General features: G+C 41.5%; 1 protein-coding gene and 2 long non-coding RNA genes across 7 annotated transcripts; 1 reads left to right on the top strand and 2 right to left on the bottom strand.

Annotated features, from left to right (window-relative positions):
* Nucleotides 1–27982: 27982 nt before the first annotated feature.
* LOC149874876 (uncharacterized) lies at nucleotides 27983–40434 on the top strand. 3 transcript variants are annotated; one of them, XR_016438662.1, is made up of 5 exons: nucleotides 27983–28456; nucleotides 35301–35364; nucleotides 35749–35796; nucleotides 38557–38721; nucleotides 39432–40434. It is a non-coding gene; the product is annotated as an uncharacterized LOC149874876 (long non-coding RNA). The 3 variants fall into 3 exon arrangements; XR_016438659.1 differs by lacking the exon at nucleotides 35301–35364; XR_016438661.1 differs by lacking the exon at nucleotides 27983–28456 and having other exon boundaries at nucleotides 35288–35364.
* Nucleotides 30985–83438, bottom strand: LOC149874875 (uncharacterized). Its single transcript, XR_016438665.1, has 3 exons — nucleotides 83227–83438; nucleotides 64204–64317; nucleotides 30985–31181 (listed from the first exon to the last, which is right to left on the bottom strand). It is a non-coding gene; the product is annotated as an uncharacterized LOC149874875 (long non-coding RNA).
* An 8256-nt stretch (nucleotides 83439–91694) lies between these two features.
* SPRY2 (sprouty RTK signaling antagonist 2) lies at nucleotides 91695–99302 on the bottom strand. 3 transcript variants are annotated; one of them, XM_090023729.1, is made up of 2 exons: nucleotides 97505–97741; nucleotides 91695–94268 (listed from the first exon to the last, which is right to left on the bottom strand). In XM_090023729.1, exon 2 carries the CDS (start codon nucleotides 94215–94217, stop codon nucleotides 93279–93281), a length of 939 nt encoding a protein of 312 aa, XP_089879855.1. In that variant the 5' UTR covers nucleotides 94218–94268; nucleotides 97505–97741; the 3' UTR covers nucleotides 91695–93278. The 3 variants fall into 3 exon arrangements, with proteins under 3 accessions (XP_089879855.1, XP_089879837.1, XP_089879847.1); XM_090023711.1 differs by lacking the exon at nucleotides 97505–97741 and adding an exon at nucleotides 98323–99302 and having other exon boundaries at nucleotides 91696–94268; XM_090023721.1 differs by lacking the exon at nucleotides 97505–97741 and adding an exon at nucleotides 96125–96279 and having other exon boundaries at nucleotides 91696–94268.
* Between the last annotated feature and the right edge of the window lie 44877 nt (nucleotides 99303–144179).

Genomic DNA, 144179 nt, shown 5'->3' with positions numbered 1-144179 from the left:
GCCGACTTTGACAAGCTCAGGAGGCTTGTCAGTAAGGCCCTAAGGGACCATGACCCCAGAGAGATGGGAGTTCAAGAAGAGTGGTTGCTTCTCAAGGAAGCGATCCTCAATGCACAAGCTAAATCTATTCCAACATGGAGGAAAGGCAGCAAGAAGGCACAGCAGCCCCCCTGGCTCTCCAGGGACCTAGCGGACCTCCTGTGGCTAAAAAGGAAAGCCTACAAAGGATGGAGGATGGGATTCACCTCCAAGGAGGATTACTCTGCGCTGGTCCGGTCCTGCAGGGAGCAAACCAGGAAAGCCAAGGCTGCAACTGAACTCCAACTAGCTTTAGGCATCAAGGACAACAAAAAGTCCTTTTTCAGATATGTGGGGAGCCGGACGAAAAGCAAGGGCAATGTTGGACCCCTGCTAAACCAGATGGGGCAACTGACAACTGACGCCCAGGAAAAAGCCAACCTATTAAATAGGTACTTTGCGTCAGTCTTTCATCAGTCACATGGGATGCCCATGCCTGCTATGGGACAGGGAAATCTGGGTGAGGGGGATCCCCTACCCTCCATAAATGCTGACCACGTGAAGGAACACCTTGAGAAGCTGGATACCTTCAAGTCAGCTGGCCCTGACAATCTGCACCCCAGGGTACTCAAGGAGCTGGCGAGCGTCATAGCCCAGCCCCTGGCACGGATCTTTGAAAACTCCTGGCACTCTGGTGTAGTGCCTGAAGACTGGAAGAAGGCCAATGTGGTGCCGATCTTCAAAAAAGGGAGGAGAGTGGATCCGGCTAACTACAGGCCCATTAGCCTGACTTCTATCCTGGGGAAGATCCTAGAAAAGTTTATTAAGGAGGCCATCCTTGAGGGACTGGCCCAGGCTAACATCCTAAGGGATAGCTAGCATGGGTTTGTTGCAGGTAGGTCTTGCTTGACCAATCTCATTTCCTTCTATGACCAGGTAACCTATCACCTGGACAAGGGAGAGGAGATTGATGTCATATATCTTGACTTCAAAAAAGCCTTCGATCTGGTATCTCATGATCACTTCTTGGCGAAACTAGCCAACTGTGGCCTTGGATCCACCATGATCCGCTGGCTGGGAAATTGGCTCTGTGGTCAGACCCAGAGGGTTGTAATTGATGGCAGTCACTCATCATGGTGCCCTGTGACCAGTGGGGTCCCCCAAGGCTCTGTCCTTGGACCCATATTGTTCAACGTCTTCATTAATGATGTGGACATTGGAGTCAGGAGTGGACTGGCCAAGTTTGCCAATGACACCAAACTTTGGGGCAAAGCATCCACGCCAGATGAAAGGCAGATGATCCAGGCTGACCTGGACAGCCTCAGCAAATGGGCAGACGAGAACCTGATGGTGTTTAACACCAAAAAATGCAAGGTTCTCCACCTTGGGAAGAAAAACCTGCAGCATCCTTATAGGCTCGGCAGTGCTACACTGACTAGCACTACGGAAGAAAGAGACTTGGGGGTCATCATTGACCAGAAGATAAACATGAGCCGGCAATGTGATACTGCAGCTAGTAAAGAGACCAAAATGCTGGCTTGCATCCACAGATGCTTCTCAAGCAAATCCTGGGATGTCATTCTCTCCTTGTACTTGGCCTTGGTGAGGCCGCAGCTGGAGTACTGTGTCCAGTTTTGGGCCCCACAATTCAAAAAGGATGTGGAGAAGCTTGAGGGAGTCCAGAGAAGAGCCACATGCATGATCAGAGGTCAGGAAAACAGAGCTTATGACGACAGACTGAGAGCCATGGGGCTCTTTAGCCTGGAAAAGCGCAGGCTCAGGGGTAATCTGATGGCCCCTTATAAGTTTATCAGGGGTGACCACCAGTATCTGGGGAAACATTTGTTCACCAGAGCGCCCCAAGGGATGACAAGGTTGGACAGTCATAAACTACTGTGAGACCGTTTCAGGCTGGACATAAGGAAGAATTTCTTTACTGTCCGAGCCCCCAAGGTCTGGAACAGCCTGCCATCGGAGGTGGTTCAACCACCTATATTGAACACCTTCAAGAGCAAATTGGATGCTTATCTTCGTGGGATCCTATGACCCCAGCTGACTTCCTGCCTTTTGGTTGGGGGGCTAGACTTAATGATCTTCTGAGGTCCCTTCCAGCCCTAATGTTTATGAAATCTATGAAATCTTCATCAGCTGCAAATTTCACCAGTAATGAATTCATTTTTTATTCAAAATAACTGATAAAAATATTAACTAGCAGATAGGCCAAGACCTGAGCCTTGTGGATCCTTATAAAAATCACATCAGGAACAGAGTTGGCCCGTGTGTAACTTTCACATAGTATTCTGCTTACAACAAGTGAATCCATCTTGTGTACAAAATCCCATCAAACATTAGCATAACACTATATATATAGTCGGAGAAAACAGAAGGCAGCTGAGATATGGAGTGGCAGGTTTCTCATTACTGTAGGAGCTGGGGCAGATATAGAGGGGCGCAGTGTTGCAATTCCCTTTGGCTCCTACTCCAGCTAAATTTTAAAACCCGCTGCCTGGGTCAGCCATATTTCTATTCGGGAAGTTCTGAGAAGTTCATGGCTCATTGTCATCTTGCAGATTCTTGGTAAGCTCTCTCCACTCCACAGGTGTTACTGACCCGCTAACCTTTTTAAAGGTCTTGAGGTTCTACCATTCAAACAATCCTTTCTTTTGCAATCTTGTTGTCTGTTAGCTATTCCCAGTATAAGGTATCTCTTCTATTTCACAGCCCTGCAGACTGTTTTTAGCTCTAGCTAAAAGGCTTAACTCAGGTCTGGTAATATGAACTCAGGTGGAGGCATGACTGACAGTGAAGTATGGGAGATGCTGTCAAAATGCTCAAGATGGCTAGATTTTATTTAATGAATCTGAATAAGAGGCATACATATAACCAGGAATCCTGTTTTTCTCTGATAAAGAAAATCCCCAATTTTCATATTAAAAACTGTAAGCCAAAATCCATATTTTTCTGTGATTAAAATGAAACACCACTAATATATATATATATGGTGGTGTTTCATTTTAATCTCAGAAAAATGTGGATTTGGGGTTACTTTTTTTAATCTGAAAATTGGGGATTTTTTTTTTTTAATCAGAGAAAACCAGGATCCCTATATATAGCTATAATAACTACAGGAGTGATGGCACAATCTTTTTTTTTTTTACTAGTTTACTATTCTTTGCCCAGTTTGTTTCATTTTTTAAAAAAGTTTTTAATAAAATATAGTAAATTTTTGCAAATTTAAAGTTACAGTTCCATAGTGCTAGCCCCCCCAGCATATTAGTAAATCATCCAGTTTCTCATTAACTGAAGAAAAATATATGTTGTGTCATATGTGATGATTTGCCACACCATCTGCATCCAACTTTTCAAAATCTTAGATATGCTCATGCGTGCAAGGAATCATGTCAAATGCAGGGTGAGACAATAAAGGCCATATCAAGGATACCATAATTGTTCAGAGTTGGGGCCAAAGTCACTGCAGCCAGACTTATACTGAAAACACTAAAAAAGGCCAAAATAATCTCTGAGCATATCTCAAGGCTCCATTCTTCAGTGTTTCCTCTGCAAAGATACTTGTTACATTCCTCCTTCCACACAGATGTATTGATTCGGTAATGCTAACTTACACAGAACTAGCTGAAACAGTTTTGCTTCTATAGTAAATAGACTCTGACCATTCTGACTTTACATGAAGAGAACTGATATGTTGAGTAAAGGCTTTCTGTTTTACATAATTGTATGCTTGTGGAGCTGTACTTTGTAATTTATGGATAAACAAGTAAACAAAAAAGCTGCATACCATAGGTAGTGATACAAATCTATTTGCTTCAACTCTAGGTTTTCACTGGTATATGTGAGATTAGAATCTGGTGCTGTTCTCTGATGATCTTTCGCTGTTTTTTCCTCACTAAATATATAGATGTACTGTTCAGTATGTAATGGAGCTAGCACAATACACATGCCTTTTAAATGGGCACAAAATATTTCTACTATTGAAGTTCGAAACAAATTTCTCCTACTGGGATTATTATGTGGACCCAATTTTGAATTCTTTATGAATTATTATAAATGGAAAATGAAAAATCTTACCATCAGTAATTGAGGGGGTTTTTTTTAATTCTGCAGGAATGCAAATAAACAAACAAAAAACAGGTCCCATAAGCAAAACATCCAAAAATGTAGCATTTTACTACAAAAGCATATGAATCATTCATCTGGAACCTCTCAGGGATTTCCACAGTATAAATATCATGGTTTTAGTCTAAACTTGAAATAAGTTAGAAGTCTTGCATAATGCCAAATGTAATTACAAAAAACCCTCTTTTTCTTGGAAAAAGGATTATTCAAATGTACTGTCTTCCTTCTGAAAAAGAAGGAAAAAACTGTAAGCAGTCGAAGGCAGAATGCCAAACCCAGCATTCAAAATTAGAATTATAGTAGTTAGAAATGAGAAGAACTTAGGCTGTCTAGGCAGAGATATACCAGGATGGCAGATCTCCCCTAAACCACATGCTTCTGTCTTTTTCTAAAGAGAGAGAAGAAATACAGAACATAGCAGGCTGAACTGAGTTTAATTGACCTCTCTACTGTAGTTCTCCTTTGTAACTTGCAGCAAGTCTATCTACATGTCTCAATATCCACATATAAAACACAGATATCACTATTTTTCTCCACTTTTCATTAGTCTTCTTTCTTTAAAGTGCTTTGGGGCATAAAATATTTGTTACTGTATGTTTGTTCAGCATTCAGCATGGTAGAACCTAGATCTCTAGGCCAATGTTCATGAGCTTTGGATTGGAAAATATCCATAACAAGACCCTTATCAATAATTTATCTAGGTTCGAAAGGAGATTTGACAAATTCATGCAGAATAGGTTAGTTAATCAGTGGCTATTAAACTTGATTGTTAATGGTGCCACCTTCAAATTAGAACTTTCTGACCCGCTAAATGCTGGAAGCTGTAAGGGGAGAGGGACAAGGGGGAAGCAGACTGGATAGACCCTGAGTATCTTTCTTTTAGAATCTCTTTCCCTTAGAATCCACTCCCTGGTACTGTAAGATAGAAGATATTGGGCTACTTGGACTGGTGGTCTGTCCCATTATGGCATTTCTTATTTTTAAGCTTGACAAGGAAAGCAAAATATTATGTTGCCAACAAAGCATCACTTGCACATGAGCAAGCAAACATTAAGAACCACTGTTGCAGGCATAGTGAGAGTACTTATAATAATTCTTGCTGTTGCCGTTAATATGGTTATTCTGCAAACAAGTAACTGGCTGCTGTTGATGACACTGTAGCTATAAATAATCTCCCCCCACTCCACCCCGTGGGTGCACAACAGCAAAGTGGTAGGAGAATACCTGGAGTCTGGTTCAATCTTCCCCTTAATTCATTGGCCAGCTGAGCTGGACATCATGTGGTCAGAAGAGGTGAGGTATGTCATGTCTAGTAAGGGAAAAAAATAATTTGTGCTTCTCCTCCGAGAATGTTCTGCTTTGCACAAGTGGAAAGCATCCAGGGCCTCTCCTGTACTGCTCTGATTTTACATTGCCCCCATTTTAGGGCTGTGATAAACAGTAGGGCTGTGCAAAGCTTTGGGTGATGATTCAATTCAGAGGAGTTTCGGCCTGATTTGGTGGCTGAATCTCAGAATCCAAATCGAATCAGGGAACCAATTTGAAGATTTGAATCGACTCAAAGCTCTCTGAATCTTTGGAAAAGATTCAGAGAGCTTTGATGATTCACACAGTCCCCAGAGTCTCAGCAGGGAGCTCCAGCTGACTCCAAACTGGTAAGTACTAGGGGCAGGGAAGGGGAGGGCTGCAGGAGGGGGGAAGGGATCACGGGGGACCCCCTGCCAGCTCCTCCAACCCTCATCCACCTGCTCCCCCATTCCGCCCCATGGCTGTCTCTGCCTACCCCAGCTCCCAGGACTTTTTAAAAAAGCCCCCAGTGCTCACCGGGTGCTGCGGGGCAGGGAGGTGATCCCTGCTGCCCCCCACTGTTCCATGCTGAAGAGGGGGCTCTGCACAAGCCCCCAACCCCCCTTCGCTCCCCCAGTCCCCCCTCCCAACAGGCCAGCTCTATCCCTTTAAGGAAAAAAATGCCCAAAACAGCCCTGGGTCTCACCACTCCTGCAGCAGCCTTGGGGCTTCAGGGGCTCATGCAGAGCCCCCCACATGGTGCAGGGCAAAGAGGGGAGCAGTGAGTCCTGGGGTTTTTTCATTTTTTTCTTAAAGGGCCAGAGCTGGCCAAGGTGGGACACCCATGGTGGGGCTGGGGGAACAAGGGGAGCATCAGGGGGCTTGTGCAGAGCCCCCCATGCAGCATGGGTGAGATTGGGAGAGGGGCTGGGGAGGGCCTGGCTGATTTGGAGATTTGGCAGCAGCTGAATCTCCAAATCAGATTCAGCCCAATTGAATCAGGACAATGATTTGAATCACCGAATTGAATCGCTCTCCCCTGGATTGGCCAAATCTGAATCCAAAGTGAATACTAGCTGCTTTGCACAGGCCTAATAAACAGATATATTCTAGCTTAGAGTTTGCAAAAACTGTGTTCTTCTTTTCTTCATAAACTATAATACCTTTTCCTTTCATTACTAGCTTAATTAATGTTAAGATACCTAATAATTAAGAAATTTAAAGCAATGGTCAAAAATGTCATCAGCCAATATGAATAGTTCAGGGATGGCTTTGCCTTTGATGTGATGCTTGCAGTTCCCTCAATTAAGGTGTTCATTCTTGTTAAAGTAGCATAGCCTCTTACTTGATAATGGATGAATATGAGACTGCTGGCATCAAGGGACCATTGACCCAAACAAGCCACTCCCATGTATGTATTAGTAATCTGTTAGTACACACCTCAGCTATATTTACTTGCAGCCAGATGAGATGTTCACGAGTAACGTACTAATGTTTCCACACTCTGAAGTCTCTTTTTGCTGTTTAGAATATTACTGCTTAAACGTTCTTTTAATTAAAAATAAAAAGCCCCACTTTTCTAACAAATATTGAATAAGGGTAGAAGGAAAGGAGCTAGAAAGCTATTTATATATTTCCTAGTAAGAAAATCAGATCCCTGTAGATAAAGAGAGATTTGTAAGGAAAAGAGTTTATTCCTTAACCTTGGACTTGGTGGTAAGAGCACTATGATAGAAAGTAGGAAAGACTTCCTCTGGCACCAGGGGGCCTAGAACATGGGTCCTTTCTCCCTGGGTGAGTACCCTAATTACTAGGCTATTAAACTGAAACATGGAAAAGGCCACCTCCTACTCCAGTGTCTAACACCTGCAAGTTAATGGATTTTTATGTGGCTAAAATTTCAAGACTTATGCTTGCCCAGATATGTCATACGGAGCCCAAGTATGTATATACCTGCCTCAGCCTACCACATATGCTCAGTAGCTATGTGGATGCTTGCACATCCATACTGCATGTGAACTAGGAAAAGAAATGGCAGTTATGCAGCTGACTTAATGCCATTTGGGCATGTAAAGTGGAATAGTTTTCTCCCCTAATAAGTAGAATAGGATTAGGGCCACAGTATTTATCATAGTGATCTACAACCTTTGCTGGCCTTTGGGCAATATACTAAGCATGTAATATGCTGTAGACAGCACCATACTTTGCTCTCCCTATCAATGTCAATTTTAACTTTTAATTTCCTGTGGCTATAAGCAACATCAGAGAGTATTGCAAGCAATTATTACTGGTAAGTCATTGGTTGGCAGACACATGGGAAAATCTATCACAATGGAACCCTGGTCTTGTTTGATGCCATTAGCTTCTACTCTAATGCTACTAATTACAACTAACTTAGGCTGCAAATTTAAAAAAGAAATCAGTAATGAGTCTCTTGCCTTGTACTACTGGCAGTTGCTGCATACGTATGCAGTATGAAAAAGGCTCAGACTAAAACATGTCTTTGGACTATAGTTGTCCCCATCATGTAGTGATGATGACTAGTTCAGAAACACAAGAGTTTTCTGTTGATGTTTCCTGATGACAAATCAAAGGGGCAATGCCATTTTGGGTGAATGTACCAGCAATAAGTTAACCTTTGAAGGGTATGTCTATACATTCATTAATGTGCTTTAGGTAATGTGCATTGAATTAGTACCTCCATTATAAGGTGCCTGTACATGAGTGCAGAGATTGCTCTGATGCACTGTAATTCCAGTACCTTGAAGCAGACTCAATTAATCTGCAACTTAATCAAGTCTGCTAGAATGTGGCAAGTACCATGCTCCACAAGCCTCCTGCGTCTCGTGTATCAGCATCCCCGTGCATCAAAATGGCAGTGGGGGCACATGAACTAAAGTTCATCGAACAAACTTTAGTTCAAGTGCCCCCACTGCTGACACTGATACATGAGACACTGCAGCACTCTAATTAAAGCATCTCTTGGAGCTGCTTTAATTAAAGCACTGTCCCTGACCCCCAAAGCACGTGTAAAAGTGTCCTCCATTGTGAAGTACTAGAAAAATGCACATTAGCAAAAAAACATGTTTTTTTGGTGACTCTTTAAATGCGCATTAAAAAAAGGCTAATGCGCATTAAAGCACATGTGTAGATGCTCCCAAAGACTCAGAACTTGGCTTAATTTTAGATAAGTGTAACACAAACCTTAGCTTAACCTCTTGAATCAGCAGTCTTAGGTTCCTTTCTTATTATTCTGATAATGCAGTCATTCCCTGTTGATGCAAAAAATAAAACAAAACAAAAACAAAAACCATTTGCTTCAATACAAGACTAGTGATGTAAACTTTCAGGATTGAACAAATTGCATATTCTCATGTAATGTTCAACCTTTTGTTCTATATCCAGCTTTTTCATACTCTGTTGGATGTACCATGAAAGCTACCTTCTCTCACAATATTTGGTTCTGTTCCTAGGCTGGAAAATAGATATACAATGTAAGTAAAATGAAGTAGAGAGAAAATTATATCAATGTGCCAGACTCTCAGAAAAGCAAATTAACTTCTGTTTTGTTCCCAAAATTTGAAAAGCTCCATGGCAAAACATTTATCCAACTAGATCACATGTGATCAGAATAGAAAGGAAAAAATGATAAAATATTTTTTTCATTTCTGTTGAAGCAAAAGATTCTTATAAAAATAGTGCTTGAAGGGATCTCAGACAATAATCTAGGCCCCATACTCAAGGCAAGATCATCCATGTCTAAACCATGCTAGATAAATGTATATCTAATCAACACTTAACACTTCCAATGATAGAGATTCCACAGCCTCTCTAGGACTTTTTTTCCCAGTGCTTAATCACTGTTGTAATGATTTTTTTCTGTAGTGAATTTTGTAGAGATTTTTTTCCAAATATCTAGCTTAAATATCTCTTATTACAATATAAGTCCATTACTTTTTGTTCTGTCCCCTTTGGACACAAAGAACAAGTGATTGATATCCTCTTAATAGCAACAGTTTTTGTACTTGAAAATTGTTATCAATCCACCCACTAGTTTTCTTTAGCCTAAATAATCCCAATTCTTTCAACCTTTCCTCATCTGTAATATTTTATAGCCCTCCAATTTTGTGAATTGTTCCTCTCAGTGCTCTTCCAATTTGTGCATTTGAAGTGTGAGGACAAAAACTGGGCACAGTACTCAAGGTGAGGGCTCAGTGCACCTTAACAGACTGGAATGACTACTTCTGAGTTTCAGACAACACACCTATTAATACATCCTAATATATTATTTGCCCATTTTTAATTTTTGCCACGGTATTACACTATTGACTCACACTCAGACTGAGGTCCACTATAACTGCTACCACCCGCATTTCTTTTCTGCAATACTGTAGCATGGCCAGTTTTTCCCCATTTTGTATTTGAATGTTTGATGTTTCTTCCTAAATGTATTACTTTCCTCTTGTTTATTCTGAATTTTATCTCATTTCAGGCCATTTTTCAATTCATTATCTTGAATGCTAACTCTGTCCTCTAATGTTTCAGATACACTTCCAGCTACCCATTTTACCTTCCACAAATTCTTAAGGTGTACATACAATTCATCCTCAAGTCATTGATGAAGAACAGTACTGGACACAGAAGAAATTCCAAGAGAACCTCACCTGATACTACTTCTCAGTTAGACACTGAGCCATTGATAACTGAGTAGAGTTATTAGATTTCATAGATTTCATAGACATTGGGGCTGGAAGGGACCTTGGAAGATCTTTGAGTCCAGCCCCTTGCCTGAGGGGCAGGAAGTCATAGGATCCCAGCAAGATAAGCATCCAAATTTCTCTTGAAGATGTTCAATGTAGGTGCTTGAACCACCTCCGATGGCAGGCTGTTCCAGACCTTGGGGGCTCAGACAGTGAAGAAATTCTTTCTTATGTCCAGCCTGAAATGATGCATTTATCTTGCAGTAGTTTATAACCATTCAACCTCGTCATCCCTTGGGGCACTCTGGTGAACAAATGCTCCCCCAGATCCTGGTGGTTACCTCTGATAAACTTATAGGTGGCCATCAGATCACTCCTGAGCCTGTGCTTTTCCAAGCTAAAGAGCCCCATGGCTCTCAGCCTGTCATTGTAAGGTCTGTTTTCCTAACCTCTGATCATGGGCATGGCTCTCCTCTGGACTCTTTCAAGCTTCTCCACATCCTTTTTGAATTGTGGGGCCCAAAACTGGATGCAGTACTCCAGCTGCAGCCTCACGAAGGCTGAGTACAAGAGGAGAATGACGTCTTGGGATTTGCTTGAGAAGTATCTATGGATGCAAGACAGTGTTTTGCTTACTTTACTAGCCACAGCATTAAACCAGTTATGCACCTATGTTAGAGAAAGCAATACAGCAGTAGGCTTTCTTTAGTTTACTTAAGAGGATGTTGTGGGAAACACTGTCAAAAACCTTTCTAAAGCCAAGATATCATAGTATCATAGAACATTAGGCTTGAAAGGGACCTCAGGAAGTCATCTAGACCAACCACTTGCTCAAAGCAGGACCATCCCCAACTAGATCATCCCAGCCAAGATTTTGTTTAACTTAGTCTTAAAAACCTCCAAGAATAGAGATTTCACAACCTCTCTGGGAAACCTGTTCCCATACAACCGTTTTAGTGAGAAAGCTTTTCCTAATATCTAACTTAAACTTCCCTTGCTGCAACTTGAGACCATTGCTCCTTGTTCTGTCATCTGCCACCACTGAGAACAATCTAGCTCCATCCTCTTTGTAACCAGTCTTCAGATGGCTGGTAATAACAGAATAGGCTTTTAGCAGAAAGCTGGTATTAAGTCCCCTCTCAATCTTCTATTCTCCAGACTAAAGAAGTCCAAACATGTGGCTCCAGCCCACTAACCATTTTTGTTGCCCTCTGCTGAACACCTTTACATTTGTCCACAATCTTTCTGTAGTGAAGGGCCCAAAACTGGACACAGTTCTCCAGGTGTCTCGTCATCAGTAACTAGTAGAAAGAAATAGTCACTACACTTGATCTGCTGGCAGCGCTCCTAGTAATGCAGCTCAGTATGCTGTTAGCCCTCTTTATAATAAGGGCAGACTGTTGGCTCATATTCAGTGTAATTCTCAGGTCCTTTTCTTCAGTGCTGCTTCTTAACCGATTGGTTCCAAACCTGTAGTAGTACATGGAAGTCTTTCATTCTGAATGCAGGACTTCTCACTTGTCCTTACTGAACCCCATGAAATTTCCTTTGGTCCAATCCTCCAATTTGTCTAGATCTCTCTGAATCCTAGGCCGACACCCCAGCAAATCTACTACTCCCCCAGGTTTGGTGTCATATGCAAACTGAGGGTGTACTACATACCATCTTCCAGGTTAATGATGAAGCTACTGAACAAAACCAACCTAAGGGCCAACCCCTGGGGAACTCCAGTTGATTTCAGCTGCCAACTAGACACTTAGTCATTGACTACTACCCTTTGAGCCTGATGATCCAGCCAGTTTTTTTATCCACCAAACAGTCCATTTATCCAATCTGTACTTCCTTATGCAAGAATGATGTGGGAGATGGTATCAAAAGCCTTGTTAAAGTCAAGGTAGGTCATGTATACTACTCTCCTCACATCCACAGAACCAGTCATCTCATCATAGAAGGCAATCAGGTCAGTCAGGCATGACTTTCCCTTGGTGAATCCATGGTGACTGTTCCTAATCACCTCCTTCTCCAAATGCTTAGAAATGGATTCTTTGAGGACCTGCTTCATAGTTTTTCCTGGTACCGAGATGGTGCTGAACAATCTGTAGTTCTCTGGATCCTTTTTCTTCTTTTTCTTAAAGACGGGCACTATATTTGTACTCTATCAATCATCTGGGACCTCTTGAATTAACTTGAATTAAGTTTTCAAAGATAATGGCCAGCAGCTCTGCAATCACATCAGCCAACTCCCTCAAAACCCTTAGATACAAGGGGTCCATGGGGTGAGATGTGATGGCGTCTGACCCCATGGACTTGTACATGTCCAGCTTTTCTAAATAGTCCCATACCTGTTCTTTCACCACTGAGGGTTGCTCACCTCCTTCCCAAACTGTGTTGCCAGGTGCAGTAGTCTGGCTGCTTACCTTGCCTGTGAAGACTGAGGTGGAAAAGGCACTAGGAAAAGCCTTTTCCATATCATCTGTCAGAACTGTCTCCCCCATTCAGTAGGGGACCCACAGTTTCCCTGATCTTCCTCTTTTTGCTGACATACTTGTAGAAGCCCTTCTTGTTACTCTTGTCATTTGCCACCTGCAACTCCAATTGCACTTTGGCCTTTATGATTTCATCCCTGAATGCCCAAGCAATACTTTTATACTCCTCCCTAGTCATTGGTCCCAGTTTCCACTTATTGTAAGCTTCCTTTTTATGTTTTAGCTCACTGAAGAGTTCCCTGCTAATTCAAGCTGTTCTTCTGCCATGTTTGCTCCTCTTTCTGTGCATCAGAATGATTCATTCCTGTGCTTTCAGTGAGGTTTCTTTAAAATACAACCAGTGTTCTTGGACTCTTTCCCCCCTCCGACTGGCTTCCCAGGGGATCCTGCCCATCAGTTCCCTGAGTGAGTCAAAGTCTGCTTTTTTTGAAGTCCGAGATCCTTACTCTGCTGCTCCTCTTCCTCAAGATTGTGAACAAAATTATCTTATGGTCACTGCTGCCCAAGCTGGTATCCACTTCTATATTCCCCACCAATTCCTCCATGGTTATGAGCAGCAGGCTGTGAAGGGAATGGCCTCTCCAACACTTGCACCAGGAATTGTCTCCAGCATTCTCCAAAAACTTCCTGAATTTCCTATGCGCTGCTGTATTGCCCTCCCAGCAGATGTCAGGGTGACTGAAGTCCTCCATGAGAACCAGGGCCTATGCTTGGGAAACTTCTGCTAGCTGTTTAAAGAAAGACTCATCCACCTGATCCTCTTGGTTTGGTGCTGTATGGCAGACATCCACCACAACATCCCCCTTGGTGCTCTCCCCTCTGCTCCTAACTCAGAGACTTTCAATAGGCCTATCTCGAGTTTCATACTGGAGCTCTGAGCAATCATACAGCTCTTTTACATAAAGCACAAACTGCTCCTCTTCTCCCCTACCTGTCCTTCCTGAACAGTTTGTACCCATCCATGACAGACATGTGAGTTATCCCATCAAGTCTGTTACTCCATTCATATCATAGTTCCATGACTGTGTAAGGAATTCCAGTTCTTCCTGATTGCTTTCCATGCATGAGTCCAGACATCTGAGGTAACTAGCCAATTGTCATACTTTCTCAGGAATAATGAATAGCCTCCGCTCTTGCCCCCTCTTGCTTGTGCTTCCTCCAGGTCACCTGCTTCCCCACTTACCTCAGGGCTTTGGTCTCTATCCACCAGTGAACCTAGTTTAAAGCCTTCCTCACTGGGTTAGCAAGCCTGTCTGTGAAGATGCACTTCCATTTCTTTGCTAGGTGGATCCTGTCTCTTCCTAGGAATCCCTTTTCTTGGAACAACATCCCATGGTCAAAGAAGCCAAAGCTCTGCTAGTGACACCATTTGCTCAGTCATTTGTTGATCAGCAGGAGGCTTGTGCCCAGGTCCTTCCTATTGACCAGAAGGATTGAGGAGAATACCACCTGTGCCACTGTCCCCTTTCCCTTGCACCCAGAGCCCTGTAATCACTTTTGATCTGCTCAGGATCACCCATGGCAGGATCACTGGCGCCCACATGGATGAGCAGCATAGGGAAGTAGAGGGCCAGATGAGTCTCTTTAATCTTTCCGTGACATCTTGGACCCAGGTTCCAGGCAAACAACAGACCTCCTGAAATAATAGGTGAGGCAGGCAGAGGGATGCATCCATCCCTCACAAAAGGGAGTCTCCAACCACCACCACTGCCACCTGTTGCTTCCTCTTGGTGGCAATGTTCTTGATCCTTCCAACCTTGGGGATGCCTGGCCTGGCCTCCTCCACCAATGAAACATGCTTATCCTTCTCTGTTGCTAAGGCTCCATCTCTGTTCTCTAGGCAAACCACTGCAGGTGGAAATGAAGATGTCTTCTTGATTTCAGAAGTCACAAGCTTCCAGCTTCCTCCTCCCTGGGAGCCTATGTCCTCTTCCTTCTCAAGTGCTGCCTCTGGCAATCCTTCCTCCACAGTACTAGAAGTCTTCTTCAGTGACAAATCAATGAAGACCTTATGGCAGAGGATGCTTAGGAGCCTTGCCAACTCCTAGGGGTATGCAAAATGGGTCATATTAGATTTGGATTTGGATTCGGCCTGAATCAGGGGACAGTGATTCAATTCATTGATTTGGATCCCTGTCCTGATTCGATTCAGCTGAATCCAGACCTGAACATTTGATGCTGATTCAGAGAATCAACTATTTGGTCATAGACACAGCTTTAAATGTTTTTCCTACATACCTCGAGGTACCAGGTGCAGCTTGTGGAAGCTGAGATGGTGGGGCAGATGGAGCATCCCACAGGAGCACAGGGGGGCCTCCCAGGTGCTCGGGGGCAGACCTGGAAGTGAGTGGAACAGACATATTTCCGGTCCATTTATGGGTCCACCTCTGAGTACACAGGGAACCATCCCCTGTGCCCCCCTGGATCAGCAATTGGTTGTGGGGGGACTCCAGGTGTCCCCCAGATCCAGGAGGCACCAGTCACCAAGCCAGGGGTGGGAGGGAGGCCCGCACACTCCGCAGCAGACCTGTAAGTGGACCAGAAGTGCTTCTGGTTCACTTACGGGTCCATTGCCAAGTACACTGGGGACCCCCCACCACCCCGCGCTTCTGTGGGATACTCCATCTGCTGCAGCATCTCAACATTCATGAGCCGCTTGGTACCTTGAGATATGTAGAAAAAACATATAAATCTGTGTCTATCTCTGAATCATCGAATCTCTCCAAATCAATTCAGAGTGTTCCGATTTGATTTGGATAGATTAAAGGGTCTCCTGATTCAAGCCGGATTTGGAGATTCGGCTGCTGAATCGAGCCAAATGTCTGCTGAATCAAATCAGCAACTGAAGCTTCACACAGCCCAACCTCCTTCTGCAGCTTTTTTGCCTGCTCTCTGAAGGACACCACCAGGAGGCTCTGCTCACATTACAGGTACTCCCCTACCTGGCTGTTACTGAAAGAAACCTGCAAGCCAGTCTCTACAGTGCCATACCAGGACCTGGGTGGAAGCTTCAATGGTAAGCAGGTCTTCCTGGACAGACACTTCACAGAGACAAGCAAAGTAAAAGCTGGCATTGGCATTGGCAGTGGCTTTGGCATTGAGACATCCTTCAGCCATTTCTCTGCATCTCTTAATCTGCCACCTCTCTCTTCTTTACAATCTTTTACCTTCCCTAGCAAGCTCCCCTATAAGATGGCCTGTTTGCTGTCCTTGGTCCCAAAAGGTTCCCAATTCCCTGCTAACCTGTTTCTCCTCACCAAGCTTACAGTGAAGGAAGGTGAGAGAGACTTTCCAGGCAAACACACAAGTGAAATCCTTCTTGCTCTGTTACTTTTTAAATCCAAAATGGGGATTTTTTTTTCATCAGAGAAAACCAGGTTCCCTGCTGATCAGTCTGTAACTCCTTGGATCCTCTTTTCACTTTTTTTTTCTTTCTTTTTCTGAAAGATTGATGCTACATTTGCCTAGTTTACATTTGGTCTAGTCTTCTGGGACCTCATCTGACTGCATGAGTTCTCAATAATAATATTTAGTGCCTCTTCATTTTTTCAGCCAATTCCATGAGTAGTCTAGGAGGAATCTCATCAGGCCCCTTTGATTTTAAAATATCCAGTTTATATAAACAATCTCTAACTTCTTCCTCTACTTTAGTATGACAGTCTAGTCCATCATCCGTGCTGCTAACTGTGCTTGTCATCTGATATTTGATAGGTTTTGTGAAGTAAAATGATATTAAAAGCTACAGCCTTCTCCGCATTCTCCATTAGATTCCCCTCCCCATTCAGTAAGGAACCTACATTTTCATTAATCTTCCTGTTACTTCTAATGCATTTATGGGATGCTTATTTGTTGTATTTTATATCCTTTGGTAGCTGTATTTCAATTGGTGCTTTGGGCTTCCTGTTGTCCCTGCATGCTTGTGCTATATTTTAATAATGATTCTTAACAATTTGGCCAAGTTTCCACTTTTTATAAGATTACTTTTTAAAGTTTGAAGTTATTGAAAATCTCACTGTTTATTCAAGTAAGCTTCTCACTACTCTTACCCTTTCTTTACATCAAGATAACATGCTCTTGTATACTTTATATTGTTTCTCTAAGGAGCAACCAGCTTTCTTAGATTCCTTTTTCCCTTATGCCTGCCTCCCATGGAATCTTGCTTACCAATTCCCTGAGTTTATTACAGTTTTCTTTTCTGAAGTCTACAGTGCTTTTATTCTGATTACCTTTCATTAGGATCACAAATTCTGTCGTTTCATGATCACTGCCCTTAAGTTGCCTTCTGCCTTCAGATTCTCAACCAATTCCTCTCTGTAAGTAAGAGACACATTGAAAAGACCTTCTTCTCAAGTTTTTTTTCCATCACTGATACCAAGAATTTGTCCTCAGCACAATCCAAAAACCTTCTGGACTGTCTGTGCACTATTATTTTACTCTTCTACTGTATATCATAATTATTAGAGTTGCCCATAAGCACCAGATTATATAATTTGGTTGCTTCAGTCAGTTATTTAAAGAAAAAGCCTTATCCACATCCTCTTATTATTTTGGTGGTTTATAGTAGACAATCAACATGACATCCCCTTGCTGTTTTCCCCTTGGCCTTGCCTCAGAGACTTTCAATAGAACTACCTCCTGTTTTATTCTGTACCTCAAAACAAGGACATGTATCTTAAATATACAAGGCAATAGTCCTCCTTTTCTTCACTGGCCTTCCTGAACATGTGCCATGACAATATGACAGTTATGTAAACTATTCTACCAAATTTCTGTTGTCCCAGTTAGATGATAATTTTGTGTGAATGTAAGATTTCTAGCTCTTTTTGCTTAATCCTTATTTTTCTGCCATTAGTATAGAAGCAACTTAGAGTATCTGATGAAGTTAGCTATTCTTAACAAAAGCTTATTATGCATCTCTGGTTCAGTTAGTCTATAAGGTGCACTTATATCCTGCCTTCTGCCTAAATTTGCCTTTAAGAAATGACAAGTGAAGCTTGTGTAGAAAAACAGATCTCTGTTCATTAGAAGAACTCTGCAGTCTGCACTGCAACACGCTACTAAACTGTGCCAGTAATTTTGACATTCCTTTGCAAATTAGCCTGGCTTTGTGAGTACAGGTCTACTTTACTGCACAGGGGGGCTTTCAGCTTTAGGAATCTGGCAGGGGTTCAAGATCAAAGTGTTGCTTTGAACCCACTTGTTAGCCATGCAAAATAAACACAATCCACCTTGCAATAAAAAAGCATCAGCAGGAAAAAAAGAACATTCTAAAAAAACCTTCAAATGAGACTGCAATGCCCTCCCCATTGCTGTTAAATTAAAACAGAGGGGGAAAAAAGATTTAAATGGAGGTGGGGGGAGCTCAGTAAGTGAAATTACTGAGAGTTGATTTTGTCTTCATGATCACAACTGCAGCCAGAGCTTTAAAGCACAGAGATCATCCCGACATTGCCATAAATGTTCTCTGGCTAATTATTTGCCAGTACAACTGTTCACTTCCTGTGGTGGATTTATTAAATCCTGTTATTAGTCTTGCTCTGCAATTGCCATTGTCTGTGACTGGAAGCAAGGCTCAAAGGCTACAGTCAGCCTTTTATTACAAAACCTGTGAATGGAGATTTGACCCAATGTTCGACCACTTCCCCCTTTTGATTTTATATAAGCTGCTGAGTTTTTCCCTATAAATCACTATGTTGAAATGAACTGATACTTTTTTCTTACAAACAAGTAGCTTTATTTGAAATAAGACATCTAGTTTCTTTTTACAAAAAAAGTATGCAAACCCTTTTAATTACACGCTATATTTGAAGACTCCTACACCAAAGGAAACATAAAAGACATGCTTGAAGTCTTGAATATAGTCCAATGGTTGAATTTTTGTGTTTAAATAAATAAGCAAATAACCCCTCAATATAATTACACTTTGTCTGAAGTATAATTAAAAATAAATACAGTTTACTGACATGAAAATATAAAACTAGCTATTGTACAAACAAAAGACTTCCTACAATAACCGACCTGACCACGCATTTTCTGGACCATTTTACATCTTCTGTTTTTGCCGAATTCTGGTGTCTAGTCTAAATTTTCTTCTTTTAACTGGATAATAAAAGTTTACTAATGTAAACAAGCTGAGCAATTGTCTTAAAAACCATGCACTGTGTTTACTCAAATCCAAAATGACTCTGAAGTTCAGGCAATCCCACAATAATTAGATGCTATATGTGGAAAATGTATAAATGTGTTCTAGTTTTCCAAATATAGCATCTAACTATTGGAGGGTCATCTTAAATTTGCCCTCCCACCCACCAGTGCTGCAGCAGGAAAAGCAGTGGCAGGTGGGCATGCAGTGCAGGAAGGGGGAAGGCAGCAGGGGAATCAAGCATCTTGAACCCTACCCCTTGTCCTCCTACACCTTGCCCTTTGCTGCCTGCCTCATCCACCACTTGCTCCCCCTTCTGCCTTCCCCCTAGCACCTGGTCCTTCACTACTTACCTCCCACCCCTTGAACCTGACTTCTCTTCCTGGTTCCTGCCTCTCCTGCTGCCAGCCCCCACCCCCCTCCGATTCAATGCTGTTATGGAAACCTCTCCAGTAGAAATACCCTCTTATGTTTTCTTTTGCCATCTATTTTCGGTGATTTTCCTCCTGCGAAGCATGATCCAACATAATCAGTTAATCAGATCCAGGAAATATCCTTCATAAGAGAAACTAATCATTTTAAGCAAAAAGGAACAGGTTCGTGTTCATTGACAGCTTGTAGCAGACAGTCAGCAGTGGATGTTGGCATGGTTGCATACAGAAGAATGACACAGCTGATAGGGGGACACTGTCCTGCCACCAAGGAGAATTCTTGCCCTGCAGAGAGAAAAAGAGACAGAGGAGCAGCAGCAATAGGCTCTTGATCTTCCATCTTTGAAATCCAAAGGCTTCCGTAACTTGGCCCCAGTTACAGTGCAAAGGTCTCAGGACTGATTAGTCTGTATTGACCTGAGCAACCATTAGATCTAACTCTGGACAAGGGACTTGTTCCAGTTCATCAACCATACATCAAATACACTGGGAGCAAAGAGTTCAAAACATTAACGGTAGTGCAGTTGCCTGATTTATTATTATCTGGCTCCCAATGTGTTTCACATGGATTAATAATTAATTTGTAATTTTAAATCTGCTTATGCATTCCAGGGGGCAAACCTGGCCTGTCTGCACCAAGTGCAGAACAGCTGGGCTTCAGTTGGGCATTCCAGAGGGTTGTGAGCCAGATTTTTTTTCCCTTGGCCACAAAATGTTAGGGAAGAGGACTCTGTGGCTCTTGCCACCACAGTAACATCCCCACTGGTTATGCTGTGGGCAGAGCCCTCTACTTCCACAGAGTGAGGAAAGGATTTTTCTCATACTATCTTAAGATTTTAAATTGCTTGTGTATTTAGCTCTTAAAGTGTTTGTTTTTCTCAATGCGTTTTGCAGGTAGCTCTGAGATAGGGAGGAACGCTGTGTAGAATCATTGAATAATGCTGAATAAATTATTGATTTAATTTGTAAGCAATGTATTTAGAAAACATGTTTTACATGTGACCCTTTTTGGGGGAAAGGGGGTCAAAATTTCTTCATGTAATCTGAAGCCCCCATCATAATTCCTGTAGTCTGTTGACATCGCCTGCTGAGTACAGGGCTGATCAGCTTCTGACTTCCTGGGAAAGAACTCCATTAACAGGGCCATGCTTACTTCCCATGTTAGCAAATGTTTCTGCTTTGTAGGCTCAATACTCCTGTCATTTGAGGTCAATGGCAAAATTCTCCACTACCATCAGCAGGATGAGGATCTGACCATCTTTGTCTGTGGGAAACATTCTGTACTGATTACATGAATTCTAAAAGCAACTGGGCTCCATGAAAAATACATCTGACAATCTGGTAGCATTCAGAGTTGCAATGCTATGTGAAGCAAAATGTAACCCTTACTTACACTGAGCTCAACTTGCAAATTTCTATTAAGTAGACATGCTGACCCATTATGCAAAGTGAAATTTAGTGCCTAGTTAATAATTTAGCTCCACATAACCATTAAAGACTTTCTAAATGCAATGTGTGTAGAAAGTAAAGGAAAGGAAGCTCCTTAAAAATCAATTAACCCTATACCCAATTGATCCTTGCTTGGGATTTTCTTTTAACTTGTGCTTTGTTGTATTAGTTTAATGTGACTATTTACAGTTCCATTAAAATTAATTGAGTGCTTCGCTTATCATAAAATTATTCATGATGTGCATCTGTATTCAGCAATAGCTCCACCACCATATATAGAAAAAAACATTCAAAGTCAGCATTTGCCCAAAGTTACCACACGGTGGGTGCATCTATACGAGATGCCTTAATGCACTGTGGACTGTTCTACTGTGCATTAGCGTGTTAGATCAAAAACTGTGCTAATCCATGTGTGTAGAATTAGTCTACTGTGCATTAAGCACTGCAAAAAAGTTTGCCTTTGCTACTGCACATTAGCACAGCTACTGCGCCTTTATTTAGTTCCTCATATTAGAGTAGCAAAGGCACATTAATGAATGGGTAGGTGCACCCAGTATATATCTTCAGGTGTTTTGAAAACCTTTCTTATATACCCCAGTGTGTAACTGTTTTCAAATGTTAACTTTTTTTCCAAACACTGTACCATGAAATTGCACAATTGATATGTATGGAACTTATCCTTGAAGTTGTTCACAAAGAAAAGATAACCCACTCAAGAGATTTGTACAACAGAGGGGTCAGGAGTAAAATAAATGCACTCATGTGTAAATATACCTTTTGTATTTTTGGACAGTGCTGTGCACATTGCTTGCCCTTGCAAGATTTTCCACTTTTGTACCCTGAATACTAAATTAAGATGTGATGCTGTTAAAGACATCAGGAAAAGTGTAACTTCATACACCTAAAAGTCCCATGGGCTCCAAAGGGAGCTTTAGTGTTCTTTGCATACTTGCTTGTGTCTTTGTAGGCCTTGTTTTGCAAATTATTTAGGGCTACTTATGAATAGAATTTTTTTCAGGATGGTGTTAAAATTGTTAGAACTGGTGTTAAATAAATAAATGTACACTGGAAAGTGAGCTGTATAAATGATACTAAGACCCAAAGGCTCAGCTCTTCATTTGTCCTAAAATGGCAATGTAGCATTGAATGTTTTCTGGCAGTTTTTTGTAAAATTTGAGCAGGAAGGTTGCTTTTTGTAGTTCAGGGGAAGGCCATTTGGCACCTATTTCTGGCTCTGTGGCAGACTCCCTGTATCTTATTCAGTATGTCACCTAAGTGCCTCAGTTCCCTTTCTGTGAAAATTGGATAATAAAATGTTCTTCCCCTTGATTATTTATATGTCTGCCACCATGAGGGCTTGGTGCAGACCTACGAGCCCCCCACAGCACCTCTGAGCCAACCCAGGTAGCCCACTGCTCAGCCAGCTGCTGAACACATGCACTGGGCCAAGCAGGACTATGCTTATGACAAGGCTTAGCATCCCTGTCACTGAGCTGCAGCTGCTGGGGGGTGGCCCTGCCCCTGTGGCCCAGCCTGGCCCCAAGGTGTGGCTGCCTCACCCAGGACTGAGTGAGGCTGGCCTAGGCTGTGCCCCTGTGGCTGCAGCTGTTACAGCTGCTCCCCACACCCCAGCTGGACCAGGCTGGGCAGCGCTGCACAGAGCCCCCCCCACCCCATGGTGGCATGGGGAGGAGGATGAGTAGGGGGGAGAGTACCCCCCAGCACAGAACAAAGCTCCCCTCCCCACCCTGCAGGGAGGAAGATCATGGGGAAGAGTCCCCCTCTGGGGCCAGGCAGCCTTGTATACAGCCCCCCTCCCCACCCTGTGGCAGTGGGGGGGAGGAGAAGTAGGAGTCCCCCTCCAGTGCCACACAGAGCCCCCAGCCTTCCCCACCCTGGGGGGAGGAGGAAAAGGGAGAAGAATGCCCCCCAGCACAGAAGAGAGCCGCCCTCCCTACCTCAGTGGGGGGGGGGAGTCAGGGGAAGAGTCCCTCTCTGGGGCCAACCAACCCCCCCCTTCCCCACCCCATGGCAGGAGGGGGCAAGGAGAAGGGGAGCTGCTCCACCCCAGCTGCATTCCCCCAGTGGGTGGAATTAAACCCCTCCCTACCCCTTATGCCTTAATGGGTCCATGCTTGAAGGGCTGTGGTCCCTGCTGGTGGGACAGGGAAGAGAGAGGGGAATAAACCCCCTCCTGGGTACTCTGACATTTAGAGGGTACTTATGTCCCTCCCCATCCCCTCACTGCTCCAGCGGTGGGAACATGGCCACATGCCATCCCAGCATGGCCCCGTTAAGCTGAAGTGGGCAGAGAGAAGGATTTATTTCTCTCTCCATCCCTTCTATCCTGCAGCCGGGGTCTGCCAGCCCCAGGGTCCACCACTGCAGCCACCTCCCCTCTGCTCTCTGGAAGACAGGCAAACCCTGGCTGTGGTGGGGCAGGAGGGGAAGGAGGAATGAATTAATCCCTTTCCTGCCCACTTTGCGTTAACAGCACCATGCCAGCTGGTGTCTTGCTGTGTCCCATCTCTGCTGGGGTTAGAGAGTAGAGGGGCACAGCCCAGAGATCATGTTGGGATGCTGGAGAACTCTGGTTTAACTTAAACCAGGAAGGGGTCTAGGGCAGACATCACATAAACCGGTTTGAACTCAATCAGTTAAATCTGATACTGCATTCAGCCAGGTTTATCTCAAACTGGTTTTGGCCATTTTGAAACTGGTTTATTGCACTGAATGTCTATTCTGTTACAGGTTTAAAACAGTTTCTGGTCACTTAAATCTGTTTATGTGTAATGTCTGTCTGTAGCCAGTAACTAAAGAAAACTTTATCCTCTATGGCCAGGGACAGACATTATATTTTTACTGGTATAAGTGATCAGAAAACTGTCTATACCTGTAACAGAACAAAAGTTTGGTACATAAAGTCTGGTTCAAAAATGGCAGGGCCTGGTCTAAGATTTTCACCCTACACCCCCAACAAAAGGCAAATGTGTATTCTGTTCACTACCAATCTAAACTATGCCACTTACAGAAAATTGCATAACTTTGATTCCATCTTGGGTTTTTGAACGTCTTTACCTAGAGTATGATTATATGCAGGCATTTATAAACTAGTTTTTAACAACCTGTCTGATATTTCCAGCTAGACGATTTTCACTACAAAAGGAGAATTGATATATTTATAATTAAAATAAGGATTCAGTAGTTTCTCTCTGTTCATATTTTGCAACAATGTTCTATTTCTCAGTAGTTCAATTAGGTTACTGTCACTGCTTCATGATTGATTTAATGAGGATGTTTTAGATGCAATATGTTGAAACAAATAATTAACCACCGTTGTTTTTTTTAACAAAGATTAATGATGCTGTCCTAGATCCAAAAGTGCATACACAATGATGCATTCATGGGGATATGACAGGTGATAAGAAATGTATTAGCATTTAGGTATTGTACAGTCCAAGTAGGATTTCCTCTTATTACCTAGTTTACAATAAAGTTTACTACAAAGCTGAAACAAGACAGACTGCTCCTATAGGGTGGGTGTCATTTTTGCTGTCTTGAAACCTATAATTTTATCAATCCATTTTCCCCTCACAAGGAGCTTACAGCTAATATTTTCCAAAAGTACTAAAAAGAGATCTCCCCTGCAGGTTTTTAGCTGTAAGAATGACACAATATGCATTTGTTATGCTGACTTTAGATGTATTTAATGTTCCCTGTTACATGATCTAGATAATTATTAATGCTGTACTCTACAGACTCCCTGTCTTCTACACAACCTGTGTTTTCAAGGTTTATTTCCAAGACTTTGAATTACAGCAGAGCCTGTATGTTATCTTTGTTGGATCAATGGCTTGCACTAGGCTTGTCCTGAGAAAAGACCCTTAAATTGACTGAGGGGTAGGGTACAGGGGAGAATGGAGTGGTTCTAGCAAAACTGATCCTATCCTAGTTTTTGTGCTGTCACCCAGAACTGTATCCAGTGGAAAGAGAGCTGAGGCAAGAGATACAGGAATGGGAGAAAGGATGGAGAATAATATGCACTACCCCCTTCCCCACAACCCACCCCCCACCCCATTTCAACAAATTACTGACTGTTCTTCCCAGTAAGCATTTTGATGCAATAAAGTTTGAGGTTTCTGCAGATGCAAACTATTAATAATTCTATGCCTTATGTCATCATATTTTTCCCTAATACACAGAAGGGCTATATTTCTTCCCTAGCTGAGTAAAGCCCAAATTAACTGTAATCAGTTCAACAAAATTTTAGTTGATTAATGTATAACATAGGTTAGATTTTGTTGGAAGGTTCCCTCGTTCTTTCTATTTATTAATGTTTCTACATACACTTTAGTTAGTTATATATATTCATAGAAACCTTGTATATATTTTAGGATATGGGCACAGGTCCCAGTTTTCACAAAAAATACATAATGCCAATGTGACTGCAGTTGAACTGTGTAATAATACCTATGCACTTTAAAGACTAGCACTGTAGCCAAAACATGTCTGCTTGCATTCCTCGTTTCACTTAAGTGGCTTTTCTTATGAAAAGGTTTTGTTTGTATTCCTGAAGTTGGAAAAAAAGTGGAAATGCCCGCCAAAAAAAAAGCCCCTAAAACACAGTGAAAACTATCCTAAAAAGACTGCCACCACCTGTTTTAGTGTAGATATTAAACTAGTGTTTAAACTACTCAACAAGCCTCTACAATTTAAACACGACTAGTTCACAACTTAAAAACTAGTGATTCTGGGGAGATGCCTTTGCCTGGGCATTAAGAGTTACCAGAAAAAATTTTGCATATCGTTGATATGTTTACGGGAGAAAAGTATGAAAAAGAAGCTCGATATCTTCATTTATGCCCTTTCTGTGGTGTAGCTGAAGTAATATTGTCCTAAGTAATCTTGTTGGACTTTTTTTTTAGGAATTTAGAGTTCAAATAAATTTGAATCACATGAAAATAACCACAAGCAGTAATTCTAACTAGTTTGTTACAGCTTTTCTTTTTTCTAATTAACAAGTCAGTTGATTTTTTTATACAAATCTAAACAAACTGATTTCAGTTTAGCTCTGTTAACTTTTTGCATTCCTTCTTCCCAAACTCTCACATTCACAACACAATCACTGTAAATGTTTTCACATTGAAACTGAAGATGTAAATGAAGCACTGGAGTTGCTGTCTGGTTTTAGTTACAAATGTCTGTTTGTTGACATCTCATATGAAGGCCTGCTGTGTCTCTGGCTCTGTCTACTTCGTTTCCCCTCTAATTAGGCTTTGCCCTCAATTAAGTTAATGATGCAACTTTTCCTATAGATCATTTGCCCCTCCAATCAATTAGCAGAATATGAAGGGTGCATCCCTCTTTGGCTTTAGATTTGGTTGCCTCAGGGCAAACTGTTCAGCTCACAGAAGTATTTAGGCAAAGCAAGCTGTTTTCTCTGAAATACATAAACCCAAATAAATTAGGACTCATGAAAGCCTGATCTTGATAAAAACTGAATTTGTTAATTGCTTGCATGAGATTGTAAAGCAGCAGCAGCTATCTGAAATACCACAGACGAGCACAAGCCCAAAAGGTATTAAATGAAAACAACACTGTGCTCTATGTACATGGAATTGTGGCCAAGGGCAAAGCAAGGCTGCATGGGGACTTCCTTCCCAGATGCTTTTTCTTCCCAAAGCAATCAACTCTTGTTGGTTTCCCTCTGGAATCTGCTTTGACCTCCTTTCCATACGGAATAACCCAGCCAGCCCAAGCTAACTTCACCAGGCCACAATCAGCTGCACACTGTGCTACCACCTGCCTCTCTTGCTCTAATTCACTTCATACAGATCCCTTCAAATCCCAGCAATTCAGCCTCTGTTCACCCTCAACAGGGTCTGCCACAATGAAAGCTGAGGTCTCATGGCTAGCTTATTCTCTTCTCTGGGCCAGTATTCAGTCTCTCAAAATACAGTTACCTTACAGTTCATCCCCAAATCCCCACTTATCTCAAAATTGCTTGTCCATGCCTTTATGTCATCCTGAATTCTCAATCTTAGTAGTTCCCAGACTTTCTGAGCCCATATACTACTTCCAATCCTGAAAATTTCTCAAGGACTATGACACACCCTCATCAAGCTTTTACTTGAAAGCACTCATATATTATATCAGGGTGGGCAAAATGTGGCCTGTGGGCTAGATGTGGCCTGCCAGGCCATTCTATCCGGCCCACAAGACCCCTAAAAATTTTAGAAAATTAATATTTATCTACCCCAGCTGCCTGTCATGTGACCTTGATGGCTTGCCAAAGCTCAGTAAGTGGCCCTCTGCCCAATATAATTGTCCGCCCCTGTATTATATGGTCCCTGGTTTGATCTGCTGACAACTTGCTATGGCTTTGGAGATGAACAGTGAGGTACTGTCCAGTGTGAGAAAACTATATCCTTTTTCCTGTCTTACTTTGTAGGCTTTTTTTTTATTCTTTAAAAGGTGCTTTTTTGTGTTTGTTTATCTCAAGGCAACTAATAAGCATGAGCTGCCCTGAAGTAAAAATACAGTAAAGATTAAGACCAGAGACTCGGTTTACCATAAGGTAAACTTTCCTTGGTGGACCCCTGGCCAGGATATAAGGGCTGTCATTAGCAAGTCTATCTCAGGATAAAACTAAAGTGCTTGGTCCTATGCCTGAAGAAGGATGTTTGCGTCCAAAAGTTGGTCTAATAAAAGATATCGCCTCTACTATGAGTTCTGATTCCTTTTGGTCCTCTCTTTGCTTTTTATCTCAGGATAGCTCATGCATGTTAAATACCTCAAGGTAAAACTGAGCCTTTTTTAAGACTGAAGGAAAACCTTCTTTCTCCCTTGTTCTCTTTCACCCGTTCTCAGCTGTGTGCCTTCTTTTATGCGACACAGAGCAGACTTGCAAAGAATCCCATGTTTATTTCTTCTGTTTCTCTAATCTTTCTTTAAAGTTCACACCTCCCCAGAATCGTGTTACCCTTTTGGCATCTACCCTCACCTTAACTTTTTCCATGATGTGTTCAGATCCCCTGTCTGGCTGAGAATGCATGCTCTTTGGGGCAGAGTATCTGTTCAGCTCTGCACATAGCTGTTTAACCTTGTGACGCTTTATACAGGATTATACTACACTGGTAACCATTTCTTCAGTGAGCAATATCACTCACAATTTTAACATTCTTTCAATATCCCAAATGATATATTTGGAAAATATAGTGGAGCTCACAGTCAAAGAGGAAACATTCCCTATATTCCATATAATATGCCATGTTATCTACAGTTTAAGTACATAAAATATCATTTAGATATAGGGAAACTGGGAGCATTAAAAAAGCTGTGATAAGGTGGCTCTATTTGCAATAGGATTTTATATTATGAAAGGAAGTCAGTCCAATCCTTTAATCTGCTAGGGTTCAGCAGGGTTGGAGTGTTATGTAGCTGTGATGGTCCAGGAAATATATGAGAAGCAAGGGATAGCTTTGGTGATACCTTTTATTGGATTAACTGTATAGCTGGAAGACGTGTTAGACAAACTTTTGGGTGCAAAGTATCTTTAAAATAAGACCTTGTCTAGACTAGGAAAGCCAGACCCAAACTATAAACTGACCTGCTGTAATTGATGAAAAGGTATTAAACGTCCTAGACTGACGTTAACCCAATTGAAAATGGCAATTAAACCAGTTCAGTTTAGCTAAACTGAAACCCCACCACATTTTTCTTAGTCTGAATAGAGCTTGGATGACTTGCTAGGCTGCATGTGCTGGACTGAATCTCACATTATGCTTTTCAACACTTCTCTGCAAAGAAGTAAGTATAATTTACTCCATTTTACTAATAGGAAAACAGATAAGAACATAAAAAATGTAAGTGCCATACTGGGTCAAACCAAGGCTGCATCTGGACATGCAGGCACATGTAGTTTGTGGTGCTGCAAACCTGTTTGCAGCACCAGAAACCATGCACAGTGAATGTTAAAACATGACCCATACTCCAAATTTGCAGTACAGGGCCAAAATATGCTACTGGGAAATCCTGATAGCAAAAAAAAACCAAAAAAACATACCAGCAAAAAATGATGTGGTGTACAGGACAGGAACATTCTTCAGAAGACAGAAGCTTGGACCTCCAGGGAAACACTCCAGCTGCTAGCCAGAGCATCTCCACTCCTGCAGTTGTACCCTGGCTCCTCCGGAATGCCGAAAGCTGGGAGCCAGGCAAAGGCAGGTTGCCTGAAGTGAGACAATCTGTCCCTTACCAAACCACACATGCATGGGTGTGTGCTATGGCAAAAAGTAATACTGCCACTGCAAGTGCACGCCCCTGTACATCTGGATACGGCCCAATGCTCCATCTAGCCCAGTGTTCTGTCTCCGACAGTGGCAGGAGTGGATGCTGTAGAAGAAGAGCATAAAACTGGGTATATCTAAATTTCTCTGTGTTGTGCTCATTACCCTCCCTGGCATCTACTGTTATTGATTTAGAGATACCAGATGATACATCCCTGACTGTTCTGTTTAATAATTATTAATAGGTCTATCATCCATCAATTTGTCTAGTCCCTTTCTGGACCTGGCTATACTATCTGCCTTTACAACCACCTGTAATAATCAGGGATCCTGGTTTTCTCTGATAAAAAAACTAATCAGAGAAAACCAGGATGTCTGGGGATAATGAGCTCCACAAGTTAAAGATGTGCTGCATAGAAAGTACTTTCTCTTGTTAGTTTTCAAGCTGTCTCCTGATTATATCACTGGATGCCCCCTAGTAATAGTATTTTGGGTCTTGGTGAATAAAAGTTCCCTGTTTACCTTGTGCACACACTTCATTATCTTATAGACTTTGATTTCCCTGCTTCTCTCCTCCCCGCTTCCCTCCCCCGCCCCTTGCGTAGCCTTCTTTCCAAACTAAAGAGCCCTATCCTTTTTAGTCTTTCCTGGTATAGCAACTGCTCCATATTTCTGGTCATTTTGGTTGCCCTTTTCTGTACCTTTTCTAATTCTACTGAACCCTTTTTTGACATGCAGAGACCAGAACTGCACACAGTATTCAAGAGATGGGTTCACCATAGATTTCTGTAGTGGCATGATTATGTTCTTTGTGGGGGGTGGGTTTCAGTTCCCTTCTTAACAATGTCCAATGTTTTATTGGCTTTTTTGGTCACTGCTGAATATTGATCTGATGTTTTTAGAAAACTATCTACAGTAACTTCAAGGGGTGCATCCCCACAAGTGGGAACATGTGTTTCCTCAGGGACAAATAGCAGTAGCACATATTAGTGTCGCTGCTAGTTGTCCCCCAGCAATGAACCTGTATGTGTGCTTGAGCGCAGGGCAAATTGCTCCGAGTGGGGTAGGGAGGCTGGGGCCATCCTTACCTGGGATCCTGGGGGCCTCCCAGGGCTGCAGTGATGTTGATCTGGGCATGTGGAGTCTGACTGGGCAGCTGGAGCGTGGCTGTTGTTGGCCAGACTCCAGTTTCAGGCAGCACACACTGCTGCCACATGTATCATGCTGGGGTTTTTTGCCACATTTTTTTAGACAACAGGAGCACATTCCCCAGAATCAGGAACGTGTGTTTCCCTGGGGACAAACAGCAGTGGCACAATGTGTGCTGCTACTACTTGTCCCCAGGAAATGCCTGTGCCATGCACATTCTGGCATGTGGCATGTTGCCCTGGGTGGGGTGGGGGGCTGAGGCCAGCAACTGTGCTGGCTCCGGCAGCCTTATCTGGAGTCCTGGGGCCTCCAGGAGCAGCTGTCACAGCAATCCTACAGTAAGGAGTATAACTGGCAGCCATAATGTGACTGTGGTCAGCCAGGCTCCAGTTTTGGGTAGCACACACTGCCACCCTATGTGCTGTCCTGATTTTTTTAGGTGTAGGGTTTTTTGACCCCGGGATCTCCCAGGGTCAAAAAATACCCCTCACTGCAAATTAGCACTGTGGGGAACTCCTGCATGTGTGGTGTGCAGCACTGGAGATGGGTCTGCGATGCTGCATACTACCCATCCATGCTCATCTGGATGTGCCCCAGCAGTTCCCACTATCTAATTTTGTTATTGCACTGCAAATATGCAGTGGGGCGAGCCAATTCACATACTCTGTGTGCATTTTGTGGCACCTCAGAAGCCTTTGAGGTGCTGCAAAGTGCACATTCCCACTCATGGGGACACAGCCAAGGTCTCTAAGTTGTAAGAGCTAGTTCAAAATTCAGCACTGTGTATGTATAGCTAAGGTTTCATTTCTCCATCTGCATTACCTTGCCCTTGTTGACACTGAAGTTTATCTACCATTCTTTCTGCAGCTCCTCTCTGTCAGTTTGAGATTTGACCACCCAAAATAATTTAGTATCATCTGCAAATGCGAAGATTTATTTTCCAGGACACTGATATGATGTTGATATGGAAAACAAGCAACTTGCCCAAGTCCAGAGAGTGAGTCAGTGTTGCAGCCAAGATTAGAACTGACATCTCCTGATTCCATTATCCAGACAAGGCGCACATGGATAGATTTCCAAAGATGCTGAGTATCTACCTTCAATGTGGAAAGGGAAAAAAAGGGTTTATTTTAATGTGTTTTGCATTGTGGTCACTTTTGAAACCATCCTGAAGGCTGCACATGCTCTATTGAATGGTTTAATGTGGCACAATTATTGTTTTCTGTGAACCTGTTAATTATACTTGCTTGCCACTGTAACAGAATTTTAACAGACATTAAGCATGCATTGTATGTCCACAGTTCAGCTTTGTGTATTATTGTTTCTTATTCTTCCTGTAGGTACAATGCTATCACTATTGATAGTCAAATCTGATTCAAAGCAATGAGCAAGTACAAGGAAAAAGGATGTGCTCATACTTTGAATAGGCAAATAACCAAATGCTTTTTCCAGGTGCAGAAGAAAGAGCTTATTCTGGTGTTCCAGAGGAAAGCTCAAACAAGTCTGTTTTCCCATATTTTATGTTACAAGGCAGTAGGAGGACAACTTTTTTGCTGGCAAGCCAGAAATTATCTCAGCACCGAGTGCCCCTTTTCCTTACCTAATTTTGCTGTTTGGCTGTATGCTTCATAACTTGTATGCCTTGACCAAGCTTTTGCTCCCTTCCCTGTGCTCCCTGCCCGATCTGGTGCTCTGCTTTCTTCTCCTTGCCCTATCTGCCACTATGTTTCCTGTCCCCCAATCTCCTAGATGCCACATACAGAGGCTGCCCATGCTATTTGTGGTACCGGTACACAAGTCAGCCACTTCTCTTACAAGGCACGTGTCTTGCAGTGTATTCCAAGAACATTTTCTTTCTTGAAGAATAAAAGAAGTTAATGTCCTTTATAAATAAGGAATTTGTTTATGGACCCAAATAAAATGCTGAACACTATAAAACTATACTATGAGAGGAAACCAAGGAAAACAACAACTAGAAATAACATTTAAAGCCCAGAGATACTAATTCTTGATCAAACATGTCCTTAAAAGACTGTAGACTTGCTTAGCCATAAATCTACTAGTTTAAAATAAGTGCTGTATTTACTTAAATATAAGGTGACCCTGGCTATAAGATGATCCCCCAATAATTAGATTCTTTATATGGAAAACGTATAACTTTGTTATAATTTTCTAGTTATAGAACCTAATCATTGGAGGCTTCCCTTGAATTTGTCCCCCTCGCACTGCTACATCAGGGAAATTAAATCTAGAGGGGTCAAGTGGTCCTCTTGTCCTCTGCCTCCTAACTTCTTCCCCTTGCAGCCCCCATCCCCGCCCGCCCACCCCTGTTTACCATTTCTGTCAGACCCTGCTCTCCCTGAGCACATGAAAGTGAAGCTGAAAGTTAAAACACTGACTTTAAAATAAACATGCCTGTAGTAAACTTCTATAGATACCCATAGACTTAATTCATTCAGAATTGATAAAGTATTTTTTTGAAATAGCTGCAAGTTTTTGCATAGGTACCCTATAAACATATATTTAAACAACACTTTTACACCTACTTATATACAGGGACCCTGGTTTTCTCCAATATAAAAAAACCCCCAATTTTCAGGTAAAAAAAAAGTAACCCCAAATACACATTTTTCCATGATTAAAATGAAACATTACTCTCTCTCTTGCTGTATATATATATATATAATATATATATATATATATATATATATATATATATATATAAAAAGTAGGGCCATGCAAAATTTCACCAAGTGCTTCGTTTCAAAGCTGTTTTGATGCATTTTGAGCTCGAAACAGCAACATTGAAACAAAACAAAAAGCTTTGAAACAGCATCAAAATGAAACAAAGACACTCGAAACGTTTAGCATTTCAAGGCAGCCCGCTGGCAGGAGGCAGGGCTCCGCAGCCCCATGGAGCTCAGCCCAGCAGGGGGTGCAGCCCTGGCTCTCCCCTCCTCCCGGAGCTGGGCTGAGCTCCGTGTGGCTGGCAAAGCCAATCAGAGAGCAGCCCTGGCTCTGCCCACCTCCTGCCACCAGGCTGCACTCTAAATAGCTCTACCAGACCCATGGCGCGCAGCCTGGCCGTAGGAGGCAGGCAGATCCAGGGCTGCACTTTGCTTCCCACCACTAAGTTGAGCTCCATGGGGCTGTGAAGCCACTCAGAGTGCAGCTTGGCAGTGGCAGGCAGGGAGAGCTGGGGCTGCACTGTGTCTCCTGCTACCAGGCTGAGCTCCATGGGGCAGCAGAGTCACTGCACAGGCACTCAGAGCTGCCCAGTGCCAGTCCCAGGCAGTAGCGGCAGTCTTCTGGCATCCAGCGTAGACCTGAGGGCTCACACCCCCAGGAGCAGTCCAGCACAGCCCCACAGCTCTGCTGAGGGTGCAGGGCCCTGGAACTGCACCTGGATGACAGGAGGCAGCCACTGCTGCCTGGGGTCAGTGGCAGCACCTGTCTTCCCCAGCGCTGGGTGCGGGCTGCGGGCGGCAGTGGCAACCTCCTGTCATCTGGCGGAGGTCCAGGGCCCTGCACCCCCAGGAGGAGTCCAGCACAGCCCTGCAGCTGTCCGGGGGTTGAGGGCCCCTGGATCTGTGCCCAGATGACAGGAGGCTGCCACTGCTGACAAATGTCATAAGTTTTGCTTTCAACATTTTGAGCTGCAGCTTCTGAGAAACCTCTGCACCTGTCTCCTTGAAACTTGGTAGGCTTTATGCTCTCAGAAGGGACTACCATGTCTGCAATTTGCATCCAAATCAGGCAACAAATGACAATATTTTAGGCATTTTCATGATTCCCCATTATGCCCTTAGCCTGTGGGCAAAACATCAAAATGACGGTCGAAACAAATGACAGTGTTTTGCAGAGCCCTAATATATAGTACTATATATACACCATCTTTTCCATATATATATATTAGGGCTGTGTGAAACACCATTGTTCTACATATGTATATATATATATATAGAGAGAGAGAGAGAGAGAGAGAGGGAGGGAGGCTCTCAGAGCCACTCTAATTAGTGTGCCCCCTGCACCCTCAGAGCATGTGTAAAAATGCCTCTTCAAAGTTCGTCTCCATTGCTGAGAACATGCTGCTTTTGGCAGCAGTTTAATGGTAAACAATGTTTTTAATGAAGTTTTTTTTGTGTGCAAATGTAAGACAGGGAGCTTTTTCCCCATGCTGATTGAGGGAAACACCTCATCTTATATTTGTGTAAATACAGTGGTTTTACTTGGTTTGGTAAAATCATTACTATAATGCTTAAGAACTTAAAGTAGTGAGGTTAAAATGGTAGAATCTGAAATTTTCAAATTTCAGATGGACAAGCGTGTCTGCAAGCACTAAATATGTACTTGATCTTAACCACATGGATATATTCCCATTTGCTTCAGTGAGCGTATTAGAAACACTTAACTCCAAACACATGTGTATCTGAAAGTTTAGGGGCTAAAATATTATTGCTGCAACTTGTTTTGCTTGCTTAAGCCCCTACACCTCTAGAAATGGGCATCCAGAGAATTGCAAGGGGTTTCATCTGTTCAGAATAAATTGCAGAATTGGATCCTAAAACTATTCAGAGCTATAGACCTGATCCTTTTACAAGCTAAAAACATCAAACACATATTGAAATGAATGGGAGGTCCATGTGCAAAATGTTTTGTCTCTCTCACATTAATTTTGTAGTCATAAAGACGTTGTTAGGCCAGCAAGTGTAGAACATAGCATACAATCAGTATCAGCATCCTGAGAAAGGAAATAGATGCATACACTGAAAAAGGGTAATACACAAACCTTTTCACATTCATCCTTTTGAGTCAAATGCTGAAAACATTTACTAGTAAAGAGTAGTGCTATTGTTCAGAGTACTGGCAACTTTGTCCTGTATTTACATGCATTTTATTCAATGGCCTAAAGAAATTTCTCATGATTACAGCGTATATTTTAAGAAGAAAATGTTATTTATAGCTCTTGGCAAATTTTTGTTCCATGTCATTATGCCAGTTTAGGCTTAGTAAAACAGGAAATCATAAATATATGGCTGCATTGCAACTATCAAATGTAAATTAAGTGTTAAATCCTTAAACTTCAAAAGTCTGCGTTAATTACATTGGATGAGAACACATAGAGAAGAAAAAAATCTCCAAACAAAATGACTTCTATCTCTCCTTTAGTTAATTACTCAGGCTCTGGTCTTTTAAATGCTTCTTCTTCCTGAAAGAATAGAGAAAGAAGAAGAAGGTGGATATTGCCTTGGCCTGGATAAGAAACAGGATTCAGAGCAGGTGAGTCCACCAACATATATACAGGCCTGCATAAGTAGAAGGGGAATATAAAATGTCTTTATTCTTCTAATAAACCAAATGGCATAGTTTATGAAATCAATTACAACCATTTTTTATTTTTAAAAAATTGAAGTGAATTTGTTTTTACCAACCAGAATTTGGAAGTTTTGTCAGCATAAGAAATTCATCATGACAGCCTAGGATATTCTAAGAAGAACGAATGTGATAACTGATATCTTGTTCTGGGAGAAAGGCTTGTCCATAGTTGAAAAAAGCTTTCCTGCCTTTGAGCACATTCTTCACTTGGGTAATGAGTGGAATTCCCCCCTTCTGTCTGTTTTCCAGCCCTCAGAAATCATAAAACCCCTTCACTCTTTCTTTCAGCTTCCATCAGAGAGCTCATTGAAGAAACTGGATTTTTCCATTGCCCAGGTAAGCCCAGAGTTCTTGACCTGTTTTTTTCCTTCACAAGTACTTTAAAAAGTATTTGTGAAAAGAATGAAAAGAAGCAAGAAACATGTCACTTGTTTTCTGGAAAGAAGGATGTATTTGTCAAAATGCTATCACTTAAGGAAAAAGAATGAAAACCAGTAAGACAAAAAAGTAATAAAAATGCTTACCTACAGACAGGAATACATATAAAGTCTGCAAGTTTACAAAATGTTCCACCTTAGGATTCAGGGCCAGTAGACTGAGGTGCTTAAATTCAACCCCGCTCAAATTCCTGAAAAACTGTTGATATAAAAGGTGGTGGTGGTTCCTTCTCCTCTCTGCTTTTTTTGTGACTCAGTCTCAAAATGATGTTGTGTGACCTCAGTGTGTTACAAAAGTAGATGCACTAATGGATTTTCAGAGACTTGAACAGAGTGGAACAGAATCACACCTCAGGGCCTAAATTCACTTAGAAACATAATAGGTGGAATAGAATCTGATACTAAAACGATTTCTCTCCCCTAAACTTAGATAATTACCAAAGGCAAAATCAAAGATTCATTCTCATATGAAGCTAAACCCAGATTCATTTCTGTAATGGTTGGAAATGAGACAGGAAGCCAATTTTAGTTAATTTTGCAGGTAAGGGATGTAGGTATAAGACAGTCCTTGGTTCCTGAAAACTGATTTGTCTGAAATAAGAGTGAGCTACAAATTATCTTTTCAACTTTTCTCTCTAGCCACATAGAGATAGTTTTAGAGCCATTATTCAGGAAAATATTTTGTACTTTGCTGTAAATATGGTGAGATCCATAGTCAATCTGATATTTCAAGCAAAGAGTTCCACACTTCTGGACCAGCTATTGAAATAACAGATGCAGCCTTCAAGGTCAGTGTAGTTCACAGAACAAGAACCCTCAGAAGCAGAGAATATATTTTTTCAATGGCTGGTCCATGGAGACATTGAAGAGCAGAATCAAATTCTTAAATAAAATCTTTATGAATTATTGCAGTGTTCCAAGCAATGGGGATAATAAATGCTCTTAATTTATGATGCCTAGAAGATGGTACCACATACTGTAAAATCTGGCATTCTCCACCTTCTTTAGATGCAGAGAAATATATACCCTATTTTGGATCTAGACAGTGAGGAAGGTAGAAGCCAGCATCAGTTAAAGGGAACTCACTGAGCCTGTATATACTAGCTTTTCCTTTGACTTTAGTCCTCAAAAACTGCAAAATACTCACAACAGAAGCCAGGATCCTAAATCAAATATGATTGGAAGCTTTGGTATGTTTTATTTTTAAAAATTATTTGGTACCTAGATTCAGACATCATCATTATATACATGATAAATTGAAATAAATAATCAGACAAATCCATGGTAGGAGCTATACACCAATATCAGGAAATGGTACCTACTTCCACAGAAAGTGTGGTAATTACAGTGGAAGGTTGTTGGGAAAGTCTCAAAACCATAGTCCCAGGACACAGAGAGATGTGACAATGTTATCAATATCAAAGGATACTAACGTAAGCTTTTATGATGCAACTGTCACTTCTGCAAGATTACAGCTGTAATAAAACCATTCCAACCTGCTTCATTCAAACGCAAATTTAGGATGATGTAGCTACAGGATCATGCAGATGTAGCAGTTGCATCACAGTAACTGATATGCACACTCTTCTTTACTCTTTTAAAACTGCAAAGAGGTACGTTTTTTACATACGCTCTGTGGCAGGCCAGTACAGGGTGCCCATGCGCTAAGACAACTGCCTTACGGCGTCTGACCAAAAACCATGCTTCAGGTGAGAACCCTGGGGTGCCTACATTTGGCCAACCCTTCCTGGAGCACACCCACAAGCCTGGGGTAACCATTGCTGCCACCCGGGCCCTGGCCTTTGTTAGGGCTCTGTGCAGCCCGGGGTACATAGACCCTGTTGACCTTGGGGGTGCTTATCCCACCATGGTTTTTTTGGTGTGCTTCTTTTAGCCTGAAGCATTCACAAGTAGTCTCCTGCATGGGAGGAAAGTATAAAGCCACACCCACCTTAGCCAGCTGAGTGAAGGGGGCTTTAAAGGCTAATCTCACCCTCATAAGCTTTTACAGCAAGGCATGCTATAACAGATAGCTTTGTTGATCAAAGAGGGAGAGAGTGAGGAAGGAATACAAAACAATGGAGAATTAAATGAAAACCTACTTGAGCAAAGCAGAATGGGCTTGTTGGCCTTTTTGATATGTGTCTAGTTCACTTAATCCTAAATTACTGGCTAAATTTCAAGTAAGTTACTCACATGTTCATCCAGAAACCAATGATGCTCTGGAGGCCTATTTCTTGTTTCAGTGTCCCAAAATGACTTCTCCTTCCAAAATGGAGTGACCCCTTTTTAAAGCTTTTGTGACCTCATTACTAAGTCCCAACCAGAAACAGGCAGTATTGGATGCAGACTAATCTTCAAGTAGAGAGACCAGGAAAAACTCATGGGAAAGGGAAAGTGAGCTCCCCCTTCCTTATGGAATTTTCACAACCTAGTCATCCAGCTTGACCAGGCGGATCCAGCAGCCAGAGTTTGAAAGAAGAGGCTGGGCAGACTCAGAGCAGGGAGGCAGATGAAAAGAGCGATTTCTTCACACTCTCACCTTTACTGGACTGTTTTATGTAATAATAGGCTTCCAAGAAGTAGCCAGGTTTCTGGGTCTAATTTGTAAATGACTCTGCATGGTTGTATCTTAGGTATCTCTGATTTTATTTTTTAGTGAAAGATGCTGCACTACATACTCCATTGAATGTTTGTCTGTACATCTGGGTTAAAAGTGGACAGGAAAAGGAAGCTGTGCCTCATGTAAAAGGATCTCCGGAGACTTTAATTTGCTTACATAAGAGAGCAAAAGCCTCATAAGAATAAGTAAATATCCATAAAGGTGTGCATAACTAATGCTCTAATGCTGATATATATATATATAATATGCACTAATGCTGATTTTTATATATATACACACACATATATATATTATATGATTTTTAAAAAAATGTTTTTACTTATGTTTAAAGGATCATAGAACATAGGAAAGGAGGGCTGGATGGGACCCCACAAAGTCATCTAGTCAGGACCGTTCTCATGTCCAGAACTGTCCCGACTAAACTATCCCAGCCAAGTGGTTGTCTAATCTGCTCTTGAAAACTTCCAAGGATGGAGATTTCACTACTCTAGGCAGCCTGTTCTAATGCTTGAACACCCTCATAGTCATAAAGTTTCTCCTGATCGCCAACCTAAATTTCCCTTGCTATAGCTTGGGGCCATTGTTCCTTGTGTGTCCCCTGTGGCCACAGAGAAAAGCCCATCTCCATCCTTTCCATAATCACATTTCAGGTATTTGAAGACTGCTATCAAATCCCACCCCATCTTCTCTTTTCCAGCATAAAATCCCTAGCTCTTTCAGCCTTTCCTCATAGGGCCCCAGATCATTTTCCTGATTTACATTGGACTCTTTCCAAACTGTCCACATTTCTTGAAGTGAGGGACCCCAAACTGGACACATTGCAATTTCACTGGCAAAGGGGAAAACAACAATTTTTTTTTAATCTTGAAAAGTATTGTTATATACTTCTATTATTTTTATCACTTCTACAGGTGATACACCATAAAACACATGAAGGATGTATTCTAAGTTGACAACAGGACTCAAAGTAAAGAGACTTTCTTGTTATTTATCACACCAGTCTTACATACGTACTATTAAAAAAAACATGGAAAACACTGTCTCTGGGAAAACAGGCTACAATCTCTTCAGCCTCATCAGCTCATAAAATAATAATCTGAAAACTAAAGGAAAGATTGTGTTTTTGTAGAACTATGACAAGCAAATTCAGCAATTATTGAGGTGATTTTTTTTCTACATAAAACCAAAGTAAATCCCAATAAAAATACTGCCATCATTACTGTACATTACATTTCCCAGATACCTGAGGCAGACATCAGCTATATTTTGAAGCAAAGCATAATCGAGTTCAGGAAGAGTCATGGAAGTGACCTTTGATCTCGATTTCCTTCAGTTAATGCCATAATAATTCTTTTTATCTCATCGTGTATATATACATTCCTAGGACTTAGAGCTAATGGTTGTGCAAGAAGTTATTTGTAGTTTAAATGAAGCACTTGGATGGTAAATCATGAGGGTTTTATACAATGCTAACTCAATAAATCATTTTATGCTGTTTTGATCTCTCCAGTACTTCACCACCTCCAGCTTATACCAGTCTGTAATGTACTATCTATGTCTGAACTCTCTCATCTGTCTTTACTAAATTGTCAATTCCTTGGGTCAGGAAACATGTTTTCTCATCTGTTTGGACAACAATGAATACAATGAACATATTAAAAATGAAATACATACAAAACCATAAAAATATGCATTATGAAAATATTTGTGACGAAAATAAACTTTAGAATACTAAATGCAAACAGATTCCATTTCTGGACAGTAAGATTATTCTCCTAAAGTTAGGAACCTAAAATTTTATATAGGGTCCCAGTAAGGCCCCCATCTTACACTAATGAAATCAAAAGGAGCATTGCTGGTGGTTTTTTCAGTCGCAGTCACCCTGCTTTTCAGAGTCCCATATCTCCCCTTGGCTTTAAAACGTAGCTTTATTGAAAGGGTCTTGGTAAAAAGCAAGTCTTTAAGCTCCCAATTCAGAAAAGAACTATATACTTAGGTAGTAGTAATTTTACTACTATGAGTTATTTAGGATTTCAGGTGCATTGCCAAATAAGGAATTAGGCCTGATACAAAAAAATCAATGACAGTCTGAGTGCATCTACATATTCATTAATGAATCATAGTTACTGTGCATTAAATTTAGTACTAGTATAATCAAGTACTAAATCAATGCACAGTAATTGGCGCTACTGGGCATTAGCATTGGCACATGCCTTTTTACTGATGCTACTGTGCAGTAACCTAGTACTATTTTAGTGATGCTACTGTGCAGTAGCTTAGTACTACTGCATGGTAGTATATTAGCACTGGTTTTTATGTGACATGCTACTGTGCAGTAGGATTAGGCTACTGTGCATTTAGCATCTTGTGTAGATGCTCCCTCTTTCTACCATTTCCAGAGGTATTTAGAGTAGGTCCTGGATTGTCATGAGAAGGATAAATGTTAGAAAACAAATAACTCTTAAATTGTGAAGAACAGACATCAGTAATATGTATTCATAATAACAATTCACATACAATATATCATCTGAATGGTACTTAGATAGCTTATTGCAGTCAATAAGGCTATTATGGTTATTTGTGGATATGAGGTTTGTTGCTTAAGAAAGTTTGATGTATAACAGTGCATTATTCTTCCAGAATAACAGTGTAATCAAACTCAATGAAATGCCTGCTTAATATTACAAAAAGCAATTGTGTAGCAGCCAAAAAGTCTCAATGAATCTATATATTCCATATATATTATGCCTATTACTCTTATCATGTTTGTTCCTGTCAGAATTTTGTATGAATCAGCACAGGAACAAATAGACAAGGAGAACAGATAATTGAAATGAAAACATTGAAAGCTTTTTGTATAGCCAAAGAAAAATGAAAGAAAATAGAAAGATCAAGTACTGTGTAAAGTATTGTTTGGAAAGCTTCTATGGTTGTAAATTATCAGTGGATAATTTAAAAACCAAAGCTCCCCAATTTTCAGATTAAAAATGATCAGTGGATAATTTAATACACCATCTTCTTTCCTGGATACCTCATATGCTAAAAGACTACTAAAATTATTTTAAAATAAAAAATGGAGCAAATGGAGCATCATTGGATCCCAAATCTTTTTTTTTTCCTTTTTGTGTCCAGTGTTACTACATTGTTCATTAATTTGTGTGTATACCACTAAAATTTAAACAAATTCAACTAGTTTGACTGAAGTGCAATGGAAGAAGCCTTTCATTCAATTCAACAAGATATTTCTCTGTTTGCTAATTCACTGTTCTTAAATTATAAGTCAAGCTGTTTGCCAGAATACTATACAGAGCAAAACAATACAAGTTTTTTCACAACATACTTGTCTAACTTTGATGAGCCACTTCTCATGTTGGGGAGGTCACTTATGTATTCTTTGGCCTGTTTGCTGAGACTACCAACAAGGGTGGTAAGTAATGTCACTTGTCTTGTCATGTAGACACCTGTTTACTAGGAATCACACAGTGACACTGCCTCCTTTCATTGCTCTATATAGGCCACAGAACAGCTGTTCCATCCACTCTTTCAGTTATGTTCAATCTGGGTTGGATTTGAACTGATTACCTTGTCGTAAAAGATAGTAGCACACATTCTTTGAGTCAGTTCAGCTACACACTGAACAATTAAAAAATCCTTTTTTAAAGAAAGGATTAAGTTAGAGATTTAAATTACTGCAGCTAGATCACCCTAAAAGATACATTAACATCTGATAGGGTGACTATACTGTTCTGGTGCTAATTACTTACGAATAATGAAGAAGAAAGAGAAAAATGTGTTGGCTTTGATGGTTTGTAGGTCTGATTTAGTTCTCCCATTCATTTCAAAACTGCCAAAACTTGACTGAATTCAGAGCAATTACTCTTAATTTACACCAGTGCAAGAAAGAAGAAGTAAGACCTTTATGTGTATAAGTAAGGATACACACCTGTGGAGAGAGATGGAAAGACATGCAGAGATGGTGCATAAGTTAGGACGTAAGCCATAAGAACCACATTAATCAAAAGTTTATGTAAGATAAAAGTGTGGGGAAGTAGAGACAAGTAACATTATATGAGAAATTGAAAGAATAAAAATCAGTGAAGAATTGTTTTATTTATAATTTTCCAAAGGGGTATTACAAAAAAGTAGAAAATATTAAGTAAAGTATTTGGATAGATTAGCAGTTGGCATAGCTCTTTATATTTAATCGAGGTTCATAGATTTACATCACCTGAGAATTTTATTTAAAAAGAGTTGAAGGTGACCTAGTTACAAAACAAAATCCATTTGAATCTTTTATATATTTGTTTAAATTTCAAGTGTTCATGAAACATGTAACTGAACAAATGACACAGCCTGTGTTGTTTCACTACATATGAAATGTGGTATGTCAAAATATTAGCTTTCTACACTATTAATAGAGGATAAAACTTTAACAATAAATTTACTGTAAGCTGTATCTAAATTTACCTTCTTTTTAACTGACAGGCTATAGGACTGCAAAGATTTTGACAGACTACAGGACTACAAAGATTTTGCCAACATTTTGGAGCTTGCAAATGCTTGTCCATACATGTAACATTATTCACAGGAGTTGTCTCATCAGCAGGGATCCTGGTTTTCTCCGATTAAAAAAAAACAAAGCTCCCCAATTTTCAAATTATAAAAAGTAACTCCAAATCCACATTTTTTTGCGATTAAAATGAAATACGTGTGTGTGTGTGTGTGTGTGTGTGTGTGTGTGTGTGTGTGTGTACAGTGTTTACCTTGTATCATCAAGTAAGGATTCTTATATTACTAGAGAAACATAGTCAAGCAAACCAGTATGTGTTGATGATTTGTTTTAAACAGACCACTCATTCATGGTAACTTTTAATTATTTATTAGCTTCTATTAGCTGTTCAATAGATATAGCTGGGCAGTTTGCAATACTGAATAACTGGATCATTAGCAGAATCTGAATAATTTACTAATCGGCAGAGCAATTCCCATCTCCTACATTTGACCGGATATTTGCCTTATGTGTGTGCTCGATATGCAGTATTTACTCTTGATAAATTGGGGGAGGGGCACATATTTGCTTTTGCCAATTCAGGAGCAGCTCTACCTAAGGTTACAGCTCTGATTAGCATGCATGTGACATTGAAATCTGAAGGAGGAAGGCACTCTCCTACTTTCTTTTTGCGAAGTAAGGCATCTTTAATGCTCCACTAATTTAAAATATGTTTACTATTTAACTATGGGATATTGGAGTATAGATGAGAGATTAAATATTGTGACTCCAAAAGACCCCTTGAAAGGTGCTTTTATTTATTTTTGTAATTGTTTTTCTGAACAAACAAATTACCTGTCACATTTTGTGGAAGTTATTTTAAAGGGAGAAAAACTTCAGTCTCAAAGTTTGCATATAAACTGGTTTTTGTTTTATTTAAACGTTTAGTTATAATCCAGGTCTCCTGCTGCTCTTACAGGTCAGGCAACCTAGATACTGAGAATGTGGTTTTCAAAAAGGAAATCTTAGTTTCCTCATTTTGGTATGAGGAACTGTATCAAACTATACATGGTTTGTTCTTCATTTCCTCAAACCATTTGAGCCCAGTGCATAATCCATACAGACTTAAACCATAGGATATGCAGGATACTCATGTTACAAGTGCCCCAAGGTCTTGAAAGATCTTGTCTGTGTTGTACTTTAGAGTTGGAAGAAATTACTGTCCTAAAAAGGAGAGCGAGTGAAGCTTAATGGCTTAAAAACTTAAATCCTGATATCATTTAAAGGGAGTGCTGCCAGACTCAACATTTCATCTACCTTTTTGTAATTCTATTTTCTATTAGTACCTACAGCCTGTGGTGATGGAGACATTAAAAATCCTAGAAATAGATACAATTCCATGTGATACTAGGCATACATGATGGAATTCTGTACAAATATTATAAATGCTTCACTGCTCTCTTTAACAAGTTTTTAAATAAAGTGACAACAATTTTGAACAATTCTACAAGAACAAAGCAGTATGAATTGGCAATGAAAGAAAATAAATGGGTGAAGTGAGAAAATATCAGCAACAAATTTCTTAGGGAATGTTTAGAAAGCAGTGAACAAAAGATTATTTCAAAATAATGCCTTGAGAGAGGGATTATTGTTTGAATAAGGAAAATGCCTTGCCCTCAGAACTGCAGGTGGGTATTTCTCAAAGACTTGAAAATTAAAATTTTGGGCCATATTCTTAGGTGTTGTAAATCACCCTGCTTCTATTGATTTCAGTGGAATTATGCAAACTTTTACCTGCTGAGGAGCTGGGTTCAAACTCTGCCAACAGCTAATCTTGCAGAATGTTCAGTAACATGTCTCTGCGTGCAAAAGGAGAGGGTAGTACTGATTTTTCCATATATGCTACATTGAAATGTTTTGGTTTTGGTTAAAGCGAATTCAGTCGTCCTTCGGACAGAGTAAGACTGACAGTTCACATAATGGATGCCCTCCTTCAGCCAAAACAGATACAGTATAATCAGGCAACTGATGCTTAAACAGCCCTCTTCCTCAGTGTCTTAAACCAGTAGAGGCCAACTGTTTTCACAGGCACTTTCCTATAGTGTAAGTTATCACCAGGGATCCTGGTTTTCTCTGATTTTAAAAAATCCCCAATTTTTGGTCAAAAAAAAAGTAACTCCAATTTTATATCTATCTTTCTATCTCTCTCTCTTTCTCTCTCTCTCTCTCTCTCATATAGTATCATAGTACTAAGGGTCGGAAGGGACCTAAACAGATCATCAGGTCCGACCCCCTACCTCAGGCAGGAACGGGTGCAGGGATCATATCACCCCAGCCAAATATCTATCCAGCCTCCTCTTGAAGACCTTCAAGGTAGGAGAGAGCACCATCTCCCTTGGGACCCCATTCCAGAGCCTGGCAGCCCTAATCGTAATGTCTCTTGATGTCCAGCCTGAACCTTCTCTCAAACAATTTGTGGTTGTTATTCCTTGTAACCCCAGGAGGTGCCTTGGGGAACAGAGCTTCCCCCAACTCCTGCTAGTCCCCCCTGGTGAGTTTGTAAATGACTACCAGATCCTCTCTCAGCCTTCTCTTGTGGAGGCTGAATAGGTTTAGGCCCTTTAGCCTGTCTTTGTAGGGCCTGCCCTACTGCTCCTTGACCATGTGAATGGCCCTCCTCTGGACCTTCTCAATGCTAGCCACATCTCTCTTGAAGTGCAGCACCCAGAACTGGATACAGTACTCCAACTATGGCCTGACCAATGCCGCATAGAGGGGAAGGATCACCTCCCTCAACCTGCTTGTGACGCATTTCTAGATTCGTGACAAGGTGCGGTTAGCCTACTGACCACTTCCTTGCATGGGCAGCTCATGTTCATCCTGGAGTCAACAATGACTCTAAGATCCCTTTCTGCCACCGTGTTGACAAGAAGGGTGTTCCCCAGCTTATAGGTGTATTGCTGATTCCTTCTCCTTGGATGCAGCACCTTGCACTTGTCTGCATTGAACTCCATCCTATTCTCACCTGCCCACCTCTGTAACCTGTCTAGATCTAGCTGGATTCTCCCCTCCCCTCCAGCATGCCCACCTCGCCCCACAACTTGGTGTCATCAGTGAATCTGGACAGCGTGTTTTCCACACCCACATCCAGGATCCTGGTTTTCTCTGGTTTAAAAAAATCCCCATTTTTTGGTAAACAGAAAAAAGTAACTCCAATTTTATATCTGTATCTATAGATAGATCTATATCTATATAGATATATGTATGTATATGTGTGTATATATATATGTATATGCATGTGTGTGTATATATATGTATATATATATAGGAGTGGTATTTCATTTTAATCACAGAAAAATGTGGATTTGGAGTTACTTTTTTTAATCCAAAAATTGGGGTGGCTTTATTTATCACAGAAAATCAGGATCCCTGATTACCACAGGTGAGTCAAACCAATTTGTAACAACATGTTCATCCAAAAATGTGTATGTTGAGGAGAGTATGTTAGAGAGAAGAACTGAAATACTATACCAAATTGCCACCCTATTTTTTTACTTAATTTTCAGAAGTAATTTTTATGAGATTGTAACTATTTAAAGACTGGGGAGAAAAATTACAGAAACCTAAGAACAGCCAGAAACACTATTTGTACTTACATACGAAACAAAACAAAAGAAGCAAACAACTGCCCCCCCACCAAAATACATCACTTTAATTGAATCATTTCTAAACTCTCCCATGGCTTACTTGTGCTTGTCTAGTGAAAAGTTAACATCTGACATTTTAAAAGGACTCTGTGAACTTGAAATCTACTAAAATTCAAAAAGTAATTTGAAAGCAGTTTTAGTGACTATATCTGCCTCTGAGTACCTCTAACAATTTTTAATGTTTTTGGTACCACATAAACATAACATTTTCAGTTCATTTTTTTTCTCTCTCCTTATTTGTGTAATTCTATGAAAGATTCACAAACCAAAGGAGTAGGAGCAAAGTCTCTCTCATGTATGAAACTTTTCATGAGGCTGTCTAGATTTGACAGATAAGGAATCATAAATATTTGCTTGCTTTAGTGGAGGAATCGTTCTCCAGGCAGAAATTTCAACTTAGTCTGTGGATAAGATTAAGTCAGTAAGTGAAGAACAGTGGAAATCAATAGAACAAAGGAGGAGGCAGCAATTTCCTTCCTACAGGCACATTGTGAACATTGCTTTCGGCTTTTTTTCACATTGATTCATCCACAGGTGTGAGAAATGGCAGCTTATGCTAGACTGAAGATTGCTGATAAGAAGTTAGCTGCTGAAAGTAGCATTTTAAGGAGAAATGTTAAGGAGAATAGAGGACAACAAATATCAGGTAACTTGTTTGGACTACTTACTGTACCAAATTGAATCCAGTAGTCACTAGAAACCATTGTTGTCATTATTGACCTTGTACGAGCAGTGCAAGGAAGTGATTGGGAAGCCCCAAACCATGGATTCCTGATTTAGCAGGGCTCCTACAAGCATTATGAAGGGTGCATAAAACCTGGCACCAGAACTCCAATGGAGAGGAGTTTGCAATGGAGCAAAGAGCTAGCAAACCTCTGCTGAGGCCAGTACAGCCCCAAAAGTGCACGGTAGTGTAGGGGTCAGAGGATAGCTGAGGTGGCCAATAGAAAGTGCTGATTCAGGGCATTTGAATGGCATATTCTGTTATCAGGAGCTGATGAAACAAAAACAAATCTTGCCTTGTTCAGTAGTAACCTCAAAGGGAAGGCTGTGATGGAAAAACTGGGGGCACCAACTTCCCCCTGCAGAACAGTAAGTATTGCTGAGGCATGAGGGACATTAGTTATTTGAACTGAAAATGAAAGTGGGCTTCAAATACAAGCCAATAGGAGCTGGTGCCTCACCATAGGACCTTCTGAAAATGAACATTATTAAGCAATATAAAAATTAAAATGTACATACCACATTCGAAGGCTAGTTTTCTCCCTGTTTCCTAATTCAAACTTCACATGTTTTACGTGACACAAAAATATTTCTTGAAACCATAAATTTGGGTATACTGATAATTTATTCTCTTTTTCTCATGCCCTATGTACATGCATATGTGCACACACACAGACATAAATATATGCACTTATATAAAAATAGGAACACAAGCTAGCCATGGGATTTACTTGTTTTAGAGGTGGAAAGGTTCTGAAGGCAAAAATTTCAGCTTATTCTGAGGATAAGAGACATCTAAACTGCCAAAATTGGAAGACTTTAGGTTAAATATTTCTGGTAACTGAAAAGTATTGTTTATACTTTGTGGTATTAACAGTTTTATCTCACATCCCACACCCCACAAGGGTAGGACCTCTTCCAGTATAATTATTGTGGGACAAGTGTAATATAAAATCTCCTTTCATTCACCAAAAATTTCCATTTTCAAATCTGACAATGTCAGTCAAGCTAGAAGAGTTTCCCCCACATCCTTATGAAAGTTTTGACTCTAAAAAAAATTCCTATATTTCATCACAGAAGATACAACTATTTAAGAGAAAAGGATTTGGGGTTTTTTTTACAAGTAGGTTTTCTCTCTCTTTAAAAATGGCACACTTTTCATCAATTTCTTGTGAAAGTGGACCAAATTAAAAATTAAAAAAAAAACATTTCAGCACCTAAAACAAGGCTTTAGGAGGACTTCAGGTGCCTAAATCCAAAACTATGATCTAAGACACATGCCTTTTGATCTGAAAGTTCCCTATTTGCTTACAGTTCCACTATCCCAAATGTCCAGAATTTCACCAGTCTGAACAGTTAGGTACCTATCTTCTACCTAAACCCCTTAGGTAGAAACTAGGTCAAGGGATACTTAAATTCCTTGAGGAACTTGATCTGGTAGGTGATCTAGGAGATTGGGTCACTTATGAATGGCAGTTGTAGCTCCTTTCTTTTTAACACAGTTTACAGTAGTCTGTTATAAAATAGTGTAGTGGTTATAGTGTTCAGCCAGAAAGTGCAAGGCTGGGCTGTAGGTGTGAAGGAATTCAAAACCAGGTTTCCCACCTTGTGGATAAATATCCTGAGCAGGAGGTGTGTCTACACATTCATTAATGTACCATAGTTACCACACATTAAGTTAATACTTGGATAACCAAGTATTAAATCAATGTGCAGTAACTGGTGCTTCTGCACAGTAGCACCGGCACAAGGCTTTTTAGTGACGCTAACTGCATGGTAGCCTAATACTGTGCGGTAGCATATTAGCATGGGTTTTGCCCTGCACGCTACTGCGCAGTACACTTAGACTAGTGGACAGTTAGCGTATTGTTTAGATGCACCCACTAGCCTCTAAGTTATTCTGGGCAGTGGTAGTCTCCATTGCTCCTTAAGCTTGATCATCATGTAGAAATGATGCATGAGTCATGATGCTAGAAAGAAAGCAAACAATGGGGAACATAAGTCAGTAGCCTAGTGATTATACCACTTATAATGGGAGAATCCTGATTTATAGTTTCTATACCTAGGATTAGCCCTTGATTTCACTTATTGTAAAAATATTGTCACTGAAATTTTTATGATAGGAAACAAGATATTAACTAAATTAATTTATGCTGGGCTTGATACAAAGTCTACTACAAATAATATGAGGCTTTCCACTGACTTTTATGGCTGTGAACTGTGCAATATCTCAATCAGATATGAGAGATCCAATGTGTGTTCTTGGTAAAAACATGGTAATAGACTAGATAAGTCAATTTATTTAATCTTAAATCTGAGAATGGTGAAAAGACCATCTCTTAGAAGGTTAAGCATGGATAACACTGAATTCTTAAAACAAGTGGTTTAGCATATGCATATATCAATAACTTCTATGTATACTGGATTATCTGAATTCTTTTGAATTCTTTGTGATTACAGATCATCAGTAAAGCTGTTTTTCTAGACACTAAGAAAAGTAGTACTGTTGAGGTAAATCTTGCAAAACATCTCAAGTTGAACTTTAGTTAAGCAAAGACAAGATAGACATTCCTTTGGATATCACTACTGTTTCAGTTTTATACTGAGAGAGAATAAAAGTCAGCAACAAATTATTTATTTTTAATGGACTTAGAATTATGTCAAATAAACAGTTTTCATCATAAATTAGTACAGGATTAGCTTTGATACTAATGTGAAATGGCTGTATAATTCTTCTCAACTAAGCCACCTCAAGAGCAAATAGCATTTTTTCTGAAGGAGCACTATTTGAAATGCTAGACATTGGTCTAGCTAATGGGTAATATCTGTATTGGGTATTACACTACCAAAGAGACAAGGTCTTGTATGTTCTACAGTGAATTAATCAGATTTTTTTCTGCGAAGCCCTGGTCTGCGTAAACCAGTGTTCAGTTCTGTTGCATCCAGGAATTACTCTGAAATGTCAAGTGCATTTATAGATGGCAGACTTTATTCAATGAAATATGAAAATGAGTGAATCAGTATAATATACTCTGATATTTCTTTTGCTATTATTCTTATTTTACTATGTGCTAGTATTTCACTTTGCATATACTCATGTTTTCAAATTGCTACAGATTTTTGCAGCAAAACTATATAAATCTAATTTACAGATTATCAGGGGGATAGATGGAAGTTCTGAGATCTGCATTGCAGATAGCTTGAAAGTGAACTCATTTTACTTCCTTATTTTCTCAACAGGGCAGTCTGGCCCTTCAAGAGGAAGCAAGCCACGCTGTTGAAGGAGCCTAGTTGTGGGATAATGAGGAAGTGTCCCACTAGAAGCTTAACATCCTGAAGGTGACAGCAGGAGAAAGCAAAATGGACAAAGGAACAGTTTGCAGCCAGAGGTAAACTTAAACTTGAACAAGCTTCCTACTAGGAAGGGGCACAGTACTATGCAAGGGTCAGAGCCAAAAGGCCCTTCCTATTACCCAGAACAAGGCCAGGGGTTTTTGTTTGTTGGTTTATTTGTTTGTTTTGTGTGCAGAGATTGTTTATCTATTTGAGGAGCTCCTTAGGAAGCAAAGCAATCCTGCAGGAGCCAGCAGACTTACAGACCCAGGGGCATCTTTACACATGCTCCAGGGTTCAGGGGAGAGGAGCTTTAATTAGAGCAGCTGCCAAGAGCCACTCTAATTAAAGTGCCTGCAGTAGCTCATGTATTCAGAATCCTGCACTTTGAAATGGTTTCATAGTTTCATAGTTTGCAGGGTCAGAAGGGACCTGAGCAGATCATCGAGTCCGACCCCCTGCCATGGCAGGAAAGAGTACTGGGGTCAAACGACCCCAGCAAGGTGTACATGGTAGTAGGGTCTTTTAACTAAAGCTTGTTCAGCAAGCTTTAATTAAAGCGCCCCCGTTGCCATTTTGAAGTGTGGGGACACTGAATACACATGACAAAGAAGCTGCTAGACTCTGCTCCAATACATTGTAATTAGAATGTGTAAGACCAGGTGGTGGGGATGTGTATAGGTGCCCAAGGTCACTAGAAATTAGTATCCTTGACAAAAGTGAACCACCTTCTACCCCTCTGCCTTAATATCTACCACTGCACCTAGCTATGATTAATAGGCATAGTTTTCAGGGGTTTCTTTACTAAAATAAGCCATTGTTAAATAGTTAATAATGACATTATATAGCTTGTATTAGGCTTCAGCATTAACATCCCATTAGGGTGAATAAGACCTGATCGGTGAATGACTATTTCTGCTTGGCTATCTACAGAATTTAGACTTGAGGCGGAGAGGCAGGGACACAACTATGTATCAGTTTATTTTAATTTGGAAGCAGCCATCAAAAAGGCAATACAATATTAGGGGTTATTAAGAAGGGAATTGTAAACATAACCAGAAAGTATTATTATGCTCCTTTATACATCCATGGTGTGTCCACATCTTGAATACTGTGCCCAATTCTGGTCCACACACCTCAAAAAGGAAGAACTAGAGAATGTTCAGAGAAGGGCAACAAGGATGATTAGTGGTATGGAAGGGTTTCCATATGAGGAGAGACTAAAGAGGTTAGGCCTACTCAGATTAGAAAGGAGACACTTGAGGAGGGACATGATAAGGGTTTACAAAATACGAAATGGTGCAAAGAAAGTAAAGAGGAATTTACTATCTCTCACAATACAAGTGCTAGGGGTCACAAAATGAAATTGGTAGGCAGTAAGTTTAAGATTAACACAAGGAAGTTCTTTTTCACACAGAGTGTAATTAAAGTATGGAACTCATTGCTACCAGATTTTGTGGAAGTGTACAGTTTAGCCAAATTCAAAAAGAAACTGGACACATTTTTGGGGGATCTATCAGCATTCCCTCTAAGCTGTGTGATGTAGGCAGTCATGCAGGCATGCCTGGCAGTGCAGCATGAGTGCACCTGCACGGCTACACACGCCATGCAGCTTAGAAGGAACACTGGCATTGATAGCTATTGAGCACAGGAGTTAGGGATACAGCCTGTGATTTAGAACTTCCTAGAGTTAAAGTCTAAGTACAGACAGTCAAAAAGCCTGAGGCTGAATTGATTCAATATTTGCAGGTTAATTTAAGTTGCATCAATTGAACCAATAAGCAAGTGACCAGACATTCACTTTTTATTCCTGAAGTGTAGCCACGTGCCTGCAATGGCTCAGGCCAGAAGCCAGTGGGCACTAGAGTATGCCTCTCTGCTTGGCTGGAGCAAACAGTTTGGGCCAAGGCTAGCCTGTAAACCCTGCAAGAGAGAGTTGCAGGAAAGGTGCAAAGCATCCTAGGATGCTGGGGGACTGTGACTTGACTTAACTCTGGAGGGGATCTAGGATAGAAGTTCAATAAACCTAAATCAGTTAAGTCTGCTACTATATCCATCCAGGTTTATCTTACACCAGTTAGATAATGGTCTATTGGACATTTTGAAAGTGGTTTGATGTGCACTGAACTTATGGCCTAGGGACAGAAGTTACACATAAACTGGTTTAAGTCATCAGAAACTGGTTTAAACCTGTAACAGAACAAAAGTTCAGTGCACATAAATGTCACGCATAACCCAGCAGAGCTGGCAAGCCAAGCTCGGGGTCGCGGTCATGGTGGTACGGCCGGGTGGTGGCTATTGGCACGGACAGGTGGGAGTTTGGTGCGATGGAGTCTGAGGCACGAAGGCGTAACGGTTGCAAATAAAGTAGATTTATTGACTTACGCTTTGAAGGCGTAGGTATTGATGTCTTCAGTTATAGTTGTATAACACGAATACAACAGAGGGGGTCTGTTGGCTCACGGGGTTCAGTCCGAAGACCTAGTCCCAGGGCTGGTCAACAGCTCATAAACTGGGATAAAACGAACAGGATGTAAACTGTAACACATGGTCATGACGCCAGTCCAGGATGGACAATCAGATGATCGATGAACGGATGCTGAGGTCGAAGAGCCAGTCAAGGTATAACGAGAGTTCCAAGGGTGGTCTGAAATCACAGTCGAGCTGAATGAGCCGAAGGTCAAATGCCAGTAGATCAGAACTGAAAAGCCAAGTCGAAATGAACCGAGAGGCAATCGAGGAGGAGACCAAAAGACCTAAGGGTCTAGCTAAAAGACAGTGCTATGACAAGCAGTCACTGACTCTAGCTACGTGGGTCGTCTCTGGTACAGTATCTGGCAAGCCAGTCTCTGCCACAGAGCTCCTGGGTCTCCCCTGAGGGAGGGGCTGACTAACTTTTTAAAGCAGTCCTGTGGCCAATCAGGCTGCTTGACTGAATGAATTTTCTAGAAGGGTGACCTCACTTCAGTTGTTCTCTGAGCATGCCCAGCCGCCAGCTCTCTGAGGCAACTGAGTCTGCGCCAGAGAAAAACTAGGTCAGCCCTGATTGACAGGCCAAGAGGTCGCACAAAGGACACCTGCAACGCCCGTCGCCATGGCACATGCCTGGCAGCTTCTGTCTTGGCAGCATACTCAGAGCAAATTTCTCTGACAATAAACTAGTTTCAAAATGGCTGAAATTGGTTTAAGGTAAACATGGTTGAATGTAGTATTAGACTTAACTGATTTTGGTCAAACTGGTTTATGAAACTTCTGTCCCAGACCCTTTCATGGTTCAAGTTAAATCACAGACGCTCAGTATTCCAGCATGGTTTCCAGTGGGGGCAGCAGGAAGAGGAAGTGTGTGCCAGACAGCCATGCTCTAGCACCCACCAGCTTCTGCCCTGAGCCACTTCAGGTATGTGGCTGCATTTCCTGAATCAAAAGGAAAGTCTATCCAGTTGTTTCTCAGTTTAATCTCTGCAGGTTAGACTAACCTGCAAAGACTGAATTGATTCAGCCTTGGGCTTTTTAACTCCCTGTACTTAGCCCTGTTGTGTTACAGATTTGAACTGGTTTCTGATGAGTTATACCGGTTTATGTATAATTTCTATTCCTATCCTAAATGCCGCAGGCTGCGAGTGGGGGAGAAACAGTGGGGGAAAGACCCTGCTCATCAGGGATTCTGGTTTTCTCTGATAAAAAAATCCCCAATTTTCTGATTTTAAAAAGTAATCTTTTTTAATCTGAAAAATGTTTTTTTTTCCTTTATCAGAAAACCAGGATCCCAGCTGATCATACTGGGTTCATTCTCCCTTTCAAGATCTACTCTCTGCCACTGTGTGACACAGAATACTAGGCAATATGGACCAATTGTCTGACCCAATAAATGGTAGTTATTATGTTTTTGTGTTCTTTCTTGCCATTAATACAAATGCAACTCAGACACTGAAGAAACAATATATTTGAGCTTTTTGTGATTCACAGTGTAATTCTCTGATAGATCAATGAAGGAGAGAAATGTTACCTAATGCACTAGCAATAATGTATCACTTGTCTTTTGACTATTGATTGTACCAGACATAAATCTGGTTTCCCCTTTCTTTTTGGTTGTCTTTAACCTGCTTATAATGCTGTGTCCCATTAGGCAGATTTTGAGACATATGTGAATACCAATGTCTATTATCATAAGCAACAGCAGCCACATGAAAGATTTTAGAATGTCTTCTCTTACTCTTTTAATTGTCAGTCATATTTCTCGCTATAAAGGATGTTCCTTCTTCTGATCTGAATTCTACATATATCACTCTTACCCCTTTTTAATTTACTATAAAATGATTTAGATTTAGAACATCAAAAGCATGAGAAACTGGGAAGGTTTCTTTAAGCTAAGGAAATCAGTTCCATGTCATTACATACTGCCTTTATTTTATGTGTGTATGCATGTATGTGTATGTTTTAATGTGCTTTCTCACTTCTTTGGGGCCTCTGCCCAACAATAATGGAGTTTTCCTTATTTCTGTTCTTAAGCATCAAATCAGAGGAACTTAGAACTTATTCATATCTTTCAGTTTGTGACTATCCCAAATCATTTGTTAGGGAGCTTGAATGATGTCCCATGTCATCTATTGAAAACTGCACACCAGCAGTAAAGGTACAGGCATTTAGAGTATCACAGAGAGGTACTGTATAATTTAGTTACTACAAATTAATTTTATTTATATTAACAGCGTTGTTCAATGTGTGTTATTGTCATTTAATTGATGGTGTTATTTAAAGTGTGTATTTACTCATGCTTTCGGAAACTTTTTTTACATTTTGTAAATAGAAGCCCAAAGTTTTAAGAACAACACTTCTTGACGGTGTCAATTCTACTTTATTTTTATAGTATGTTTGACAAATGAATTGTGGAGACTGGAAAATGTGCAGAAGAATCTAGTATGCTTGTAAATGGAGGAACAAATAGATTTATTACATTATGCATTGTTAGTTTGCATTAATTAGCAGTCCAGAGGCAACTTGGTAGGTTAGAATCATATTAAATTTACATACAATAAAGGTCCCATTTCCCATCTCTCACCCAGTCTCACAAACCTGGAGATTTTATTAATGTCTTTCCTTGCTGAGTGGCTTTTTCATCCCTGATGGCAATGCATGCTGGACCAGGTCTACAAATCATTATGCAAGTGACATATGTACTGTTGTTTTGTTTTACTTGTAAGTCCACTTTTGGCCTCTCTTTTCTTTTAAAGCAAAGGTTCCTTTAAGATATTGAGCTAGGTGGTCATTAATGCCCACAGTAGTTTCTGTTTTATAGACAACTGCACTGTTTAATATTACTTTAAGTTACGGCCAACATAAATTACACTTGACCATTCTTGATCTAAGAAATAAAATGTGAATGGTCCAATACCAGTCATGTCAGGATTATCTGTCCTTCTTTCTGCATTATGCAATCATATACTTAGATAACTTTCACAGATATCCTTCCAAGAAGATGTAAGCATTATCCTACCACCTGTCCTCCCATGGAGTCATACATTACCCCACAAGAAGATTCACACAAGCTAAAAGGACTCCTTGCAAAATATGATACTGGTACTACACAACACAAATAACACTATGGGGCTCAATATGAATGAAAACCAGTGAGTCATTTGGGAGGAGGAAAACCTCACTGTGTGAATCAGTTCAGATCATTTCCACATTTTCATTGCATATTGACATCTCTAAGAGATAAAATGACAGGCCAGTTTTATGCTAAAGGGAGTGTCTGTCTATGAACTCTTTCACCATACTTTGCTTATCCCAATTACTTGGGATATCCTTTCATTGCATTGCCTTAGTTATCAACTGGCCAAACACAGTCTTCCTGTAGATAACAGAAAAGAGCTTTTATTATTGTAGGCCAAAAGTAAATTAGGTTAATAAACATGCACAATTATTGGGCCATAAAGCTCTGGATAGGTTAGATGTTTTCTTTAAACTCCCATTGCTACTCTGCATGGCAGTATTTCATATTTTACTTTAATCACAAAAGCAGGCTAAAGAGTGCAGGAATAATCAATAGCAGATGCTAAGGGATCTAATTACAGAAACTGACAGTCACATTTTTAAATGCAAACTCACTAGTTTATTTAGACGCACATATGCACCATATATTAGCCTTGAATAAGCACCAACGTGAATTAGAAAAAGAAAACGGTCTCAATCTGGTTTCACTGGTACTGTTTTATATTGAATTTTGGCCATTCAAGTCGTTAAGGAAACTTTTTTTGCGGTGGGGGGGAGTAGATTGTTTATTAGGGAGACCTTGTATTTGTCCATTTGGAGAAACTTTCAGTGATATATTTTTTTTAATAATTTCAGTTTTCTGGGATCATAATCAAACAAAATTTGTATTTAAGTGCCTTACTCCTTTTCATTCATCACCTCCAGGAACTAGGCTGCAGTACTGCAGAAAAGGACCTCAGGGCTAGAGTGAATCATAAACTGATTATGATCCAACAGTATGCTCTTGTTGCAAGAAAAAAAAGAAAAGAAAAAGAAAAGCCAGTGGTGTACTGGGCTGTAATAATAGGAGTGCCATCTGTAATTCCAGGAAAGCAAACCTTCCATTCTATTTGGCACTCTTGGGGCCTGACTTGAAATCCTGTGTCTGATTTTGGGCATCTAACTTCAAGAAAGACGCGGTCAAATTAGAAAGAGTCCAGTGGAGAACAACAAAAATTATTAGGGGTCTGGGAAGTGTGGCTTATGAGAAAAAGCTGAAAGAACTAGGATTATTTAGTCTACAGAAGAGAAGACTGAGGGAGCATTAGATAATTGTCCTTCAGACTTCACCTATCTGAAGGCCAATTATAGAGAGGATGGGTGAGCTTTTCTCTGTGACTGTAGGGGACAGGACAAGGAGCAATGGCCTCAAGTTACAGCAGGAGAAATCTAGGTTTGATTAAGAGGCACTTTCTGATTATACCAGGTGGTCAAGCATTGAAACAAACTACCTAAAGCTGTTGCGGAACCTCCTCATCCTTTTAAGAGTTTTTAAGAGCAAGTTAGACAAGGACATTCCTTCCTTGAGCAGGCGGTTAATTTAGATCATGGTTGTTATCCAACTGAATAACTGGGGACCTCATGCTGCAGAGACTCCCCCACCCCCATGCCATATGCCTTTTGGGTTCCCCCTGCCATAGCCCCTGGCTCCCCTGCAGTGGAGCCACCCACTATCAGGGGCAGGCGGGGGGAAGAGGCAGAAGCCAAAGGAAGCAGGGGGAGCCTGGAGACCCTGGCAGCAACTGAAGGTATGGTGGAAGAAGTGGTGACGGGGAGGGGTCTGTGGGCCTCAAGTTAGGTAGAGAACCTCCTAGACAACCTCCTGAGGTCCCTTCCAGTCCTGCTTTTCTATGATTGTAGAATTCTACCTAAAAATGATGGACACTCTTTTTCTCATAGTGGATGTTTTACAGATAATATTGCTTTGAAGATCACTTTTAAATCTTTACCTTTAAAAATTTGTAATTCTAAAGTATTTTTAAAAACAAGGGCCCAGATTTTATTCCACCTTTTTTGGCACGTTATGATCAGGGATCTGGATTTTCCATTTGCCACGGAAAAACGAAATAATGCATATTTTCTCTTTTAAAGGAGAAAAACCAGGGAAACCTTGGGTTTCCCATTGCAGGCTGGCAAAGTTTTATCCTGCAAGGAGTTGCTTAGGGCTGGAGGGAGTGGGACACAGGGGGCAGGGAGTGCATGTGGCAGTCAGGCAGTGTGGTAGACAGCAGGTCCTGCAGGTCCCTCCATGTAAGTCTAGGGGGGTGGAGGAGCATAGGCAAGACACCGGGGAAGCACAGGCAATGTGATGGGGAGGCACGTACCCCCCCAGATTTCTACACCTGCAGTGGGCCTAGGCTAGATCAGCTTCAAGCAGGAGCCACCTCTGCAAAACAGCAGCGGGACCTGGCATGGGATGGTGCACCATGCTGCCATGGCCACCAAGGTGCGATACCCCCTGCCCACTCAGCAGCAGTGGGGGACAAACTTTGTGCCGCCACCACTGCCTGGCCTCACCTTGGTGGCCATGGTGGTGCAACGCTTCCTCCTGTGCCAGGTCCCACCCACTGGGCCATGGAGATGGCTCCTGCTTACCATTCCTTTCACTAGCCTACATCATCTTGTGGGACAACAGCCCATACTCTCCACTGTCATATGTCTCTTAAATCAAACTTCTCCAGTGACATCCATCACCACTAATCTACCTTACAAAGAGACGAATGGCCATTCTAATTATTTTGGTGTTATAATTAGCGTATGCAATGAGCTAGAGTCTTCTCTCATTTGTTGATTGGGTCAGATTCTACCCTAGCACATTACCAGAGCATAGTCCAGAATGTTTGTGTTACTTACTATGCCCGTGTGTAGATAAAACGAGAAGCATGTGTGCATGACACTTTGAAGCGGGCTAAATGCTTTTGCACTGCTTTAATGGTGTTGGTGTTTGCACACCTTGGTGTCATATTACACATTAATTCCAGCCGCTGTAGGAAATTTGGTGGCATAATGTGCCTTAAATGACTTGGGGAGTTTTAGTTTGCTGCCCCTACAGCCATGAAGTGAAGCACTGGGCTCCGTTCAGCTCCACAGCTCTGCAGGAAGCCCTGAAGGCAGCCTGGCAGCAGCCTGGGAAAACTGCTCTGCCCAAGAAATGCGGCAAGCCTGATCTTTTTTTACCCCACCTGAAGCCTGCCTGCATGAGCTGCACAGGGGCCTGGTGCTTCCCTCTGCTGCTGAGGTGTGCCCTGGGACCACCTGAGCTAGGTGCCTGCAGGCGGGTGCCAACGGGGGGGGGGAAGGGGTGCCACTGCCGCGGAGGAAAGCACTAGCCCCTCTGCAGCCCAGGAACTGCTTCACCCACTGGCAGCTCACCATCCCCTCCCTGCTGGAGAGGCAGGTAAGTCAGCGGGGTGTGTGCATGCCATGGGGGTTTAATCAACCCTAAATTGAAACAGTGTTTTTTAAAACCCACTGCTTCAATTTAGAGACCCCTGTTTTGTCTACACATGTCCCATATGTTTACTTCAGATTTACATCTCTTAAATCAGTGGTTCTCAACCTTTTGCACCTTACGTCCCACCAACCATTTTGCCAAAAAACCCTGGTCCCACCATGATACAAACAAAACCCCACAAAATTGCACTGTTCAAGAAATCTGTTGATTCATCTATTTGAAGTACAAACAACTGATTTTTTTCAATTGTGTAATAAATTGAAGTCCCACCTGCACAACCTTTCAATCCCACCAGTTGGATTGAGAAACACTGACTTAAGTGATGCATTTTTGCATCATTCACCATAGAGAATGGATACACTGCACTGGGAGTAGGAACCAGGGGCTCTTTCCCAGGGCACCACCCATGGCACTGGACCAAAGAGCCAGGTTCCTAGCTGCAGGGCCTGATCCTGCCATCTGGCCACACTCAGATCTCCAGTTAAGTCGATGGAGATCTGAGTGCATGTTCCACATGCAGACACATTTGATTATGAAACTGCTCCAAAATTGTGTAAGGAGCTGCACAGGATTATGAATGATGAATAGGACTTTATCTTCCTGTACCAACCTGTGACTGACTTCATGCGCAATGAAGTCTCAGTTTTACTACACAAGTTTTTCAGTAGCTTGGATACCATGCTACGTAGAGACACTTCTTCCAGAATTTCATATAATTATCATCATTAAGCATGGGAATTACCTGGAAGTGCAAAAATATGTGAAATCCCTGGTTAGCTGTTTCATAGTTTCAAGGGTCAGAAGGGACCTGAGTAGATCATCAAGTCCGACCCCCTGCCATAGCAGGAAAGAGTACTGGGGTCAAATGACCCCAGCAAGGTGTACATCTAACCTCCTCTTAAAGACCCCCAGGGTAGGAGCCAGCCCCACTTCTCCTGGAAGTTGGTTCCAGATCCTAGCTGCCCTGACTGTGAAGTAGCGCCTCCTGATATCTAGCCTAAATCTACCCTCTGCCAGCTTGTGACCATTATTCCTGGTCACTCCTGGCAGTGCTTGGGGCAACAAGGACTTCCCCGGGACCTGCTGGACCCCTCTGACTAGTTTGTAACAGGCCACTAGACCCCCCTCAGCCTTCTCTTGTGGAGGCTGAACAGGTTTCAAGTTCCGTAGCCTCTCCTCGTAGGGCCTGCCCTGCTGTCCCCTGATCATATGAGCAGCCCTCCTCTGGACCCTCTCCATGTTGTCCACATCCCTCTTGAAGTTTGACGCCCAGAACTGGACGCAGTACTCCAGCTGCAGCCTGACCAGTGTCGCATAGAGGGGGAATTTGTTCATATGGTGTTTTAAAGAACCTATGGAAAGAAAATAAAACCAATTTCTGATATCAGGTATTCTGGGGATTGTAAAATAGTAAAAAAGAAAAAAAGAGAGAGAGACTGATTCTGCTGTCCTGTGAAGTTTCTGCTTGGTTTCTGCTTGTGTCTGCAAGCAGGGATGATCCTGCCTTGAGCAGGGATGATGGTCTTGTGAGGTCCCTTCCAGCCCTACTTTCCTATAATTCTATGTGTGCAGAGCCTGCACATGTGTTTATTAGAGCTTGTTAGTCTCTCAGAGCATGTTAAAAATACCTACCATAAAAACACAAACAGTTAAAGAAATGTAATCACTGCCCCGTGCAGAATGTTGAATCCAGTTTCCATCCACTTATACATTTCCCACCCTTGTTGCCCTTTTAGACATTTTCGCTGAAGTGGCCTCTTTGTCAGTACAATTAAAAAAAAAACCAAAATGGCAATGCATTAAAAGAGCCTTCCCAAAATAGGACACTCCACTGCACATGCTTCTTCTCCATAGGAGAGGATGAAAGAATAAATAACTCGTGACAGTTGTTAGTCTCATTGCTTTATGCACTTTTGGAAGGCGCTGAGATACTGGAGTGATGAGCATGGTATGAGAACCTATACAAAATAGAATAGGGATCACTTCTCATGCAGTGATAATATAAATGAAATCAGCTATTTGACTACACACACACACAGAGACACACACAATCTATTAGAAACATTTGCATTTTTAATCTTTTTTGCCCACGATGGAACTGCAGCAACATACTTCACACTTAAATTAACACAGTCTTGTACGAAAGGAGTGGTGGTGTCAAATCACTTCAGGCATTCAAGGTGAAACACTACCAAAGCAGCATCTAGGACAGTTGCTTGTGAGGAATATATAGAACTGAATCATAGAGTTTTGAATCATAGAGTTTCAAAGGAACTTTCTTACCAGAGTTAGCTGCAGCGTTCACACCATGTGGCTTTTTCCTTTGAGTTTCAGGTTGGAATGAACCAGATACTTCAAAGCAAAAACCCTGTATCAAGGAGATAGACTGAGTTTCACATGCTTTCCACTTAAAAACCATACCTTGGCCAAGATTCACTTACAACTCAGCCCAGCTTTGCTTGAAACTCAGCCCATGGTTGTTGAAAACATTTACCAATCCCATTGAAACTGGCCTCAGTTTCAAGGTTGTAAGGAGATCCCAAACCAACCAGTTCTGCTTGGCTTGAAATTTCTCTCTATTCTAGTAATTTCCACTTGTTTCCTTTAAAAGGGAAAAAAAAAAAATCTTTCGTGCCAGACTGTTCTGTTATGCTAGTAAATTCGGAGTAATGCCACTGACTAACTGAAGTTACTCTGAATTTATACTGGTGCAACTGTTAGAAGAATCTAGTCCTATATATGTATAGTTTACATTAAACAAGTGTGATAAGTTTGGGCTTTCTGCAGCCTCCTCCTGGAAGAAGTTTATTTGAGCTTATGGGACTATACAGTCCATACATTTAAACAGATACCTCTATATGATGGGGGCCAAGTTTGAAAAGTTTTAAGTATCAAATGAATACAAAATCCCTGCATTCACTATATACAAGGTATATATTGTAATAACAGATTTACCAATTCATAGCTGATCCCCTTTTTCCATTGTAACAGGAGGGATGTATCACAGACATTCCCAGTACCTTATCCCTCACAAAACATTGCCACCTGCAGAAAACCCATCAGAACCAAACATCTGTCACCATCAGACTAAGAAATCAATCGGATTACTATAAACAGAGATTTTTATTCTGAAAATGAAGGTGAGATGAAGCTTTCATGAAGTCTGCCAGAGACCTCTGTACTATGCATTAAAAGTTCTCCTATATTACTGTGATGGGTAGTGCCCTAAAACTCAGAGAGAGATCTGCATTTTGCATCATTACACCAGATGTCTTTTCTAGTCCTCCTGCCAGTTCTTCCAAATGTGAATTCTTCTGTAGTGTGTGATGTGCCTTCCTGCATTATAAGTATGGATAACTGCCAGTGCCTTATCATTTTGGTTTTTAGAACACTCTCTACTCCGCTTTTTCCTCTCTTGGTAATCCAAGGTTTGCCTTCATTGGGAAGTTTCTGTGAGTACAAACTGCAGAATCAGATCCCGGCTGCTGTACCTGTGTCAATAAAGTGCTTTGAGCACGAGTGTCACACCCCACCTATCCCAGCCCTCAATTTGTAAATCTGTCACCAGGCAGAACCTTTAAATGGTCACAAGGTTCCTGTGAACACGGCAGAAGTGTTTGCAACCCTGCAAATCCATTCAAGGGCTGGAGCTGTTTGCGACTGAATTTTCTTAATGAGAACCTAGAAGAAACTGTGAATCGGTGCAAGCCAGAGCTGCACTCCTTCCCTCCCCCTCCCCAAGGCCATTCACTCCAGCAATGGGAAGCACTGGAAACGGCTACCTGAGGCTGTGAGCCATGAAAAGATGCAGTTGGAGTGTATCAAAAACAAAGTAAAAGCCATGAGAAGCCAGTTTCCATCCTCCCCTCCCTCCCTGCCCCCACCTGCCCACCAGAAGAGGCAGGATGGCAAGAGCCGCAGCTCGGGCCACAGAGCTGTTTGATTGCTTAAGCCTGGTGGTCAGACAATAGGACCAGAAAGAATGGCTGCTTCCTTCCTTCCTGTTGAGTGTTCTGCCTGAGTGAACAAATTCAATAGCACTCCGCTTCACAGCAGCACTAGGCTCTAGCACAGGCGAAAATCAACAAAGAGCCATTCTAGGGCATTTCCAACTGCACCTAAGCCAAGCCACTGAGCTGTGGAGCCATCCGGGCAGGGGGAGGGGGCTTGCAAACCCAGACATTGCTGGAGGGTGCGCACAAAAGCATAGTAAACATCCAGGTTATTGTTTATGGGGAAGGACTGGAGGTTTGATGTTGGGAATGAGGTGGGGGGGGGGTTCCTCGCCCCCCCCCGCTTTCTCTCCCTGCCAGTTCTGATTTTTTTTAAAAGGTTTCTGTCGAATTAGTCATTTTTAATCCCTTCAGCACTGTCAGTAGGCAAGTTTGCTATAAATCATTTAGAAACATAATGACTGACCTCGGAGGAGGGCTACACAAGTTTACCTTGTACAAAATCCAGAGAAGCGGCTTCCTTCAGTCCTGGGTGCTCACGCGTTTTAAATCCCAGGCATAAGTGGTGGTGGGGGGGGGGTGGAAATTGTCAATCAAGGAGAGCGTCTAAAAGAGAGTGGTAAAAAAATAATGTAGACAATTCTGCTTGAGTGGATATAAATTAAAGTGTTGTTCTATATAAGTGCTACAGAAATGCAAGATAATAAACGTGGATTACTGCTGATGTTAATATCTGACCTTTTTCTGCCTTTCAAATCCCACTCCTTCATTCATTGCTCTGCCAGGCTGAGAAGGAACATTATGTAGTTAAAAATGCAAGGATATTGAAGTCATATGCTCAGAACTGTCAGTCAGGAGACATACTTTGGTAAGCACTGGGTTTCTAGATTGCAAAGATCCTTGAAAAAGATTTAGTCTATGCAATTCTTTTACCAAAGAACACAAAATCAGCATGTTAAATGTTCCTGCTGTCACTTAAGACAGAACTGGTACCTCACCCTGCAGAGTAACACTTGCTAGTGTAGAATCCTACTACCTCTCTCATTAGGATTTTTCCCTTATTAAAGAAACATAGCATGAGATATAGTAGCGTACTGTTCACTTTGGGGACCCAAATTCATGGATTCAGAATATGTAGGTTCAAGAAGTGTGAAGTACCAGCTATACAATTAAAGTGATCAAAACTTAAGTTAGCATAATGGAAAAATGTATTTAGGACCTCTCAGGGGATCTTTGGGATCATTATGTGTGTGTGGGTATGCGTGCATGCACCTGCATGTTTGTATGTATGTATAGACTGGGGCAATGTGCATTCTCTCTATAAAATAAATCTTTTGTATTCTTGCTTTTCAAATGAAGAAAATAACATTCTTCAGTTCTGTGATAATTTTGTTTCCATAAGCAAAGACCTGTTTAAATTGTTTTTCCTATTGTGTCTTAACCATACTTGAAACAGACCACTGAGCCAAATTACATCATGCTTGTGCCTTTTCTTTTCTTTTTCTGAACTCTGGCAGATTATCCTAAGCCCATCTGCAACCATGATTAAAATATGAAAATCATCTATACTTTTCTTTTGAACCATCTTTGATATAGTACTTGCTGTCAGATAATCTATAATGTTAGAACATCTGGTAATGTAACTGTGTTTTACTGCAGCTGAAGAAATAACTATTTAGATATTTATATAGCAAGGTTTTTTTTCTTTTTTGTGGCAACCAATATGACAATTGTGGCTTGAGTTTACAGTAAAACTCTGGTGATATAGTTAATTGTTTTATTTCTTGAATGCATCTGAATAAGAGCATAGTTTAAAAACTGTCTGAAGACCTAAAAAGAGATCTTCATTAAGATATAAATACTGGCTTATATGATTACAGTAACTTATAATAAAAATAAGCTATTACCTAATTTTAGGAATGTAGTTTAGACAATCTTCTGTTTAGCAATAACATGGGAATGAGCCATCAATGTTCATTTAATTTCTTGAATAATAAAAAGTGTGATTATGGTAGTTAACAGATTTACTTTTTCTCTCTTCCTCAGATCATTTAAAAGCAACTTAAGTGGGGATCAGTTAAACATGGTTACAGTACAGATTTTCATCTCTCGTATAGATGTATATATGCATGCGCACGCACACACATACATATATAGGAGATGAAAATGTGTACCTATATATCTGCCCTCTGTGTGTGTGTGTGTGGGTGGGTGTGTGTGTAGAGAGAGAGAGAAAGAGAACACACACCAATTTAAGTACAACTGATCTACAAGTATTGATTGGTGTTTATTGCTTACTCTTAGTACAAATAGCAATTTACTACTCTTAATACAATAGCAGCTAACTTAACATGGGGTCATGTCCTGAATAGGAAAAGTCCACGATGCAAATCAGTTGACATACTTGTAGTACAAGTATTAATTTAGAGGTTCTTAAAGACTGAGGCATTGCTCTCTGTTAATATGTTTCTAGATTTAAGGATGAAATTAAGATGTGAATGCATTTTAGAAAGTGACTCAGTGGTTTTTGTATCTACCTGTGGAAAAACAAAACCCCACATTTCCAGTTAGAAATGAGCAAGCTAGGTCAGGAAAAAGAAAATTCCTACAGAGTGACATCTAAAACATGGTACTTAAAGGAATTTAGTTTACTCCCCAGTGGGCACATCTACACATACTATTAATGCTATAAAAGCTTACTGCGCAGTAAAATACGCAGTAAGCCTTCCCTAGGAGCACATCTACACATGCTCTCTGCTCTCTGTAAATCTGTTCCCAATGGGAGCGGCCTAGTACAGGGCTGCACCTACCCTGCTTTGGTCCCCTGTAGCAGCCAGGTGAGCTCCAGGCTCCCCCAGCGTGCTAGGATTGGGGTTTGCAGGAGACATGGGGCCAGTTCCCATATGCACGGGGCCAGGAGAGCTCTGTTGGCTGTAGTGGCAGCTATCTCCTGGGCCCAGGCACATTGGGAGGGGTCCTGATGTGCACAGGGCCAGGAGACAGCTGCTCTGCACAGCTCTGTGCACATAGGGACAGGCCCTGTTCCGAGCAGGGTTTCCCAGCACACCCAGGGTCTGGCTGGGAGCTCTTCTACTTCTGGGGCAGCTCCTAGCCAGCCCCTGACTGCTCAGGAAAATCCCCACTCAGCCAAGGGCTGGCTGGGAGCTGTCCCAGAAGCACGGCAGCTCCCAGCCAGCCCCCCAGCTGATGATTTTCATTTTCACGCTGGCAGTTAAATCCAAATGCCGTAATGCCAGGAGGAAAGTTATTTCCCTACTCTTCCAGTCTAACCAGAAGGCAATCACCAGAAATTATGCAATCAAATGAGTTCCAAAGAATTTCAAAGCCCAACTTTTTCAGATAGTACAGATTTAACTTACATACACTTTAGTGACTTTACAAATATCTGCAAATGTACCAGGCCTCCTTAACATTCTGTGATGTGTTCCTCACTATGAGAAGACCCCAGCAAGACTTTGCACATTAATTTCAGAAAAGATGAGAGGAGAGCTATTCAATATATTATGCAATCTACTATGGTATTTCCATCAACAAAGTATCTGAGCTCCTCACAATCTTTGATTTATTTATTATTTTATTTATTTATTTATAATTTGGATATCACCGCTTCCATGAGTTTTGATTCCTTTCACAATCTTTTATACATTTTACATTTTATATTTTTGCACACATCTAGTGCTTATGAAAAACTGAGGTGAAAAAAGACTATATCTGTCCTGCATTTGTAAAGTAACTAGAACATGTATAGCCATAACTGACTGACTTTAACTAGATGTGAAGTACCAACAGAAGTGGTAGTCAGAGAAGAACAAAAGAGAACCCTCAGGCTAGGGATAGAAATTACAAATAAAATGGTTTAAGTGATTAGAAACTGGTTTAACTCTGTAATAGAACAGAAGTTCAGTGCACATAAGCCAATTTAGCAATGGCTGAAACTTGTTTAAGGTAAAACTGGTTGAAAATAGTATCAGGCTTAACTGATTTGGGTCAAACCAGTTTATGAAACTTCTGTCTCAGACCCCTTCCTAATTCTAGTTTAATCAGCATCCCAGCATGCTTTCCAGCCCTGGGCTGGGCTGTGTTGTTTGCTCCAGCAGAGAAGGTTTGGGCAGGAGGGGAAAGAGAGGCAGGTAAAACCTGGCTGGGGTCTGTGACCATCCCCCGAGTACAGAGCTGCCCTGTTAAGCTTACTGAAACTTACTGCTGGCTGCAACTGTGGACTACAAATCCCAAAGGCACCTGGAAACAGGAAGAGGAAGTGATGAGTGACCCTGCAGAGTTCTGCTTCTGTAATGCTGGACTGCAAATCCCAGAGACCCCATGTTCACAAATGACATTTGGAGCAGATCAGAAGTTTAAACCTGGTTACCCATAGCACAGGGTAATGTTCTTACTACTAGACAGACCATCCTTCCTCTCTTCTGCAAAAAGCAGATGTTTCCAACTTTCAATAATTACACTGAACTGCGTCCTATATAAAATAAAAAGAGGAAAGGAATACAAACATGTTGGTTAATAAATAAGAATCTCCATTTTTAAATTATTAACTAGACAGACTGGAAAAATAATCAGTTTTAAATTCCACTTTATTTATTTATTCCACTGTATTTATTTTGGTGAGGACATTCATATTTGGTCACTTTTATTATCTATTTAGATTTTGTAAAATCAGTAAAACATCAAGTTAACCTAAACTGAAATAGGATACCTTTATTCTGGAATAAGGGTTTTCATGCTCAGATTTACACTGAAATAGCAAAAGGTATTATTTAAATTAATGTATGCTTTATTTAAATGAGACATATCATTAATTTTCAAAAAGATATGGTTTAAACCAATTTAGTTAAGCTGTTGTGAAAGAACTTGTGGACTCCTTATTTCACTTAAATTGTATCATTTTGGTTGAGTTTTAGTATTTCTGGACAGTGCGAGCTAAAGTAAACTGAAGTAAGGTTCAGAATAAGAATATCTACACCACACAATTTCATAATTTATTTATAGTTTCATAGTTTCTAGGGTTGGAAGGGACCTGAGCAGATCACCGAGTCCGACCCCCTGCCATGGCAGGAAACAGTACTGGGGTCAAACAACCCCAGCAAGGTGATTGTCTAGCCTTGCCTTAAAGACCCCCAGGGTAGGAGCCAGCACCGCTTTGCTTGGAAGTTGGTTCCAGATCCTAGCCGCCCTGACAGTGAAGTAGCGCCTCCTGATAGCTAGCCTAAATCTACCCTCTGCCAGTTTGTGACCGTTATTCCTGGTCACTCCTGGCAGTGCTCGGGGGAACAGGGACTTCCCCAGTGCCTGGTGGTCCCCTCTGACTAGTTTGTAACAGGCCACTAGATCCCCCCTCAGCCTTCTCTTCTGGAGGCTGAACAGGTTCAGGTCCCTGAGCCTCCCCTCATAGGGCCTGCCCTGCTGCCCCCTGATCATGCAAGTGGCCCTCCTCTGGACCCTCTCCATGTTGTCCACATCCCTCTTGAAGTGCAGCGCCCAGAACTTAATTTGAACTAAGGTTCAGAATAAGAACATCTACACCACACAATTTCATATTTTAGTTAACTCGATGAAAACCTCTCCCATGTAGGCACAGCCTTCATTATTTAGGCGCAGGTTTGTATGTAGATCAATACATACACACAAAAACCTGTTAGTATTACTTACCTGATCACTTTTGAGTGATACAGGTCACTCCCTTCCCCAGAAAGGCCCAGTGTACTGACTCTAGTGTTTCCAGAATTCACATGAGAGAAGGTCTACAATACTTGTTTTGTGAAAGAGTTCATTTCTTTAGAGGAATGCAGTTTGGTTTGGTTGCAAAACTGACTTAGCAAATTAAAAGTACATTAAAAGTTCTGAAATAATAACCAAGAGACAACCAAATGTGTTTGTTGGCACTAGGTTGCTGAATTTTGTAGACAATGAGATAGTCTGCTGAAACAACTTTCTTATTTTTAGGAGTCTGCCACTGAATCAGACCTGGAAAATAATACAAGATAAGTGTATGGATGATATATAAAGTTTCATTGCCATTCTGTGAAACTTGGCACGACTGTAGACACAGTATATATAGACACAGGAGTAAATTTTTAGCTAGGCTCAGGCCCAGTTTTCCTCTTTGGCTGATATCATATGAACTCACAATATTTACACCCAGGGTTCAAATTACACTTTGACTTGTGGGGGGTCTAAAAAACTATTGGGCTGCTCATCACTATGCACTAAAAAAAAATCCCCTAGAATTCTGACACCCTCCCCCAGGTTTTAATCTTCAAACCTTACGGGGGGCTCTCACCTCTTGTGGGGGGGGAGGGCTTAGCTTCCCCCCAGCTCCCATGTAATTTGAACCCTGTTTACATCTGCAAAATTAAGTCCATTACAAATTAGATTACATTTGTGTCCATTTTACATATCTATGCAACTGAAGGTGCAAAATTCCAGTGGTAAAACTGAAAGTGTAACACTAGATATATTTAAATAATTCTCTACCTTTGTGTCAATAAAGTTATTTATATAGAAAATAATTACCAACATGCACCTGTGTTGCATCAGATGTTCTGCACATTTTTCTGGCTCATCTTGTAACAGGATACAACCCAGCATACCTACCAGCACATTGTAGAAGTGCTGTATTCAAAGGCCCAAACTACTGAACCATTTTTAAATATAGGTGGATGCTATGACAAGCAGTAAAACAACCGTGCATCTGATAGCTAATGAGTATGTCCACTTCTAACCAGCTGTCACATCCCTAGTTAATTAGAAACTAAATTACTAACATCACTAATTATTCGTAATGACATTCTTTTACCTTTGTTGAATTAGTTATAAAATGATTAGCATAAGAAACATTTTGCTTTGAAATACTAGTCAGTAAGTCAGAAAGCCTCCATTTGCCTACTTAACGTAATAGAAGGTATTTTTTCATGTACAGCTTCTACAATCATCAAAAAATTACTTAGGAGCTTATCAAGCAACACAGAGATTGCTTTTGCTGCTACAGTTTAGCTGTATAGAATGTTTCCCTGTGTAATGTTCTTTCAGAACACTGTACTTTGAAAGAGCTAACTGACTTTTAGGAGACTGAGAGAAAAACACGTACTCATCATATGTTATATATTTAAAAAATGTATTAATATAACTATCAATTCAACATCTCTTCTAAGCCCAACTTTTCAGGCACTTGACTAATTTATTTGCTTAAAAGGTGTATATAAACAGGCAAATTTTCACAGAGTGTCATTTTCCATATAATCAGGAGGGCTTTGTGCTAAATTGTATGAGAAAGCATTCAAGGTTAAAATTCAGCATGACTCTCCCCCAAACAACCCCTCCTGCACCTTCACCCCCACCCCATTTCGACCTTTTTGGAGGTTCCTGCCCTCCCCTTCCCACTCTCCTCTTAGAAGCAAGCTCATCACCATTAGCACACAAATGCAAAATAACCGGCCAAGGCCTCTTCCCAGGAATACAAATTAGGGGCAGGTAGTTGAAGAGCTTAGAAAGCTGAAATAGCTAAGTTCACAATGAAAAGGATGAATAGATGAGAGACTGAAAGTGGGGTAAAGTGTTCAGCTTTTGTCATTTAAAGTGACGTCTTTAACTCTTTGCCTTCATGAGGCTGCTCTTCACAAAAATAATAATGAATTGCAATTAAGACCTAAGGGAGAAAAGGGAATTAATGAAAAAAAAAAGGGCGGGGGGGAAGAAAAAAGAAAAATTATGACAAGACTTTTTTTCCTTCTGCAGTATATTCATATCAGTCTGGAAAGCACAGAGGATGATTTTAGAAATGTCATTGTTTAAATGTAACAATGGTGTTGCTGTAGATGGCAAAACTAATGATGTCATCAAAACAGCTGGAGAAAAGTTTGTAATGGCTCATCAAATCTCAAGAATTATATCCACTCACAAACCCCCTCCACCTAGTCTCATCATCTTTAGTAAAATAGATCGCTGCTCCTTACTGACAACAGGGGATGCTTCAGATTTGAAGTAGTACTGCTCAGCGGAATGCAACAGTGCTGTCATTTTTTAGAAACTCGTGGGAAGTTAGGTTTTATTTGTCCTACAAAGACAGGTGTATTTCTGGACTTGGTTACAACATGCTTGTCCACTGACAGAGTTAGAAGTCGGGTCTGTTTTGTAGTGTCAGTAGGACCTAACCATGTGTCCAAGTCAAGGTAAGACACGAGGATTTTAAAAATCTTGTAATATCTTTAATGCTTTATTGTTATTGAGGGGCACAGATTTCCCCTTCCCATGGGAAATATGGAACAGTTCTTCAACTGTGTCTAGGATAATTGTTTTGCAACACAAATCCACTGAATGTGTGGTTTAGACAGGAGTCAAGCACAAAAGCTGTAGTCTATATATCCCTGGTGAAAAAAAATTGTGGGGATTTCCACAAATATTTATTTCTAATCGTACTGAAATTCATTCCAATAGAAATTTCCCAACTGACTTCTCATGTTACCCAACAACACTGACTGACTGTACATCAGAACTATGAAATGTGCCCCTGAATTTGGAGGACATCTCCTACATTGTTTGGGTAATGACTGCATCAGTGCATAACACAGGAACACAGCCATTGAACCTGGAACATGCAGCTTCTAAAAACATAAAAGAAGAAGTAGGTGCCAAAAGTAAGAAATAAAGCATGAAAGAATGAACTGTCACAAACTGCTCATGATTAAAATAAACTTGAATGGCAGAATACATTTGTTAAAATCTCCATAACTGCCTTGGCATGAAAGATGCATGTCTAACAAAGTGGCATTCATACAGCCCATATACACTGAATGTCCTCCTATTTCATATACATCCACAAAGCTCTTGTATTAAAGTATAGACATAGTATACAAGGAATTGAGTGCCCTTAATAAATTTTAATAGCAATTTATTTGCTGTGTTTTAATGATTTTTAACATGCTAAGGAGCAATTCTGCCTTGCATACATTCTTGTGACTTCTCTGAGCAGCTTATTCCAAAGTTAACCTGAATTTTATTTTAAGTTTACAAAATTGGGCTGAAAAATCTCAAGAGCTTTCCAGGTAGATAGCTGATTTTTCCTGCTTCTGGCATGTCATTCACTGGGCAAATCTATATGAGGTGTTTAGTGCAGAGTAGATTCATTAGCTCCACAGTAAAGGTCTCGTGTCTACATGTGCAGCCCTATTAGGTTAATTAGGGAACTAATTAACTGTGCAGAAGGGTAGTAGTAACAAGTAAATACAAGTACTATCCTGTCATGGCGTTTTCTACTCTGCAGCACTGCACACATAAGCCACGTGTAGATGAAACAAAGGGCATGTGTGCACAACACTTTAAAGCAGATTAAATGCTTTTGCACCGCTTTAATGGTGTTGGTGTTTGCATGCGCTGGTGGCGTATTGCACAGGAATTCCAGCCTCTGTAGCAAATTCAGAGGCATAATGCAACTTAAATGGAATTGGGGTGCAGCAAACTAAAACTCCTCTGAGGAGTTTTAATTTGCTGCCCTACAACCGCAGAGTATAGCACCAGGCTCCATGCAGCTCAGGGGCTCTGCAGGAACCCTGTGCAGGCAGCCTGGAAGCAGCCTGAGAAGGAAGGCTCTGCCCAAGAAAAGCGGCGAGCCTGATCTTTTTTCTTTTTTTCCCTGAAGCCTGCCTACCTGTGCTGTGCGGGGACCTGGTGCTTCCCTCCACGGCTGCAGTGCCCCCCGGGACTGCCTGAGCTGGGTGCCTGTGGGTGGTTGGGTGCTGCCACTGCCATGGAGGGAAACACCAACACCCCGTAGCCCAGGGACCGCTCCACCTACCGGCAGCTTGCCCTTCTCTCCCCACTGCTGGAGAGGCAGGTAAGTTCGGGTGCGTGCACAACACAGGGGTTTAAAGGGCCCTAAATTGAATCAGTGTTTTTAAAACAGGCCCCCCATTTCATCTACACACACTCATAGATGCTGACGTGGCTGGCTAGAGCACAAGGGCGCTTCATTGTGGGTGCTGCCTGCTAGCTAGCCCTATACTGCAGTACCCTTGTGCCTCCGCCAGACCCTCTGCAGCATGCTGAGCCAGGTCAGAGCAGCCCTAGGCTGCTCCTTCCCTCCACCCCTCCCCTTGTCCCCTGCCAACCGGGGCTTCTCTGACCTGGCTCAGCCTGCTGCAGTCCAGACACACGTGTAAATGCAGTGTCCAAGAACAATAAACTCCTACACGATATGTACTGGAGTCCATTGCTGCTTGCTGGTAGCACATGTAGATGCGCTCACTGTTGATCAGGTATTTTGTCATATCAGCAACGGGTCTTGCAGGAACTGAAAAGAGTAGGAACATGTTAAAATAAGATAAGAATAAAGGAAGAAAGGTAACTGAGCACTGTGAATCTCAAAAGGAAAAAACCCCCCAAAAACTTGACATCAGCTTCACCTAAGATACCAAGTAAGAGTCAAGAAATAAGGTCGGGATAGATTTTATTTCATGTGAAGTGCTTTGCCTACTCTCAGTATTACAGAATTTCAAATTCCAAGACTTTGTGACTTCACATATTCACCATGTATTACAACAGTAAAAACACTGACATTTAGCAGAAGCAGATTTACAAAATCTTCCAAAACAAATAAAGTCACAAGAGCAGTGGTTCACAATATCTCTTTCTCCATCTTTGTAATACAAAGGATACATCTTTAAAAATAGTTCCTTTATGATAATATGTTTTTCAACAATGTCACTACTATAAAAAAGAATTAAAACTACTTATATTTCAGAGATGATACATCTGTTGTGTGCTGTTGTGGTGACTAACTAGTCCTTAAAAGACCTTTTAACAACACATTTTTGTGGCTTTGTATGTTTAGACAATTCTCTTATTTTGTAAACATATTTTAAGGTTCTCTCTCTTGTATTAAAAATAAAAATCAACACCATAGCATTTTGTTGTAGTTCCTGGAAATACTAACAGCAATGTCGTGTAATATATTTTTCTTAGCATGGCTCAATACAAGTTTCCAACATAATGGTCCATATTCTGGCTTTAAAAGCCCTATTGAAGTCAACAGAAACTAGACACATGTATCAGTAACTGGACACATCTCAGAAATGATGATGTGGCCCTTTATGATTTCTACAGCATTTTACATGGACTCTGAAGGAATACCCATATAAAATACATTCTGATGTAAGGCCAAGAGGGAAAACAGAAGGTGGTATTATTTAACAGCGTTACCAAAACTGCAAACAATCTGGAATGAATCAAGAAGGGTTTGGAATAGATTTATTGGAAGGGTGATGCTTCCATTTAGCTTTCCATTTTTACGGGAAGAATTAGAACTGTCATCTGGCAGATGTCTATAATGTTTTTGGAAATGAAAGGAAATTTGGCTTTTCCATTTGGTGTGGGTGGATGTTCCCCTAGGCTAGAATTAACATGTAAAATGAGAGGTGGGATTGAAACCCTTCCTAAAGGGAGACCTGTAGCTGCATGTTTTGAAAACCTATCTGTAGAAAATCCTCACCCAGCAACTTGCATACCTGATCTGTTTTAGGGAAAGGGCTCAAAGTATTGGTTTCACCCTCTCTACAGAACAGAAACTCAAGCCAAAAGCTTCAAAATATTAGGATTCAGAGCAGCAGGAGATCAATAAACGGGTGTGCCTCTCCTACTTCATGCTGCTCTGGTAATGCAAAGCAATTATAAACTGTGTTTAACCAGCCAAATTCCATCAGTGGATCCAGGCCTACGTATATATTTTGTTCATCCGCAGGACTTTAGGTTTGCGCTCACTTCTGGTCCAGAGTTTGGATTTGTTCAGCCCTGAGAAGACTGAGACTCTGATCCTGACTTCTGGGCTCTATTGTAAAATGAATAATAAGAAAATATGAAGAAAAATAATGAACACGTATAATAAAAGATGAGATGGGAAGCTTTAAAGAAAAATGTGCAAAGTTTGCTTCAAAGCTGTACAATAAGTAAAAGAGATTGAGGGGGTTGGCAGTTTTTCGCTTGGTAGCAAGAACTCTATCTGTTGATAGGTTTGAATGATAGAGGGAGCTTTGCCAGCCACACCAAGACTAGAACTTCAATCCACTGCTGTCTTCACCAAGGGTCTATAAGGCTATAGCTTTGGTACCAGTCTGTGACTACAGGTCGTCTGATAAATTCGAAGCTTCCCTTTTTACAGCCAATCTCTAGCTGCTGCAAAAGAGGTAGAGTTTTCTGCTGACCCTCTGTACCCATGTCATTTAACAGCTCCAAAGGGATCAGTCCCTTGCCTGTTCTTTAGTGGCTGTTTCTTGGCTCTCTCTCTTTCTCCTATGAGTAATTCTCTCCTGGCACGACAGCAGCAGGATGAATTTTTTGTTATTCTTGCTTACAAGGTACTGCTTTCAATGTGTTCTTCACTGAAGAGGTAATGATGACTATCATTAATTTCCAGCTTCTACTATTTTTGAAGGCTGTGAGCGGTGGCAACATTATAGTCTCCCTGAACACTCAAGAAGATAGCACTGCATCAGTATCTATTAAACTGACATCTGAAAAACGTATAGGTTAGAGATTTTTAGAAAAAAAAATAAATGACTTGAACTCTACAGAAATTAATGTTGTAGGGAAATTTCAAATTTGCCATTAAATACGAAATTTTTGAAGTCCTGATTATTAGGAGCCAATCCAAAGCTAAAGTGAAAGATGAGGTCAGGAAATTATTTCAAACAATAATAAACTATCTACTCAGTCTTCAAGATACAGTTTTGAAGACAGCAATCCATGTGAACTACGGTAATTTTGCTATGTGATAGATCATAGCATTTAAATAGAGATGGACAAGTAGGTTCTATCATTTGCTTCAGTGATGATTATTCAATATTTAAGTAACTTAATGGTCCATTTTAATAGCTGAATTACCAACCTCCCCACAAACACCCTGACAAAAAAGTCTCTCCTTTCATCCTTTGCTTTACTTTTTCCAAAAAAAAGTTTACAGTTTTACTCACACTCTATTATACAGAGAGATATAAAATAGCAAATAGTCAAAAAATGTAAGAGGAAAACTATAAAGATTACTCACTCAGATTTTAGAAAGGCTTAGCAAAGTGTAAAATGGATTGAAGACAGCATCTTCATATATCTAACCGACAAGGGGAAATTATTTTCAGTATAAAAAGAAACATGATATTAGACATTTTAAAACACACTCACTGCAGAAAATGCAAAAGAAGAAAAAGTTTAGAAAATGTAGTTTATGCAGTGTTTTATATTTTAAAATAAAGAGACTTTTGAAAGATTATGCCTTCTACAATGCAAGCTAATTTTATATTCCTAATGAGACTTAGGAGGCAAAAATTTAGCCTAAAAAATGTTTCAGCTCTCTTCAGGATTCACTTATTTAATTAGAACTACTCCTCACTAATCTCCCTAGCGAGCAATCTCATAGCTATTAGCAGAATTTATTTACTGTTTAAAGCACTGCTGAAAGGGAAACATAGGCTTAGAGCCAAGATGATAGACAGGTAGCCAACAGATTTGACCTTGTAATCTTCCTGACTCAAGAAGTCTATGGGCCAACGAGAGGTAAAGCGCTCCTTGACCTGGTACTGGCTACTGGGGATGACCTAATTGGCAACCTAGTGATCGATGGGAAGCTGGGTGACAGTGACCACGAGCTGATCACCTTCACCATCCGCCGTAAAGCTGTCAAGTCAGCCAGCAACACAGAAGTCCTTGACTTCAGGAAAGCTGACTTTGTAAGCTCAGAAGGCTTGTCAGTTAGGCCCTAAGGGACCACAACCCCAGGGAGAGGGGAGACCAGGAAGAGTGGTTGCTCCTCAAGGGAGCAATCCTCAATACACGAACTAATTCAGTTCCATCTTGGAGGAAAAGCAGCAAGAGGGCACAGCAGCCCTCTGGCTCTCCAGGGATCTAGCAGACCTCCTGAGGCTAAAAAGAAAGGCCTACAAAGGATGGAGGATAGGATTCACCTCCAAGGAGCAATATTCTGCACTGATCTGGTCCTGCAAGGAGGAAACCAGGAAAGCCAAGGCTGCAACTGAACTCTAACTAGCTTCAAGCATCAAAGACAATAAAAAGTCCTTTTTCAGATATGTTGGGAGCTGGAGGAAAAGCAAGGGCAACATTGGACCCCTGCTGAACCAGATGAGGCAACTAACGCCCAGGAAAAAGCCAACCTATTAAATGGGTACTTTGCGTCGGTCTTTCATCAGTCCCATGGGATGCCCATGCCTACTACAGGACAGGGAGGTCTGGGTAAGGGAGCTCCCCTGCCCTCCATCCATGCTGACCTCATAAAGGAACACCTTGAGAGGTTGGATACCTTCAGTTCAGCCAGCCCTGACAATCTACACCCTAGGGTACTCAAGGAGCTGGTGAGCATCATAGTCCACCTCTGGCATGTACCATTGAGACCTCCTGGCACTCTGGTGTAGTGCCCAAAGATTGGAAGAAGGCCAATGTGGTGCCTATCTTCAAGAAAGGGAGGAAACTGGATCCGGCTAACTATAGGCCCATCAGCCCAGGAAAGATTTTAGAAAACTTTATTAAAGAAGCCATCCTTAATGGACTGGTCGACGCCAACATCCTGAGGAACAGCCAACATGGGTTTGTTGCGGGTAGGTCTTGCTTAACCAATCTCATTCCCTTTTATGACCTCTGTAGCTTTGTCCAGACTTCATACCATTTGGGTTTCTGAGGGTGTATCCTATGGTTCTTAATTCCTCTTTGACTTGGTTCACAAAGTAATGTGAAAAAACCTATCTGTCCATTCCAGGTGGCAGTACACTTAGCTGAAACATTTCCAGCTTTCTGAACTCTTCAGTTATGTCCATACTAGTTGGAGCCTGGATTAGTCAGTTGAGTTAGTGTGTTAGTTTAGTGAGTTACACCCTTAGTTAGTGAGTTGCTCCAGCTTATGCTTACTCTGTTATTTCTGTAGGATGTTGATGAATGGTACTGGAGACAGTAGACCATATTTCAGCAAAGATTTCCTGCCCTCAGTAGGTAGCAGTAGGGTCTTCATAGAGATACCAGCTGCAGTCATTGAAGATTCCCTATATGCCAATTTTTTTGCTATTCATTGAGAGTGACTGGCAGAATAGTGGGATAACTTCAACATGCCAATTTAGGATGATCAGTAGAGGCTCCTGAAACTCAACAGGAGAAGGAAGCCTTCATGATATAGGGATCTTGTACCCAAATGCTCTACCACATTCCTCTTTCCCCACATTCTAATCTGCCAAATGTATTCTGCAACCAAACCAATTAATGTATTCACCAAAAAAACCCAACTTTGAACAGGGTTTTGAAAAGTACTGAAGACAGTTCAGTTACCTTCAAACACCGAAAAAAATAACACAACTTTGTCATCATGTAAAGTGTAGGTAGCACAGTCATATTAGCAGTGGAACTGGCTGTCAGAAGTGTACCCGTTCTCTTTTTTCCCCCACTTACAGAGGAGAAGCCTGCTCCATTCCTGTTCACAGAGTAGTTTATATAGGCCACCCAACCTCTGAATGGTCAGATGACTGCAATTACGTGAAGGAGAGTCATAAGGTCCTGGAGCAGGTTCAGTAGACAGGGCCCCAGTGAATAGCAAAAAAAATCCTTTAGTGGTCCTCAGTGCAGTACGCACATCCTTCAACCATGGTTCAGGTATTATATGACCATACTATCCTTTTTCTCCACTTTCTCCATTTCTATGTCCTTCTCTGCTTCCCTGGTACTCCAGGTGTTCATCTGCCTTGCCCAGGAGTCCCCCCATGTCTCATGCACCCAGTCGTTACCAAACTAAGGTGCTTTGATAACTGTTTAGTCCAGCAAAGATGAAGCATCCTGTTTAAGACATTAGAGCTTATTTTGTCGAAGGAGGGGAGGGAGGGAGGAGGGGAGTCCCCTCCTTATATTTTGTCACAGCAAAGACACAGGCTGATAGAACTTGTTATGTCTTTATCTTTAAGCATTGGCCTTTTCAGATGGTGCTGCTAGCCACATTTCCAGACCACAGGTTCACTATGGTAAGGATTTTAAGATTTAATCAATTTGGAGTAATTTTGAACATTCTGCAGGGGTGCAGCTGTTTCCAGGAAAGCCCTTTAGCTGCTAATGATTCCTGACTGGAAGAGGAACAACTCTTCCAGATTAGTAATGGAATTCTATCTTTCTATGAAAATATTATTTTTGTTGCCTCTGCCTAAGCAGATCAAAGGATGGAGACAGTTTGTAAACAATGCAGATTAGGCCTTTGGAAGTTTGCCCCTACCCAGAAATCTCACTGACCATCTAGAATTTATCCTATATGAAATTCTCAAGCATCACCTGCCAAAAACAGGGAAACACTGGCAAAAACTGATAAGCTACTGAATGAGGATGCAATTCTCTGTCTCTTTCTTCCCAACCAGACGAAATGCTAGAAACAGATTACTAGAATTAGCAAATCCCAGGGGATTTTTTCATTTAATATAGCCAATGGGATTCATAATCCAAGCTGTTTGGAAAAATGATTTAATATTTTAATTGTTTAACTTGCTAATAATTTACCAGTCTGGTGGAGTTTCAAAAAGAGCAGGTATTACTGAAGTATGCACTAATGCTTCCTAAACCACTAATTCCATACTGATTGTTTGTTTTAATAATCAGTGCAAATTTTCTAAAAATTAACCACTACTGGCATGTTTAATATTTGTCTCCAGTTGGAATCCATCTTGGACCACATGCATTTGGAAGGGGAGGAGGGGCAATGAAGAGAAGGAGAATGAAATTGCTTTCACTCACAACTGAAGCCAAATTCATTCTGCTGTGTAAAATATCCTCTAGCACACTGTCATATATATATATATATATATATATGCATTTCATTTTAATCATGGAAAATACAGATTTTGGGTTACTTTTTTTAATCCAAAAACTGGGGATTTTTTTAAAATCAGGGAAAACCAGGATCCATGCTCTTAACCCAGAACTCCCTTTCACAAAGATGGTGACTACTACTTAACTGATGGTAGCTTTGGCTGTTGCTTCAGTACAGTTTTCTCTACAGACTATTCTGTACTTGAAATGAGCTGGTATGGGAATCACCTGGTCAAACTCTTCACCATTTTATCTATAGCCCCTCCTCATGGTAGATAAGAAGATGCTGGATCTGCAGTTACCATCATTTGCTTTGTGGTAAAGTGCTTTACAGGTTTTTAATGTACTTTCTGAATGGGACAACTAGCTGCTTGAACCCCACGACTGTCATCCACTTTGGGATGATAGAAGGGCCTCTACCCACAATGTTAAAGGTAGAAGCTGAATCCCGTCACCCTCAGCAATGGGGATAAGAGGATGTAGTTGTCCCTTGCAACATGACTAGAGCTACTTCTTTGGTAACAACCCCTTAGTCTGAAAAATGACTTCTACAGTATCTTTCTGAAGAAAGGCAGAAAGCTTTTCTGCTTCTTCTCCCTATTTCAGTGCCCTCCAATGGGGATAGTACCTGGTTGTTAGGGATGTTTGGCTGAAGTAAGCTGGATAGTGCAGAAATGAAGCAGGTTCCAGGGAAAGAAGGGTGGCCAAGTGTCTAAGAACCAACAGTTGACTTGCATTGCATTAGAGGTTAATGGATTGAGAGTAGTCAAACAGGCTGGAAAACAATGGCCTGGAGAAACATGAGATGGCACTCACTGCAGGACCACCAACACCTGAACTCTGCCACTCCTTCAGCGACAGACTCATGCACAAAGTGAATGGGTCAGTGTAGCTTAAAGAAAACCTTCACTCTAAACAGTTCCCTCAGCTTGGGAGGCAAGCATGGATTCAAAACACAATTGTCATAAAAAGGAATAGTGTGAGGGCAGTTTTAGAGGAAGCTAAAAAACAAACACAGACACTAGTATGCATTTGCAAGTCTGGTTCATTTCTAGTATGAATCAAATATTTTGTATAGCTGAAGAGTGAGCATCGGTAGAAGTTGTTCTATCTGCAGTGCCCTCATTGCAGGATACAGCCCTTGGATACAGGTTTCTATGGTTTTGTGATCTGAATTTCTTCTTAGAACTGTGCTACCCTCCCACGTACTCAGACACATAATGATATAAGTGTATCATCCCTTCAACTTGGCCTTCAGTTATGAACTCTAAGATTTGTATCATATGTTGTAAATATGATAAGTTTGTTCTCTTTGGTTACTGCATGTATTCATTCATGTGAACCATAGTTAGTGCTTCCCAAATCTTGGTGCCTTCACCCCCCAAATTGTCACCAATTTACCTTCAAACCCTAATAGTTAGAACAAACAAACATAAAACCTAGCACCAGGCCAAGGGCCCTCGCATATAGAATTGCAGTTGTAACCACTGTACCGTATGTAAAACTAAAGCTTTAAAAAAGCAAAGTCTCATATTTCACTGAACATCCCCTCCCACAAAACCCCATCCTCCCTGCCCAAGGGCCCAGGTTTTTAGTCTCTTTTTTCATTTTTGGTTTGTCAACACATCACTATGTCTGTCTACAAGGTAGAGGAGCTCCCTTTTGTTTGATGTAATCTGAACGCCCTAGGGCGCCGAAGGGGTTAAGTGGAGGAAATTCTTGTCAACTTCAATAGGGACTCAGGCATTTTAAAGCATTTTCTGTAAGAGGACCCCAGTACATCTCACATCAGAGGCACAGCACATCAGATTTAAAGTAAAACCTTTCATTTACAGGTTTTTTAATACTTTCAGAGTGGAAAATATTCATATTGTGGTTTTGCACTAAAAATAAATTATTCCATTCACAGCCAACAACAGGTAGCTGTGGTTAGACCAAGCCACTGGTTAACTAATGAGCTGTGCACTGCAGTATCTATAGAAATAACCAGAACTCAAGACAAGTTCTAAAATAAGATTTCTGAGTCATTCTTGAAAATTATTCACTGCACAGTTAAAATGATAGGCTTACATTTACGTAATATAAAACATATTTAGACTATTTTAAAAATGTAAAGCAGTTTACATTTATATTGATAAATTAAAATGGCCTATTGTTTTCCATAATTTGAAAAATCGGAATGGCCTATTGTCTTCTTCTGGGAAGACTCAGGTGATCCTCAAATCCTAAAATAAGTGATTTGATTTAATCTAAGAATCTCCTCCTGCTCAAACATTTTGAAAGCAATTAATAACAACTCTTAAAGTATTATAAATAAGGATCATTGGCTTCCTGAAAGTATGATGAAAAGTATTATTCACCCTGAAGAAAGACAAATACTGAACAACACACTAGATTTGTATTCTGCTTTGTGATTTTTTTTTTAGTGATAGCTTTTGGGGTCAGATTCCCAGCTGATGTAAAATCAACATAGGCAGAAGACAGGTCAGAGTTGCACTTCATAGAATAACTAAATCAGAAATGAAAAAGCTTTTGTTAGCAACAGTTTACTTCATCAGATGCTGTGAAGAGACTGAAGTTAAGGAAGCTAAGTTAATTTAGGTGAGCTGAGACCTGGGGCCATGAGTTGAAAAAATCCAATTAAATGCATTATCTTACCTGTGTGTATTTAAACATCACAAGCTCCAGATAATAAGGACTGCTTAATAATGTAGCTGTAGTTCTTGGTGGGAACAATTCATCTCCTCCTACAGGAAGATGAACAAGAAGGAATTTTGAAGTTCCTTTTAAGGATCCTACTCTACCCTCACTGTAATCTTACTAAGGGAGAGGCACTTAACCCATGCTCACAAGGAGGGCAGAAGCAGAGGGATCTAGAGAAAGCTAAGACCTCTCCACATTTCTGGTCTCCATTGTGTCCCCAGACTCTGGCAGAACAACTTATGCAGTATTGCTTTTTCTGAGAATCTCCATAGCAGCAGCCTTAAAGACCCTGAGCTCAGACCCACAGTAGCTTCTGCATAGTATGTCTGGACTATGTTGCCAACAATTCATTTTAATGCAGGTATAGACTCGTTCTATGTTTATACAGCCCTTAGGAAAATAGGGTCCTTGGGCTCTTAGGCACTTACACATGTGACTGAAGCCTGCTCCCACACATGCTAATTAGCAGATTAATCAAGTCTGCTGGAGCATGCTAATTAGGAGTCATCTTACCTGCTTACCTTCATGCTGGCAGCACCTTTTTGTGCTGGGCTGCATGGATGGGAGGACTCCTGGTTCCACTGGGGAGCCAGTAATTTATTTTTAGTACGGTTTTTTTCCCCATAGATTTCACAGAGATGATAGATTTTGCAATTTCTGTGAAATCTCTCCAATTGCAATTTCAGTAAGTCCCTACATATTTTCAGTAGCTCTGACCTTCTTTCCTACCATTCACTGATTCGCAGATTATTCTTTGAAATTAGGTTTTACAGTTTTTGGGACAGGGACTATATTTACCTGACAGGATGGATTGGAGCCAGGGGAAGGTGCAAAGGAGGGGCAGTAGCAATGTCATTCAATCAGTTATTAGATGAAAGCACCAAAAAAGCCCCACTAACGCACCTGATCTTTACAGATGCTGCAGAGCTGGGTTGAAGTAATGCACTGCCTCTTTTGGGCTTTTGTAGGGCTTGACACAGGAATGCACCAAGTTAAAAGTAGAGCACTTTTTTTGTGTTCTTTTTATGCTTGCAACAACCCACCAGCAAAAGACAAATTCAATTCATATCACCCTTGTAGATCAGTTTTTTTAGGTCCCCAAATCAGATAAGAATTACCTCTCTCCTTTCCCCTCCATGCTCAATGACATGTCCCCTCCCATCCCATTTTCTTCTCCCTGTCCTGCCACTGCTGCTGTCCAAAGCTGACCCAGCAGACTAGAGCTGCAGAATTATTCCTGCTCAGGTTCAGCCAGGCTGCACATGAGCTAGGCTCAGCCCAGGACAGCAGCTGTGGCAGCAGCATGCAGCTTCTTTCCTTCTGCCCAATCCCCCCCCAGGGTGTTCCCTGCCAGCCTGGAAGCAGGCTCTAAAGGAGAACCCACTTCTGTTGCCATCCTGGGCAGAGTCCAACTATCGCAGGACAAGAGAAGCTCTAGAGTTCCCTCCACCACCAAGTCAGGTGGGGACAGAGGCAGCAATGGGAGAGAAAGGGGAGAATGTGAGAAAGGTGCTGGGAGTTTGGGGAGGATTCTTACCTGATTAGGGTATTTAAGTCTCTGGTTGCTGCTCCCATGGTGTGGTCTGCCCACTGTAGTGGGGAGGGGAGAGAGCTAGGGACAAGAGTGTACCCATGCCTCCAGCACTGCTTGCTGTTCCTATACCTCCCCTTACAAAATCCTGGATCCACCTATGCCGGGAGCCTCTGTATATAAATACATAACATATAGTAAGAAAAAGGAGTATCTTCAATTTCATATTTATTTCACACTGAAATCCATTTCAACATCCAAGAGTGTTTTATTTACTGGGTGGATAAACCAAACTTGAGAGAACTTTTATAAACCATGGAGGAAGCAGAAGTTTTTCCTCACCTCAAATTGTTCTTTGAATGTTACACAATGCTGTTAATTTTAGCAAAACCTGGTACTTTGAAGCAGTTCTCTTTTCCTTCTCATTTCTCTCTGAAACACAAGAAGACAAATGCAGCTGTGAAGGTATTTTATTTCCCTTTTAAAAAATAGCTTAGACCTTGGTAAAGCAATGTAAGCATGTGCATGTAGACTTTTTTTTTCCAAGTTTGAGTGTGGTTTACTGCAGTTTACTTTGGCTTACATGACTGTAGCCACCACTATATTCAGGGTTGCCCTGGATCCTTTGAGGCAAAAATCGGAAGATGGTCTTGAAGCAATATGCCCAAAAACCTGCTTCCTGGAAGAAATTAACTGTGGGCCCTGGGTTGGAATTTGAGTAAAATATCCCAGATTAGAGCAATTTACTTCAATTTAAAGGGTTGCATCATGTTGTTACAATTTCCACTTCCCTCAGAGTTTTCCTCCAGTATATCCTGTTCATATTTCCATTAAATCAGTGCAAGTGTATGTAGATAGGGGGTAAAATCCCAGTCCCAATGAAGTAACTAGTTTTGCTATTGACTTAATAGAGCCAAAATTTTCACTTATTGCCTTCATTTAAAATAGCTAATGTCAGCACATTGGCTAGATTACCATGACCCTAACAAATGTGTCATGGTAATCACATAAACACTCTTAAATTGGATGGACTGAACAGGAAGCCTGTCTACACATCAACTGTTTTGTTTAATGTGCCTAATTTGATATTTTTCTTAAATTTAATTAATTACATTTCTCATTGTTCTGGAAAAGAAACATTAGCGAGTGGGTGGATTATGACAATCTTTTCCCCTCCAGTTAACCTCCTGTTCCATAATGCATCTGTTTTCTCTTTTTAAATTTTTTTTATTTGTATACTCTGAACATCTGGTATCAAGGCTTTACTGTTCTCTTGGGTACAAAGCTCAAGTGTATTGGCCTCTCTCAGTGGAAACCTTCAAAATCAGGTAGAAATCTAAAGGTTCCACAAGTAATCTAATCTATGACTAGGTCTAGAACATGCAGATGTGAAGGGAAAAAAAACGACCCTTTTCAGATCTCTATGTGGAAAGGTCAAATTTTAAGAATTATCATCTAAGGAAATAACTTTTATGATTATGTTCAAGGAAAATGTAACTTTTTAACATAAATGAACAGCATCATTTTTTCATTAAAAAGTCACTCATGAAGCTTATAAATAAATATAGATCACTAAAGATAAATAAATAAAGATCAAAAATAGTAAACTCAGATTTTATGACATCATCAGACATTGGGGGAGAGGGAGAATGCTGTAAAACAAAACAAACCAAAACAAAACCCTAACATCCACTTTGATCTGATCTTGATAACCGTGGTTTTACCTGTATGATTTTAGTTGGTTATTCTGCACTTGGAGCTATAAACAAAGATTTGTAAAGTTAGTGACAGCTTATACTGTGTCAGTTGTATTTATTTTTTTTAAATTCAAACTGAAACACGTTATATTGTGTCAAGTTCTTAGGTCCAGTCTTTTTGGGGATAAAGTCTGTGGCTGGGTCCCCTTTCTTCATGGAAGCCGTTTCAATTTCTGACTGCTGTATGGCATAGGGTCAGTTAATGCTGAGCCAGCTGTAGAGGCTCTCTCTCTCCCACCCAGAAGTCAGGGGTAAAGAAGTCAGTTTTGAGGCTCATAGGCAATGTGGAGAACATGGTCTCCAAAAACACACTGGCAACCTACAGAAATGTCAGAGAACCTACCTGTTTAAAACTATAACCCTATGTTTGGGCCGGGGGATGAGGCAGAAGAAAATAGTCATGTCCCTTGGAGGACTATAGCAAACTCAAAAAGTATCTGGTTCCCTTCAGGGAAGGAGTGTCATTTATCAAACGTATTGATAGTGACAAACATCTCTCTTATCTCCTCTTTGACACAATTTAAGCATCTTCTATTTTATAATGATGGCAAAATTGGCTCTTCTGTTTTAGTCTCCTGTTGACAGCACTAGAAGTCATATCAGTTCACAAGACTCACTACTCATTATCAAAGTAGGCTACTTGATTTGTTAAAACAATCAGAAAAAATATGGCAGATTTTTATATGAATAATCACTTGTCTAGAATTAAAAAAAAAAAAATCAATAAAACCCACATACTGCTTATCTAAAAATATCTTCTATTGTTATAAACAACAAAGAGAAGATAAAGAGGAAGAGTTTTGCCATTTTTCTACTTTATTTATGTTGGTGCATTGGACAGTTTGTCTGGGTAGCTGACAGAAAAACCAGGATAGAAGAGACAAAAAAAAAAACAAAAAAAAAGAAAAGAAAGAAAAGAAACAAAACCCAAAGCTGAGAAGCATTATGGTACCAAACTATTTTCAGCTTTAAAAACTGTATTAGGTCTCTAATTTCAAATATGGATTGTTATTAAGTGTAACAACTTAAAATACTTGAAATGTACCTAACATTTTGAAGCATGCTTTATGTCAAAGATTGCTGTTATTTAGTTTCATTTCTGTTGAAGCATAGTGGAATTGTCTTGTTCCCAAATATTTCACTTCTTAGCAACTGAACTTCAACAGCTGAATTATCTTTAGAGTGAGATATCTAGTAAAATGGCAATGGATGTTCTACTCTTTCTCTAACACCCACATTCACTACTACACAATAGGGTCAATTCACATGCTTCACCCAAATTCCGGCCACAAAGTGTTGGAAAAAAGGTTTTAGCGAGACATATTGCTTCATAACACATGTACAACAGATGCAAGTGACCTATTTCGACCTACCTTTTTATGTAGGCTGAAACTATCACTCAAAGTTAAAACTTTGGCTTTGCAAACATCCAGTCTTGCTGGAAAACTCACTTGTGACGTATCATGTACGTGGAATGGCTCGACAGATGCTGGTCATTCCAACTTATTCTAAACATAACCTTCAACGTTTGAACTTTTCAGCCACCATTTCCCTGGCTAAATATATTCAGTAGTTGGACCCACTGCAGACAGGTATGGTATGAACAGGCAGACAGGCCAGTCCAAAAGACTCTTGGTGCCCTTCTCTAGATACAGAACAAAAGAATCCTACTTCAAGCAAATTCTTTGTTCCCTTGTGTTCACAGGTAAGCTTCCAAGCTATGTATTTCATAGCTTCTAGGGTTGGAAGGGACCTGAGCAGATCATCTAATCCAACCCCCTGCCATGGCAGGAAAGAATACTGGGGTCAAACGACCCCAGCAAGATGTTCATCTAACCTCCTCTTAAACACCCCCAGGGTAGAAGCAATTGGTAGGACAGAAGAGGCACAATTAGCGCTAGAATTGTAGCAGTGGAACCTGGCACAATCTAGAAATGCTGCACCAGTCAATAAAAAATGTCTTATTTGATGAGGGGGGTGTTGTTTGGAAATATTTCATATTCATAAAAAAACAAGCCTTGTTAAACTGTAATTTCATTTTCCCATAATCTAAACTGTGTCCAATAAATGAAAGTAACCAGTGTCCAAGAACCTTTGGGTTTGGGATCAAACACACGTGTAAAACATTTGAAATCTCTTAAAAAACACAGTACAAGTATGACATGGTAATCATTTTCCTTCACCTCATCATAAAACTGTCTAAGATCGAGCATGCACATGAGAAAAGCACATTTCATACTCTTCTTTCATCTCCTCCACTAACAGCAGCGAAAAATCCTTTATATATGCAAAGAAGAAACAGGTACAAGCATGAAGAAGTATGTAGTTAAGTAAAATAAATAAAAGAAAATTCATAGGGGTCTCCTCAGTTAGCAAAAGCCTTGCAGAGAAAGAAAACAGTTGACACTACAGTATAGAGAGACAGATGAAACGTTATATGCATGTACATACCAAATTTCAGTAAAGAATCCTTCTGCTTCCAATAAGACAGCTTTATTTGGATTTCTAATTTTCCTGTTTCCAATCAGTTTTTGACAACTTCAATTTTTCTAAAAAAAGGTTCTTTTCTGCTTGTTTTGCATTAAAAAAAAACAAAGGACCAGAACTCAGTACTTTATTAGTTAGGAGAGGATAGACATAGTATAACTTTGTTATGCTTTTGGCTCCCTTAGTGCTCCTGTCACCCCAGCCTGCTATTTATTTAGGGTTAGCCAATATGCTGCTGACATTTTAAGGAAGAAATGCTACTCAACTGCTATTCAAAACAGACACTACTCAATCAAGTGGACCCTCATGTTCAGCCAAATTTGTTTGCAGACCTCTGTGCTCCTGTGACTGAGAAATCAGTCACTGCAAGAAATCAGTACCTGCCCCATTTAAACATACCTAATACAAGACGGACCATAATTATATCCGTCAGTAGCTAATACCTGAAAGTAATATAACAAGTGACTATGTAACAGGAAAGCCCATTCTAAGCCATATGGGCTAATTAAGAAAGCACTATTTACATGTGCAAGTTTAAAAACTTGATTTCCTATTAAGGCAAATCTTTTTATATTTCAGTGTTCAAGAATGATGATTACAATGCACATTGCATTAACTAATCAGTCTTGCTATGTCCAAGTATCAAGCAACTTTCATGTGGCACAAGTAGGTATTTTTAAAAGGAAACAAAAAAAAAGAAAATATAAAATGAATATGAACACACAACTATTACTGCTTTCCAATTACAAATTATCAAAAGAACTGTGGACTTTTAAACTTTGCATTAGTTGAATGAATACATTCATCATTCACTTGAGGGGCAACGACTTTCTATGACACAAAATGCATTTTATTTTCATGTTCAGTATAATACTTTACCTGCCTAACACAACTCAGTTCCCTCATGCCGCTTTGATCATTACCTTCAGGGGGAAAAAATGCCTTAAACCACTAAAGAATAACAAAAACCAATTAAGTTTTTGATGTTGTTAATTGGGTTATCCACTTAGCTATATTGAGGTGTTCTTGTATAGTTCCTATCTGCAACTTTCACACCTAATATGAAGAGAAATTGCAAGCCTGCATTTGTTTAAAATCGTATTTCATCACCGGTATATTAACTGTCAGCCTGATTCTCCAAGTCCCTACCTAAGGCAAAATACACACTGAAGTCACAGAGCAGACTGACTAGGGGATGCAAGATCAGAACTATGAAACATTAAAATAACAGACTGAGCTAAGAGGGAAGTGTTTTTCTCTTCCATAGAGAAATGTTTAAAATTGCCAGGAGAGGACTCTTCATTGAATAAATTCTGTTCTTCATGTCTTTCTTAATATGGAAAAGATGTGCATTTTTCAATTGGGTTAGCTCAGTTCAACAGAAAACTGCTCAACCCTCATTAAAGCAGAGGCATATCTGAAGCCAATATTGGCTTTGCCTAGACTGGTTAATCTCGTCTAAACTAGGATTTCAGTTTTTAAGAGTTTTAAATAAACTCATTAGCTGGCATGTGCTAACTAACGCATTTAAGAAAAGCTTATGTTCAATATAAAGCCTAGACAACTTCACCCCATTAAGTGGCATATGTTAATTAAGAACAAGTAGCATCACAAAATCCTAGTATGGCCTAAAAGGCAAGTAATGTGTTTAACTGAAGGAAGGCCTTGACCAGTTATCTTTAATTAATAATAGAGTTGATGATAATCTTTCTTACATGGATTCAGTAAGAGCAAAGATCTGGGGGGAATAGGGAAAAACTAAGCACCAGTGAAAATAATAGCTAGTCTGTACAATATATAATATAAAAATAGGATTTGGGGGTTTTGGGGTCTTTTTGCATCCGTGCACTTAAAGTAACATACAACGTTGTCAAACTGCAATTTGTTAATGTTAGGATATGTTCAAATATACGTTTTTTTTTAAGGTAAGGCACCAAGGACTCGGAGTTCAATATCCACATTATTAAGTTCATTTTTACAAGGTAACAAATTTAGGTTATTGATGCCTAAATAGTTGCATTTTTATATACAAGCATGTCATCTGAGGCAATGAGTCCTCAAATAAACTGGCTATTTGCATATTTCATTGGTTATTTGTAATCAAGATACAAGGCCTATACATGCCAGTTTTGCCTCATTTAAAAAACTAGATGCAACAGAAAGGAATACTTAGAGAGTAATTAACTCCTTCCATGTCGAATGCACAGTGTCTAAATAAAAGCTATTGACCAACAAGAGAAAAACTGTATTACTTTCAAAAACAAAATACCAGTAGCAACAGAACTTGTATACTGTTGGAATAGACCAAACTCTGCTAATAAATTCCACTTCAATATGCAAAGATGAGTTACTGACTTTTTATACACCCCAGCAGACAGCCAATTGGTGCAGAGAGAGGAAAAAAAAATCTGGCTTGATTTTTCTACACCAGGGAGGAAGGAAAAAAAAAAAAGGAAGGCTTGTGTATCAACTATTTTTCATTTCCAAACTAGTTACGGCTTGCACCTTTTAATTTCAGTTGATGATTGATAACCAAAGAAAATAAGATTTTTCAGCACAGCATATTTATGTAAAACATCCAAATTGTCTGAACAATAAAATTGAAACGAATGCGCAAAAGGCCATAATAATCAGCAACCCCAAGCTTGAACGTCTAATGAATCGAGTTCTTAATTTATTAGTTATAACCTTAAGTTTGTTGGATAGGATTTAGAAGGCTGTGTGATTTCTTAAATGCCAACATAAAAATACACAAAATCAGCACTAAGGCCTTTAGACCTAGAGAGACATGCTCAGAACAGGAAATGATGGTTTGTTAATAAAGAAAGGTAAATCATTCTCTAGACTTCCGGTGGGAAACTTGGCAGTGAAAGGATTTTGACCTCAGTGGAAGGTAACTGCCACAAATGACAAATCAAGTAAGCAACTTTTTTCTTACAAGTGAGGCAAACATTTGACGTAAGGCTGGACTACAGTCAGATCTGTCACTCTGTAGCATATTCCTCTGTTTTTAAGAAATAATCCTGCTAACTCCCTGTCCTGATGATATTAGTTGTCCATTTTTTTCCCCCGAGTATTCAAGCTGTATAAATTTAATATTCTCATGACTGATTTCCTATTTAAAATATAAAAGCTCATCACTTACTAGATTAGGTCAGCTTTCATTGCATATTATACTTAGTCTGGAATGAATTAATGCATTTCTATATGTTCATTTTCCCCTTGTGCTACAAGAGCAGCCGTTCACACAATTACTGCAAGGGCAAGGAATCTGTCTCGTATTCAACTGAAATACTAAAAATACATTTAATTTTTCCTTTTGCCTTAAGTTCTCAAATCATCTTGATGTCTTAGCCATACTATGGACACATTTCTTTGAAACTTATTAAAACAGAAAAAAACCTCATTTTCCAATTACAAGTAATAAAGATAATGGGGAAAAAATGACAAGCAGCCCAGTTTAATTTCAAACGTTAATATATTTTTCTATTTTATAGTGAACATATGCATCTGTCACCCCTTATTTGCAGCAACTATGACGTTCTCATAAAAGGGATGAAATTTGTAAGATGCCTCTTAAAATAAATATTTCTTTTTTTATAAAATAATAAAACTTCAAATAAATATTCTTTACACTAAACAATATGTTGAAAAAATTAGAAAATAAAGGCTGAATTTTACTGTAACTGTACAATATACATGAAGTCCAAAGGGAAATCAGAGTCTTGTAATAGAGGGTTTCCGTAAGGCAAAATACAATCTAAAAACATACTGATTGATTCACATTCTTCCGAATGTACAACATATTAGTATATCTTGTGACCGCGTCATGTTCTATGACACCACTTGTTTTTCACAGTTGAAAATATTATCGTATATACAAAAATATAGAACATTATCTCTGGCAGAAAAAATGAAAAAAGGAGTCATTAACTAATTTACAAATCTTGCAAGTACTATTCACAAATGACAGAGTTGCCTAGGAGTGTCTATGTTACTTTAGCTTATGCAATATGTGGATCACAAAGTACTGTATCCCATTTTTGAGCTCCATTAGATGGGTTCTAACAAGCATATCAGTTAAGATGGCACACATAGAAAAGCATTTTCACCGCAAACAACAAAGTATATCCCCAACCCTCCTACTACAGTGCCAAAATTACAGCTGTTTAGTTGGTTGCATATGTATGTTAAAATAATTCTTATTACTTTAGTACTCCTGATTAGTGATGCTATGTTGACTTTTCAAAGTTCCTAGGGGGGATATTTGGAACTTTGCAGCAAACGGTGTTTGAGTGCTTACAGCGGCATCCAGGCCTATTTACCCGGTCATAACACCCCTGGCACAATTTAAGGCAACCCTTGGCTGGTAGGTAACACCACAAGCAAGGCAAAAATAGAGACACAACACCCATGGCAGACCACCTAGTGCAGCAATGTGACTGACTGCAAGAGCACGGGTTGTCAGCACAGTTGTCCTCATCATCATTAGAACAGTGATAGAAGAGGCCCTTCACGCAGCAAACACAAGTCCCATAATCAACCACATTCTGGGCTGAGCAAAGACATTGCTTGTCACAGATCCAACATGATGGGAGGGTCCTTGGATAAGTGCACTCCTTACACTTACATTTCCCACAGTCCTCACACCTATAGGTATGCATGCCCAGGTTTTCTTTGCTCAGAGGCTTCAGCTCACTTGACTTGAGCTCAGATTTGGGCTGCACCCGAATTATCCCATCAGCAACAGGCCCAGAAGATGATCCTAAAAGTCTGTGTTCAGATGAGATACTGCTTGTACTTGTCCTTGTACTGCTCCGTGAACCTGTGCTGACTGTGCTAATGGAACGGGACAGAGGTGCCCGAGGAGAAGTGTGTATCTGCAGATGCTGGATCCTAAAATGACGATGCTCAGACAAGCCATGCAGTCTTTCATTTTTCTGCTGGGCAGCTGGACGAGGGGAAGGTTTAACACCCAGTCTTGGAGCCACTGTAGGTCCCTCTGTGTACTCATTTGTATTGCGGATGGCCCTGATCTGGTCCAAAGACAACACATGAACCTGTTGCGTCACAACATCTCTCACGTCAGATTCTCCATGCTGCCTCCCACTGTCACGACGAACCTGTAGCAAGGACTGCGACCCACTGCCATTCTGAGCTCTTGTCTCCATCAGTACCCTGAAGAGTGATCACTCCAGCAGGCTTAGAACACATCTGAAATCCTGCAGCAACAAAGAAAGGATTCACTATTGCAAGACATTTTACATACATGTTTTATCCTGAAAGGTCCCAGAGCATTTCACAAATTAAACACACCCATCACCATCAAAATGGAGCTGCATCTTGGGTGGAGTACAGGAGCCAGCCAGCCAAATACATTGTGCTTTGCTAGTTTTTGGCCAAGGTCATTTTTACTCTTATTAAAAAGCACTAACAGATTTTCTACATACCCACAAAGCTCTTCTTTTTTAATGGGAAACCAACATCCATAAGTAAGTGACAAAATGTAAGTAGAGGACTTTGATGGCTCAGGCAGGATTTAAACCTGCGGTTTCACGAAAGATGGGCATTTAAACTTGCTGCTGAGACCTCCCAGCCATGCTCTAACTAAACTATGGATTTTAACATGCTTAACATTTTGCCACCTAAAGCAACTCTTCCTCTTTCATGTGACACAACTAAGCATATATTTTATACAAAAAAAGGCTACAAGCATTTTGACAAGTATAGCATGACCTGTTGATGACAGACCTGATTCTTCAACTTGATTTAAAATTGGATAATATCTTGGTAGGCTCTTTACATGTTATATTGTACATGATGTAAATAGGAAATTTTAAGTTTAATGCTAATGGTCCCAAGAAAAATAATAAAAAGGAATAAAATGCTTGAGGTTAGCCCTTAACTGAGCTAGTACTGCCACTTCAACAGCATAAGTAAAGCATCTATCACTACAATATTTTATTGTGTCATGCCTATGTACTCTACAGCAATTGTTATTTTAAGAATCAGTAAGAGAAACACAATATGGCAAAATGTTTCTAACTAAATACCACCACAGAATTGGCTTTACATTTCAAAACGCATATAGATTGCAATTCAAATTGTGGACATCACCAGAAAAGACAGTGACTTGTGGGGCAGAAACATGGAGAATCCAATCTGTGAAAGACTAGAATCCAAGAATAATATTTAAGGACATTTTTTAAAACACTCCCAACAATACAAGTTATTAAAAATGGAGATAGCCATAAGTATGGAAATCCCATAAAATTAAATTAATGCAAGACCAATAACACAAATTTAAAATGCACCATACCAATAATCATGTTAAGCCTTGATCTTAAATAACTGTCCTCTAATGCATCTTAAAGTAGACAAAGTGTGTTAGCCACATAAGGATTCAAAATAATATTTTAAAATCAAATCCAAATATGTACCTTCCTTCTTTCAGACTACACAGAAAGAGCAGCATAGTAATGGATGTGTACAAAGTAACATTAACATTAAGTAATACCATACAACATAAATGTTAAATACCATAGAACAAGAACTTTTACAGTAAATGCCTCAATAGCTGGTCTTTCTCCTGGTAGGAAAAGGAAAGAATATTATCTTAACTCCTAGTTATTTTTCAAGGCAAAACAAGATTTTAAAATCTTCACAATTGGTCCCTTTCACAAGAAGAACAAATAGGGTTTTAACAGCAAATATTATATGTATTAATTGTTTGTTCAGTCATGTTTTCACCCATGCATATTATCAAATCACAGAGCTGAGAGTGAAAACAATCTTAACAAACTTGTCTTACACCCCTGCCTGTTTATTTCAAATTAAGCCTCTTGTGGAGAAAAAAGTTTAAATACAAAATCCAGAATAGACATGCCCTTATTAGAACCTATTTAAGGGCAAAAAAGAAAAGCTGAATTCTTTCCTACTTCAGAAGAGCTTTACAACAACATATGTTCTTGTTCCTCTCCTCCAGTGAGGCTTAAGCTAACTTCCAAGAGCAAAGAGAGACTTTTAATCAAATACTGCATCCCAAGAAATGATAATCCCATCTAAAAGTATAACTGACCCGGACTTGCAGGTCCTTAGAAAGACAGGGGTCTTGAAAACTGAACTCCTTCAAACAACAAGGTGAAAGCTGCAGAAGAAGATACTGCTCTTTTCTTCCTTTCCTTTTATAGGCTTCATCTTTGTCCAGAACAACATGCTCAGCAGGTGGGACACAGCAATCCCTTCATTCTCTCAGGACTGACTGATACTGCAAATGGAACCAACAGCTTCACAAATGCAGACAACCTGGAGATAAACAGGAGACATCCTTTGGGATGGAGGTGGGAGGAGGCTGCAGAAGCTGCCTTATCAGGAAAGTCAAGCCAATTTCTCCTTTTAACTGTTTTGCCCTTCCCCTCCCCCAAGAGATGTTTGAAGGAGGCTCATCCACTTGGGTTATGTAAAGCCTCCTACATAACTTCTCATTGGAGGGAACATCTCCAAGACAGTTCAGAAAAAATGCAGGTTTCTCCTTCAGATAAGCTATCCTAAGTACCAGTTTATACTCCAGGAACTCAGCTGCAGGAAGCCTTGCCAATGCTCCTACTACTTTATCTATTTTGAGTCACTTGTGTCCATTTCAGCCAAATCCTCAGACTATGAATTGCAAAGTAGTGATCACAAGATTTTTAGCATAACAAACAGCTCTTGAATTTTATTGCACTGGGAGCTTGCTGTCTAGCTTCATATAGCCCCTTTACAGGACAAGATGCAAACTCCCTGCACTTACTCTCGTTTCTGAATGTAAACTTGCCTACAATTCTTTCAGGAAAGCAGGACTCTTCTCTGATCTCGGTTGATTTCAATTCCTCCCCCACCTCCCCCTTACCGACTAAGAACATGGTACAGCAGAAACACTTGCTTTTTTGTGATAACACGATTCACCACTTCCAAAAGCCAAAGTCCACTCACTTGCAGAGTTGAAATGCCATGACTGCTAATTGGGCTGGGGGGGTGGGGGGAGATTAGGGGGCAGGATTTCAGCTTTTGTAGGTTTGGGAAAGTTTAAAAAGCAAAGTGCGCCTTGTATTGCTGTGGAAAAACCCATGCCTTGTTGGCTGGAAGGAGGCAAGCCTAAGGGGGGAAAAGTTCTCTGCCCATGAATTTCTGTTTTGTCTCAAAGCCCCTTTGCAATGCACCCCCACCCCCATACTCCACCGCACGCGCGCACATACACACACACGCACACACCAACCACCTCCTCTCTTTTGAAAGTGCTTTGAAACCCCCATTAAAGCCTGAGTGTGTGATCAGACTATGGATTAGGGCAAAAGGGACTTTACCGTCAGGGTGGGGCAAACTGACACAGAAACAGCTTGCTGAAAACACCAGCAATTTCCCGAGCCTGTTACAAAAAGCAAACCAACGTACACCCCACTGAGCCTCCCCCCTTGCTCACCTTCCTCGAAGAGATTCAATCCGACACACCAGAAACTCAGGCTTGTTAAGGGGATGATGGGGCGGGAGAAATCGTAAGTATATGGCACACACAGACGCACGCAAACCCGCATATCTATCAGGCGTGAGCTCATTTCCGAATGGCACAGATCTCCCAATGCAACTTTACAATGGTGCAAATCTTCTATAGAAGCAGGGATTGCTAAACCCATCAAGCACGGCAAACAAAACAGCCCGAAGCCTAACCCTCCTCATCCCCCCCCCACAACGAATCTTTATTTAAAAAAAAAAAACAACCACCAAAAAACCTGGAGAGAGGCTCTAACAAGACGTCCCTGTCTGCAACTCTCAGAAGCTGCAGCTGAGCAAGGGAGAAGCGCAACTGAGCAAGGGAGAATACAGCAGGCAAAGAAAGTCACGCCAGCGGCTTCCAAGCTTTGCAACATGCACAGGCATTTTCTCCCTGCAAATGCTCCAACCTGAGTGTAGATTTCCGCCCCTAAACTCTCCCCAATGGCGCGGAGCTGGGGGCTCCCTCCCTGCCAAGTCATTTCGAGGGGAAACCAACTCGACACAAACCTCCAACCCCATCCGCACGCTCCCCCTTCCCAGCCCTCCGGAAAAAAAGAAATCTGAAAGTCCCAGCTCCCCTCTAGGGAGGCAAGCTAGGCTGGGAGGGAACCTGCAGGGATTGCAAGAGGCATCGGCCTGAAAACCTACGTTTGCACGAGTTTTTTTGGAAACAACCGGAGTATGGGGGGGAGGGGGGGGGAGAACAAAATAACCAACTTGTTTTGCAAAGAAAAAACAGACTCTCACCGTGATCGCGGCGTTGCACCAAACCCCTCTCTCTTGTATTTTCTTCTTCCTGTGGTTTGCAAATAAATCCAGCCCTAGCAAAAAAAAAAAAAAAAAACTTTTCCAAACTACTTTAGTCCAACTTGCAAGTGATTATCAGAATAATCATAAGAGGAAAAAAAGGGGGGGGGATCAGAGCAAAGTCACCTTCCCTCTCTCTCCAGATCGATTATAAATATTTATGGATAGGTAAATACAGATGGATACATATAGAAAAAAACAAAACAAAACTCAACTCTCCAGGTCGGGGTGCGTTTTTCTTTGCTCCGAGAAAAAAAAAATCACTCTCGCACAATTTCCTCTTTTTTCCCCCCCTTCAATGAGCAGGAGGCCGAATCGCCAAATACCAAGTCACTTTTTTTGTTGTTGTTGCAAATGATCAAGGAGAGGGAGGGCGGGAGGGGGGGGGGAGGAAGCCACAACGCACAAAATCAAGTGGATCTACAATAAAATCCCAAAGCTTTTCTTCCACTGAGCTCCTCCAAAAAAAAAAAAAAAAAAAAAAAAAAAAGGCAGCTTGTGCAATGTAGCCGTTCTGCTGAGGAGCTGCTTGCTCCACGCTCCCCCCTCTCTCTCTTTAGCTTTCTTGCTCCCTCTGTGAGCGTGTGTGTTTCAGGCAGCTCCGTGGTTTGCAATCGGGGGGGTAGGGGGGTGTTTTGGAAGCGCAGAGAATTTGTGGTGGTGGTTGTTGTTGTGTGCTTGGAGGAGGTTGGAGGAGGCGGCTGATTTGAGATCTGAGCTGGAGGGGCTCGGCGCTTTTCTGCTCGCTCGCTCGCTCCCTCTCTCTCTTTTTCTTTCCGGAGGAGGTAGGGTGATCTCTCTGCAAAAGCAGCAGTAAATGGCGTCATGTGGATCTGAGGAGGAACAGAGCAGTTGTTGTCCCAGAGGATATATCGCATCCGGTCCCAGCTCATTGGCTCTGCGGGGCTACATTCACTCACACTCCCAGCGCCCTGCCAGCACTCTGAGCCGCAGGAGGCATTCAACAGGGCAGCAGCCCCGAGTAAGCCAGAGAGGGAGGCGGGCGACTTGTTCTGCAACTGCAGCAAGCAGCGCTACTATTACTATTACTACGACTCCTATTATTGCTGCTGCTTTTTGGGCCCTATCATCGCTACGGGGCTGCTGGCTGCAGTAGTAGCAGCAGCAACGGGTGTGCGTTGGATTTTTTTGTTGTGTAATAACTTTTGAAGCACACCGAGTCAGACAAGTCCCTGGGATCCTCAGGCAATCTGGGTGAAATGCATGCTTGAGGAGAAGCCCTTTGATGGTGTTGCTTTCTTGTTTTGTTTTTAAAGAAACAACTACAACTTGTTTTTCAAAAGTGTTAGTCTCGCCAGGCTATCCAGAGAGGCTGTGGGGTCTACAGCCTGGGAGGTTTTTAAGACCTAGGTAGACAAAGCCTTGGCTGGGATGATCTAGAATGGGGGTAGTCCAGTTCTGAGCAGGGGGTTGGAGTAGATGACCCCCTGAGGCCCCTTCCACTCCTTTTCTATGATAAATATAATCTGTAATTTCCACTCTTATTTATATTTATACGTGATAGAGATTTCTATTGCACATAAATAAAAAGTAGGAAAACAGCTGTTTCCATTCATTCACCTATCATTTGGAGAAGGTGGGCATGGATCCTTTTTGGGGTCCTGCCTGATGGTATAGAACCCTTTTAATCCACAGGTTAGTACCAGTCACCACCTTGCCACCCTTCTCTCACAAACAGGAGTTTAACGCATAGCAGCTGGTTGCTCTGAATCTGCATGCCCTACCCCATAAGAAAGTGTCCCCTAGGTTGCTTTTTTCAGTAGTTTTCTCTGACATGAGGGTATGTTGTAATGCAATAATTACCAAAAAATACAAAACAACAGAAAACAGCAAGAGGATGGAAAATGTAGGCCTAGCTGTTTAAAGAGCTGTGACATCCAAGTCATAGACAGGTGATGGATGATTTACAACACTTGAGCATCAAGAGCTAGTGTTGCCTACTGAGTGATGTGATATAAATTGGCAATGGTTATTTAAATTAATATAGGGGACTGTAAAACAAACGCACACACTTCTGACTTACGGGTTTTTGCCTTGTTATAGCAATAACACAGTCCCCCTCTTACTTTGTCCTTGGCATTTGCTGAATGTAGTGCTTTTGAAAAACTGAGTTTGCTACAATGTCCAAAATACACAAATACATACACCATCTATATTTTTACACACAAATGCACAACGTTTTCTAGTGTTGGTGGCTTGCATGGGGAGCTTAGAAATGAAGATACCCAATGAATTGGGTTCTGTACATGATACAGTCTTCTAGCAAAAAATCTTGTGCTACATTTAGGTGGCCTGCAGGCACTTCCTCTTTATCCCTCCCATATACAGATATGATGATCAACTATTGGTCCTGAGAATCAAGTGTGTTAAATTGACCACTTTTGTCTTACAACCATATATAGTTAAGATAGCTAGCTGAGTACATATAGCTATATAGATAAATCTTAATTATATTAAGATATTAATTCTGAGTCTCAGACTTCCACTACTTTTTCCTTGGGTAATAGTATGAGGGGAGCATCTGTGTGTTTTTGTATGTGTGCACATGTGTGTGGGGGGGGTGTAACCCTCATAATAAATATCCCTCATAATATGTAAAGAAATATTTTTCCATACATATAAAAAGATCTCTATTAAACATGTATATATAGGAAGATATTTATATCTATTAAACATAGATATGATATAGATATATTCATTCTGGGGATCTATATCTAATAATAGATATAGATAGATATGTTAATTCTGGGTCTCAGACTTCCACTGCTTGTTCCTCTGGTGCAGTAGTATTCTGATGGGAATAGAGAAGGGGTTATTTATCTGTCTGTCTATCTAGGAATCTCTCTTTCTCTCTATAGGAGTATCTAACTAGCTATCTATGTCTAGAAATCTCCCCGTCTCTAGGAATATCTATCTATCGGAGTATCTAGCTAGCTGTCTGTCTATGTCTAGAAATATCATAGATTTCATAGACATTAGGGCTGGAAGGGACCTCAAGATCATCAAGTCCAACTCCCTGCCCCAGGGGCAGGAAGTCAGCTGGGGTCCAAGGATCCCAGCAAGACAAGCATCCAAACGTCTATTGAATAAGTCCAGAGTAGGTTTCTGCACCACTTCCTGAGGGAGTCCATTTCTGGTCTTGGGGGCTCGGACCCGAAAGAAACCTTTTCTTATATCCAGCCGAAAACGGTCTTGTAGGAGTTTATGACCGTTGGTCCTTGTTTTCTATCTTTATAGGAATCTCAGTCTCTCTCTAGGAATATCTCTCTCTCTCTCTAGGAATCTCTGCCTATCTATCCATCTCTCGGACTTTCTCCATCTCTCCATGCCCCTGCGCCCACTGCTGCACCAGAGGACCCAGCAGTGGAAGTCCGAGCCCCGGCACTCCTCTTCCATCTGCCCTCTCTCGCTAGCCCCGTCCTGTCCAGAGCGTGTCGAGAAGCGGGGCGGGCTGCCGAGTGCCTGCCCCGCGGCCCTGGCGTCCTCTGCCCGCGGGTTCGCCCGGCCCCAGGACGCGCAGAGCCCAGGCTGCGGATCCCGCCCCCCCCCAGCGCGGTGCCGCTTCGCCGCGTTTCATTGAGCGTCCGCATGAATGAGGCGGCGGCGTGCGCGGGGCCCACTAGGGGGAGCCCGGCGCCGCCCCGCGAGGCCTCGGTGCAGCTCGCCCTTGGCGCGGGGCGGGCAGAGGCGGTGCGGACGCCGGGGCAGGGGGCAGGTCGAGCCGCGCCTTGGTGCCCTGTGAGGAGCTGCGCACCTGCCTCTGGCTCCAAAACCGGCGGGAGGTGGGGTGTCACCCACTCTGCAGGACAGTGCGAGACTGAGGAGCCGGTGGTGCCGGACAGAGCCCCAGAGAAGGACCTCATTTGGTCCTCAAAGCAGGGCCGTCCTCTGCTGCACCACCCAGCCAAGGCTTCCTCTACCCGGTCCACAGCCTCTCTGGGGCACCTGCTGCAGTGCTTCACTGACCTCCTCCCGAGAGAGTTTTCCCCCCTAATATCTGCCCTCAGCTTCCCTTGCTACAGTTTGAGACTGCTGCTCCTGGTTCTGTCATCTGTCAGCCTGGCTCCATCCTCCTTTGAACCCCTCTCCAGGGCATTGAAGGCTGCTGTCAACTCCCACTCTTCTCTAGACTAAATAAACCCAGTTCCCTCAGCCTCTCTTCTTAAGTCATGTGCCCCAGCCCTCTCTTTTTGTTGCCCTTGGCTGGGCTCTTCAATTTGTCCACATCCTTTTTTGTAAAGGGCGGGGGGAGGGGACCAAAACTGGACACAGCACTCCAGATGTGGCCTCAGTGCCGAATAGAAGGGAAGAATCACTTCCCTTGCTCTGCTGTCACCCTCCTAACAAATGCAGCCGAGTATGCTATTGGCCTTCTTTGCAACCAGGGCACACCTGCAGGAGGAGGATTACCTATGTTTCTCTGCTGAACTACATAGAGATGGGCCTGAGCTGCATGCACCTGGTGCAGTTTCTTCTTGGCTCTGCAGTTCCTTAGGCTTGGGAGAAGAGAGAACTGCTTTGGCTCTGGAGTCTAAGGAGTTCAGATCTGGGGGTTCAGCTCAGCCCTAGGTCTACTGAAGCAAACCAGAAAGGACAGGACTAATGACAATCCAGATGGAAAGGAAGGAGAAGACAGTGTTTGGCAACGATGTGCTATCAACAGCCTAGGGACTGGAGATGGGAATGGTTCATTAGGTCATCTTCTGAAGTTAGAAACTCTAGCATGGTTAGGTTATTATTGATTATTACTATTGTAACAGCAGGCAGTCATGTAGTAGTCATGTTATATCCCCATCCTGTAATCATATATAATGTGCTAAATGTATGCAAGGAGCCCCAATGAAACAGAAAAAAATCAATGGGACTATAATATTCTCAAAACTAAATATATGCCTAAGTATTTGCCAAGCATCCTAGTCTGGCTGAGTTTACAGATGGAGGACCCAATCCTTCAAGGATCTATCTATCTACCTATCTATCTATCTATCTAATTTTGCACATGTGAGCAGCCTAATTATAATCCATAGGTTTATTTGCATGGGAAAAAAATTGTTCACGTATTTGAATTTTTGCAGAATCAAGACCCAAGTGTTAGAAACTTTAGCACTTACATGGCTGAGCATTTTAGGTCAGATTTTTGAAAGCATGTCAATGCATAACTTCCCCTTGGTTTAAATAGATTTAGGCACCAAAGTACAAGGTTCTGACTGGAATAGATCCACTGAAATCAGTGGAAGCACAGTGCTTCAAAATAATCACACCAGGTACCAAGATGTATTCTAAGATGGCTAAATGCATTTATTAGCATGACACTTTTCCACGAAGGAAGTTCAACATGGCATCTCCTAGGCATTTATTTGCAGTTTGAGGGAGATGGTTAGTGACACTTGGATCCTGTGAGTCCTTTCCAGCATACTGTGTGGGTGCACTGTATATATACTTGGGGCAGTGGCATAACTATTTTGGCTCCCAGGGCAGAGCGGAGGGGAGATGTTGTATTAAGCTGGGGGCATGTTTTCTGTTGGTGTTGGGGCACTTCCAAGGAACTCTTACCTCACTCAGAGACTCAAAGACCCCTGTGCTGTAACACAGGGTCACTGCACCCTGGCTGCAGCTGCTGACACAACAGTGGCTCTGGGCTGCAGCACAGGCTGCCTACACAGGGGCTTCAGCAACTGCTGTGGCACAGGTTCCACATTTAATACTGGACCTCTTGCCCACCCCTTGTAATGCCTCTCACAGGTAACACCTTGGAGGATCACACATTGCTTAATTTCCCCTCTTGCTTGTCTCTATCTTTGAGACACTGACTGGAGCGAGGAAAATATTTTGATAAACAGAAAAACATGAAGTAGTATGGCAAAAACTGCTAGGGGCACATGTAGTCCCTGAACTATTTTTTTTTCAAATGAGTTGGGTTTAAAAGATGCTAAGTTTAAGGCATCTCTTAAAGAAAAATATACACAGACTCCTAAAATGCTGGGGCTGTTTATAGGTTAAAAACTGTTTGGGAAGTTATATTTTTACCTTTAGCATGCTGGCACTTTCCAGCTTGCCAGTAAAGGAAATGATCCTGTAGTCTTTTTGAAATATGCTTGCCTAATGTATGTGATCATGTCTCCCTTAGAAGCTTGCCCTATTGATTGCATAGTCTCTGAGCTAAAGGAGCATCCTTTTGACTCAAGCAGAAGGTTGTGGGCCACATCCTGTTCCACCTATTAAGCACTTAAGAGTCACCTTGTTTTACCCTGCTTGAGTCCAGGAAAACCGATTACCAAGTCAGAAAAATGCAGCAAGGTGGAACCCACCTTTCTCATTAACATTTTTTTCAGACATCATCAGGTAGAATAGGATTGTGTTTAAATGCCTAAGTCCATGTGGGTACCTCATATATAGGGTGTGATCTGGTCCTATGTTTTTGGTGCTTAAGTTTTAGGTACATTCCCTGCTGAGAAATGTAGTGATAGTATATGATATACATGTGGTTGCAGTTTGTTAGATTGGTTAGTCCACTGACTTCAGTTGGACTTTGACTTACGTAAGGGCTGCAAGATCAGGCTTTTAATGAATACTTGGAAGGATGTCTGGTGCAGCTAAACCTTGAAAAAATCTGTTGCAGGCTTTTATTTGATTTCCATTTTTGGATGCATGATAGAAAGATGTAATATTTCTTTCTCTTTAAATATGGTTATCCACAAAGGCTAATTCCTCACAACAGAATGTTTGGTAGCGTACAGCATGTTTGGTGTAAGTGTTTTCTGCCTTATCTCATGAGTTAATGTGCGGATATCAAGATATTGATTATAGACGGTCTGTAGTAACTATGATTAGCTAAGCACTGCTCTTAATGCCTAGTATTTCTTTAGAAACCTAAACTTCTAATTGACTTTGTCTTTCATGTTTAAGCCTCTGAAAAAAGATAATGTATACAAGGATTATCAATAGTAACCTAGCTTCTTTGAATGGGTAATCTGAAGGCTTCCGCCTATTGATAAAATATTAGATTGAGATTTTCAAAGCAGTCTGAGATATTTAGACACATCTTCCACTGAAGAAAGTGCATGACACATACTCATTTGACAGCTTTAAAATAATTTTACTTTAATGGCTGCAGCTTGTTTGTTGCATCTTCCTTATATATAGATATATATATCCATCATTCAAATATCTTTGATTTTATTACAGGGGATTAGAAAGCATTTTTTTCTCCTCTTCATGATCTACAATATCAAAAGGTAGTATTTGAATTGTGTACTTAGAACGTGGTCCCACGGGGTAAGGAGTCCTGCAGCATCCATTGAAACAAGTATAGGAAGCAACGAAATGGTGGCATTCAGTTCCACTTAGCATTTTCTGCCTTTCTTTAGGATGTAACAGAAAGATCCTGTGCTCTTTTAGTCTAACTGGGGATTTAGCTCAATATATATTTGGGAAACATTTCAGAGAGAACATTTCCTGGTATCAGCTTCACATTGACATAAAAAGAAGGAAGGAAACCTGACAGTTCACCTTTTGATGTACTCACATTGCTTTGCTCAGGACATGCTTTAGTAGGCCTGTAACATTCAGAGTTTCGAAGTATTCAACTATATTTGTATCCTTGGTGAAATCACTCATTTCTCTGAGTTACTTGAACTATTATGCAGCTTTTCCTTCTGCTCTTTGGCTTGGCCTACACTACCAAATTCTGCCGGCCTAATTATATCACAGTCTACAATCGTCATAGCTATGTCAGCAAAACCCCTCACCTGGACACAGCTCTGCTGACGGACAAGGTCTTCTGTCAGCAGAGCTTCTACTATCCATGGAGATGTTGTAGTGAAGCTGGCTGAAAACCTCCTTCTACTGCTGAATGTTAATGTCTCTACTAGCAGTTTTGCCACCACAGCTTTTCTGGCAAGCCTGTGTGTTGCAGCAGGAGCCCTGTCATATAGGCAGGCCCTTAATAGTAAACTTCAGAACTCAGTGTTCTTTTCTTGTAGGGACTAAGAACATAGTACTTAAGGTGGGATGATCTGTGGTAGATGGCACCACTGCAGTTTATATGCTAAGCATTACTACAGCAAGGTCTTGTTTATTTTAGGAGAAGAAAAGCTAGGGGCAAATGTTACTGCTACTGTGAGATGCAATATGAGGAACAAGGTGTTAGATCAGTTCCTGTAGCTGCCAACATTTTAATGACTTTTCTTATTTTAATCCATTTGAATCCACACCTTCTTCAAGCAGGGTTGGATAACACTGGGCTTGAGTAATAGAGGACTACATCATGATCAGCATCAACACTGATGCTTCTCCCCTCAGATTTTGTCAATATCAATGTATTTTTTTTTTAAGTAACTGAAGTATTCATGTTTAGTAAGGACCCTTTTCCTGAAGCCAAATCTATACAGATGGGCCCCATGCCACAACAACAACGACAACAACTATAATAATGCCTTATATAGTGCTTTGCATCCATTGATCTTTAGGGGCATTTATACACTTTCATGCCAGGACACACAAAAATGCTGCATCACATGCAGTTGTATAAGGAGCAGTATGGCATATCAGAGCGCAGAAAATGGTGGTGGTGTGCTTTTGATCTAAAACAGCTTTGATGTGTTTTAGTTCAAAAGTGCGCTGTCACCATTTTTTCAGCAGCATTTTGCTTTACACAACTGCATGAGCCTCAGTGCCAGCTGCTTTTAAAAGGGTCTGGCTGCAGCGCCATCATGTGTACACATGCCCTGGTGCTTTAAAGAACAAGGAGAAACTGTGGCAAAGAAGGTGGGTATTAATGTGCCCAAGGTCACCCAGCAGGTCAGTTACCAAGTCAGAGTTCATGAGCCAATGGTAGGTCCTACCTGTGCTCTTTCCATGAAACTACACTGCCTCATATGTAATTCCATTGAACTCCTGGGGGCTCAAGGATTAGGATATACACAGTGATTGCAGGATCAAGGTTTAATAGAATAAAACCACTTAAAAATGAAGGAGAAGTTAATTTAGTATCTTTTTTAAAGAGAGACGAGGACAAGGCATTTGATTATGTAAACACAGTGTAGGCAGATCCACTCCTACCACTTGATTAAAGAATCTCCATAAACCGTTTTAGGTACTGTACAGTATGGCCACAGTTCCTTTTGCCATTTTTTGAGGTTTAACTATCACATTTTCCCTTTTCTTTTTCTTTTTTTTTATTTTAAAAACAATCCTGTTTCTTTTGTAAGCAACAGGGGAAACTAACAACTTGATTCTTTGGAGTATTTAGCATCAGTGAATCTCTGAAGTTTTGCAATACCCAAAGAAACTCAAGAAGCTCTGGTATGTATAGGAGCCCCACTACATGGAGCAGCTTTAGGCATTGTGGCCTAACTAACTAACTAAATGCAAGAACAGCAGTGGAACTAACAGAGTTCTGTTAGTCAAATGCGCGTTCTAAACCCACTGGAGATCTAGAAGGTATTTTTTTTTCCCATTGTTGTAACCATGTTGGTCTAAGGATATAGGCAAACAAGGTTCTTTGGGGAAATCTGATATCTTTTATTAGACCAACTATTAAACCAGTTACCCCAGGAACAACTTTCCCAACCACAAAACAACCATCAGAGAAACAACACCAACACCATACAACATTCCAACTTCAAACTTGATGAAACTGAAAAATAAGTCCGTGATTTTAAGTGTCTCTTCAATGGTATTCAATTGTAGTATAACTAAAACTATTTCAAATATGTTTACTTAATGTTCCTTTAAATTATAGCAATGTGGGGGGAAGGTTACCAGATAAAATGCTATAGGCTACTAATTTCCTTGTATTTTATCTGAATTTTATTTTGCAGAAGAAAGAGAAGGCTCTCGATGATAAATCTGTGCATTTATAACAGTGCCACTGATGCTGAAGGGAGTTCATTAACCTTAGTGAACTGGATCAGGCCCTGAGTTTGAGAAGGAAGAAGAATATCTGCATACTAGTCAAAGAATATATGCATCTAGAAAATCAATGTATAGAATTTGTGAAACCACTATCTGTCATGGGAGATAGACTGCGAAGATTAATACAGACCTTCCATTTTAGGGTGTTTGTTAAACTTGATTTTGGACAGAAAAGACTAAATCTTCATTCAGGTTAATGTCAGAAACAGATTGCCTAAAACATTAAAATGTGACAATAAAAACAAAAGTCTTTTTTCCCCTTCTTTTTCTTTTAGTGAACTAGCCATGGTAGAACAAGTCACTTCCTTTGCAGACACTTTATGGTTTTTGGAAATCTGCAAAGCTGGCATGTCAGTTGACTCTAACTAAAGGCAAAGTAGTGAAATACAAAGTTAGACTTTTCCCAGCTCTCCTCACTACCTCTATCTTTTTGCTGGCCTCACCTTTTGAGAATCTGATTTGTATTTGTATACATATGTGATCCTAATTTCATTGTTTGCCTTTTCACACAGGCACTTCCACCTACATCACCCCCTTCCTCTCATTTGGCAGCCAGTTGGGCTTCTTCCTGCCTTGAATACCTCATTCCCTGGTTATTCAAGCTCAGTCATTAGCACCCTGTCCCCCTACTGAAATTATGAATGAAAAGCCTTGTTGTTCTTTACAAATAACTCAGGCTTCCTCAGTCAGTCAAATTCAAATGGAAGTGACTGCCAGACAAAGCAGCTGTATGATGGACAGTCCTCTCAGCAAGTGATCAAGGCACACAGGAAGTTTTAAAAGACACAATATAGGTAGAGCAGCTTGGGCGTTCCCCTGTGGTCAGGGCTACTTGAGCAGGGGGAGGAGAAGTGTTGCCCCCTCCCAACATAAGAAAGGGGAACTGGAAGGAGATAATAATGTGCAAAGTAAGTTCTGCCTCAGCAGAACTTATAAACCTTTCCATGGAGACACCTACACCTTCCAGCAATTCTCATCCAAGCAGAGAAAAGGGCAGGCACCACCATTTATTTGGTTTTGAATGCAGCACTGTGCAGTGGGTCACATACTTGGAGCAGCACAACCCCCTGCTGAGAAGTTGCATTGTCCTGGGCCCCCTTTTCACAACAGGGGAAAAGGTAATTGACAGCCTGATTGTTTGGCCAGGACCCCTGCTGTTTTAAAATACTCCAAGGCCCCAGTCACACGTTGTCAATAATAGCTGTCGGAGGTGACGAGTGAAGAAGGGCTGTTCAGGAAACAGTTTGAGCCCTTCAAGTGGACAGGCCTCAGTGACTTCTCCGGCACTCTGACTGCCACAAGCAGCCCCTTCAAAAATAACCTTAAAGCAATAAATCAAACTTGTTTCCTGGACTATACAAGGAACAGCTGGTTATTTTTCCTCACTTTTTTGAAAGCCTAAAAATTATTTAAGCACAGGAAATCAAGCATGTCACAGTTTGGCAAAGCAGTTTGGGTGATTTAGCAGTTAAATACTTCTCTTTTTCCATGTTATAGTCTAGCTTGTCTTTGTGCTTTGACATTTTATCTTCTTATTTCAGTCGCTTATGCCTTTGCTACAAAGCCTACGATATCTCACTTATTCTCTTCTGTGCAGCAAGGGAAGTGATCCAAGTACTTTTGCAAGGAGGGTGGTGAAAAGTCCACTGTGATGCTCTTCTTTAATATATTTTGAGTCCCCTCAAATGTGCTGAGCTCCACTGATTTGTTTAGGAAAACAAATCCTATACCTGAAAAACTGACCGTGTCAATATTTGAAGAGCTACAGGTCCATCTTATGCTTAGTTCATATAGATGTACTAATCTTAAATATTGGCATGCAGCACTACTGATTTGTAGCTTGTCTTTAAGTCAGTTAAAAAATAAAATGGTCCCTCCAGAGGATCTGACAGGTTTAGGCCCTGAGCCTTCATTTGCATGCATCTCAGCAAACACTTGTGTCCACGCTAAGCTACATGAGGAACCCACCTGCATGGATTTTAGTCTGAGGGCCTTAGTACCCTACTATCATAAGAGACAGTGTATATCAGGTAGCTAAAGTTCAAATCTATTATTTTTAAGCATCTTTTCAATGGTATTCAATTGCAGTATAACTAAAACTAATCCAAATATGTTTAATTGGTGCTCCTTTAAATGATATCAATAAGGGTTACCAGATGGTAATACTATAAGGCTACCAATCTTGTTTTTTATCTGAAATTTGGATTTTTTCTAGAAGAAATAGAAGGTTCTCTGTGATTAATCTCTGGGTTTCTAACAAAATTCTTCTGATCCCAGTGAAATCAACTGAAAGGAGATCATTAAATTTATCACGTAGCTGTGAGATGCACAGCACAGGTCAGCAGATAACAAGTTGTCAGCCTACCCAGGAACGAAAAGGCAGTGTTCACAGATGCCTCTGAAACATTTAGCAGTTTCCATGTGCTAAGGTTAAAGTATTACCTGAGATGATGATCTAGGTACTGCTGAAAAAGAAGTTAAAAATAGAGAATAAGTTGTGGAGAAAAACAAACTTCTCTGAAGGTTTGGGCTCAGCAAACTCAAAATTAAGAAAGAAAAATAGGTTGTTGGTCTCGAGTAACCATTGTATCACTAATTAAAACACCAGATTTGAGCACCTCCATGTTCCTGTAGCACACAATATTGATTCCTGTTTCGTCAGATGAGCCACCTGCAAAGAAAATATATAAACACCATCATCACTTGGATAAGTGAGGTCTCCCAGGTACATAAATAAGCTAATGTCCTGAAAAGAAGACTTGTGGAAGCAGGTTTATCTTTGATGGATGTAAGCAACAGGGTTAGCATTTTGGCATTGCTCTATGCGTTTTGGCAACAGTGTGTGGGGAGATCAAGCTGTGGGTAGGATTTCTTTATCCGTGCATTTTCAAATATGGTAACTGTGAATAACATATCTACAATGAAGTGCCCACATACCTTTGTTAATGGGATTTCCTCTACTACGTTCCTAGTTTTAGCTGGTCAATTCACAATGGTTCTCAGACATTTATTTAAAAATGCATTATATTGATGTGTTTAAGTATGTCAACTTTTAGAACAGCATCTTGCAGTCTTTTCTTGAGGTTCATCTGGGAGGTACCTCTTTGCATTTATTGAAAGCCCGAGGTGTCCAAGATTTCAAAGGCATTGTTCTCATGGAAGACCAGGTCTTGAAACTGTAAGATCTTTGAGACATGGACTTGGTCTTCTTACTTCCTGGCAGACTCCTAAAGCAATTTTGGTGCTGCATAAATAAATAATGACTACATAAAAGTGTATAATCTCAGTTGTAATGAGCTCTTATTGAATTCACATGAGCCAGCCATGTTTAATTTTCATCAGCTGAGAATCTGGCTAAATTATGTGCGTGAGAAATAACCTGCACTCTGATAAAAGAGCTTTATGCAAAAAATAATTTGGATCTGCAAGCACAGTCCAAATAATAGCAGTGTATGAAGTGGGAATATCGTATATCTTTATTTCCCATATATATTTCTGCTTGTTATAATCACAGATTGCAGATACCAGTGTAACACTATCATCCAGCAGTGGTCTGGAATCTGCCTGACCTATACATATGGCAATATTTTGCTTCTAAATTAAGAGAATTTGACTCCAATGCAGGAGTTATTGGGGGTCTTTTTCATGTGGGTCATACAATGGGAGAGGAATTTTAAAAGCGCATCAGCAAATCCGTGACTGCATTTGCCCAGCAATGTCAGTGTACTGTGCAAATACCTCTGGATTGATGACAAAAAGTTTTATTCTTTGTAGATCTGCATGGCTAGAGTACTTGAAAAGGCCATTATGCTAGACTATAGTATATATATGAATTTTAAAATTCCTAGGGGAATTTTAGAAATGCTTAGCCATAGCTGAATATTGTCTCAGCTCTTCATGAGTGGCAAAAGAAAAGTCACATAGAACGTTGTTGGAACACAATTGCAGCCAATGCCAGAATCGGCCACAAGCTTTAGGGAAATACCCTCCCTGCAAGCCTTTGCTGTGCCCTTTCCCCTGAGCCTGCAGGCTTAATGCTGTATGAGCTGGGTCTGTGGGTTAAAGATGTGATCTCTTCTGTCTGGAGACAGTGAAAACAGGGTGGGAGAAAAGGAGAGATTGACTGTGAGGCCAAGGTGAGAGAGAGAGAAGGAAGGAGCTTGTCTCAGCCTTCACTGTCACTCCCGGTTCTCTAACACCAGGAGTAAAATCCTGGCTCCCCATGGTTAGTGGTGCTGGAATTTCAACCCTGATTCCGATCATGTCAGTAAAGTTTTGCCTGCACGTACAAAGGTTGAATTTGATCCAGAGACAGGAAACATTTGCAAAAAAAAAAATGTATTCTTAAGTCTGGCATAAACAATATCAGCTAAATGTGTATAAAAAGACTCAGAGGATTTGAAATATGTATATGATGCAACAGGGAAAAGTTTTCAAAATAATTTCAGTTGATGGAAGACAATTATTAGTCTGTCTCTAGAGTTGTGTAAGTGGCAAGTCAGTCTGTCATCATTTCCCAAATCATGGGGGGAGGTGTACTTTGGGTGTCTTTTCAGTGCTCCCACTGTTAGTCTGTCAGGAAATTTCAGAAAGGAGCAATGTAAAAGATACCCACTCCTCTTAGCATGTTTCAGAGTTTCGAGATTTTTATCTTTTCCCTTGTCCCCCTCACCAAGTGAATGCAAAAGGTATTCTTTCTGCATATTTCCCAGCTCCAAAATGAAAACATTTTTCTGCAGGACTATGCACAATCAAAAAGTGTTGTGTTGTGATTTTTATGCCCTCACAGTTACTCGTGTGCAGTTTTGCAGCATTGGGCCATGAGTTTAGGAGCAGTTAAGTGAAACCTGACAGAGACATGATTTCTGGTACTCAAGTATGTGGTTTAAAATAGAAGAAATCCTGGTGGTAAGACTTTCATTGACCGCAGCAGGGCAAATGCTTTTTTTGTGGTGTCTGTCACAGGTTTAAGAAAAGCTTTACTATACACCCTGGAGCAGATTTTCATGAAGTGAGGCCTGATCTCCATGTTCTTTTGAGTATGTGTTTGCACACTTGTTTTGGCCCATACATTTATACATGATTTTGTAAATGTATACATGGTTTTTGTTTACATGTACAAAGACCTGCTGTACATATACAATTTTAGTAACTGTTACTGAAAAGAAAGCAATAACATGTGAACCTTATGGAAAATTTGTCCAGGAAGTTTTGTGGGCTAGAATCCTTCCTCCAGACAAGGTCACAGAGCCTTATGATGTCTCTGGCTGCTGGATTTTCATTGGGATCTTTACTTAGGGTCCTGTAAGGTGCTGAATCCTTATACTGGAGTTTCGTAAGGTATGGTCAAGTAGGAGGCGATTTTACGAGATATATCAATGAGAATATTATGAAATTGAGTCTCAATTGGCTCTGCATCTGAAGAGGCTATTGTGTATGTTTTATCATGTGCTTAGGAGTGGCCTACTTAACACACTTTTTTTTGGCCTTGGTAAAAGTGAATAACTGAGGCTTGGAGCCAAAGCCTTCCTGCTGCTGTCAGAGAAATAATTTTATGTGACACTTACGTAGTGTAATTTACCTTCAAAAGCTTTGCAATTATTTGGCTTGAGATTGCTAGAAGTTTTGCTTGTGTAATGACAGGAAGAGCAGGCTAATTAGCTAATTAATCCTCTCAGCACTCAGATCACACCCCTTTTTCAAGCTGTTTGGGCACAGGTGTGTTGGGCATGCATATGTGTACAAACATGCCCTTTGGAAAACAGTGCATCTTTCTGGAGCAGTGGTTGTTGTTAATGAGGATTTATTGTTCCAGTGTTCAATATGATAATGTGTGTCATGGGTGACAGAATCCAGGCACCATATACCAGATATGTTATCTCTTGTTTCTGTAAAGACTGGGATACTTAAAGAATCACTCCCTGATTATTTGCCTTGGTGGTCCATGTAATAAAAGTAATCTTTAAAAGTAACAATGTTACAAATATTTATTTTACTCATACAATCACTGGGCATAGAAAGCTGATTGTAGTCATCGTGTAAAAAAATGTACTAGTCTGGTGTTGACAAAATAAGGCAGAGTAGATTGTACTTTATAGACCAACTAAATTAGAGATATATGAGCACAAGCTTTCATGAGCTGGAGCTCACTTCATCAGGTGCATCTGATGAAGTGAACTCCAGCTCACGAAAACTTGTGCTATATGTATCTCTAATTTAGTAAGCTTGTAAGGTTCAAATCTTCCCTGCCTTCCGCTTGACTTCAGACTAACGCAGCAACTATGTCTCATTGACAAAATAATACAAAGAAAATAAAGCTATTTCAGTTTTGAAGCCCACAAAAACCAATGGTTTGTGCTCCCTCTGCTGGCTCTAAAGCAGCAGGTAATCTACAAAACTTGCAGTAATGTACTGGTACTTATACACCAGAGTGGCTTATTGGTAAATGATACTCCCACAATATTGACAGTTATTTATTAGAAGGATTGCAAAATATGTAGTAAGCTAGACTGCTTAGGAAAATTCATTAACTATTTCCAATTTTTTAAAAGGGGGAAAAACATAACTAATTTTATTAATAAAAAATTTCTTCTGTCAGGCTGAATTTACTACCTGTTTACAGATGGTCCAAGGCAACAAAGAAAGAACTTCTCTAGACTGTCATTAGTTATATAACTTCTATTATGCTTTTTACCTGATCATGGCATAGGAAGGATGCTTAGACAGACAGCAGACCTCCTTTGACTTTTGATCTTTAAGGAGACCACTTAAGTTATTAATAAACATTTCTGTTTTGTTCTGTTTCTAGTGAGTATTAAGTACTGTCTGTTCTCTACTGTTTTGACCTAAGAATCTTTGTTTTTGCTTAATTATCCTTTAAAATGTAGTTTGCAGTAGATTACTGCTATGTAGTTTACCCTTTATTGCCGATTTTTCTTAACCATACCAATATCACCAGTCTCTTATTTGTGGAAGTTCCTCTGTGAAATATAACTTTCAAATTCAACTAGCATTTGTAAGCTAAAGTATTACTGCTTTGTTGTTAAACTCTTTATGTTGATAGTAAAGGAGAACAGACCACAACGGAATATGACTTCTCACTCAGCTCTCCTGCTATTTTGATACACTGGAAATGAGAACACCACCACTTTTTAAGCATGCTAGTCACTTTTCCTTTGACTGCAGATATCTTAGTTCTCTCATGCAGGCCTTGATCTTGTAACCACAAAAGAACGATTTTGGTCAGTTAAGAGCACTTTTGCTTTATTAGCTGTTCACTTTGCGTGATGAAATAAAACCTGCCCCTCAGGGGTAAAACTAGTGCAGTTGTGGGGTGATGGATGTATAAAAGAGGGAAGATCAGTTCTGTGCAGGGTCCTCTACATCAGTGAGGAAGGAGTCTGGGTGAGGCAGAGCAATAGAGAGCCAAACAGAACTTTCCCTCCTTGCCAGGCTGTTGCTAGGTACTATGACTATGGTAGTTTTTGTGCAAGAACTCACTGGGGAGGATTCTGCCCACTAGTTTTCTACCTTGGTTGATATCAAAAAGTGGGCCGCTGTGCCCATGAGTCCAGTTTCCTACTATTTCCTAAACTGAGGTTGAGAACTGAGCGATGGAAATGAATTCTGGTTCTTCATGCTTTCGTTTTAGGTATTACTATTGACCATTCCTCATTCTTTTCTATTCTATTCTGGGTGGGGAGCATTAGAAGCTATGGTATGAGCTCACAGTTTAAATCAAGAAAGCATTTCTTTGTGTTCCAGGTGAAAATGAATCCTATGTTCAAGTAATCAGGGCTTGTGGACAGAGGTGATATTTTTTATTAGACCAAAATTTTTTTTGCAAAAATCTTGTTGGTCTAATAAAAGATATCACCTCTGTTCATGAGCCCTGATTGCTTTTTCGTCTAGACCAATACAGCTACAACTTGCATACCTTCTATATTCAATGCACTCATTGAGCACTTGCTTCTTCTTTCAGATCTATGGACTGCTCAGTTTAGCACATTTGCATCTTAATCTGAATTGTGCAAAATCCATTGTTTCTATCTCCTCTTTCAAATTTCTCTTATCATGTGCACTACTGCCCTGTCCTGGGAGGAATGTTCAACCCACTCAAGTCTGTAATTATTTTTCTTAATTAAAGCAATGCGAATTCTCCTCTAGCTAAGATGGTAGCAACCTCCAGTTTTGGCAGAACTTTCTTATTACTGTTACAGCTGAAGGATTTCTGGCCATGAAGAAAATACATGATCTAAGTTCTGACTATGTCTGTGCAGTGGAGACTCTTTATAGAAAGGAGGGCAGTAAACAACTGAATTTAAATGCTTCCAAATTTCCAATATGTGAGCATGAGCGTTCAGTAGTTAAGGGGAGTGTAGCCTATTTTGTAGGCCATTTGGAAAGTTTCTGGTTTTTCTCCAGTTAATTGGTAAAATGCACCTCTGACCCCACCTGGACTTGCTGAACCTAGAATTTCCAGGTCCCCAAGGGAGTGCTTTAACCACCATACTGTTGAACATGCTGAGGTTAATCTCTCCTCTCATTCATTTTAACCAGAAATTTCATCCTGAACTTGAGAAACCTTCCTAAATAAAGTTCCATCAAACCTAACAAATTCCTGTGAAAGGTCTTGATTTTGATGATTTTTTTTGACTAGCTCTACATAGTACTCCCCTGGGAAGTGGGTTTTTTTAAATTCTTAATTGTTAATTTTCTCTCTGGATTTTTAGGATTGGCAAAATAGTTTTTGAAGTGTATTGGACACAGGATTCTTAAAGCTAAAAGCTCGCCCCACTGTTTTTTATGTGTGAGCTATGATGTCCTTATCTAGGTCTATTGTGTTGCTTTCCTGTTTGCGATTCCCACATCCTCCACTATGTTAAATCAATATAGTCTTACAGGAAATTCTAATAACCCACACTAGTTGTATATTAACTTTAATGTTGCTGACCGGGTCATGTACAATGCTCATGAAATTATTACACCTCAGAATTTTTAGATTATTGCATAGCAACCCAACGTCCCTCATGAGTATCATCGCCTTGTGCAGGATGGAATGACAGTGCTAGTCAATAGTTTAGGATTGCCTTTCCCTCTAAGGCCTTTCATATAGAGGATTCAAACCCACTGGTTACACAAGCTTTCGAATGCAAGACATTCTTCCTTGGGTCTCTGTATTGTATTGTATGAATCCTGTCTCAGGCCATTTATGATTCACAAACTAGTCATCACCACTTCAGGTACTCTGAATAGATCTACAGAAGGAAAAGCTCATATTTTGCCAAGAAAACTAGTAGTTAAGAGTTCTTTCCCAGAAATAGGAGGCTTGCTTGCTAAACATACCTCAGCCTAACAGGATTTTAACCCATATCTTCCATTTCCCAGGAAAGTGTCTTAACCACTAGAGTTTAAGTTGGGCTAAGCTGAGGATACCCTCCACCTCTTCTGATGAAATTGGCTCACTGGGCAGTCACAAACATGCTATTTATGAGACAAGGAGAGAAAGCAAGAGTAGCTTGACTCCGTAGCCCAATGAAAAGGTCACGCCCTTGTGAAGGAGTAAGCCTTGGGTTTGAGTGCCATAATCTCAGTGCTAGTTATTGCATTTTATCTAATAACTATTTAATTAAAAATACAAGAAGTTGAACCTAGGACCTCCTAGGAAATGTTTTTCTTACTTGGCAATGTACTCTTCTCTTCTGCACTTCCCACTATCTGACTTATATATCTCCTGCTTACTGTCTGGCTGTTGTGACTTCTAACCCAAAGTAGTTATGTATGAAGAACTAGGATACCTTAAGTCAGGTTTTTGAATTTCACTTATGGGTCCACAGTCTTACATTTCAAGCAAGTTATTATATAATTTCATTCCATCTCAGTTCTCCTTTGAATCTGAACTCCTGGCTTTAGCTACATAGGATAGTTACTCTTGACGTTTACAGGCCAATGTCAAAAGACCCTGATTGGGGAGTGGAATAAACTGACATTTCTTCTTGAGGTTCTGCTGTAAACTGACCTTTTATACATGTGCTGGCCCGCTGTGGAGTTAGTTTGTTGGATGCAAATGAAAGGGATGGCCTCTGATATTCTGGACCCTAAGTAAATTCTATGCTAGAGGTACATACAGGGATAACTTATGTCTAGGAAGAAGTGAGTTAATTCAGACAGCAGTGAATGCTGCTCTCTAAGGCAGCAAGCACATGTGACTATACTGTCCTGTACCTCCACAGCTACAGGGGGGTGCTGATTCCATCTCTTGTACTTCTGTTTGATTTAACATCTACTCCAATGGATAGCATTAGACACAATGTATGAGAGGCAGCACTGACCTAGTCTGTACCATAATCTGGTCACCGGTCACTGGATCAGATGATGTGAAAAAGGACAATGATCCAGAAGGTATAAACATATGTCTTGCCCTGCCTCTGATAATAATAATAATTTCCGAGTACCTGATGCTCTCGAATGGTCTTAAAGAAGTTCAGTTCACAGATCTTAATTTTCTGCTAAAGTGGAAAAGTATCTGTTTGTTTTGATTTTTTCTCCCTCTCTCTGGTACCAGTTAGTAAATAGTCTGCACTTAAAGATTTTTTTCACACTGAAACAGCTGCAGGACTAAAAAACCGGAAGCTGTAATCATAGTCTTTCATGATTGCTGTTACTGCAAAATAAAAAGACAGAAAAAAGGAGAAAATGTGTATTGATCTTAAAATATTATAATCACTTGTATAAGCACCTATGTAAATACACACACACACACACACAAATATCATGAATGTGTTGTGTGGTATATTTTCCCATAAAGCTTCTTTTCTGCTTCCAAGAAGGAACTGTTAATCTTATACTGTTTAGTATTAATGAGAATACTTTATTGCGTAAAGTCACCTTAGTTGTGGATGGTGACTGGTTTGTAGTGTAATGTAAATGATGAAAAGTAACATCATATTTGAATTTACAAAGAAAAGCTGAATTACCAAGCAGTTTAATCTTATCAGTTATACATCTCTCGAGTACTGGTTAATGGATTACACCATTGTTTAATCAGGAAGAAAGGAAAGGCCACAAAGAAGATGCAGCAGTTCTGCTTGACATCCAAAATTGGGATGTCTGTCAGGTGACACATACAATACAGTCTCAGCAGACCACTGAACAAGCAAACAAGCACCCCAGGTCACTGCTGCCTTATAGGAGTCCCTTCTATAGCATATTAGAGACAACAGGACCTACCAGAGTGATATTATGTCAGCAGTAGTTATGCCCTGTCATGAATATGTGCTACATTTTTATACATGCTGATGGCTCCTCATGTTCCCAGCATGGTACCATTAAAGGTGTTAAGGCCCTTTAAATTATTTCCTTCCTTTTCTACTATAAAATACTCTTCCAAATGTATCTTGTTGATGGACAGCTAGTATCTACAGTCTGAAACTTCTGAAAGCAATTAGGGCTACAGTCTTCCATTACACTCTCTTTGATCATAGAGATCAGACACTGAAAATATTTCAGAGGTTATTTAGTCTCATGCAGAATCCTTCTGCACAGGGTTTTTTCCAGTGGTTTATCCAGTAAACATTAGTCATTTCTCTTAAGCTACTGTTCAAGAGTTAATTCAGTCTCATAATTAGGGTGTCTTTTTCAAAATGGTGCATCCATTTCAATTAATAGGATGCCAATACCATGCCATTTCTCTTAGCTGTTTCTTTTTGGCTTCAGCAGGGGCAAGGTTTTATTACTGGTGTTTACATCCTTCATTCATCTATTTATATCATAAAAGGACCTGACCTGAAAACTTCGAATTCAGCATAAAGCAGTTTGAGGTTATGAGATTATATTTGAAGCCACTGCAAAGCCAGATAGATCCAAAACTAGTAGGTTCAGCTAGGTTTAGAATAAGGGGCGGGCAGTTATTTCAGGCGGAGGGCCGCTTACTGAATTTTGGTAAGCCATCGAGGGCTGCGTGACAGGCAGTCAGGTAGGACCCAGAGAGTTCTACTGAACAGATCTGTGTCATCTTGGCAAGAAGTAGACAGTGATGTCCCTCAGGGATTGGTGCTTGGTCCAGTGCTCTTTAACGTCTTCATCAACAATTTGGATGTGGGGATGAGGAGCTCACCGGCTAAGTTTGTGGACTACACCAAGTTATGGGGAAGCGTGGTCATGCTTGAAGATAGGCTGTAGATACAGGCAGACGTAGACAGGCTAGCAAGTTGAGCAGAGTGAAACCAGATGAGGTTTGACATGGATAAATGTAAAGTGCTCCACCTGGGAACAAACAATCTACAGGCTTGGCAACAGCAATCTGAGCAGCACTACAAATGAAAGAGACCTGGGAGTAATAATTGACTACAGTATGAATATGAGCCAACAGTGCAATGTTGTAGCCAGCAGGGCAAATAATACTCTGGCATGCATCAATCAATGCATCTCATGCAAAACCAAGGAAGTGATTCTTCCACTCTACTCAGCATTGGTGAGACTGCAGATGGAGTACTGTGTCCAGTTCTGGGTGCTGCACTTCAACAAAGACGTGAAAAAGCTCGAGAGAGTCCAGAGAAGGGCCACCAATATGATTAGAGGCTTGCACAGCAAGCCATACGAGGTAAAGCTGAGGGACCTGGGACTCTTCAGCCTGAAGAAGAGAAGGCTGAGAGGGGACTTGGTAGCAGCTTACCACTACTTCAGGGGCATACGTCAAGGGCTTGGTGAACAACTGTTCACCAGGACACCCTTGGAGAAAACCAGAAGCAATGGTCACAAACTCCTGGAAGACTATTTCAGGCTCAATATCAAGAAAAACTTCTTCACAGCTAGGATGTCCAGACTGTGGAATAAGTTCCCTCCAGAGGTGGTGCAATCACCTACCCTGGAAATCTTCAAGAGACGACTGGATGGTCACCTTGCTGGGGTCACTAGACCCCTGTTGTCTTTCCTGGTTGGTGCAGTGCGACTGGACCCGATGATCTTTCACGGTCCCTTCCTGCCTACAATCTATGAATCTCTCTCTTGTATGTATAAGTGGTGTTTCATTTTAATCATGGAAAAATGTGGAATCAGAGAAAACCAGTAACCCTGCTGATAACTCAATGACTAGTGCAGTCACTGGTGTGTGTAAGAGATGGATTAACATCACTTACAAGCTATTGTGGGGTGAGAACTCCCCTTTCTTCCCTCCTGTTCACCAAGGCAACCCAGAGGAAGAAAAGAAACAATGGGCACAAACTATGGAAGATTGCTTCAGACTGGGCATAAGGAAAAATTTCCTTACAAGTTGAGTGCTAAGCATCTGGAGCAGACTCCCCACAGAGGCAGTACACTCATCCACCTTGGCAATCTTCAAAAAGCATTTTGACATCCACTTGGCTGGAGTCATCTGACCCCAGCAGTCTTTCCTGTCCAAGTGCGGGGAGCTGGACCCGATGATCTTGTAAGGTCCCTTCCAGCCCCTAACATCTATGAATCTATATTCTGAGAAAAGGGGGAGCTCGGTTCCTGATTTTCTGCATCAATTAATTATTTATGTTTTGTATTGAGTACCTATTGGAGCTGGGTCTGAAACCTGGGAAATTTCATGCTAAGTGGAACAGTTCAAGCAAGAGGGAAAGTTGGGACCATACCCAAACCCCAGGATAACTTTTAACATGTTGAATTTTCTGTTTGTGTCTTATGAGAAAATGTATTAACCTTGGATAGTGAGTTACAGACATCTCCTAGGCAGAGAAAGGAATTCAAACCAGATCTCCCATATCCTGGCTTAGTGCTTTAATGACTGAGCTATTGGATATAAGGGGGATGCTTTTGGCTGGGTCTTGTAAGAAAAAGGTAGGTTGTGTCTAACACCAAGTAGGTCTCAAGGTTGTGAATACTGACTGCAGAGAGAAACTTCCCTATATACCTATTTCTAAAGATGCAGTGCAGCATAGGTTTTATGACCCACTTTTGTCCTCACCATTTTCTGCTGGCTATTTGAGAGCGTTTTCTTTTTTTTCTGAGTTCTCTTCCCCATACAATTTATAGGGATTGCGGGTGCTTAATTTAGGCCTATGGATTGTCTTAAGGTACTGAAGAGGTGTGGAACTCTTTTGGGTTCTTACTCTCAGAGGCACAGGCACTCAGCATCTGACAGGAAATTCAGGCCATTCTTGATAGGACTGATTCAGTTACCCAGAGTTTTTTATCATTTTTGCTAGACACTGCTTTATCCACCAATTCAGTATTCACGTCATTTTGTTCCACCTTTAAGTATCAACTCCCTTCTTTTTTAGGTATGGTTCCATTTTTCTTTTTGAATCTTTCTTTTCTTTAGATATTTGTCAAAGGCCTTCTTATTTTCCTTAGCCTCCTTGACTAATATGCTTTTATTCTGCTTTTGGTTGTTTTTATTTTTTCCCTTAAGGTCATAACTGACTCTCTTTTTGTCTGGTTGCTTTTTCCTATTACCCTTTCTTCAACGTACATCTTCTTTAATGCACAGCTTAGAACAGTCTCCTTTGAAGTAACACAGATGGGTTTTTTCCCTTTCATTTTCCATTTTTTTTAAAGAGGAATATACCTTAATTATGTTGTTTTTTAGAGTTCTCCAACTTTGTTTGACACTGGTGGACTTTAATAATATTTCCTTCCATCACACTGATGTAATTTATTTTAATTAGTTTAATTAATTGGCCTTTTAGAAAGTAAAATCTAATAACATTTTTAGTATTTCTGTAGAACTGTGAATTCAGATTGTTGTTCAGTATGGCAAGGGACAGACATTAAAAAAGCTTGAGCCTGAATTGATTCAATCTTTGCAGGTTAGTCTAACCTGGCTAGGCAGTAACAGCACAGACATCTCCTCTGGACTGAAGAGATGCATGCACTTGCCTGCAGTGGCTCAGGCAAGGGCTGGGGGTGCTAGAGCACCCCTCCCTTCCCTTCCATAGTGTTGAGCTGAGGGGAGTGTGACAGGATGCTCTGATTAGGGAGGGGTTCTCTCCCCGCTGCTCCTGTGAGTGAGCCAGTAGGGAGTTGCACAGCATTTACTTACTTAGCAGGGAGTTACACAGGAAGTAACACAGTGTGTATTAGCCCATCAAGAAAACAAAAGCCTCTTTCATTAGTTTAAGCTTTTCTTTTAGCTCCAAAAAGTCCTAAGCAAACACTGTTCTATCTGTCTTTGTCTTATCTGACTTACACAGACACCTTTCAGCATTAGCTAGCATACCATATTCTGGCTACATCCGTGCTGTGGGAGAGGGGAGGAGGGGAATCCCTGCTTCAGCAGGGGGCGGTGGGGATGGCATGGGGAAGCAAGGTAGATGTTGCTGTGCCTGCCATCTCTGCCAGAGCTTCAGCCAGGGAGCAAAGGGGCAGGGCCAGCCCTGTTATGGAGCAGAGAGCCCCGCCCAGGGCTGCAAAGAATCTGGGATGTTGAGGGACTTTGGTTGAAGTTAAACCAGGAAGGGGTCTGAGACAGATTGCATAAGCCAGTTTAACCCAAATCAGTTAAGTCTGATACTACATTCAACCAGATATATCTCACACCAGTTTCAGCCATTTTCAAACTGGTTTATATGCACTGAACATCTGTTCTGTTACAGGTTTAAACCAGTTTCTGATCACTTAAACCAGTTTATGTGTAATGTCTGTCCCTAGCCTATGGGTAGTATACTGCTATATACATCAATACTATTCTCAATCTGTTCTTCCCAGTAAGACTTTGATCTAGAAAGTCTTCTTTACGGTCTCAACTATAAAGATTACTTCTTTATGGATGTTTGGAAATATTTATTACTAGATAGCTGGTAAATTAAAACCCACTATGAGCAGATTATCCTGTGATTCCTATGATTTTTTTTCTAGAATGGCCCATAGTAGATGTTGGTTAGGGTTTCCTTTTTTTCATTTTTTTTCCCATTTCTTGATGCTAAGTTTTACTATTACATTGTTAACAATCTAAATTATAGCACACTATCATAGAAAATTATTTTTATAATTTATATGAGGTGTGTAGTGGTGTTATAGATAGGATGATTTAGGGAATATTCAGGAAGCAGTGTCTGTTTGGTAATGCATAGTTAGGATAGATGTTAGATTTTGGCATAAAGTACCTTTAAGATCCATCCATTTATTCCTTCTTTCCGTTCTGACTTTCCCATATGGATTGCACCCATCTTTATATATTTTCCATTTACAAAGAACACTCCACTGAATCTCAGTGATGCTTTCTAGATAATAATTTCCATTAGTTAGTAAAGTTCCTTCCAGCTCTTGTTTGTTGCCTCACACATTTGCGTCAGATATTCTTGTTATCCTTCATCTTCTGCTTCAGAACAGCTCTAGCTTCTGTCTTAATTTGTATGTTGGAAGTACATGACAGATTATTCAAATTAAGTGAAAGCTTTCTCTTTCCCTCCTTGTTCTCCTCTTCCACAAGGTTTATAGCCTGCCTAACAGGCCCTGCCAGTTCTAAACCTAAAAGCTTGTCAACCTGTCTGCGTAAATGGAGACAGTGTAATCCAAACAATTGGCTCTCACTGCAAAAGGCATTCCAATTATCTGTGAATTCAAAACCCTATCTACTCTATCAGATCATCCACTGGTTGGCTTCCAGTATCAGTGTTCTCTTTTCTTCACCCTTGTTTGGCACTGAACATTTCTGTAGTGAGATCACATGCCTAATTTCTAATTCAGCTCTCTTCACAACTCTGAAATAGTGTTTGATTATATAATATACACGCTTCCTTCACCAGCATAATTTGTTCTCATGGGGAGTGCGATCATAAAGATTTCACTAATATTTTTTCATGATGCCTAACAATGCCTGTATTACGATATCCTTCTTTTCTGGCCATGAAGAGAATGGATTCCGTCTTGTTTTCTGTATATGGACCACTGATGTCTTGAGATACCCTTCCCATTGGGATTGTTCAGTTTGTATGTCTTTCTCATGGCTCCCTTTCACTGCTTATATTTAATGACAGGTTGAGGTTATAAGCAGATTTTTATTATATCAAAAATAAAATATAGGTTCAAGGGTCAACAGTAAAGGTTTCACGTTGTTTCCCATCTGTTTTTCCTATATGGCTGTATTTTTCCATCTCTCTTATCTAGGTTCTTAATCTGCCTGGCCTTTCTTGACCATTTTTTTCCTTTTGGTCTTTGTCAGATTTGACCCTATTTGTTTCTCTTCTTGATTTAATTGCACTTGAAACTCCTTCACCTTTCTTCTCAGAACAAAACCAGTTTGCATTTCATAGGCAGAGCTTATCATTTACAGAACACATATTCCACATCAGATTGTTTTTGGAACTTTCTACATCCATTATTTTCAACGGTTGTTCCTTAAAGAACTCTTGAAATAAACCCAACATCTTGTAGAGAACAATAGAAGGTTTTAATTGTACAGGAGCTCCTTTCTTTGCTGCCCCTTATTCACTTCTGAGGTCTTTTTTAAGGATTCTGTACTTATTGACTATCATCACTTCAAGTTACCTAATTTTGCACCTTGGCACCTCACTCAGCATATGTGGGTGACCTCAGCCAGAGCATCATGCAACACAGACCAAAAGAGAGCAGGAAACTAAATAAAACAACCAAACCTTCCTCCCTCCTCCCCCCTCCTCCCCCAAATAAAATAAAATTATAGGACACTGCCTCATTAGGGTATTACTAGTCTCTCAAGTCAGTCTTACTGCTTCATTTTGTAGGAAGCTGGGTCATAGCTTTCCTTCAGTTCCATTCTTTGGGTAGATTTTGCTGCCAAACCCTGGCAAGTTCACGACAGCCATGAGAAATCAAAATAAAAGAAAAAATAAACAGATGTAGCTAAAAGTGTCTTCACTGTATAATCAGTTTAATGATAATAAGACTTAGCTCTTCTATAATGCCTTTCATCCATAGATCTTCAAGTAGTTTACAAAGAAGGTAAGTATAGTTTTCTGGCAGGAATAAAGCAATTCTATTTAGAGAAGAACTGATGCAGCATTCTTTTTTTTATCAGGGAAGAAGCAGTGGGTCTTGTGGACTGAGAAGTAAATACCTTTACAGGGAAAAAAAATCCACATTTCAGTGATTGCAGGTGTCTGTACTGTATTAGTCCTGGCTCATCCTGGTTTGCTTATCTTTCCAAATAATGGGTCAAGGTGGCAAGACAAAACATTTCTTGCCTCAAATGCACTAGTTTTTGTCCTTTTTGGAATACATGACCTGCCCTCATGAGCTCACATGTAAGTTCTATAGCCTTGATTCCTCTGATTTCTAAGTTATTTTCATGCAATGGAGAGTTGTGGGAGCAGTTAGCTGCTCATTGATTCAGGGCTGCCTGCTTCTGGTAAAAGTTAATAACAGGAAGTTATAGCTGTAACTTATAGAATCATAGGACTGGAAAGGTTCACAGGCTTCATCTAGTACAACCCCATGCACAAATGCAGTATGTGCTGTTACTAAACTACTCCGAAGAGATGTCTCTCCAGTTTCTTCTTGAAAATCTGTGGTGAAAGAAATTCCATAGTTTACCTAGGCAACTAGTTTAATTGTCCTACAGTCTTTACAGCTAGGAAATGTTTTATGAGATTTCATCTAAATCTGCTTTGCTGCAGTTAAACCCATTGCTTCTTGTCCCACCCCGTGTGGCAAGGGAGAACAGTTCTACCTTGTTTAGTCTGAACATACCTAGTTCAGACTAAACATACCAAATTCTCTCAACCTTTCCTCATATGGCTTTAATTCCACCTTTTTTTAGGTCCCCAAATCAGGTAAAAATCCCATCCCTGTTTCACTCCACACCCCAGTTCAGCTCTCCTCCCTTTTCCTCTGTCCTCAGCAGCATAATCTCTGCCACTGCTGCTCTTCCTGGCTGATGGGGTTGTGGGGAGGGGAAAGGGGTCTCAAGAGCTGTTCCTGCCTGCTTAAGTGGGACCAGCAGCAATAGATGTGACAACAGGCAGGTTCCTCTTTTCTGCCCAGTCCCCCTGATGCTCTCTGCCAGGCCAGGAAAAAGCATGGGGTTGGCACCCACCTTCCTCACCCATCCTCTGCTAAGCCTGGCTGTGAAATGAATTGAGAGAGTTGTATTTTGGTGGGGTTGTGGGGCAGGGCTCTCATGGCACGTCTGCAGTGGTGAAAGTGGGCAGGTTCACCCACCCCTACTGACTCCCAGGGATGGGTAGAGAGGAGGTTCCCAAGCACTGCTACTGTCCCCTGCTGAACCTGGCTGGAAAAGGGCAGCAGTGGCTCTGGACAACCCCATCCCCCCTTCCAATCAACCCAGAACAGCAACAGAGGTGGGTGGCAGAGGGGCAAATGGGAGAGGAGAGGACATGCTGCTAAGGATGGGGTTGCTGAGGATGGGGGTGAAGGGTAAAGGTGCTCTTCCCTCTTGGGAAGAGAGGGAATAAGATTCTTAACTGAGTTGGCATCTTAAAAAAGGTCTTGCTGCTGCTGCCACGGTGCAGTCTGCCTTTCTGGAAGTGTAGACTGAGCTGGGAGTGTGGGGCGCCACTCCCCCTTCAGTGTCAAGCACTGCTCCTGTACCTCCCTTTACAAGATCCTGGATCTGTCCATGGGTAACAGTACTTTCCTCACCACTAGCGGAACTCCAGCTGGAGTCTGTGCCCAGGTTTTAGCACTGTATTTTAAGTAAGTTGTAAACAAAACTAGAGAGGATCCAGAAGTAAGCAGCAAAGATGATAAAGTGTTTAGAAAGCATGTAATATGAGGAAAGACTGGAGGAACTAGGTATGTTTCGTTTGGAGAAATGAGATTAAGGCAGGCACATGAGAGCAACTTTCAAATATTTGACAGGTTGCCCAAAAAAGAGGGAGGATGAGAGGCAATGGGTTTAAACTACAATAAAGCGGAGTTAGATTAAATGTCACTAAAAAATAACCCTCTCTCTTAGAATATTGGGACAATAGAACAAGATGCCTAGGGAAGCAATGGAATACCCCTTTTTGGAGATTTTCAAAAAGAGGCTACTTTGTGCTCTATCTATCATGGTTCAGAAAGAGAGAATCCTGTATCTGTGCTGATGGTTGGACTTGTTGACCTTTGACATCCCTTCCAACATCATGATTCTGTGATTGCAAAAGCAGTAATAAAATGTGTGCCAGTTCAGAAATGGCCAAACTTAAGCTTAGAAACTTCACTGAAAACTAGGGAGCAGAGAAGCATCACATCCATTAATTTTTATATATTTACCCAAAATTTTTATAAATTCATGCTGTACAAGAATGGATGTAATGCTTCCATTAATAATATATATCCTGGAATCCATGTTCACTGGTTCCATTCATTACTGCAAGAAATGGTATTCAAGTGCTTCAATGTTTCAGAACATTTCTGAACATATTTCATTTTAACATATACATTGAATTATTTAGACTGGTACCAGTCCTCCCCCACTAAACATGGCTCCCAAAACAAAATATTTTAAAAAATGTTCTGAAATGTTGAAGCATTTGAATACCATTTCTTGCAGGAATAAATGAAATCAGTGAGCTTTGGTGTCTTGAGTGGGAAACATGGGTATCTCCTCAGAGAGAAAAAGTAATATTCTTTCTTTCCTATCGTACAGATCTTTGCCTAATTCTATTTAAGTCCACGAAGTCCTCTTCCCCCCTGCTTTTTTTTTCATTTTCAGTTCTCCCACACTTTGTACCTCAAAGCCCCTATTCTTAAATACAACCTTGTCAGTGTATTCTTCCAATTTTCCACTGGTCAATTTATTCTTCTCTAAGTCTCCTCTTCTTCCATCCCTACACACCAAATACCACTCCCCCCGACTGCACTCCAACTCAGTTCCTATTTCTTGACCTCCTATCTCAGCAAGCAATACCCACCAAAACCTCTTCTTTCACCAGGATGGGAAGGGATTAGTGAGATTGGAGTAATAGCAAAAGTCTGGCTGATGGCTGTGGTGGCTTCAGAGGCACTGGATAGCTTGAGGGGGGCTCCTTGCAAATCTGACCACATGAGAATCTGCCAGAGCTATAGGAAGGAGTGGAAGCAGAAGGGTACAAATAAGTAAGTGTCACACAATGCATGAATGCCATATGCAATGTCTGACACTTGATAAGGGTGAGGTATACCAGAAACTAAAATATAAATCAAAAAGTGAAAGGAATCTGGTATTACCTTTCCCTTCATTTGTTCCTAAGCAAAATGAATGTAAAAACATTACCCTAACAATTGGACGGTGGGGAGGAGGAGAGTGGAGCAGGGAGGGACAGCAAACCCCCCTGCTGCATGGGGTACCCCAAGCTTGCTTCCTTGGAGGGGTGCTGAACCAGGTCCACACAGTGGGGAGCTGCACTTCACTCTCCCCACCGCCAGTTTGCAGCCTAGTGGACAGCCCAGCTCCAAGCTGCAGCTCCGAGCTGCAGCTGTCAGGAACATCAGGCAGGGAAGGAAAAACAGACGCCCCCTCCCCCCCCCCCGAATTGTATGAGCCCAGCCCTGAGCTAGCACAGCTGGGGGGACCTGCCAAAAGGGACTATGTTCCCCACCCCTCCATCCCAGGTTCTCAACCTGGCAGACAGGTGCAGCCAGGAGTTGGGATTCAGAGCCCTGTGACTATCAGGCAGGGCAGTATGGGGGAGGAGGGGGAAAGCCCTGCCACACAGTCCCTTCCAGCTGTGCTGGCTTGGGGCTGGGCTTGCACAGAGGGGGCCTCCATTCTCCGCCCCCCCACCCCAATAACCCTCGTGATAGATGCAACCAGGAGCCACAGCTCAGAGCTGGGCTGTTCACCACACCCAGAACTGGGAACAGGGAGCAGACCTGCCAGCCCCAAGCCAGCAAGCCAGAGGGGCCCCATGTGGCAGTGGGCTTCACTCCCCTCTTCACCCCTGGTTCCCAGCATGGTGGACAGCCATGAGGACCTGGCCTGGCCAGCCCCAAAGCCCAAGCCAGCATATCTGGGGAAATTTGTGTGGCAGAGAGCTCTGTTCCTCCCTGTCAGCCACCACAGACACCCAACAGCTAGCTGGGGGGCGGCATGCTGGCCAGCGAGGGGTTGCTTGGGTGCTCGGCTGGCCTTGTCATTCTCCAGCAGTCTGCTATGAGCATCCTCAGCCTGCAGGCCTCAGCCAGCACAGGTTGCTTCTGTGCCCCCACCAAAGGCAAGCATGAGTTCTGTTCACCAACAAAGTACTTCGTAGAAAAATCCATGAAAGTTAGTGTGAATCTACCTCGGGCATTTTGACCCTCTGTACCTAGCCATAAATTGCAAGGCTGTGAAGAAATGTTAGACTTAATCAAGTTTCTTAATACACTGACAAAAATTACTTTATTTCTTAAAATGTTTAACTATGTAAGAAAATAGTGCCAACTGCATAGATCAAAATGCAAAGGATTTAAGAGTAATTAGAGGTATCCTCTTGGGAGGGGAGGAGAGGGGAAGAAGGGAGGAGGTTCTGTATGAGGTAGCTTCCTATAATTATACTAGCTTTTTTTTTTTTAAACTGACTCAATGGGTTATATTTATGCAGTGAAAACTTTCCAAACATAAGAAACAAAAATGCTAGAAATTAATCTTAGTCTAACATGTATGGACAGGCCATATAGATATCGAGAGTCATTACACAGAGAAAACATATCACTGACCTAATTTGTTAGCTGGCACTAGATCAAACCTCAGCCACCACAGGTAGAAAAAAAACCCAACCAAATTTCTGAAGCTTAGCCAATCCTATTTTGTTCTCCTTTCATTAAGCTGAGAGGGCCTTTTTAAATCACTTAATTTCTCTCCCATATGTATTCATATTCCTTTTTTATATTTATTTGATAGGATAACAAGGAAAATTACTGCTCAGCTGTACCAAAGCATTTATAAAGACAAGCTGAGCAGGAGATTTCATGTTCTGCTGTCAACACTACACAGTAGTAGCCCCATAAAAAGACAAACTTTCCACATTATGCAGGGAAATTATAAGCTTTCCATGGAATACCCAGTGGTATCAGCTAAACTCAAGGCTATGCAAAACATTATGTATCAAGCTTACACAAACACTACATTTCAAGAACAGAGACATCTTTTCTCAATGACTTGCATCAACTGGAACAAATAACTGGTGTTTGTTAGACTTCTTAACTATTTTAAGGAATCATTTCTTAAGAAATGAGACAACACAACTAGCTGCCTAGGTAAAAACACTGCTGTTTGACATACAGTACAAATACAATAAAATGAGAATATACTAAATTATTCAAAGGGGGAAATCCCAAGGAACTCTACACTACAGATGCTTTGTGTCAGAGCAAAACTTTGATTAGATGCTGCCAACACAGAAGATTGAGACTGACATGCATATTGGACTCTGTGAGTGGAATGTTCCAAGGCTCACCCAGCCCTTGCCCCCTGGGTGACCTGCGGACCTGTCAATCATTGTTGACCTACTTTCCCCACAGACCATGCTCAGACTGTGTCAGCTTCTGACTGAGAGCATGCTCAGTCAGAACCTGACATGAGGTAATCTGACTAGAAATTTCTCTGTGGAGAGCGTTCTGATTGGCCACTAAATTCAGACAAAAGTTCAGTGAGCCTCTCCCTCAGGTGGGGAGATTGCGTTAGCTGGAGACAGAGGCTGGTGCTGCAGGGACTGTCTCTCAGTCAGGCGCCTCGGCCTATTGATCTCCTCCCTCGATTGGCAGTCCGTGTCCTTAATTGAAAGTAATTGCGGTTTTGATTATTCGGCTTTCGATTGATTTTTTCGCCATCCTTGACTACGATTTGGATTCTCCTCATCCTGTCGATTCTCCCGTTACTGGACTGTTTCACTTTTGACCTTGACCTCGCCTCCGGATCACCCTCAGTACCTTGACGTGACTCTACTTACCTGGCTTTCAACCTCGGCTTTCATCATCAACTATCCGGTTGTCCATCTTGGACTGGCGTCACGACCCCGGTTATCGACCTACGTGTTACAGTTTTGTCTGTTTGATTACTCCCGTTTATGAGCTGTTGACCAGCCCTGGGACTAACAACGGGTGGCCGCTCGTTGTGAACCTCGTGGGCCAATAGACCCCTCTGTTGTTTATGGTTTACATCTGTTACTGTAACTGAAGATCCTACCTACGCCACCAAAGCGTAAGTGTAATAAACAATTTAATTTGGAAACATAAATGTACGTGCCACTCAGACTCAACCACTGCTAATCCCAACTTGTCCATTTCCAAATTGCCACCATTCGACCAACCAACTGTGACCGAGACCGTGAGCTTGGCTCACCAGCCGCGGTTCTGGATCCTCGCACATGGCGTCATGAACAGGATCCATGGGAGGCAAAGAGTCTGAAGTGATTAAAAGCTGCCCATGGCGCAGCGGTGTCTGCCAAATTAATGGTCCGGACGATTTAAGGGCCCATAATATTTATCACCAGGCCACGAACTCGGCCAAAAATGTGATTAAGGGTCACCTGTCCCTCGGAGGGGCGAAAGATCGTGAATGGGCCGTTCAGTTGAACACTGGGGCGTACCGCTGCATCATGCAGAATCCTCAGGCCATTTACTGCCCTGAGGAGAGTGGGAGCGTGTCCCTGGCCCGTCCTCCAGTCGCGGCAAGCTTCAGCCCGGCTCAGAAGCTGGCTCGCAGTGTAAAATATGTGACAGAGGGTGGGAAGGAACCCCTCCCTTGTACATTTCAGTGCCCAAGTGTCCCAGCCGGATCAAGGGGCCACGAGCTTCTGATAGAGCTCCATGAAACTCTGGAGCAGGATGGCAAAAAGTCCAACTGGACAGGCCTTCGTAAGTGGAAGAAGGGGTGTATAATAAATGTACTTTTCCGAGAGTATGTTTTATTATTCAGGGAGTTTGTGGGCAGCGAGAGAAAGCTGGAGGCTAGAACCAAAAATTTGGCCAAGCGGCCATTACAAGATGGCGCCGATCAATCCAAGGGCGCGCAAACCCCTGAGCCTATGTCACCATCTGCTCCGCCCACCAAGAGCCCTCCTCCCGCTATGACACTGCCCGCCATTCCGCCCACCGGGAATCGACTTCATAGATTTCATAGACATTAGGGCTGGAAGGGACCTCGGGAGATCATCGAGTCCAGCCCCCTGCCCAAAGGGCAGGAAGTCAGCTGGGGTCATAGGATCCCAGCAAGATAAGCATCCAATTTACTCTTGAAGGTGTTCAATGTAGGCGCTTGAACCACCTCCTCTGGCAGACTGTTCCAGACCTTGGGGGCTCGGACAGTAAAGAAATTCTTCCTTCTGTCCAGCCTGAAACGGTCTCGCAGGAGTTTGTGACCGTTCGACCTCGTCATCCCATGGGGCGCTCTGGTGAACAGACGTTCCCCCAGATCCTGGTGGTCACCCCTGATAAACTTATAGGTGGCCATCAGATCACCCCTGAGCCTGCGCTTTTCCAGGCTAAAGAGTCCCATGTCTCTCAGCCTGTCATCATAAGATCTGTTTTCCTGACCTCTGATCATGCGCGTGGCTCTCCTCTGGACACTCTCAAGCTTCTCCACATCCTTTTTGAATTGTGGAGCCCAAAACTGGATGCAGTACTCCAGCTGCGGCCTCACCAAGGCCGAGTACAAGGGGAGAATGACGTCCCGGGATTTGCTTGAGAAGCATCTATGGATGCACGCCAGCATTTTGGTCGCTTTACTAGCCGCAGCATCGCATTGGAGGCTCATGTTCATCTTGTGGTCAATGATGACCCCCAAGTCTCTTTCTTCTGTAGTGCTATTCAACGTAGCACTGCCAAGCCTATAAGGATGCTGCAGGTTTTTCCTCCCAAGGTGGAGAACCTTGCATTTTTCGGTGTTAAACACCATCAGGTTCTCGTCCGCCCATTTGCTGAGCTTGTCCAGGTCAGCCTGGATCACCCGCCTATCTTCTGGCGTGGATGCTTTGCCCCAAAGTTTGGTGTCATCGGCGAACTTGGCCAGTCCACTCCTGACTCCAGTGTCCACATCGTTAATGAAGATGTTGAACAGTATGGGTCCCAGGACAGAGCCTTGAGGGACCCCACTGGTCACAGGGCACCATGATGAGTGACTGCCATCAATCACAACCCTCTGGGTCTGACCACGAAGCCAATTTCCCAGCCAGCAGATCGTGGTGGAGCCAAGGCCACAACTGGGCAGTTTGGCCAAGAGGTGATCATGGGATGCCAGATCAAAAGCTTTTTTGAAGTCAAGATATATGACATCAATCTCTTCTCCCTTGTCCAGGTGATAGGTCACCTGGTCATAGAAGGAAATGAGATTGGTCAAACAAGACCTACCTGCAACAAACCTGTGCTGGCTGTCCCTTAGAATGTTAGCTTGGGCCAGTCCCTCAAGGATGGCCTCCTTAATAAACTTTTCTAAGATCTTCCCCAGGATAGAAGTTAGGCTAATGGGCCTGTAGTTAGGCAGATCCACTCTCCTCCCTTTCTTGAAGATTGGCACCACATTGGCCTTCTTCCAGTCTTCGGGCACTACACCAGAGCACCAGGAGTTTTCAAAGATCCATGCCAGGGGCTGGGCTATGACGCTCGCCAGGTCCTTGAGTACCCTGGGGTGCAGATTGTCAGGGCCAGCTGACTTGAAGGTATCCAGCTTCTCAAGGTGTTCCTTCACGAGGTCAGCATTGATGGACGGTAGGGGATCCCCCTCACCCAGATTTCCCTGTTCCATAGCAGGCATGGGCATCCCATATGACTGATGAAAGACTGACGCAAAGTACCTATTTAATAGGTTGGCTTTTTCCTGGGTGTCAGTTGTCAGTTCCCCATCTGGTTTAGCAGGGGTCCAACATTGCCCTTGTTTTTCGTCCGGCTCCCCACATATCTGAAAAAGGACTTTTTGTTGTCCTTGATGCCTGAAGCTAGTTGGAGTTCAGTTGCAGCCTTGGCTTTCCTGGTTTGGTCCCTGCAGGACTGGACCAGCGCAGAGTAATCCTCCTTGGAGGTGAATCCTGTCCTCCATCCTTTGTAGGCTTTCCTTTTTAGCCACAGTAAGTCCGCTAGGTCTCTGGAGAGCCGGGGGGCTGCTGTGCCTTCTTGCTGCCTTTCCTCCGTGTTGGAATAGATTTAGCTTGTGCACTGAGGATTGCTTCCTTGAGAAGCAACCACTCTTCTTGAACTCCCATCTCCCTGGGGTCATGGTCCCTGAGGGCCTGACCGACTAGCCTCTTGAGCTTATCAAAGTCGGCTTTTCGGAAGTCAAGGACTTCTGTGTTGCTGACTGACTTGCCAGCTTTACGGCGGATGGTGAAGGTGATCAGCTCGTGGTCACTGTCACCCAACTTCCCATCAATCACTAGGTCGCCGATTAGGTCGTCCCCTGTAGCCAGTACCAGGTCAAGCAGCTCTTTGCCTCTCGTTGGCCCACAGACTCCTTGAGTCAGGTAGAGGTCATCCACGCACAAGAGAAAGCTTTGCGCCCGCTCAGTTTTAGCTGAGTGATCTTTCCATGAGATGTCCGGGTAATTGAAGTCACCCAATGCAACCAAGGTCCTGGAGCAAGCGGCCTCAGTCAGTTCCCGGGTGAACTCCTGGTCAAGCTCGGGACTTTGAGTGGGAGGTCTGTAGTAGACTCCCACCGTTTTGTCCCCTGTGCTGAATTCCCCATGAATTTTTACCCAGAGGGTCTCTAGCTGTCCATGCCGGTCGCCAACCTCAGCTTGCCGGGACATGTAGCTTTCCTTCACATAGAGAGCTACACCCCCGCCCCTTTTGTCAACACGATCCCTCCTGTATAGGGTATAGCCCTCTATACCCGTGGTCCAGTCATGGGTGGAGTCCCACCAGGTCTCCGTTATCCCAATGACATCATATTTCTTTGCACTGAGCAGAAGGACGAGCTCGTCCTGCTTGTTGCTCAGGCTCCTGGCATTAGTGTACAGGCAGGCAAGTGTGCCCTTGGGGGTTCTTGCCTTGCCCACAGATTGTGCCAGGGCTGGGGCACGGGTGGGCTCCCTTAAGTGCTCCCTTAAGTGCCTTGGTCCACTGGCTTTGCAAGGGCCATTCAGCAGGCCAGCAGGGGCAGTAGTCCCCACCATCCCGCAACTGCACCACCCACTGTATACATGTTACCGCCCCCGTACGTCAGCCAACGCCACCTGGAGAACGTACGGGAGAAGAGCACACAAACAAGCCATGAGAATCATAACAAAGTAACTGATGCGAGTGTGGGAATGGAAACAATAGAAACAATGAATGAACCTAATACCTGTAATTCAAACATAAGGAGATTACGGATGAGAACAGCTGGAACAAGCACGGATGAGACATTAATGAAAATGAGTATACAAACAAATAAAGGGAGCTATGTAAACAAAACCACGAGTAACTACAATCGTGAAGATTAAATTACAAAACCAATGCAGAATGAATTACTTCAACCTGACGGCAGCCACATTGACGAGCTAGCAACGGCCTTTCCTATTGCGGTTCAGAAGTGGGTAACCGATCCTCAGGGCCAGATGCAACAAACGATAACGACACGATCTAGAACACGCTCCAAAATGAGCGAACTAAGAAAAGAGACTAGGATAAGAGATGATGAAACACCCATCACTTGGTTGGGATGTCTGGTGGCTGAAGCTGGTAGTGAGACCATCAATCAGGAAGAGGCATTACAATTGATCAGAAGCTCTGCATGGAGCAGAGCCAAAGTAGTCGACCCAGTCCCTGTTCTAGCAAACTATTACTGGCCGATACCCATACCAGTGCTAGCAGTAAAAGCCCTGAAATGGAAGGTTCACATCTGGCACGAGGGAGCAGCAGGTCATGTCAGTGCTACTTCACTAGTCTATGCAGTGATCAGGGCTTCCTATGTGCTTTGGAACCCAGCGCAACAGGCATTAAACCTAACACCTGCCCAGGTGCAAGGAGCATGGCCGCACCAGTATGCCACCACACCTGGGGATCTACCTTGCCTGGCTGAAGCTGCAGAAGCAGCCACCGAAATCTATGGCGGGAATCAAAGCATTACTGCCTGTCTATTACTGAGTGCTTCTGTCAACGGCCCTGTTATCCACACCTTGGGGCAGTTAGACCAGCTGCAAGGGGCAATGAAACGCAAGCCCCAAAGAAGTGCTTACTCCATCTCTGATGGAGAACCGAAAACTAAATACACGTATCCAATTGAAGAGCCTGCCACCCACTCATGGTGGGTAAACCAGAAAATGTATCAAAGAAAATCGACCTGGACTTCGCCACTGACTACGAAAAGATACCAATCACTCACCGCCACTTCAACCGAGGAACCAAGCAAGCCACTCACCTCCTCAGAGGACCCCACTGGAAAGAGCGAAATTTGGATTCCTCCTAGGAAAATCCAGCCTCTCTAAAGAGAAGCTGCGACTCCTGGGGGATGAAGGACAATGAACACTCGCGAAGGTATTAGGCTTTAGCAAAAGCAACAAGAAGCCAAAAAATGAGTGACCGCCGTCGGCGTGAGTCCAGCGATCGACGGCTGCAGCAATCCTAGAGAGAAGAATGAAAGACGGAAAACGGACCCTGAAACCGAATCAGCATGAAACAAGCTTAAGCGAAAAGAAATCGAACTGAATTGCAACGATAAAACACAAAGCGAAGAAACAAACCAAAACGAAGCGAGCTTAAACAGAATGAAATAAAACGAAGCACACAAACCAAACTGAAACAATGTAACGTCAGACGAGACGAATCAAAGCGAAACGAAATGTATCGAGATACATTAAAAATAAACGAACTAGTACAAAACGGACAACGCTCAAAACTCGAAGAAACCGTAACAACTGAACCAAAACGTACCCAAATGAAACAAAGCGAAACAGAACGAAACACGAAGTGTAATGAACAAAATATAAAAACCGAACTAACCGTACAAAACAAATCGAGACGAACCCAAGCGGATCAAAACGAGCTAGAAACGAAATCTTGTGTAACCAAAGGAGAGCAGAAAGAAGTCGAAGTTGAACAGATGAACCATCTCGAACCTAAAGTCGTAGTAGCTACAAACAACCTAAGAGTCCTTGATGATGATCAAAGACCATATACACAAATCGAGATTCAAAATCCTGATGACCAAACTAGTACAACATACTCGAGATTTCTACTGGATACGGGGGCTCAGGTGAACGTGATAAAGCCTTCTATCCCTCATGTGAAAACAAATAAAGTGATGATGGTGCAAGGGTTAAATGCTGTAACCTCAACGTGTAGAGTGAAATTTATAGTGAAAGGTTGTAAAAAGCGTCTGGATGCTGTTCTCTGAGGCGTAAACATTCTGGGAATACCAGGAATTCGAATTTTAAATTTGAAACAGAAGGTCCTTGAGGCATTACCAATATCAACGATTCCCAGGGAGGAACAACATCGACCCGTTCTGAAGATTAATTCGACGTGGAGATACACTCCAATATCGACGAAACCACATCTACAAGACCCGCTAAATAGTTTACTAGAGAGATTGGAGAAAGAAGGGTCGATAAACCCCATTCATGCAAGCGCCCGACTGTCACCAGGGTGGGGTATTCCCAAACCAGGGCAACCAAGTGAAGTGAGATTGGTGGTTGAATATCAGGAAGCAAACAGAAGATGCCCTAGCCCAAGCAGCTCCATGTACGCTGACACAGGCTATATGAGAGATGGCTGAATATCAATCGGAAAATTGGGTGGGTACTACAATAGACTTGAAGGATATGTTCTTCTCTATTCCAATAGATGACAAGGAAGAAATATTGGATATGTGTATAAAGGGAAAGATCTTTCATTGGAATGTATGTCCACAAGGATATTGTAATGCCCCGGCACTGGCTGCAAACGCCATGAATAATAGTTTAGAGCAATTCACGAAGACCAACCTTGAGAGTCGCACTGTCCAGATTTGGAGTTATATCAATGATATAGCAATAATGGGACGGGGAGAGCCGCTAGTTAAAAAAGTTACTGATGACTTAGTAAAGCATCTGTCGACAGATGGCTGGAAAGTAAACAAAAAAATCGCACTTAGAACCAGTAGAAGAAATTACTTTTCTAGGAACTGTATTTCGTAAAAATGTACGATACGGGGTAACTCATAACAATATTGAAGTGAATATTTGGGAAAACAGAGCACCCGCGACAAAAGCTGACTTCCAGTCTCTACTAGGATGGCTAAATTGGTTCCGAAATTACATCGGACCAGAGCATCTTCCCATATTGGCTCGAATTCAGCGTCAGATACAGGAAAAATCCAGGAGAAGGACACCATGGGGTGAAAAGGATGCAAAATCCTTAAAAGGACTCCTAGACTCGGTAAAGAAAACTTCCCTGAGTGCCATCGATTTAACATCTACTCTGATTGTAATGATAGGGTTTATGGAAGAACATCTTTTCGCAACAGTGAAAAACGAAAAAAAAGAGTTGGTGTATTTGACTCACCGCACCATAAAAACGAACCAACACCGTTACGGGACCATAATGAAGACCCTACTGGCAGCCCAACTGGTTGAATTCCTATCCCCTGCAAAAGGAAAGTTGACAGCAGTAGGGGCTACTCTGTTACCCAAGCTGACGCACAACCGACTGGACCCAAAATTCCAAGGGGAACCGTCAACCTGGAGCTCGATGGTACTAAAACACATCTATCACTGGCATGACTGGAGGCATGAAGACCTGCCACCGCTACCGAGTAACGCTGACAGCTCTCGAATTATTTTATATGGAATAACAGATTCCGCATGGATGGCCTTTGATGGGACCACCTGAGGCGAAGGAAGATTTGGGTTCTACTGTGAGCCATGTCATGAGTACAAAATCCGGAGTGGAAATTCCTCCGCCCAAAAAAATGAATTATTGGGATTTAAGGAGGTCATCAAACACTGTCTAACCCATCACAATGGAACCTTACCTGTATCGGTGATAGCCGTGGACTCGATGTACATATATAAGATCATTACCGGTATGGCAACCCAAACTGAACATATAGAAATATGGGAAAGATTTATCATTTACTTTCTGAATTCACAACTTTGCTGTTAATGAAACACACCAGATCCCACCGTACAGATACTGATCCAGTACATAAGCGTATTGATCGATTACTGCAAGAGTCTGATGATATTGGGCATGTATGCATGACTGAAGACGCCAAGCAGGAGGTACAAGCTGATCCATACCTCATGTGGATGCACAAGAACTGGGGCCACCCAAGCTCCAGGAAATGCTATCAAAAATGGAAGAACAGAGAGAACAAGGGTGGAAGATATGGAAAACAAAAAGATTGGGAGAAAATAGCTCAGGCGTGCGAGGCCTGCATGAAAGAGAAATGTAACCAAACAGAGAATACTAAAGGAGTGTTCAAGAAGGAAAAATTCGAGCCAGGGAAAACGTGGCAGATAGATTTCTTAGGCCCATTACCAGGAGCAGCGACACCAAACAAAGGCCTAATTGCCGTAGATTTGGGTACCCAACAGGTTGCAGTGGTACCCCTAAGAATGACCCATGGAGCAGCAGTAATTACTGCGTTGACGGGAATATTCGCCATGTGGCAGACAACTCATACCATTCAGTCGGATGGAGGACCCCCATTTGCTTCTATTGCCATCGAGAGATTCGCCGTCTTAAAGAACATCAGATGACACCACCACATCCCCTACCATCCACAATCGAATGGGGTGGTGGAGCGGGCAGTAGGGATTTTTAAAGAGGCAATCAGATTAAAGGGAAATGGCTCATATAGAGGGTGGACAAAAATTTGCAACGAGGTATTAGTAAATATAAATGAAGGGAAAGAATTATGGGCTGAGAGAGACCCAATCCCTGTTGAACCTTGGAAAACGAAGTTTAAAAATGATGAGGCCGTATGGGTCACGCTTCCTGACCCCAAGAACAAACATCCCAAGGTTCTGAAAGGGACTGTTCAAGGAGCTGCGGAATATCCGAATACTTATTTGGTGGAATTGGAAAGTAGCAAGCAAAGAATATTAGCCCATCATAACTGGTTAACACAGAGGGCCATTGTAAACAATGCCGAATAGACCTAATCATTTCATTTATCTTCAGTTTCACCTGATGCAGTCCGTCTGGATAGCGACGTTGATTTTGTTTCGCCTATCTCTTGCCATGTTGCGTTTGTGGGAGGATTTTGTAACGGATGATGTCGAAAACATTCCAGAATTGATAAAGGAACTACCGAAAGATTACACAATAACCCTCAGATATATGAATCAAACAACATTTATAATCGACCAATGTTGGTCCATAGCGATGATACTTCATTTCACAACGAGTCTGAGTAGCTTGCTTTATAATTTCCCACCAGTGTATCGCCACTATGCTATTCTTAACAGTCTAAATAGGATAACCCATGATCTCATAGACTGCCTCGAGATAAATACCTGTAGTACTTACCCATATAAAAAGTATAAGCTTAGTCCTGAGCAATATTTTACCCATTTCACAGATGTGATAAAGAGTTTCAGGACATTCTCATGGACACTATCGTGTAATTACGTTCCAGTTCTTACTACGTATCCACAAGTATTTGAGACAAAGTTGCAAGCAACCCCACCTACTCAACGAGCAACAAGTCTGATGTTATCGAGTCTGCAAAACGCAACGCAGTTTCAATTCTTGACGATGAAGCAAAGAGGCATTCAAGAAATAAAAGACCTTGAAAAGGCCACAAGACGGGCCCGAATTGCTATATTTGGCCTGATGATAATGTTATTTCTAATCAATATAATCTGCCTATGGATTGTTCAAAAATCTTTATCCCGACGCATAGACACTTTATCTACATTTATTTACGTTAAATTCCCGCCTTACCTCCACGTCCAATTCCAGGAGGAGAGTGACAGGGGATCGAACGAAGTATAGGCCTGAAAGTAGTATGTAAATAGTTGATATAACCAAAACCGGTTCTGCCCTGTTTATTTTGTTTTATTTTAGACTCATCAACTCAACTGCAGTAACAAGCCGAGAGACATCATTTTACTGCTCGTCCTACACATCGGAAAGATGGCAGTGAAGCAAAAGGACTGTGTTATGACTCTTGTATTTTTTTGTATATATTGTGTCTGAGTTGGACCAATCGAAAAACATGGTAGTCCGGCTGCTCTCATTATGGGCCAACGCCACCGGGGATGAGGAGATAGGGGATGGGCTGACTGCCTGCCTATGGATACCTACCTCCATGGAGGACTCGGTCCTCGACCCCTCTCCTGTCCCATTCGACATCGTTGACTGGTTTTCGAAAATTTCCAGAGGACGGAAAACCTCTATTAACATTTCAATACTGTTAGAGAGTGGAGGTTATGCGTCAGCCATTTATACTTGGCCTCGTTATTTTTCATTAGAGACTTTAGCTGATGATAGCTGGCCAGTTTGAAAGGAGTGTGAAGAGTTAAAGATGTCATGTCCTTGTTCCGAGATCCCATGGGGGATACATCCTCAGGGCAAAGAATGGACTCGGCCAGATGTATCCCTACGATGGGACCCAAAATCAATAGATCCATCCTGGTATATTGATTTGAAACCCAAAGGAAGGAAAATACCTTCTGATTTCACTCTTGCACCGCTCATAAAAGCTGAACCCCTGGTGCAGTGGAATGAATCGGCCATGGTTGACCTAACTAAATTAGGGCCCTGAGGGAGAAATTCTTGGTTCGGGTTTTACTACCTGATCCTCCAAGCCACTTTGTTAAGTACCGCGTGCCAAAGTAGGGAAGCCCCTATTAGACCCACGGGATCCCCTATGCGGTCCAGGCACATTTTTCCACGGCCAGGAGAGTGCTGAAAGATGAGTACACCAGCACCTTTCGGTTTAGCGTGGGCATGCACCGATGGCAAATTATATACGACCTTGCCTGCAATCCTAACAGGTGCACAATGTGTTTTAAGTTCTGTTTTATTTTGCCCCCCGTTAAAGGCTTCAACTGCTCACCCGCCCAGTCCAGCCATATTACATCGACCAGCTAGATCTACCACCCCGGTTTGGAGTTCGCTTACCCACGGAGAGAAAGTGGCTCAAGGTCTCAGCTAGGCCTTTGAGGGGCTGTTTCTATGGGGTTACACCATAGCAAAGGCTAGGGTAGCACTAGCTGAACTGTCTGAGCAAGTTGGAATTCTAGCGAATCGTACGGTGGCAGGTTTTGAGCTAATCAACGAATAATTCCAAACAGCATCAAAAATCTCTATGCAAAATCGATTGGCATTAGACACCCTCCTTATTCAACAAGGAAGATTATGTCAATTTCTAAATTTGTCCCGGGACATGTGTTGCATTGGCATTCCCAATGTATCGGTCCCTTTGCAAAATCAAATAACCGAAATTCGAAAAATCGCGGAAAACGTCAATGCCATTTCGAGCATAGGGCAAGGGTGGCTGTCCAGAGTCTTTAAAGGACTCGGATGGAATGTGTCTTCCTGGCTTACGAATTTGTTAACTCCGTTATTGTTAATTTTTATAGTAATAATAATAATCACCACTGTCGTGAGCTGCATTTTCCGAATCCTAACTAGAAAGGTGGCAGTGCTATCGGTTATGATGTACACAAAATTGCCAACATATGAATCTGATCGAAACGACGGTGAGGTCGAGGAGGACCTATAATTCGGATTTATTAGACTTCTGTGTTGACAGCAAGGGGGCATGTCAGAGCAAAATTTTGATTAGATGCTGCCAACACAGAAGATTGAGACTGACATGCATATTGGACTCTGTGAGTGGAATGTTCCAAGGCTCATCCAGCCCTTGCCCCCTGGGTGACCTGCAGACCTGTCAATCATTGTTGACCTACTTTCCCCACAGATGCATGCTCAGACTGTGTCAGCTTCTGACTGAGAGCATGCTCAGTCAGAACCTGACATGAGGTAATCTGACTAGAAATTTCTCTGTGGAGAGCGTTCTGATTGGCCACTAAATTCAGATAAAAGTTCAGTGAGCCTCTCCCTCAGGTGGGTAGATTGCGTTAGCT

The sequence above is a fragment of the Crocodylus siamensis genome, chromosome 1 (genome assembly GCF_052110815.1).
Source record: "Crocodylus siamensis isolate JL-2025a chromosome 1, ASM5211081v1, whole genome shotgun sequence".
Taxonomy (NCBI): domain Eukaryota; kingdom Metazoa; phylum Chordata; order Crocodylia; family Crocodylidae; genus Crocodylus; species Crocodylus siamensis.
This window is presented reverse-complemented; position numbering and strand designations above follow the sequence as displayed.

Bases quoted from the DNA above. Each gene is read 5' to 3' on its own strand.
- SPRY2 (XM_090023711.1), bottom strand. From the start codon at position 94,217: ATGGAGACAAGAGCTCAGAATGGCAGTGGGTCGCAGTCCTTGCTACAG.